This window comes from Barbus barbus (assembly GCF_936440315.1).
Source record: "Barbus barbus genome assembly, chromosome: 6".
Taxonomy (NCBI): domain Eukaryota; kingdom Metazoa; phylum Chordata; class Actinopteri; order Cypriniformes; family Cyprinidae; genus Barbus; species Barbus barbus.
The window spans coordinates 278,037-422,215 of NC_136734.1; the positions used below are offsets into that span (position 1 = coordinate 278,037).

The 144,179-nt window shown below is 40.3% G+C and overlaps 2 protein-coding genes across 4 annotated transcripts in view; one reads left to right on the forward strand and one right to left on the reverse strand.

Annotated features, from left to right (window-relative positions):
* Nucleotides 1–30,131, forward strand: part of LOC306871035 (protein Hook homolog 3-like) — a 36,688-nt gene extending 6,557 nt beyond the window's left edge. Inside the window, exons 2-24 of one of the 3 annotated variants that reach the window (XM_079418696.1) lie at nt 691–776; nt 2,000–2,072; nt 2,162–2,212; nt 2,337–2,469; nt 7,181–7,248; nt 7,773–7,835; nt 7,931–8,014; nt 8,974–9,036; nt 11,706–11,869; nt 15,680–15,820; nt 15,894–16,095; nt 17,092–17,202; nt 18,013–18,097; nt 18,207–18,276; nt 19,338–19,478; nt 20,168–20,255; nt 24,579–24,613; nt 25,101–25,183; nt 25,281–25,381; nt 25,453–25,557; nt 25,859–25,930; nt 28,493–28,629; nt 29,149–30,131. In XM_079418696.1, coding sequence (XP_079274822.1) covers nt 691–776; nt 2,000–2,072; nt 2,162–2,212; nt 2,337–2,469; nt 7,181–7,248; nt 7,773–7,835; nt 7,931–8,014; nt 8,974–9,036; nt 11,706–11,869; nt 15,680–15,820; nt 15,894–16,095; nt 17,092–17,202; nt 18,013–18,097; nt 18,207–18,276; nt 19,338–19,478; nt 20,168–20,255; nt 24,579–24,613; nt 25,101–25,183; nt 25,281–25,381; nt 25,453–25,557; nt 25,859–25,930; nt 28,493–28,629; nt 29,149–29,164 — 2,172 coding nt within the window. In that variant the 3' untranslated portion in view covers nt 29,165–30,131. Of the gene's footprint in view, nt 1–690; nt 777–1,999; nt 2,073–2,161; nt 2,213–2,336; nt 2,470–7,180; nt 7,249–7,772; nt 7,836–7,930; nt 8,015–8,973; nt 9,037–11,705; nt 11,870–15,679; nt 15,821–15,893; nt 16,096–17,091; nt 17,203–18,012; nt 18,098–18,206; nt 18,277–19,337; nt 19,479–20,167; nt 20,256–24,578; nt 24,614–25,100; nt 25,184–25,280; nt 25,382–25,452; nt 25,558–25,858; nt 25,931–28,492; nt 28,780–29,148 lie in introns of those variants that run through there. The other 2 variants (XM_079418697.1, XM_079418698.1) reach the window with 2 other exon arrangements.
* Nucleotides 30,132–48,100: 17,969 nt separating this feature from the next.
* On the reverse strand, nt 48,101–105,510 carry trabd2a (TraB domain containing 2A). Its single transcript, XM_079418999.1, has 7 exons — nt 104,973–105,510; nt 102,509–103,069; nt 87,356–87,502; nt 85,457–85,631; nt 58,471–58,561; nt 53,794–54,000; nt 48,101–49,331 (listed from the first exon to the last, which is right to left on the reverse strand). The coding sequence occupies exons 1-7, from the start codon at nt 105,084–105,086 to the stop codon at nt 49,145–49,147; spliced, it is 1,482 nt and encodes a 493-aa protein (XP_079275125.1). The 5' UTR covers nt 105,087–105,510; the 3' UTR covers nt 48,101–49,144.
* Between the last annotated feature and the right edge of the window lie 38,669 nt (nt 105,511–144,179).

The following is a 144,179-nucleotide window of genomic DNA, read 5'->3' on the forward strand; positions in this document are numbered from 1 at the left end:
GCTGGTATTAATTGGTCAGATGGTGGTGAAAAAGATGTCTTGTTGTGTGAGTGACCAATAACGCGTGAATGCAGCATGATCTGAATGCAGGGAAATACACAAGTGAATCGCCGTCATTTAGAAATGAGATCGCATTTATGTATGAATTGAGATCGTAATTTTTTTTCCGATTAATCGTGCAGCCCTACGTCACGCCCAAACACACGCTGACGTCTCACATTCCTCACAGAGCTGCTATCAGACGCGAGCCCAGCTGTTTCCTGTGGGTGGGACGTCCTGTCCTGATCCTGAGCTCAGTGTGATGCTGTGATGGTAGTGAGGAAACCTCAGCAGCACAATAGCCATTTGTGTTGATGCTGAGCTCCAGCGTGAAGACAGATTGTGTTTTGATTGCCGTCCAGAGCTCCTGAATGCAAAAACCCTTTCCGTTGTGGAAACGTGAGAGAAAGCATCTCCAGGAACTGAGAGCTAGCTGTTAATGCAGATTACGGTGTGATTGCATAAGCAGAAGTGAATGGAGCCTGTGTGTGTGTGTGTGTGTGAGAGAGAGAGGTGCACACGCTAGAGTTTCCCAACTACACGTGTGACATCTAAAATGAGTGTTAGTTCATGTAATAACAGCTGTGGTGTAAAACATAAATGCACAGATGAGGCTCAGCGTCTCATTTAGTGTTTGTGTGTTGTGTTCAGATCCAGACGTTCGGTGTGGAGGCGCCGTGTTCAGCAGTGGACGAGCTGACCAGCGGAATGGCCATGGCACAAGTCCTGCAGAAAATGTATGTGAAACACACACACGCACTCTCACACGCACTCTCACTCACTCACACACTCTCACGCACTCACACACGCACACTCTCACGCACACTCTCACTCTCACTCACACTCTCACTGACACACACACTCTCACTCACACTCTCACTGACACACACACTCTCACTCACACTCTCACTGACACACACACTCTCATTCGCACTCTCACTCACACACACAATCTCACTCACACTCTCACTGACACACACACTCTCACTCACACTCTCACTGACACACACACTCTCATTCGCACTCTCACTCACACACACAATCTCACTCGCACGCGCACTCTCACGCGCTCACTGACACTCTCACTGACACACACTCTCACTCGCACACGCGCGCACTCTCACACACACACACACACACACATACACATGGTTAGTGTGATGCCAAAATTTTAGGTAGTATTGAAATTTCATAAAATGTTAAGAATAACTTGTACAAGTAAGTCACGTTTGTTTCAAAACACAGATTGTTTCAAAGCAGCTTGACAGTAATTAACAGGAAAATAATAAATGTCAATGTTGTGAAATTCATCAAGTGTGAAACAAACTTTCAGCTGTAAAGCAGCTCTACAGAAGACAATAGTGTTATTATTCAGATCAGTTCAGTTCTAATCTGATCTCAGTGCAGTCAGATCGATAGTATTAATGAATAGTACACACACTCTTTTAAAACACTGCTGTTTTCACTGCATGAAATAATCATACATTGATCCTCATCAGGAGCTGTGAATGATTTTCACTCTTGTCATTTGATCATAGTGTGAGTGTGAATCGAAAGTTTATAATCGCTTCAAAGTTTAAACTGGCAGGATTTAAGATGCATGTAAAGGGTAAGATTCACGTGAGCGGAGCCACGATAGAGACAGATTATTTATTTAATTAGTTCACGGGTATATCGCCTACAGATGATGTACACTTGATCTGTGGATGAAAATGAATGAGACATTAACACCTCATTAACCTGACCTCATTAACATGATGAGCAGCTCAATGACGGTCATTCATGATGTGTGACTCTCTCTCTCTCTGTGTGTCTCTGTCTCTCTATGTCTGTCTCTCTCTCTCTCTCTATGTCTCTCTATGTCTCTCTCTCTCTCTCTCTCTCTCTCTCGGTCTCTCTCTCTCTCTGTCTCTCTCTATGTCTCTCTCTCTCTCTCTCTCTCTCTCTCTCTCTCTCTCAGAGATGCCATGTATTTCACTGACGCTTGGATCAGTCGTGTTAAACCTGATGTTGGAGACAACTGGAGGTTAAAGGTATTCATCCGCTCTCAGTTACTCTTGTGTTCGGTTCACACATCTTACAGGGTCTTTCAATTTCAATTTTTTGTCTTTTTTTTTTTCAGATCAGCAATTTAAAGAAAATTTTGAAAGGTATTCTGGATTACAACCATGAGGTGAGACGCATCTGTCTGTGTGATGCTGAAGTCACACTTTTATGCTGTTCTATTATATGCAACAGTCAGATGCTTCCTTCTCTTGAATCGACCTGTGACCTCTCTGTCCGCTGGGGTTCTGCAGGTGTTGGGGCAGCAGATCAATGATTTCACTCTTCCAGACGTCAGTCTCATCGCAGAGCATTCAGATGCAGCAGAGCTCGGCCGAATGTTGCAGCTCATCCTGGGCTGCGCTGTCAACTGTGAACAGAAACAGGGTGTGTGTGTTTGTGTGTGTTCAAGTTCAAGTTTATTTGTATACCGCTTTTTACGATACAAATTGTATATATTTATATATTGCAGAACCTTAATATATTTAACTTATGGCAAAATTTGTTAATTCTGTATGTTGTCTGAGCGTTGGCATCCTCTGAGGTCCTCTGAGGGGTTGGCATCATCTTTTCTCAGGTGTTCGGTCATCTCAGATCATTTAAGGGTTGGATCCAGACTGAAGCTTCTGTCATTCCTAGTTACCACAGGATGTTAATCAACAGAGAAACAAATAGAGACATAATTAGCGTAGCTGCTGTTCCATCTAAGCAAAAATAAATTGTTCAACCCAAGCTAAAGAATAATAATGTACATTTGATCAGATATAACGGCAGTACAAGATTATAAGATGCATTATGTGAATGCTTGGCTAAAGAGATGTGTCTTTAATCTAGATTTAAACAGAGAGAGTGTGTCTGAACCCCGAATGTTATCAGGAAGGCTATTCCAGAGTTTGGGAGCCAAATGTGAAAAAGCTCTACCTACTTTAGTGGACTTTGCTATCCTAGGTACTACCAAAAGTCCAGAGTTTTGCGACCTTAGGGAGCGGGTTGGATTATAGCGTGGTAGAAGACAAGTTAGGTACGCAGCTGCTAAACCATTTAGGGCCTTATAGGCAAGTAATAATATTTTGTAAATGATACGGAACTTAATAGGTAGCCAATGCAGAGACTGTAAAATTGGGGTAATATGATCATATTTTCTTGACCTGGTAAGAACTCTAGCCGCTGCATTTTGGACTATCTGTAGCTTGTTTATTGAAGATGCAGGACAAGCAGCTAGCAGTGCATTACAATAGTCCAGTCTAGAGGTCATGAATGCATGAACTAGCTTTTCTGCATCAGAAACAGGGAGCATGTTTCGAAGCTTGGCAATGTTTCTAAGATGGAAGAATGCTGTTTTTGTAACATGGGAAATATGATTTTCAAAGGACAAGTTGCTGTCTAATATAACACCCAGATTTTTGACTTTAGAGGACGTAACAGTGCATCTGTCTAGTTGCAAATTGTAATCCAAGAGATTCTGTGTACTGTTTTTTGGTCCAATAAGTAATATCTCTCTCTTATCTGAATTTAATAGGAGGAAATTATTGGTCATCCAATCTTTTACACTTTTTACACAATCTATTAGCTTACATAGTTTAGAAGTTTCATCTGGTCTTGTTGAGATATATAGTTGAGTATCATCAGCATAACAATGAAAACTAATCCCGTATTTTCTAATAATATTACCAAGAGGCAACATGTATATTGAAAATAGCAGAGGACCTAGGACAGATCCTTGTGGTACTCCATACTTTACTGGTGATAACTGAGATGACTCTCCATTTAAATGAACAAAGTGGTAGCGATCGGACAGGTAGGATCTAAACCATCTTAAAGCCTGCCCTTGAATACCAGTATAGTTTTGTAATCGATCTATGAGTATATTATGGTCTATAGTGTCGAACGCAGCACTAAGATCAAGTAATACTAGCAATGAGATGCAGCCTTGGTCTGAAGCAAGAAGTAAGTCATTTGTAATTTTAACAAGTGCAGTTTCTGTGCTATGGTGAGGCCTGAAACCTGACTGAAATTCTTCATAGAGATCATTTTTTGCAAGAAGGAGCACAACTGAGCAGACACAAATTTTTCTAAAATTTTTGACATAAACGGAAGATTTGAAATGGGTCTGTAATTTGCCAGTTCATTAGTATCTAGTTGTGGTTTCTTAATAAGAGGCTTAATAACCGCCATCTTGAATGTTTTGGGACGTGACCTAAAGATAATGATGAGTTAATAATATTGAGAAGCGGTTTTTCTGCTACAGGTAACAACTCTTTCAGTAATTTAGTGGGTACAGGATCTAATAAACACGTTGTTGGTTTAGATGCACTGATAAGTTTATTTAGCTCTTCCTGTCCTATAGTTGTAAAGCACTGCAGTTTTTCTTTGGGTGCGATGAATGAAGCTGAAATACTAGACGCAGTAGAATCTACATTCGTTATTGTATTTCTGATGTTATCTATTTTATCAGTAAAGAATTAATAAAGTCATTACTATTAAACTGTGAGGGAATATTTAGATCGGGCGTGTCTGTTTATTTGTTAATCTAGCCACTGTGCTAAATAATAACCAAAACAATCCAAGGTTCTTATCTATGAGTTTGTGGATATGCTCTACCCTGGCAGCTTTTAGAGCCTGTCTATAGCTGGACATACTGTTTTTCACGCAATTCTAAAAACTTCTAATTTAGTTTTTCTCCATTTGCGCTCAAGATTACGAGTTTCTTTCTTGAGAGAATGGGTATAACTGTTGTACCATGGCGCAGTACGGTTTTCTCTAACCTTTTTCAATTTGAGGGGGGCAACAACTTCTAATGTATTAGAGAAGATAGTGCCCATGTTGCTGTTCATTTCGTCTAGTTCATGCGTATTTATGGGTACACAGAGCAGTTGAGATAAATCAGGCAGGTTATTTGTGAATCTGTCTTTGGTGGCTGGAACAATAGTTCTGCCCGGACGATAACGCCGAGCCATATAACTAATATCAGTAATACGCAGCATGCACGATACAAGGAAATGATCAGTAACATCATCACTTTGAGGTACGATATCTATATTGGTAAGATCAATTCCATTCGATATAATTAAATCTAGCGTATTATTAAAACGATGAGTCCGGTGACGTTTTGCTTGACTCCAAAAGAGTTTATTAGGTCAGTAAACGCACTGAGTTTGTGTGAGTGCGTGAGTCTCTCTGTGTGCGTGCGTGTGTGTGTGCGCATGTTTTTGTGGTTTATGAGGACACAAATTTGTATAATGACATGGGTATGACAGAGGTATTACAATATGAAGGTGGTTTATGAGGACACTGCCTATGTCCCCGTAATTCAAAAGGCTTAAAAAACATACTAAATGGTGTTTTTTTGAAAATCTAAAAATGCACAAAGTCTCCTGTGAGGGCTAAGTTTAGGTGTAGGGTTGGTGTAGGGCAATAGCACACACAGTTTGTTCAGTATAAAAACCATTACGCCTATGGAGAGTCCCCATAAACCACAAAAACCAACATGTGGGTGTAAGTAATATTTATGTCACATACATAATCATACAGAGTATAACCAGCAGTGAAATGTAGGTGTTATAGGAAGAGATACAGCTTGACATGAGGAGAGGGGGGAGAAAAAAAAAATAATTCACAGACTATATTCTTATGAGAGTACAGTGTGAGAACAGAAAAAAACACCCCAGCAACAAAAAGCACATAGTCAATCAACAACATAGTCACACAACTGCAACAGGGGAGTAATCCAGTTCCGGCAAGCAGCCATCCTGTCCTGCAGCCATTCTCTGCGCCGGTCAGACCCGCTTGTCAGGCTGGCGGAACAAAGCGACGAAGGCGAGGGATCGGGGGTAGGAGGTGAATGCATATCCGTGTATGTGTGTGTGTATGTGCCTGTGGAGCCGTCATGCTGGCATACAAATCAAGCTGTCTCAGTCCGCAGAATGTGATAGCGACACAGCACGTTGCTATGGAGACAGCCTTGATCAGGACCCAGACAGAGTCAACAATCCGCAGGTGTCTGTGGAAGGGGGGAAGGAATGCAAGAGCGTCACCCTGCAGTGCTCTTCCCGGGTTGTTTCCCAACACGACCTTGTCCGAGGCCGTGCTGTTTTGAGAGAGCCGAAAGAAGATAAGATTGTTTAGTCTTGGTGCAAGTAGCCGTATTCCAATTTTCACGGCACCTCTCTTTGTCCATTCTGGTCTCCAAATCCATAAATTTTTCTTTTCAAATCCGAAAGCTTCTCCGTGATAGTCTCCATATTGCGGCTAATAGTCTCAGAGCTGACCGTTCTGCCCACTGCTTCAATCATAACGGGCAGCCTAGTGAGGCTTTTGACAGCTGTACCCGTTTCCTGAATTTTACGATAACCCAGGGCAAAGCCTAATCCAATCAGCAGAAGACCTGTTATCATGGTTTCGAATAGGTAGATATCTTCAATGTCCTCCACGGAAAGAGCCGCCAGACACACGACCTGCCACCTTTCCCATGCGTCCATCGTATATCCAGCTGCGAACGTACCGCTGGGACAATCAGGTTCCCCCGAACCTAAACTTCTCGTCGAGAAAATTGTGTCAATTTCATTGAGAGACCAGTTGATCAAATCCATGACTTTTCAGTTTGGAGAGCAGTGCAGAGAGAGTCTCTCAAGTATTAGACGATAGACGAGACGAGAGAGCAAAGCAGGGAAGGGAAGGTAAGGGGAGGAGAGGGAGAGAAAAAATGTGACCGCCTTCGCTGAGAGCCAAACGAGAAAGTGTGAGTCTCTGTGCGTGTGCATGTGTGCGTGTGTTTATAGATGAAGTGAGTCTAAAGATGCACAGAATGACAAACGTTGGTCCTGAGAGATTGGGTCAGATTGAATCAATTATCAGATGGTCTCTGGATTAAAATGTTCAATTATATCTGGTCACCTCAAAGTTCCCCAATATATCATATGTTTGATTCAGAGTTGAAACACAGTCATATTCAGCTGTTAATAATGATAATGTAACACATGACAGTCAAGCTAGGAGTGGTCAGTGGGGTTTCTAGGGTCAGTTGTTGACGTTAGTCATTATAGGGTGAGTTCTGATATGTTATGCCAGTTCATTGATGACATTGTGATCTTGTTTGCAGAATATATCCAGACCATCATGATGATGGAGGAGTCTGTGCAGCACGTGGTCATGACGGCCATCCAAGAGGTCAGTCAGCATCTCTCACGTGTCACGGATGTGCTGTGTGTGTTACAGTGCTGTTAACAGTTTTAGGAACTTGTGTAAAAATGCTGTCAAATATAAATGTCATAAATAGATTTTCTTTATCAGTTAACTATTAACTAAATGAAATCAACATTTGTTGTGAGCATCTTTTGTGTTTAAAGCAGCTTTTGTCCTCGGTGCACTTGAGCAGAGTTTCTCAGGAGCTTTGCAGGAGGTTTCTTGAAGCAGAGACACAGTTCTTCTGGATTTAGTCTCAGTTTGTTCTGTTTCTTCATGATCTGGATGATGATCAGATCAGATCTCAAACATCTCACTGGATTATTACAATTAATGACTAAATGAATGTTTGTAAATGTAAACTGATATTTCCTACTGACACACTACAGCAGAAGATAGAAATAACTGACTTTAAACCATGTTTAGCTGCTGAAGATACCAGTGTTGTACTGATTTTGGCCAGCAGTGTGTGTTATAGGCTGGTGTTAATGTGTGTGTTGTTCCCGCAGCTGATGAGTAAAGAGATGCCCGTGTCCACTGGAAGCGACTCGTATGTTGATCTGGACCGACAGGTAGCGTCCGCTTTATGAGTTCTGTTTCACAGGAATCTGGAGCGCAGTTATAATGCAGGGTTGGTTTGTGTGACGTGTGTTTTCCTCTCGCTCAGCTGAAGAAGACGGTGGAGGATCTAAACGATGCTTTGGCCACTAAAGAGGAGATCGCTCAGAGATGTCATGAGCTGGACATGCAGGTACCTTCCCCTGCGTCTCGAGTCACGCGCGTCTGGAGGCGTATTACAGAAAGATCCTAACTTTTAAAATCCTATGTTTGGGAAGCATGGTCATTTCAGTTAGGAACAGATTTAGGACAAAAGCTATTACAAACAGCATTTCCTAAGTGCATTATCTTATCTTCTCTACATAGGAAGGGAGAATACAGAAACCTCCTAACTTGACAAAAAAATCCTACAAACTGTCTTAACTTTAGGGCAACCCCACAGTTGTTTGAAAGCTAATGGAAAACCGCTTACAATAGCGCTGTCCAACAATGTTTTTCTTCACAGACAGCTGTAGGGTTAATGCTCAACTCTTGCCCGCTCCCTGTCTTTGTCTTCATGAGTGAGCGAAGCTGAAAACTTACCAAATAGCATCAGCTTTGCCTTTTCTACCGAACTTATCAAAGTTTCCATTTCCACGGCACTGAAATTAAAAGAAAGCTGGCCTTGTTTATCCTTTGCTTACCTCAGACCTGAGAGTGGATTGTCGAACTTGATAATGCAATTTAAGATTTCCTAACTAGAGATAAGATACAATTTTATAAAATAGGATAAGAATCCCTAATCAAGTTAATATTTGCTTCTGTAATATAAATTTGTGAAAAATCCTAATTTAAGATCATATCTGAAGTTAAGACCTACATTCTGTAATACGCCCCTGATCGGCACCTCCACAGCTGAACCTCATAATCAGGACCGGTTCACATCAGATAGCCTTTATTAGCAGATGTTTGGTCACTAAACGCTGCACGGATTAAATCTGTGCAGAGCAGCTTCAGATAAACACGGTAAAGCACCTCCTCTTCAGCGACGCTCTCCTCTTTAACTGATGTGTGTGTGTGTGTGTGTTGGTTTGGTGAATGCGATGCTTGTGACGTGTTTGAGTGTGCTGCTGTTGATGTGGTAACCTCTCGTCCTCTGCCTTGCTTTTGAAGGCGTACCTCGTCCAAGAGGAGCGAGATAGACTGAGGTTAGAATGTATTGATCTAGAAGAGAGGGTAAATGTCTTTTCTTTTCTTCTGCTCTCACCCTTTGCTGTTTTTGCATCTAGAATTTGCTGTCTGCTTGATTAACATCCCTAATTAGTGTGCAGGGCCTTTAACTGTGTGTGTGTGTGTGTGTGTGTGTGTGTGTGTGTGTGCGCGCGCGCACGCCAGGATTATTATTGTAATAGAAAACACAAAGCAAGTGACAGTTGTAACAGATACAGTAGGAATGCAAACTGCATTGAACTTGCAAAGACTTTACAAATACTAGTTTATTTTCAATCAGTCCTGGCCCACTTAAACAGGAAGAGACTGTTTGATGGTTTTTTTATTGTTACGACCCTGGTCTAGGGTCAGGGAAGACAACATAAAGAAATCGGAAACATGCGGTTACATTGTACTGGTGAATACATTGTAATGGTGTTTTCTTTTCGTTCCCTTTTTTTTTTTTAAGTCTCAGTTGTGGTAACACAGTAAAAAGGCCATCTCTTCGGGACGGGGCAAAGCCAAAACAACAAACAAAAACATAACACTAACTATTACCCAGGGAGTCTAAATAACCTATATAAGAAAAGAAAGAAAGAAATGACAGAATTCTTCCCTGAATCCCTATCTAAAGCAAAACAGGAGAAAACATTATTTACAATAAAGAAAAACGGCACCCAGTCCCTACGGCCTTCATAGTGAGAAAACACACTATTTACCATATTTACAATAACATACAAAAAGAATAGCGGCACATTCGCCAGCCTACTAAACCAAAGAGAGTAAGATGAACTAAAAAGTTGAAACCACAGGACAGTAATATAATAAAGGTCTAAACAGATCAAGGTACACACTACTCACTTAACACAAAAAAAGAAAGATCAATACTATGTATGTCACCACGAAAGTCAATTCACAACACACAACAATGCCAACTCTCTCTCACTCTCCTTCCACTTCCAACGTCCCACTATTTCAAAAGATGCTGGATTTCCCAGCGACGAATCAGCAGGTGCGTCTTTCACGTCCAATTAGGACAGAGTCACCTAAGAGCGAGAGAGATAGAGAAAGAACTACGTCCCAGACGTAACATTGTTATAGTAATAAAAGACCGGCGTGCTTCGTTTAATGTGAGCTTTAATGGTTTCATTTCCATGAGACGCATTAAACCACAATCATGTTGTGACGCAGTTTCCTGAGGAAGTGTTGTGTGCTGTAGTTCTGCAGGATTAGTTGCGTTATGGAGCAAGATAAACTGATAAAAGGCATAAGAATAACAATTAATAAATAACTTCAAAGCAAAGAACATTTAAACTGAAATAAAAATATAGATTGCATATGGAAAACTAATAACCCTGGTGTGTCTTATAGTGTGTGTGTGTGTGTGTGTGTGTGTGAGTGAACATGTGACCGCTGCTTCGCTTGAGTGTAGGGTCAGACCACTGCATGATGCACCTGTGAAATTATGATTGATTTGTTATTGAGGATATATGTATGAGTTTAATACATTCATCTGTACGTCTGCTTTAAGCATTTAGATCCATTTAGAGTGACTTAATTTATTAATTAATTTCACTTACTAGCAAGTGAATATTGAAGTATTTTTTTTTAAAGAATAGTTCAGCCAAAAATGAAAGTCTTCTGGAAATGTGCTCACTCTGTTCATCCGAGATCAGGAAGAGTGTTTCTTCATCAGGTTTGTATAAATGTGTCTCTGCATCAGTGTCTCAGCAATGGATGCTCTGCAGTGAATGGGTGCCGTCAGAATGAGAGTCCAAACAGCTGATAAAAACATCACAATAATCCACACCACTCCAGTCCATCAGTTAACATCTGGAGAAGACAAAAGCTCAGTCCATAATAACTCTTCCTCCAGTGAAAAAGAGCATCTGCTGTTGTCTCTCACATCAAAATCCAGCCACATATTAGTTTAGATCTGTTTTAAACTCTGCTTGATCTGCAGATTTCTCTCCTGATTCACACCAGAACACTTTTTCACTGGAGCAAGAGTTATTATGGACTCTATGTATTTGAGTTAAAAACATCTTAATGCTGGATTTGTTTCAGCTTTTGTCTTCTCCAGATGTTAACTGATGGACTGGAGTAGTGTGGATTATTGTGATGTTTTTATCAGCTGTTTGGACTCTCATTCTGACGGCACCCATTCACTGCAGAGCATCCATTGCTGAGACACTGATGCAGAGACACATTTCTACAAACCTGATGAAGAAACACACTCATCCTGATCTGGGATGAACTGAGGGTAAATCTTTGGGTGAACCTTTCCTTGAAATATATTGAAGTATTGAGTTGAGGCTGGTTTTCAGTAATAAACTTAAAGTAATAATTGAGAAACGTCTGGTTTTTCTATAAGCAGCACATCCACCGTCATCACTACTGACTCACTCACGCCACACACGCGCACTCTCACACACATACTCTCTCACACACACTCACGGACGCACGCCCTCTCACTCACTCACTCACTCACTCACTCACACACACTCACGGACGCACGCACTCTCTCACACACACGCACTCTCTCACACACACTCACTCTCTCACTCACACTCGCTCACTCACTCACACACTCACTCACTCACACACTCACTCACTCACTCACACACTCACGGACGCACGCACTCTCTCACACACACGCACTCTCTCACACACACTCTCTGTGGTCTGTGCTGAAGGTGGCGGCGCTCCAGGAGGAGAAGAGCAGTCTGCTGGCTGAGAACCAGGTGCTGATGGAGCGGCTCAACCAGTCGGACTCCATCGAGGATCTGAACAGTCCGGCGGGACGCAGACACCTGCAGCTTCAGACGCAGCTGGAGCAGCTGCAGGAGGAGACCTTCAGGTGAGGAGTGCAGACCATCCTGGGGGTCAGGGGTCACCATCTGAGGGCTGATCTGAGACCAGGTGCTTTACACTCGCAATCAGCAGCCAGCTCGTGATGCGCTTCATTAGCAGAAGTGTGTGTGTGTGTGTGTGTGTGTGTGTCGATTAGGGTTTGGGAAAAAATTTGAAATGCATATTCAGCAGTAAAATGAACTAATATTACCAACACAAAGATCTATAAAAGGTTCACAAATTTTTCTGTAATTAATCACTTATTTATATATTTACATTGTTATAGTTTCAGATTGAAGCCACAAATTAATGTAGAAACAACTTATAGTATATTTTAAATGCGTGTTTATTGGCATCTTTTTTTATAGAGTAGCCTATTATTAATGAAGAGTTGATACCAATACTGCAAGTATACCTATTAATTATAGCCATTCTGCATTACAGTGTAATTGAAAGCCATTATTTTGAACATTTATTAGGCTCTGAAATATAAAACAGCTTTGAATTTAAGTGATTTTAAAACAGTCTTCACAAACTATAAATTGTATATGCATAAACTATATTGGTTCATCTTATTCAAGCTACAGAAGTTAAGCAGTCATTTCTTTTGTTCTTTGATTTGCATCAATGACAGACTTCAGCAGGTTTCACTTTAAAAGCAGCGCTGTCTCTTTAAAACCTGGTGCACATGACACGCATCTGATTTTCTCCAAACCTTTTACGCTCATTTAAGACTTTGTAACTCAGTTAAGACTACATTTACGAGGTAACTCACCAAAACCACGAATTTGACATAATTGTGTGTTTTTGTCAGTTGAAGCGCTGCTGTCTGAAGCGGCTCAGTGCATGTGTACAGCCTTTCAAACTATACTTCATTTGATGATGATTTTCATCCAGTGTTTGCGCTATATCTTTCCAGAAGTTATGACCGATAACACAGTCTTTAGACTTGGTTAAACTAGAGTTGTGGATATCTCATATCTCCCTCATAAACGCTTGTCAGCGCTGCCGTCTGTTGATGCTGCGGTCTCAGTAGATTGTTGTTGTTGCGTCTTTCTTTTCTTTTTCGGATGACCCGGGCCAGTGTTGACACCTTGTGGACAACACTCAAGGCATGTGTGTGACCTGCGTGTGTGCTTCTCCCTCGGGCCGCCGGTTGACTAGCCCTGATTCAAGAGATTCATTCAAAAACACTGATTCATCCAGTAATGAATCAAGTACATCTCGAGTGAGTCATTGAATCATTCCATCAGATTTTGTTCACTTGTTTTTTTCTTCAGAATTGTGAGAGAACCACAACCTCCATTTAAAAAAAAAAAAAAAAAAAAAGTATTAATTTATCCATAAATGTACAGCTCTATTTTGCACACAAACTGCTCTTAATCAAGTCCAGTTTTTATGTAGCTGGCTGATTTTTGTTTTGCAAAAAGAGACAGAATACATATATATGATATCTAAATGTTTGACTTTCTTTGTTTTTGTTTTTTTAACCACATTGGAATCGTTAAGCAGAATCAGAATTGATCGAATTCGAAGGATAGCTAGCCCTAGTGTGTATGGGTCTGATCTGTGTATCTGGAGTGAACGTGAAGATCACAGAGAGCAGACCGCGGCTTTGATCCAGGGAAGTCTGTCTCTGGTTCAGTGAGTGTTCGGAGGTCAGGTCTGAGTGAACTCTGGGAGATTACTGATCGCTCGCTGGGTTTGCCGCAGTGTTTTTGTTCATGAGCTCTGAAGATGAAAAGCCTGTAAACTCTAATCACACACTGTTTCATTGTTAATAACGCAGTGTGTTATTGATTGAGCGGGTTATGGGTCTGATGTGATCTCAGACTGAGAATCTTAGCGGCTGGGAACCAGGCCTGTTGTGATTATTGAGTAATCAGCTGATCGCAGGTACTTGACCGTGATAATTGTGCAGTTTAAAATTCACTTGCATTTTGCCATACACGTTAGTTAAATTTAAGTGCATTAAAAATGAATTTCGGTGTTTAATGATCCCGGACAGACTCGAGAATCGACCCTCACTCACAATAGAGCATGTGAAGATTAGTTAGGGTTAGGTAGTCAAGGAACCTCAGGTTCTACTGTTATTAGACATTCACATCATGCCAGACATGTTTAGTTCTTCACTTTTAGAGTTTCACACACATAATGAGAATGCAGTCAATATGAAAACAATAACAATAAAAAACCACAGCTGTAAAATACACAAAAACAGTCTAAGGTGTTCCTTAAAATCAAAAAAGCTTGTAGGTTAATCAGACCTCATATCAAATTATAATAGTATATGTTTGCTGGACTCTAGTGTCAATGTAAAGTTGAACAAAAGGAGAAACATTTTACCTTTCAGAGTATTTTTTGTTTTGTTTACTGCATTAAAGAAAACCATACAGGAATGTCATTATACATTTCCAAGGAAACTATAAGAAAATATTGTATTATGTAAGACGAGCAGAAAGAGACGAGCAAATCGTTAATTGCAATTATTTGTAAGACAACTATTCTTCAACACAAGATTGATGATCATGACCGGCCTGCTGGTAGGTTACTGGAACAAATATCATCAAAAGATTAAAGTTAGAAATGACAGATTTATTCCTTCCATGTTTGTAAGACATGCAGATGTTTGTGTGAGCTCCTGTGCTTGTGTGGATGATGCTGTAATGACAGGACGAGCGCTCTGGACGAGTCTCTTGAGCTGGCAGTGTCTGTGTCTGCCGTCTCTATCATCACTGGGTCTCCTCTCAATCACGGGCACTCAAGGGCTTCGGGACGCACCTTACCCGTCGCTGTACTTCACCACCATACCCCTGTCACACTGTGAATGAGTCTAGCGTCATCGTCTCTCACTGAACGTGTCCATCAGTCATTATATCACAGCAGCTTCACGTCTATGGGAGCATATGGGTAGCAAAACTCCATTTCAAATGCAATATGTAAAATGGCAATGTATTTTTGCATTTAAATTTATATAATGGCAAATGTAAATTATACAGTATAATTGAATTTATTTTGCACCAAACATTGCACACGTATGGGACAATATCAATTTAAATACAAACATACATTGCCATTTTAACATATTGCATTAACATTTAGCATATTACATTTCAAAATGAATATTGCTACACATACGCACGTCTGATTGAACACAGGCTTTCATCTCAATCTGAGGAAAAGTTCAGATTTTACATTTAAAAATGCCACTTTCTTAAATGAGATCAAATATCATTCTCATTGTAATGCAAAACAAAACAATGATATATTAATTAAAGTGTGCTGTACAATATTTAAATTATGAAAATACTAATTTAAGAATCATCTGGCTGTGTCCACCTTATTCTTCAACGTAAGCTGTTTTCTGTGAACGTGTGAGACTTCCGGTTCATTAACCGCTGTAGGGAAATAACGAGATGAATCACGAAGTGCAGTAAACGGTAAAACTGCTTGCACATTAAACCAGTGTGTTCATAAGATAATACATTAAAATAATGCAATATCAAGCAGAAAAACGAGGGGTGTTGTACAGCTAAAAATAGCTGGATGTGGATGACCCCGGAAGCCAGACACATTCAATTTACAAATGGCCACGCCCCCTCTAACGGGAAAAATAACGTGGATTGCAGTAATGAGAGGGTTTTTTGTTCTATATGACATTTTGAGACTTTATTTCTTGGTCCTAGTGTCTGCTGTGTTCCTTTAGTTTCAATGAAATATTTCATGCTCGGAACTATTGATGTGAAAATATTTGAGATTTATTATGCTCATATGACATGATCAGGTGTGTGACTGACTGTATGTGTGTGTGTGTCAGATTGGAGGCGGCTAAAGACGATTACCGCATCCGCTGCGAGGAGCTGGAGAAGGAGCTGATGGAGGTCAGAGGTCAGAATGAGGAGCTGACCTCTCTGGCTGAGGAGGCGCAGTCGCTCAAAGACGAGATGGACGTGCTGAGGTAAGACACACACCTGAGACCACAGAGAACTAGCGCTGAGGAGGAGTTACTAACACGTGTGTGTGTGTGTCAGGCACTCGTCTGATAAGGTGTCGAAGCTGGAGGCGCAGGTGGAGGTGTATAAGAAGAAGCTGGAGGATCTGGGTGATCTGAGGCGGCAGGTGAAGCTGCTGGAGGAGAAGAACACCAGCTACATGCAGAACACAGTGACGCTGGAGGAGGATCTGCGCAAGGCCAACGCTGCTCGAGGACAGCTGGAGACCTACAAGAGACAGGTCTGATCACAAATCTACCTTCATCACCTGCTTCTCAGACAGAGACATCATTAGCCACCAACTGTGACTATATCAAAAAAAATATTACATTTTAGTTTAAATAATAAAAACTCTATATCTGGAAGCTCTCTGAATTTTCTTCAACAGAGGAGGAATAACTCTAGACCTACGCAAGTTTTCATGCTTGCGGTTGCCAGATGTCAAGTGTTTAAATCCCCCAATCAGAGCTTCTCTCTTAAAAGCACACATTTTCTGCCGTGTTTAATTTATCTTGCCAACCTGGCAACCGTTCACATTCTCTCTCTATGACACTGTGGAAGGAGCGCTGATGATCTGAAGACATGGACAGACATGTCCGCTTGAGTTTAGTGATCTTATATTCTGTCTCTAGCTGCTAAACCTGCCATCAAACCTTCTCATGACGAACTGTAATAAATGCTCTGTCATTACAATACATCTACATTTATTTGATATCCAGCTTGAGTATGCCAATATGAAGTCTTTACTATTACTTTTGATCAAGTGTATGCATGAATAAACGTATTATTTTCTTTAAAAAAAAAAAATCCCCAAACTTTTATACTTTTGAAGGGTATATTATGGTTTTATATTCTGAAATTACATACATATATATTTGCTACTTGATTTTGAACTAAAATTTGAAGAGTGTTTTATTTGCGGTTTTCTCACTCTTATTTTTTTATTTCAAAACCAGATGATTATTTCTGGTCTGGCTTCAGAACCATAAACATGATCTTGAGTATGATGCACGTACGCTCCTGTGCCACAGTACAAAGCCTGGATTAATATCAGGAGTCTAAGTTTATCTTTTGAGAAGCTTTTCAGTTTGACCAGTTTTCAGTTGATATTTATGATCATATAATAAATCAGGAAACTAGATGAAGTCAAATAAAGCATGTGTACGAGTTAAATTCTCTTCATTTCTGCTTACAATTTTGAGCAAAATAATTGTGATTTTCATTCTTGTGTTTTCAGGTGGTGGAGCTTCAGAACAAGCTCTCGGAGGAGTCCAAGAAAGCCGACAAGATGGAGTTTGAGTATAAACGAGTCAAGGAGAAAGTGGACTCCCTTCAGAAGGAGAAAGATGTAAGAAAGCGGCTGATTTAATCATGAGATGTCGCTGTGAAGCAGTCGCTGTGAAGCAGTCGGATGCTCTTGCTGTTAAGCTGCAGTGAATCAGGAATGATGCTGAGATCTGAATGAGCCCATCTGTTATACAGCAGCAGTTGGGCTTTATTCAGCACTCTTTCTCCTGTCATTATACTCGCTATAACACACACTCCTGCTCTCCTGCTCGCTTCTTCCTCCTCATTTACAGTCTCTCTCTCAATGTGAAGTCACGTTTATTTCTGTAGCGCTTTTACAATAAAAAAAGGTTCAAAGCAGCTTCACAGAGATGAACAGCAAAATAAGTGTTCATGCTATAAAGTTCAGTTATGAGGTCGGAGAATATTAATGCTGAATATTAATTGTCTTTTAACTGAAGCATGTGAGTGTTAAAGACAAGCTGCCAAATTAGATGTTGACTCGACAAACTAAGTCTGATTAAAATGATGAATCTTACACACACTATTAACACTTCAGCCTAATTTGGCATCAACACTGTTTCTGTGTGAAGCTGACAAACACATCTCTCACACACACACACACACACACACACACACACACAACAGTCCTGTTTATCAGTAAATGACTGAACAAAGAGCTTCTAAATAAATCAGATGTAGGGTTTGATTAGTCAAGTTTTGAATGCACTTCATTAGCAGAGTATATAAGCCAAAGCATTTACATCTGAGCTGCATGCAGAGAAAACCGTACAAAGCACACATGCGATGTGAAATAACATGCATCGATGAAACTGATGACGTGTGTGTGTGTGTGTGTGTGTGTGTGTAGCGCTTGAGGACGGAGCGGGACTCTCTGAAGGAGACGATTGAGGAGCTGAAGTGTGTTAAAGCTCAGGAATCTCAGCTGACGTCAGGTGACCGCTTTAAACTCCATACAGTGACTCATTTTTATACAGGATGTGTTTGTTTTTAACTAATTGTATACTGAATGTATATTACGGGTTGATGTGTGCTGATCAACAGGTTTGGTGCCGCTTGGCAGTAACGAGCCGTCTGATTCGCTGGCTGCAGAGATTGTCACACCAGAGATTCGGTAGGAGAAATACAGTGACACACACACACATATGCGCGCACTCTCACTCACTCGCGCACACACACACACACACACACACACACACATTCACTCTCACTCGCGCACACTCACTCTCACTCACTCACACACACGCACACATATGCGCGCACTCTCACTCACTCGCACACACACACACACACATTCACTTGCACACACTCACACACACACACACACACTCAGTCACTCTCTCACACACATTCACACACTCACTCTCACACACACACACACACACACACGTGTGCACTCTCACTCACTCGCGCACACACACACACACACACACTCTCACTCTCTCTCACACACACACCCATATGTGCGCACTCTCACTCACTCACTCGCGCACACACACACACACTCGCACACACTCACACTCTGACACACACACACACACACACACACACACATATGTGCGCACTCTCACTCACTCGCACACACACACACACACACTCACTCACTCACTCGCACACACTCACACACATATGTGCGCACTCTCACTCACTCTCACACACACACACATATGTACACACTCTCACTCGCACGCACACACACACATTCACTCTCACACACTCACTCTCACTCACACACACACACACTCACTCACTCACTCACTCTCTCACACACACACACTCACTCACTCTCACACACACACACATTCACTCTCACACACTCACTCACTCTCACTCACACACACACACTCACACTCACACACACACACACACACACACACACACTCACTCACTCACTCACTCACTCACTCACTCTCTCACACACACACACTCACTCACTCTCACACACACACGCTCGGATCTCTGAGACTCCAGCAGCTCAGACCGGATCTGTATAACTCTGGTTCATGCTGCCTAACAAACAGCAGCATTATAAATCAGTTCAGGGATCCAGAACCCGTTTGAGCTGCTTCTGCTGATGGAACTAATTTTTGTTAGATGTCTGACTGCAGAGGTTATCATAGACTGGTGAGCTCCTGTTCTGGTCCTGAGTGTGGTCTTGTCATGTTGTCTTCTCAGGGAGCGTCTGATTCGTCTGCAGCACGAGAACAAGATGCTGAAGCTGGCTCAGGAGGGATCTGATAACGAACAGATCGCTCTGCTGCAGAGTTTACTGGAGGACGCCAACAGCAGGAAGAACGAGCTGGAGACTGAGAACAGGTCACAAACACACTCTCTCTCTCTCACACACACACACACACACACACTTGCACAAGCACACACTCTAGTCTCGCGTAGCCAGACCTTCAGACTGATATCTGAAGGTCTGGAATAGATATCCACTTTCATTGGCCAAGGCCCGCCCATGAGGCCATTTAACCGACATGTCAAACAACCAATCACAGGTCGTTTCGTTTAGCGTCACGTTTCGGGCCGTGGGAATGTCGGTATGTGAAACTCTCGGATGCATTTTAAAGATTCTATGCCGCAAACTTTAAATATTTCACATACTTTTGAAAATCCAGCGTTTAGTTGACCCTGATAAGCGTTCATTGTAAAATTTGTAAACACGACGGCTTTCTTCTTTCGTGAGAGGGTTTGGCACTACGCCATCTTTGTTTCCCAGCAGACCGAAAGTAAACGCAACACTCGTGTCTCCCGGAAATCCGGTTTAATTCAACCAGTCAGATGACGACTTCGACACTCCTGAAATGTTTCCAGAAAAGTGTGCCATGGGTGTGACGTCTGAGGCTGAGACTACACACACACACACACACACACACACTTACTCTCTAAACTTACAGAAGCTTTTGCAGCACATCATTGTGTGGGTTCAGTGATCTGGTACAGACCTGAGCGTGGAGGTACACATGTGAATGACCTGAACTCTGTGTGTGTGTGTGTGTTAGGCTGGTCAATCAGAGGCTGCTGGAGGGTCAGTCTCAGGTGGAGGAGCTGCAGAAATCTCTTCAGGAACACGGATCCAAAGCAGATGATGTAAGTCCAGCGTTTCATCACACTGCAGTCACGCTGTTGATCTGAATGTGATCGAGATCACAGCTCATCACCACAGACACAGACACACACACACACACACACACACACACACACATATATACACACACACACACAGACGCCATCTGACCAGAGGTAGACTCTTTTCACTCTGCCAGCAAAACAATTCCTAAAGAGACCAAAGCAGCAGATATTCACACACGAGAGGAGCCCTATAAACCTGAGCTGCTCGTATCAGGGGTGGGAGAAAAAAGCTTGTTTAAACACACTTGCATCTCTGAATGATTTTATGATGTGGAATGAATGTAAACACAGTCAATTATGTCTTAAGGACCGGACAAAACTTCACAAACAACGTTTTGATTATTTACTTGTAATTATTTTAAAAAGTACTTACAATTATTTAGGCAATTCAACAAAAAAATACATTAATAAAAAAAAAAGTCTGTAAACTCATGAATAATTACGACTTTGTAGATCAAGAATAGTTTTGGGATTGGGTTTTGACTCCAGAATTGGATCGGATCATAAGATGCCAGAAGATATGCACTCCAGTCCAAATAGAGATGAATGTGACGAGTGATCAAACTCAGTGGCGATATGTGATTCCATAAACATGTAATTAATGTAATCGTTTAGATTGAAAGGTAATGAGCCATCAAATATAGCTGTCCATCCAGTACTGAAACATCCAGCAGCGGCTCAGAGAGAGGAGTTAGTGTCCTCATGAGCAGAAAGATCATCAGCAGAGCCTCCGAACATCTGTTTAGAGAGGAGCCTGTTTGTTTGTCCACGTGATCTTAGCATCTGTTCTTCATCAGCCCAGGGTGTTTGACACACGTTCACATGATCTGTGACACACACAAGCGCTTCTCGCATGCTAGCATTGGACTGTAATGTCCTGTATGATGGGCAGAAGCGCAGTCGCAGGTTCCTTGTCTCGGCATGTCTTCTTCCTCCAGCATGATGGACAGTGTGTATCATGATGTTTGCTCTCCGTTACATAGCACATTTAAAGGGGACATGACATGGACTTTTTAATTATTTTTACATGTTCCTTGAGGTTTACTTAAAACTAAAATAGATATGGAAAAATGATTATTTTTAAGGCTCGTCAGTAATCATCTGCAGCTGCAGTCAGATCTAGTTCTGCTTCATCTTTCAACAAATGTTTCTTTGTGACTCTCCATGACACTGTGCCTCCATTACAAGACAAAATCCTTTTTTATTTATTTTATGAGTAGTACCTCCCAGGATACACTGCCCTATTAGGGTGTAAAAAACAGCCGACGTCATCAATAATTCTATGATTTGTTTGATGCAAACAAATATGTAATAATCAAAATATGCTGCCTGTACAACATCTCTGAAGCCCTGTTCACATTACAAGAGACACGCAGCGACAAAGCAGCACGATCCCATTCATTTCAATGGAGAGCTGGCGATATCCGGCGACACGAGCGACAGCGACCGCATGGGGTGTCCAGCGACGCAACAAGGTTCAGAATCCTTCAACTTTATGCAAATGAAGAGCGACAGCCTATAGGAAAGACGACGGTAGAGCTCATGAGATTGTTCTTCTCTCAGCTGTAGACCCAGCCGCTGGCCACATGCAGACACAAGTCATGCTAGTGTGAACGCGGCTTAACTGTCCTAATTTTGAGACAGACATTTCTTGTATTTTTACATTTCTGAACTGTCTCATCTTCATTCTCAGGGGTCAGCAATTCCTTGAGGTCCACTGTCCTGTACGGTTTAGCTCCATCACTAAACAATCATATAATGTCATTTATGCAACAACATTTTATGTGTTTGATCAGGGTTGGAGCTAAACGCTGCAGAATGGTATAGCCCTCCAGAAGCAGGGTTGAACACCCCTGTTCTACCATAAAATGAGCTGTGAAACTCCTTAAATCTGGTTAAAAATGCAATGATCTAGTCAACTAAATGTAGTATTATCTATTCAATATTAATATTTGCACAATTCTTAAACTCAATAAATAGAAAGGGGACTGTACAGGGGTCCCAGAGGCCAGGAAGGCCTATATGGCTCTTTCCTAAGGGCCCCGGGCCCCGGAATGTGATTTCTACTCCACCCCCCACCACACTTCTCGGAAAGGGGCTCCCCCTTGTATTTGATCAGATTTCTGTGATTACTACACCCTCTCAAAACACCCCACCCCATTTTCTGAGCTCGATTAAATAAATGCTTTGTACCATTAAAACATCCTCATTATAAACAAAGAAGATCGAGGCCAATTGGATTCCTCATGTCATGACCCCTTTAGATCTGACTAACCCTGACGCTGGTCTGTGTGGCGTGATCGTGTCTTTACTAACCTGTTTCTGTGATGTCACTCATGATGTAGCATGATCCAGGCGTGCCATCGGTCGCGTGCAGAGGGTGATGCCTTCATCATCATCATCATCATCAGAAGTGTGTGTCCGTTACTTTAGTCTGACCGGCATCCGTCTGTGTGTCATTGGTAACAGGCTCTGCTCTCTTCTTCTGTCTGTGCATCAAATCTCTCTCGGTCTGCTGTAAGTACAGTCAGGCATCATGCAGCTCTGGGATTGTTTTGGGCTGGATCGCATGCGCAGCTCATGGCACACACACACACACACACACACACACACACGTGTGGCTCCTGCAGCTGATGATCATGGTCCGTCTGCTGATTACTGCACTGTTTCTGCTGGGTTTATTGTTGAATGAGATGGGAGTTTGGTGAATGCTGCTCTGATGGATGAAGACGCATTAATGTTGATCTGATGTGTGTTTGAGTCGTCCTGCACTCTCCATCACACTGGCGTTTGATTGTCAATCACTGAATATCTTTTTTTGAACAGGCATGTTATATATATATATATTTTTTTTTTCACAAATTCACTTTTGCTCATTAGAAGCAGAACATTAGTTAACAACATACATAAAGATAAATGATAGTCAGATTATCTCGTCGTCTGTGTCGCGTCACCTGTAGCGGTTTATGGTGTTCCAGTTTAAACGGTGATTACCGCGTGAGGCTGCTGTTGTAATAATGCTCCTCAGTCTCGACCTAAACATTTGTCTCGTATATGAGTACTACTCTGACATGAAGTCGACTTGAGAACGGTTCGACCTACAAGTAAATCATACCGTTTAATGTGCAGTAATATCAGTATCTCTCAGCTCAAGTGTCAGCCTGTAGCAGCCTGTTTCAAGACGGAGAAACCCCTCGCGTTCAGCCCGTCAGCTGCTTCAAAGACTCGAGTGCTGAAATGATTCAGTGGTTTATTTCCCCTAAGTTCATGTAACATCTTAACTACAATCCTTGTTGATTGTAGGCCGTAGTTGTCGCTCAAATCATATAAAGGTGTTTATCCTTGAATGGTGCACTGCTAAAAATGCTTCAAATCAAGAAGCATTTTCTAGACAAGTAAAAATGGTCTTTTTCTGAAAAAAAATTATTTGATTTAAGAGTTATTAGATATTTGGACTGGAAACAAGACAAAAAATGTAAGAAGCATTTGTTACGGGGTGTAACATCTTCTCCCTGTAAAGCAGTTGGACTTGCCATCGTGTGCTGTGTGAATTAACTTCTTTCACTCCTGACGAGTTTGAACCCCTGGTTAATTAAAACTGAAAACATTTAAAAACATTGTTACTTGAAATATAATAAATGTTAACTGAAATAAAATATGATTCCCACTAGTTTCCAATCAATATTTATTGTTTTAATTTAGTTTAACTTGTACTAAAATAACAAGAAATCAAACTGAAATAAAAATTAACAGACTATATGGACTGCTAAAAATGACAAACACCTCAAAATGACTAAAATTGTAACAAAAACCTAAATGAAACGGGAAATAAAAACGGATTCAAAATATTAATAAAACTATTAGTATCTCAATTATACTAATATGAGCGTGGTCAGTTGTTGATAGAGCGTGCTGACTCGTCTGTAGCGGTGTTTTATCACTGATATCTATATTCCTGTGGTGTTCATGTGAATCATTAGACACTGTTTGTTCATTTGTTTGCTCTGGTGTTGATTTGCTGATGGTGTTTTGTGGTGTTGTGTGATTGTGGACGAGCTCTTCGGCGTCCTCTGCTGGACACTGACACACTAACACATGAGCAGTGCCCCAAAACCCCTCTCCAGCACCCTCAGAAGTGCACACTGTGTAGGGCGGCGTGTGGCTGTTCCGCTGGTGTCCAGCAGGAGGCGCTGCAGTGCTTCACATGAGCATTAATGCATGACGCCTGTGTGTGTGTGTGCTGGATGAACTCTAACATCTCTGCTTCTTCTCCTGCTCCAGACGGTCCTGATGAAGAGGAAGTGCCAGGAACATCTGTGAGTATCAGCAGAAAATCACTGAGAGTCAAGAATGACATGAATGACCCTGGACCACTAAACCGGTCAATTTTCTGAAATTGAGCTTTATACATCATCTGAAAGCTGAATACATAATCTTTCCATTGATGTATGGTTTGTTATGATAGGACAATATTTGGCTGAGATACAACTATTTGAAAATCTGGAATCTGAGGGAGCAAAAAAATCTAAATATTGAGAAAATCTCCTTTAAAGTTGTTCAAATGAAGTTCTTAGCAATGCATATTACTAATCAAGTTAATTAAGTTTTGATATATTTACAGTAGGAAATTTACTAAATATCTTCATAGAACATGATCTTAATATCCTAATGATTTTTGTCATAAAAGAGAAATGTATAATTTTGATCCATACAATGTATTGTTGTCTATTGCTGCAGATATACCTGTGTTACTGATGACTGCTTTTGAGCTCTAGGGTCACATGTGATTGTTCTTGTCTGCAGGGACAAATTAAGGGACGCCACTAACGAGCTTCAGAAGAAGAGCGCAGCGTTTGAAGAGCTGGAGAACAATCACACTTCCAGCGGTGAGACTCACTGAGCATCATACATGGAAACTTGTGTGTGTGTGTGTGTGTGCGCGTGCAGATTGTGGTTAAACGAGAGCTTGTTGATTGGTTTCAGTTCAGAGGATTGAAGAGCTGGAGGACGCACTGAAGAGGAAGGATGAAGATATGAAACAGATGGAGGAGAGATACAAGAAATACCTGGAGAAAGCCAAGAGCGTACGTCTGACACACTCTTCTGTGTGCGTGTGTGATGTTGATGTTGATTGTGTCTGTGTTTCTGTGTGCAGGTCATTCGTACGCTGGACCCCAAACAGAATCAGGGTTCTGCTCCTGAGGTCCAGGCTCTGAAGAACCAGCTGCATGAGCGAGAGAGGATGATTCACTCACTCGAGGTCACACACACACACACACACCTACCTCTGTACAGCTATCTTTGTGAGGACATTCATTGGCACAATACAAACTCTAGCTCTTTGCCCTAAACCTACCCTTTACCTAATTATAACCTGACCCCTAAAACCAAGTCTTGACCCTCAAACAGGCCTCTAAAGGGCTCTCAGAAAGGCTCTTACTTCAGTGGTCTAAAACTCAAACCGGCCCTCACAGAGATAGCTGTACAAGTGCACATATACACACACTCACACACACACACACACACTCGGTCATGTGACTGTACTGTGTTTCTGTGTGCAGAGGGAGCACGACAAGGCGAAGTCTCAGAGAGACCAGGAGGAGAAACTCATTGTATCTGCCTGGTACAACATGGTGCGTATCAGCACTGTCATGAGAACATGAGAACATGACCTTACACTGCACCTGAGCCCTGCCTCTCCTCCAGCTGTCTGGATAAACCCTCTGATGTTAGCTTATGGTTAGGGATAGTACTGTCTCCATATGATCATCTCAGGCTTTACTTTGGTAACAAACTGCAGGAAGATCTTTACGTTTTTGTCACAAACAGGTTTACAGACGCATCTCATGCACGTTAAACTTGCAGCACATGCAGAGGACGGGTTCCCTGAGTCACGTGCTGCTTGTGTAGTAATGAACAAGCACTGCGACAGACTGCATACTTATTTTATTCCAACACACACACTGCAGTGTGTCACAACTGACTGTCAGAGAGAGAGTGTATGGAGACTGCAAACACAAGTTTAAACTGTTTCAAATATTCAGAATCAATATGTATTGAAACAGTCTCAGTTTATAAAGCACAATTTATAAATAAACAACCACAGTTGCCCACTGTGCTGTACAATGGTTTAAAAAGTCATTTAAAAACATGTATATATACAAACCAAGCAAACAAAGGACATCACAAGTCAGGCTATAGTAAAGAAAGAGGTTTTTAACTTTGATTTGAATATGTAATGTTGGTGCAGTTCTAATATGGATTGGTAAAGTGTTCTGATGTGTGGGTGTGACTATGGCAAAAGCTTAATCACCCCTGGATTTTAATTTTGATTTTGGAACAGTTAAACTCTGGTTGGCAGACCTGTGTTCTCACCAGATGATGTTCATGCAGAAAGGTAAGAGGGAGCGAGGCCATTTAAACATTTAAAAACAAGCAGAAGCGCTTTAAAATCAATTCTAAAGCGGACTGGGAGCCAGTGTAAAGACTTTAAAACAGGAGTAATATGTTCGCATTTGCAGACATCGGTTAAGAGTCGTGCAGCCGCATTGTGGACCGTTTGTAATCTGGATAATGAAGAATTGTTTATTACCAGATACAGGGTATTACAATAATCAATCTAGAAGAAATAAAAACATGATTTGCAGTTTTAAAGTACTTAAAAGAAAAGAAAGTCTTCACTTTAGCCAGTGCTCTTAGTTGGTAAAAAATTTATTTGACTACTAAATCAAATTCAAGTTCACTATTAAATGAGACACCCAAGTTTAACACATGATTTAACTTCAGAAGAGCCAAACACAATGATCTCTGTATTACTTTCATTTAGATCAGTCATCCAAATCAGTCTAACTTATGATTTAGAACTTTATCATAAGTTTTTAACTTATGAAAGCAGCTTTACAGTATTAAACGGGGAAATAGTGTGCCGTTCTCCTCTGGTCAGATGAGACCAGCAGTTTAATTCTAGGCTGAAACAGTCAGATTGTGCAGAGGGCTCATCTGGTTCCCGTGGTCTTGTCCTGATGGCCGTCTAGATGACGAGGTCTTTGGAGGGGATCTGTCTCTGGGGCTCATGTAGTTGTCCTGATCTCTGCTGATGTTCAGGGCGGTAGAGGTCATCTCTAGGTGCTGATCCACCATTTGATCTGGATACGGACTGGATCTGGTGGCTACGGTGACCTCGGACTATAATGTGATAAGAGCTCACTCAAATACTGAGGTGCTAAACCATTCAGGGCTTTATAAATAATTAGCAAGATTTTAAAATTATATACGGTATTTGATAGGGAGCCAGTGCAGTGTTGACAGAACCGGGCTAATATGGTCATACTTCCTGGTTCTAGTAAGAACTCTAGCTGCTGCATTTTGAACCAACTGTAGTTTGTTAAACGTGCAGAGCAACCACCCAATAAAGCATTACAATAATCTAGCCTCGAGGTCATGAATGCATGAACTAGTATTTCTGCATTTGACTTTGAGATCATAGGTCGTAATTTAGATATGTTTTTGAGATGGAAAAATGCAGTTTTACAGATGTTAGAAACGTGGCTTTCGAAGGCAAGATTGCTATCAAACAGCACACCTAGGTTCCTAACTGATGAAGAAGAATTGACAGAGCAGCCATCAAGTGTTAGACAGTGTTCTAGGACATGCAGAGGTTTTTGGTTCTATAATTAACAATTAATTTTTTTCAGAATTTAACAGCAAGACATTACTGGTCATCCAGTTTTTTATATCAACTATGCATTCCGTTAGTTTTTCAAATAGGTATGTTTCGTAGGACCACGAAGAAATATAGAGCTGAGTATCATCAGCATAACAGTGAAAGCTATCACCATGTTTCCTTATAATCTCTCCCAAGGGTAAGAATGTAAAGTGAGAAAAGTAACGACCCTAGTACTGAGCCTTGAGGTACTCCATACTGCACTCGTGATTGGTATGATCCTCTTCATTCACTGCTACGAATTGATGGCGATATGATTGGTTTTTGCAATTTATCGTTAAAACAACAATTATGATATTATCGCAGACGACATATATCGCACACCCTTAAAGAAACTCTAGTACAGGTGTAGTGTGCACTAGGTGGTGTAGTTTCAGTAAGCCCAGTAATAGAGAGCGCTGCAGTTTGTCTGTTCTAGTGTGTCTGTAACGGATATGAAGGGTTAAATCATGATCTGTGTGTGTGTTTTCAGGGGATGGCGCTGCAGAAGAAGGCAGCTGAGGACCGGCTGGCCAGCACAGGTTCGGGTCAGTCTTTCTTAGCACGACAGAGACAGGCCACCAGCACCCGCCGGGCGTATCCGGGCCATGTGCAGCCCACCGCAGCCAGGTAGAGCGTCGCCACGGCAACCCTCACCACAGCCAATCTGGACGCCCGACTACACCCCCCCCCCCCCCCCCCCCCCCCCATCCTCGCTGTCTTAATATGCTTCTCTCCACTAATCTGACCACTTGGGGTATCCGGACACGCCCACTTTAACCTATCAGCATTAATGAACGAACACACTCCAGACGTCCATTTCTGTTGGACGCTTTTTAAAGGAGGCTTTGCAGTATTTTAAGTATGGTTACTGACTCAGTGTTTTATTTGCTCTTAGCGTGGTCTAAGCTGCGGTGCCCTCTTCATTCTTGAATCTGTCCTCTTTATTCTCGATTAATATCTATGCATTGAAAGAGAGAATGTTGCACCAAACATGATGTTTATTTAAACGCGCGTCGCTCAGTCGTTTCTTCCAGCGATTGGGTGCTTCTTGTTGCTTGTTTTGTTGATTCCTTCCCAATGCCTTAATACAGACTCGTCTCTGCTGTCAATCACTGACTGACACCTGTCAATCTCTTTCTTTCACAGTGACGTTAAAGCATGAGTGGCAGGGGGCGGGGCTGCGGACGTCAGGGGGCGGGGCTGCATGACTGCGTGTGATTTGAGCTCATGCTGCTGAGTTTAACCCTTCGCTGTACACTAACTAAACCAGATTGCTAACCTCTGTCCTCCCGATCAGAAGTGGGCGGGGCAGGCATCTGTCAATCATGCTGTTGGCGAGAGCTCGGCCCCTGAATGTGCGGCTGTGACTGATACGCTTTAAAGGATGAACTCTGACATGTTTTCATTTTAGTCGCATCATTGTGGAGTGATTCAGTATTTTCTGTGGTCTATGAACAAACGAGCCTCATCATACCTGCTTCATCAGCCGTTGTATCGATTCTTTCTTCAGCGTCTGGATGCTGGACGTGTTTCAGTAGAATCAGTGTGAGAATGACAGTTTTGCTTCTGCTCCTTCTGTTTGCTTTATACTAAATCAGTAAGTGCTTTGATGATGATGATTCTGACACAATGTTACAAACCACAGCAGTACATATTCTGACATTTAAACCTGCTCTGCTGCTTTTCTTCATCAGCTGTTACTAAATATTGATGTAATAACGCACAGCGATTGCCGGACGAGGCGTGTCTGCGTGACGATCGGTATATATTTTATTACTCCAGCAGTGTTCTTGTGTGGTTTTTAACAGACGACTGAATGTGTTTCTCATGAGTTCAGAGGTTAAACAACCGTCCATGAGCAGAAAACACCAGATCAGTACTTCAGTCGTGATCTGTGCGATTGAACATTCGTCTGAAGTAGCAAATATTCGTTCCATTTGCCAAGTTTTATATTGCTTGTATACAATATGTACATACTGTATGTGTGCGGCTGGAGGAACCGGTTAGATGCGTTTCATAATGTGTCTCCATTCACATTCTGTTGATGAATCTGTGCTTCCAACGCTGCAAAACTGTACAGTTGTTATTCAAGTTGTAAATAAAGCTTGTATAAAACATTCATGTGTCAGAATCACGGCTGTTCTTTGTTTGATTTCCCATAGCCGATGATCTATTTCTCTCTCGATGCAGGAATATTCATTACCGTAACAGCAGCTGCGGACGCCTGCGGTCACAAAGGCAAATGAACAAGATGAACGTAGCGAGACAGCGCTGCTCTTTGCTTCTCATTTCCTCTCCGCTAATCAGCGTTAGAAGTGATTTCCTGTTCTCTTATAGTTTAGCTGCAGACCGATGACGCTGCTCCGTAGATGATTTCTACAGCTTTTTTGCTCTTTGTTCGTCATCTCCTCACTGTAACACCACATTAAGCTCAAACAAATCGTGACCTCTGACCCCTGTGAGAGCGGCTTGACCTTTCGGCTGAAGGCTCTGACCGAACGCTGTTGACTTAGAAAGTCAGATTTTCCAACTTTCTGCTCAAACGTGCAGCAGAACAGACTCCAAACTCGGATTTCATCACACGACCGTGGATAAGGATTAATATTAATATCTAACATTTGCAGAGAAAATCTGTGTAAAACATGTAAATGAATCCAATTACACAATCGTTCTTCCTGTTATTATCATCAGGAGACTTATTTTAAAACAACTGAGGCCTGTTTCATAAAGAGCGCTAAGAAAAGCAGGAATTAAATTACAAAACCTGACTTGAAATAACCGAACAAATCAATCGGGGCTAAAGCGGTTCCATAAATGACCATTTAAGTTCACACAATCTAACCGATTTGATCCGGATTCAGTGAGTCAAGATCATTTGATGTGCACACTTATTCTGAAGCAGCCCTTAATGACAATCATGGATCAAATCAGCCCACCATGACAAACAGCGAATATATTTGTGCTGTTTGCACTTGATGTCACAGGTATATTCTTTGTCCGTAAATGTCAGAAAGTCACATACATATCCATTTTGCTGTCAGGAGTGAGTGAACAGACAGAGCTGTTCTATCAAACAGGCCACATGAATCACATTCATTACATTCCAAAAATATTCCAAAAGAGCTAAAGAATAATAATAATGTACATTTGATCAGATGTAACTGCAGTACAAGATTATAAGATGCATTATGTGAATGCTTGGCTAAAGAGATGTGTCTTTAATCTAGATTTAAACAGAGAGAGTGTGTCTGAACCCCGAACGTTATCAGGAAGGCTATTCCAGAGTTTGGGAGCCAAATGTGAAAAAGCTCTACCTCCTTTAGTGGACTTTGCTATCCTAGGTACTACCAAAAGTCCAGAGTTTTGCGACCTTAGGGAGCGGGTTGGATTGTAGCGTGGTAGAAGACAAGTTAGATACGCAGGTGCTAAACCATTTAGGGCCTTATAGGCAAGTAATAATATTTTGTAAATGATACAGAACTGAATAGGTAGCCAGTGCAGAGACTGTAAAATTGGGGTAATATGATCATATTTTCTTGATCTGGTAAGAACTCTAGCCGCTGCATTTTGGACTATCTGTAGCTTGTTTATTGAAGATGCAGGACAAGCAGCTAGCAGTGCATTACAATAGTCCAGTCTAGAGGTCATGAATGCATGAACTAGCTTTTCTGCATCAGAAACAGGGAGCATGCTTCGAAGTTTGGCAATGTTTCTAAGATGGAAGAATGCTGTTTTTGTAACATGGGAAATATGATTTTCAAAGGACAAGTTGCTGTCTAATATAACACCCAGATTTCTGACTTTAGAGGACGTAACAGTGCATCCGTCTAGTTGCAAATTATAATCCAAGAGATTCTGTGAACTGTTTTTTTGGTCCAATAAGTAATATCTCTGTCTTATCTGAATTTAATAGGAGGAAATTATTGGTCATCCAATCTTTTACACTTTTTACACAATCCATTAGATTACATAGTTTAGAAGTTTCATCTGGTCTTGTTGAGATATATAGTTGAGTATCATCAGCATAACAATGAAAACTAATCCCGTGTTTTCTAATAATATTACCAAGAGGCAACATGTATATTTAAAATAGCAGAGGACCTAGGACAGATCCTTGTGGTACTTTACAGGTGATAATTGAGATGACTCCCTGTTTAAATAAACAAAGTTTAACCTCTAACATCTGAAGAACCTTTCTGTTTCTCAAAAGGTTCTTTGTAGCGAAAGAAGGTTCTTTAGATTATAAAAAGGTAAGAAAGAGATGGTTCTTTGTAGAACCAAAAATGGTTCTTCTATCACCATGAAGAACCTTTTAAGCACCTTTATTTGAGTGTGGACTGTTTTCATCATTCATTTATTGTGTCTTTTGTTGTGTTTTGGATCTTGACTTGATGATGGATGCTTTTCCTTTGGTGTTTCACAGAACAAACAACAGCATTCGGGTTTGGAGCGATATGAGTGTGAGTGCATGACTTCAGCTCTGGTTTTATTCCTTGGACAGGACAGGAGCGATGGTGTAGAACCTGTGGGGTTGGATTAAAGACGCTGTGGCGTCTCACGTTACACATTTCTGTTTCTGGAGTCGCATCTCATCAAGGCCCTGGATCACAGAGACTGATGAGCTTGTTCTCATGCGGTCAGAACAGAAACATTAGCCAAAGCGTTTGACAGGCGTCTTTAACGCTCCTCACTCTGATCTAGCCCAGAACTGATGTCATTTCAAAAACACTCCAAACAAATTAGCACCGTCATTCAAAGCACGGCCTGATAATTATTCTGATCGGTCGAGCCTCAGGAAAACTGACCTCACAATGTGTGCATTTATGCAACGCATGGATTTTAATTGTAAATGACCTGTAGCCGCCGACAGCACAAAGCGCTTATTGAGGATCACTAACGCGGGCTCGACTGGCTCTTTAATGAAAAACACAGGTGAGAGACGCCGGACCCATGTCCTGAACACCAGTCCCGCTTCATTTCTCACCAGACTGTATTTGTGCAGCACAGCTTCACTCTTAAGCATGCTTCACGATGCCATAGAACCACCTTTTTTTTTTTTTTTTGTCTAAATGGTTCCATAAAGAACCTTTAACACCTGAAGAACATCTGATTATAAAAAGGTAAGAAATAAATGGTTATTTAAAGAACTGGTTCTTTGTGGAACCAAAAATCGCTGTGAAGAACCTTTTAAGCACCTTTGTGTTTAAGAATGTTCCCTGTATTCAGCCGGATTTGACCAACAGCGTCCGAGCTGCCGCCCGTGTCAGTTCATCAGATCACGAGTGCAGTGGAGACCAGTCTGAAAGGGTTAAATGATGTTTTACTGCACAGATCTGTTGCTTATGATGATGATGATGTTCAGTACGGTGTCACTCTCTCTGAATGTCTTCAGGAGATTTTTGTCTTTGTCTCTCACTGGAGTCTTTAAGACATTTTTGTAAAACTGCTTTCAAAAAACATCTGTACAAATTATCCTGACTTTAAGAGTCCTGTAACATCCATAACAGGCTTTATTCCCTGGAAACAAGCATAAAGATGAAAAAGTATACACCGAACGACAAAGGGATGAATGTCAAATGAAAGGCAGGTGTTTCTCTCCCTGACGCTAATGATGGATGAATACAGCACAACAGAGACGCATGAATGGCCGTTCACAGCACAGCAGTGCAAAACATGCACTGATTACAGTGTTAGGGAAAGTTCAAAGTAATGCATTACAATATTGGGTTACTCCGTAAAAAAGTTACTAATTGCTTTACTTAACTAATTGCAGTGAAAGTAATGCATTACAAAGACCTGAGATGACCGAACACCTGAGAAGAGATGATGCCAACCCCTCAGACAACATGCAAAACTGCCAAATTTTGCTATAAGTTTGATCGCAACATATAATCATTGCATTTAATAGTGTTCACTGACTGTTTGATTACATATCAATAACTAACTGCTTGATTTTTACAGTACATTTCTGCATATGGACATCAACTTGAGATCAATCACCACTATAAGCTACTACCAAATATAATGTAGAAACTTTCATTCTCTGTAAAGCTGCTTTGTAATGATTTGCATTGTGAAAAGCGCTATAGAAATAAACTTGAATTGTTACTTTTGCATTACTTTTTGTCACCTGAGCTGGACTTATTTTCACTAACACAAAAGTTATATGTTTGGTGACTATAAAGGCTCTTTCACAGCAGAAGTGAGATGAATAATCGTGAGTCTGAAGGAAGCGTCTCTTTCTCTGATTTCTCTCCACATGAGGACAGGAGAGCCGTCACTCAACACAAGAACAGAGGAACTGGTGTTACTCATTTGAAAAAGTAACTCTGATATAAATTAAAAGTAATATTACACTGTAAAAACTAATTCTGTAAGAAAACGGTAATGTGCTGACAGCAGAGTCGCCAGCAATCTACTGTAATTCTACAGTATTCATAGTGAATTATTTAACAGCTTTTTTTCTGTAAAAATTAAATGCAGTACATTTCTGTGATTATTTCAATTTACAACATCATTATGGTTACTTTAAATTCACTTTTTATCGTACAAAGGCATAAAATAGATAGAAATAATTGGACTGAATATTCATTACTTAATTTATTTCAAATCTTTTTTAGATTTATTTTAAATCTAAATGTTATTTTATGCCTTTGTAAAGAGTGAATTTAAATTAACCAATGATGTTGAAATTAGATTTACAGTCGAAAATTATTGTTCTGTGGGCTACACACATCTACTTAAAACACATTATATTGAAAGATCTAAACAAGCAAACACTTAAAGGATATAAATCAAAATAAAGTTTTATTTAAAAGAGCGGTCAATATTTAACAAGGATTCAAAATTTACAAAATGGTAAAAAACAAAAAAAACTGAAGACAGATTTTTGGCTAACAAACAAAAACTTAAAAATAAAAACAATGGCAATAAAACATTAATAAATAACAGACAGAAACAAATTAAGTTACAAACATGACAACCTGAGGTCAAACACATTAAACATTTGAACATTTATTGAACATTTCTGCACTACTCAGAACATGCAACACATTTAGTGAAACATTGTAGTGAAGAAACATTTGTTCAGGGGTTTTTGAGTACTTTACATTAAACATTCCAATGAGGAGGCTTGTATACCCTTTAAAAGAGTTCTAGTCCTAGATGCATGACTTTGTCCTTTTACACCCACTTATGATGACCCGGCTGCATGTTGTCTCCTGAGGCATTCCAACTGGTACCTCAGTAAAACATCAGCAAATCAAATATTTTATCAAAATAACTCTAGAATTGTGACTGTAGAGAACAACCCAGATAACAAGGAGATTGATGGTAGTGTTGACTAACAAAACGCTTCCTGCGTGTCTCAAGTCAAATCATTTTTCCATAACACTCATTTTTTTACACGTTTCTACTGTTCAGATTCTCTGAATGGTCCATGTTTATATTACAGCACAAAATTATTCCTAAGATGTTACCTTTGGTAAAGAAACTGAATAACTAACACCCAGACAAATGTTCAGCTACAATGGAATCAACTGTGGTTGGTCTAATTCAGTGGTTCTCAAACCTGGCCTGGAGGACCTGCACATGTTGAATGTCTCCCTGAATCTGACACCCATTTCAGGTCTTGCAGTCTCTACTAATGAGCTCATGAGTTGAATCAGGTGTGATAGATTAGGGAGACCAAATGTGCAGGGCTGGTGGTACTCTAGGACAGGTTTGAGAACCACTGATCTATTTGTTTTGATAGCATTTCATTTGTTAGATTGTCATTCCTTTACACTTCTGACATGTTTTTAAAGGTTATATTGCTTTTGTTATTTTTAGCACACTTTTACTTTTAATGAACTTTGTGGTTTAATTTGGCAATATCAGTCTGTCAAAACAACACCGACAGAAACGAGAGGAGAGCTCACTGACCTATATGAAGTCCCACTGAAAGTCGATTAGGCTCTTCAATAGTGTGGAGACGTGCATTCACTGTGGAGAATGAATGAAGAGACTGAATGAAAAACGTCTCAGGTTACACATGTATTACGCTAGCATTACGCGGCGACAAGAGGCTCCCAGCACCGGGCCCTGAGACAAGAACCACGCTTGGCTCCACATGTCTAAGGCACATAGGCATCGCCGCGTGACCTTGATCATGCAAAGCAGGTTTCCCCTCGGGGAGAACCCCTTGGTCTTGAGCCACCACTGTAGGGGTCTCATGTACAGCAGGCCAAAAGTAATCACGTTGGACGCAGCTGCCATGTGCCCCAGCAGTTTCTGAAACTGCTCGACAATGAGTGACTGGCCCTCTTTCACTCTCTTGACTGAGGTGAGGATCGACTCGATCCGAGCAGGAGACATACGTGCCTGCATCGTGGTCAAATCCCACACCACGCAAAGATAAGTGGTTCTCTATACTGGAGAAAGCACACTTTCTTGGCGTTCAGTCTCAACCCCTTCATGTGCACGAGAACGACATCTCAATGCCGAATCGCCACCTGCTCTGATCGAGCTAGAATCAACCAATCGTTGATGTAAAAGTGCGGGGTAAGAGTGCAAGGCCAACGGGAAGAACCCGATATTGGTAAGCTTTGCCCCCAAAAGCAAACCTCAGGGACTTCCCGTGAGAGGGAAGGATGGAGACGTGAAATATGCGTCCTTAGATCCATCGTGACAAACCAGTCCTCGGACTTGGCCTGAGACACGACTGATGAGTGTAAGCACCCTGAACTTCAGTCACATGACTGAGTGGTTCAACTGACGCAGATCTACCATCCTTCTTTGGAACAATGAAGTACCGGCTGTAGAACCCGGACTCTCTTCCGTGAGGAGGGACCACCTCGATGGCCTCCTTCCTCAAGAGAGTGTCTACTTCCTGTTCCATGATCAGAGTCTGCTGGGGGCCCACGCACGTGGGAATCACCCCGTTGAAAGGCGGTGGCGGAGCGCCGAACTGAATACAAAAGGCCTTTCTCTACAGTACGCAGGACCCAATGAGATCCATTTGGCAGTAGTTTCCACGCTGCCTAATGGTCTAGTAAGGGAACCAGTCTCTCGAGACTGGCCTCTGATGTACCCAGAGCTGCTGTCAGGAGCTCTAGAGACCCTGCCTCAGCCGAAGCCTCCTAATGAACAACGGGATTCGAGATTTGGGAGGCTCTTATTTTGTAATTCCACATCAGACAGTCCTGAAACGATGCATCTGACACTGTGGGAAGGTGTCCTCTCAATCTGAGGTGGAACTGGTCTGTGCAATCTAGAACCTTTCTTTTTATAGCTTTTTGAATGTAGAGATGCAGAAACCGTATATTCTTGCTCTTGTTTTGTAATAGGAGTATTGAGGGCTTTTATTTTGGTATTCAACATCATCAGACAGTTACGGACTGTGTGTTGGGAAAAAATCGCGTTCGCCAGAAGAGCGCTTGCGTTCACATCAGTTCTCTGACGGTTTTACCGTAATAAGCAGTTTATGCGCGACCGCAGAAATAACGCGGCGGCTACATTGACCGAGCTTTTCGACTTGGCGGCTGGCCTGACCGCGGTCATAAACTGCTTGTGCACACACGGTTTCATAGACGCATCCACCTCCTCGGAGGAAGACAGGTCTTAGGGAAGGGGAGAAGATAGGGGCTCGCCCGTCTTCATTCCAAATAATGAAAGCTCAGTTCAGAGAGCAAGCACAAAACAGGCAGTCAGCTCCCTCAGGAGACCACACACAGACTGCGTGTATCCCCAGCAGTGATGTAACGTGTGTAGGGAGGAACACACAGCCCGCGATGCGATCTGCTATCGCCCAAGTGCTTGCACATATTGCTGGAGCCTAATTCAAGTAATTGTGCTAGGACAAACAACACTAAATAAGACTCACAACACAAATCGACAGACAGAGTAGCAGTTGCTGAATGACAAAAAAGCAATCGCCGGCTCCACCGCACGTGCTTTTATGCTTTCCGGTCAGTGACGTCACCCGCCTATGACGTCTCGCCCTTCCATTGGACAGATTCAGAGCGCGGTCACGCTGAGGGCGTTCCCCTAGCGCTATCGACGCAGCTCGAGATCCTGGAAGGGAACTATAAGGAACACCTGCTTGTAAACTTAAAGGGGTACTTTGGGTTTTGCACATTGTTAATAACTAGTACTGACATCATGAGGTATTTTGTCAAATTTTGCTGCCTGTTTTTCTATATCTTCAAAGTAATTTACTTATGTATTGCTATGCACCGCAGACAGTGTTATGCCTCTATTCAAGCTTATATGCAGTATGATTTGAAAATCAGCTCCAGTGCAGTAATAATCTAGCATAAAAAAATAAATATAAATAAAGATGCAGTGAGATCAGACAAAGGCATCAAGCAGCTCAAGTATTTCATTTGCATTGTTCTTTTCATTTTTTTGATGTGTTGTGGCTTGCAAAGTTTTTGTTATCTGATCCCATGTTCTGCTATTAATTTTTGCCCAGCAATTACCAATCTGTCAGGGAGATTTTGATCACAAGCCTGACATTAACTAAGGCAGGCCTGTGAGCAGAAATCTCCTAGGCAGCTGGTTAAATGTTGGACAAAAAATAGTACTGAACATGGGGTCAGGTAACAGAATGTGCAAGCCACAATAAGCAACATAATCCACATTTCATGTTTCAAGTTTGTTTAGTGATGTTTGTGGAATTTGAAGCCATTAACAACGGGCAACAGATTATTAACTGGCCAGTTTTAACAACGACTAACAGTCTTAGTTTATAGATGATCTAAAACAAACTTGATAAAACCCGGTGACTGTAAATGTGTGTAAATATGTTTGAAATATTCACATTTCAGCAATTTTAAAACCATACACTCACTAGCTGACAGCTTGCTGAGCATCAATGGCATAACATTACTTCTGGTAATACTACCTGAATAAAATACTGGTGAGGAATATAAGAAAATGCTTTTAATTACCGTATAGGTGCAGATGCAGGTCAATGCAGTTGAAGGACTTCGAATGACGATGTAAAGCAGATGTCCTTCGAACGTGTTTCCTCTTCGGGAAAAAAGTGCTTTACAAATGATGTTTGTAAAAATTGTCAACACAAGTACCTGACTGAAAATGATTGTGGATGCTTGAAAATTGCAAATGAACCAAACTGACAAAACAGTAACGCACTTTGACCGAACTTGTACTCACACTTAAAAATATATATATAAAAATACTGCATTGCACTGTAATACACAGCCCACAATGCATTGCAAACCGTATTACTTAAATACAGTAGAGTACTGTTAAAATTAGCTGTAAATTAACAGCAATTTCTTAAACGGCAAAATATTGCCCAGAATGCATTGTTTTCTACAGTACATTGCTGTTTTAATGGAAAACAGTATCTGATTGCTTAACCCGCGTGACTGGTAATGCGTTACTCCAACACTGGGCTGAATGCTGAGTGTGTCCAGCACTAGATTCTGGGAAGGGATTTCTTGTGTTCACTGCACATCATCTGCACTCTGAAGCTCCTGTCGTTGTCTGTTGACCTTAAAACAGATTCTGTGTTCACGGGTTCATTCAGGTTGGGTTCTCTGAGGAGCTGGTGGTTGGCTCAGACGGGCCGTTAGTGTGGATGAATGTGGGAATGATCGGCTCCGAGGCCCGGTTCTGTCCGGTAGAGGCGAGGGAGTTTAATGCATGGCTGAGGATGACGGATGCATGGTTTGATGTATTGCTGTAAGAAAGGCCGGCGCTGAGCGTTCAGATGAAGATGTGTCCTCTCTTCACAGGCGTCTGCAGCCAAACTCTGTAATGAAACCAATGGATTGACTAACAGCACAAACATCTGCTTGTCCTCTGAGGATAAAACACATGTATTATTTCGGGAAACTCGCCGGTATATTTGACAGTTAATGCAACAGAGCAGCAGGAGCGAAATACAGGCATAAAAAACATTGCTTTCTGTTATTATTGAGCATTTTGGTTATTTGTAGGCTTTGCAGGACATGCCTTGCATATATTCCCATTCATATTAATCACTGCAGTTTAGAAGCAGGGTTATTATAGTTAAATAAAATTAAAATTAATATGTTTCCGTTACTATAGTGTAAAAACTGGAATTATATATATATATAAAAAACATTTGTAATGTTTATTTAATGTTATGTACTAAAATAAACTAAAGCTGAAAATGAATAAAAACTATATGGATATTTAAAATATATATGAAAACAACAAAATGACTAAATCTCTAAAATAGAAAATGAAAACAAAAAATATAAAAAATGAAATATGAATAAAAACCAGTATCTTACTGATACTAAAATAACACTATTTAATCAGAAGTTTATGATCTGCATCCCATTAGTGAGTTAATGATATGGGTTGGTTAATTCTCTATATTAAAGCTTATTATCAGATTCAGTTCATTAATGTTTAACTGTAGCTGGACCATTTCTGTGGTAAATGAGAGCATCAGCTGAATCCTGAAGTCCTGCTCCTATTATAAAGGTTTATAGTCTGTAAACTGAGTGATTTTTGACAGTAGGTTTGTAAACGAGGTGCGATCGTCATGTATGATCGTTACAGATTTGACGGTTCTATTGGCAAGTCCATGTCTTTTGCCACATTAGTGTGTTTTTTGTACTTTCTTTGGCATTTACACGAGTGTTTTGATCTGTCTGGTTTAGTGGTTGTGATTCACTAAAGCTGGTTTTCATTGAGGGTCATTGGGTTGTTTGTCCAGCCGTGTGATGTGGTCACATGACTGTCGTCCGGCTCGTCTGATTCAGGCCGATTACTGGAAGTCCACGGTTCATGTGGTCGACTCAGAGCTTTCGTTCGGACGGCTCTTCACGCGTAGCGCTTCATTTGTCTCTGTGAGCAATACTTCAGAGCAGTTTTTCTAGGTTTTACAAGCATGAGCTGCTGTTCTGAACTGCAGCAGAAGAGCATGACAAATGTGTTCATCGAGGCCGTTTCTGACCAACACCAAGGCTTTGATGACCGTCACATTCCTCACAGAGTTTCCATCTGAGAGTCAGCAGCCGTCTGCTGGAGTGTGTTCATGTTCATCTGTGAAGAGTCCCTCAGTACTGCGGAGATCATCCCATCATCCGGAGATTCTCTCGGAGTCTCGGAGGAATCAGAAGCTGATGCTTTTCTGTCTTCTTCATCTATATGCTAGTGTACCTGTGAACATTGATCAAGTTCTTTGGTCAAATTTACACATTTAAAATGTTTTCTCTAATAGGAAAATAGAACAAAACCATTGATGACTCATCTTGAATTCATGTGGATTTATTCCAAAACAGTTGCTTTTTTTGGCTCTGTATTTCTGCTAAAAGCAGTTAGAGTCAAAAAATATATATACTTTCAGATATTTGAGTAAAAATATATTTCTAAACATCAAAAAATGCTAAAATATGTTTAAAAAAATATCTACATACAATCTATTTTATTTTAATATCAAATCAATTTTATACCAATATAAGTTTGGGATTTTTTAAACAAAAAACATTTAAAATCTATATTTTGTCCATTGTACAGACAAACCCCTGCTATAGAGTAATGCCGGAGAGGAACAGCGACGCTGATTAATACCAGTCCTGCTTTGGTCTGCACCTGTTTCTGTGTGGTTTCTCCTCTCACACGCGTGCGTTTCAACAGATGAATGAACCCAAGCTTTGTTCTGTTTCCAAAGATCTGTTTGATGTGAATCACAATCATACAACTAACAGAACCAGCATCAAATTAATTTCACAAATGCAAAACATAAAGAAATTATAATTACATTCATTTGAAAGAATGGTTTCATAAATTAATTAAATATAAATCCATTCATGTTTGATTATATGAATATTTTTCCCCGATTCTTTCTGTTCATTTCACAAAATGTGCTTCTCAGGTTTATTTTGCCCCTCGTCTATGGAACCAGTTGCTTCTAGACCTTCCATTACCAGTTTATCATCGCTTTTTTCCTTAGTATTTTAATTTCAATTTATTGATGTTTTACTGGATGTCTTGTTTTCTTCTTTTTTGTTTTCTTTTCTCATTTAAATGTATGTTTCATTGTTAAGCACGTTGGATAGCTTTGCTATGTTTAAATGTGCTATATAAATAAAATGTACTTATTAAACTGAACTGCAAAGATGACCCGCACGCAGGTGGTTTGTGAACTGCAGCGCTGTATTAATGCAGTGAGAACGGTGTGAAATGTGGAGGATTGAGAGCGGATTGGCTTTGATGTGACGCTGGTGTCCGTCTGTCTGTCCAGATCTATGAGTCTCACGAGTGTTTGAAGAGAAACTCAGAAAATAAACCGCACCATTCATCAGCGTTTCAGTCAGTCATTAGCCTGTGTCTTCGTGTAACATCTTTGTACTTTAAGAGCCAAACAAATCTTAGAAATGCACTTAATGAAATAATCATGTGGTAGAACAGCACAATAAATGGTTCATCAGCTGTCCAGGAGAAACACGTTCTATATGTGTGTTATTGATGTTCAGTCTCTCAGCACAGATTCATCCGGACACATGTTCAGATCATCTGCTGGTGTTCATGCATTCAGTGTCAGTCTCTCATGTTCATGCAGTTCATAGTAATATTTACACATGTCACTGTTTTAGTATTTTTGTGTTAAACAGTGTTAGTATAGTGTTTGGTCACAGCGTTTCAGTTTTCTTATGCCCACTCCCACTGAATGTCTGACCGTAACCACCCGCTCCAGCAAGCATTCTAATATTGTTTATAATTTCCGCGCTATCAATACACAGGATGTTGAAATGGCTTTTGAATGAGCGCTCGCTGTTCACCTTCGGTTTAGAAGGAGCACATCTTACAAGATCAGATATTTGTCAGTGAGCTCAGGATCTGTTGAGCAGCAAATCCAGCAGCAATCTCACTCCTGCAGCTCATGCAGACGCTTTCATTCAGAATGTTATGTTTTCAAGCTGAACTAAATTATTTTTATTTCTATAAGAAGCCAAACAACAGTGGGCCTGTGCCGCAGTGGGCAGTAATGTAATCAATAGTGCTTATGGAGCTCCAGCATTCTCGTTATTTTAACTGCCCATGCATCACTTTCAGGTACATTCATAATCAGGGGTGGACTTAGTGATTTGGGGGCCCAAAGCAAATTTCAGATACGGGGCCCCCAACGCAATAACTACATGCTCTTTTACGCCTAACCCTTATTTTGCTCGCTCTCTCTCTCTTAGTTTATAGTTGATTTACCGCTTCACAGATGAAGTAAATCATTAGTCAACCTGATGCTGTTCTAAAGCCATATTAGGCAAGGCAAGTTTATTTATATAGCACAAAAAATAATAATCAAACAATAAAAACAAGGAATTAAAAAAACCTACTGTTAGTGATGTGCTCTTAACAAAAACAAACATTCTCCAACTCTTCTGCACTAAGTGAGAAATCCTTCAAAATACCGAACTATTCCAGTACTTCACCTCCTTCTTACTTTGACCATCATAAACCAAACCAATACAACTCAGAGGCCCTACTTTAACCAACACTCTTCACACGCAACGAGCCATTTTAAAACAAGACAAATAAAATCAAGACACGAAACACGATACTTTCCTCTCTGAGGTTAATATATCCGTTCTGAGACGGTCAGAGTAGAAAAGCCTAGTATAATCACTAAAAGATGTCATTGACTTCAGTTGATTGTGTTAATCAGTGAAGCTGTGCGCTGCACAATGCATCTATCTACATCATATCTACACGCTGTTATAATCAGAGGATTCTTGCAGAAGTCAGCTCTTAGCCATGGTTTTACTATGAACAAAACCACAAATCATGGTTCTTGTAGCCATGGTAACCACAACTTAACTATGGTTTTGTTACTTCAATATTTGTTTTTGGGTTATAAAAACAGACCTAAGCCAGCAACAGCCTTTAAAATGACTTAAAATGCATTATATAAAAAACGAGGCAATAATGGGTTAGGTTTCAATAATTACATGGTTTCATTGAATAACACTGTTAAAATACATAATGTAATACAAAATACAACATTTTTGTACAGTACATGTTCTAACAAATGCCTGCAAATCTCTTCTTCAGTATTTTTGTCTTCAGTATTTTGAGTTCATGATTAACATCGACAAATCATTTCTTCAGTGAGGAATGAAAACTTGTTTCTCTTTTAATTTGTCTGATTTCATCAGCAGATATTTGTTCTCATTATAATCATAAACTCAGTTTCTCATAAATCAAGACTTAATGTGTCTTTTTGCTTCTCCAGTATCTTCATTTAAGAATCTTCAGACATTTGCTCTGGAAAATAAAATACTGAGGAAGAGCATTGGTTTTTTTCAGTCTGATCAGAAGCGGCAGTAAAAGTTATTTCTTTATTCTAGTGGTTGTGATCAGAGCTAATCAAGCCTTCAGCTGTTTTGTAAAATGAATGAAAAAGTGATGGAAATCTGTTGGAAGTTGTATTTTCAACTCATTTTCTGCTTCCTAGATGTTTACATTAAGAGAACATAGTGATGAATTCTGTTACCTTCAATTTATTCCTTAAAATGTCTTTATTTGTTCTTAAAAGGGTCTTAGAAAGAACCATCATAAAACCTGCAGAAGCCCTGATAACACGAGACTGTTGTAATGACTTTAGATATTGAAATGCTCATATGATGTTAGCAGTGACTCATGATATTATATTGTGATATTATGTAATAATTATGTTGTGTCATGACCTGATGAGAAGGAACAAGTTAAATGTAAGTCTGCATCTTGTATTTTAGTGTCCAGTGATGATGAGAATCATCAGTTCTCCTGCAGACGTGTCTCTGATGAAGCGTTTGTCGCTCTGGACCGCCACGATTCTCCAGCTTTGCTCTCAAACAGCTTTCTGTGTGTTTTCTTTCCCGGTAGAGCTGGAAAATGTGTTTCAGACATCCGCTTGGCCTGCAGTCCTCTAAACTCTGGCCAGCTCGTGAAGGTTTATGACGTGAACGGTAATAACGGCACATCAACACCGTCGGGAAACTCAAACTAAACTCACGGTTCTGTGTTTATTTGAGGTGTGATGATGATTTGTGTTTGATGTGACGCCTCTGGACGGCCGGTGCATTCTGGGACGGCGCTGGACAAATAAACACCAGCGCAGGAATTCAGCAGGTCGACGTGTAACATGACGTGACTCCTGTGAGCCGATAACATGCATACAATAAAAGCATCAGCAGACGCCCGTCACGTTAATGATGAGGTTTGCCTGGGCTCTTTCTGTTTCTGTTGGTTCACAGTGTTTTACTCTCAGAAAGCACACAGACTTGAGCTGTGAGCGTGGATTGAGCTCAGATGAAAGGGGCAATCAGTCACATCAGAAAAAATCAGCAAATGCACTGATTACAGTTTTTCTCCAGTGCTAACACACTATACATGATCCATTTGCCACAATTTTCCAAACCATTCATACAGTTCTGGAAACAAAGAAACTTTGAACACATTTCACCTGCTTTCACTCACGTTCCAGTTTGCTCAGTGTTTTCTGCAAAACTCTATACGAGATCGGCAGCATTTTGCACTGGTTTAACCATGTTCACATTACTGAATTTTGGAAATATTAACAACAATACAACATTACTTAGTTCATTTTCCCATTCAGGAAGCAGGATTTGATTAGTTGTAAACTAAAACTCACCCAAGTAAAAAGTATAATTGAATGCACCAAAAAAATTAAAATTAACAACAAGCAAATACATTTGTTGTACATTCTTATATTTTGAGCTAAATAAAACTGTAAAAGTTATACACTATAAATTCAAAATATATGGGCAATACATTATAAATACATTTTGTATGTATTTATTTATTTATTTAGTCATCTATCAGACGCTTTTATCCAAAGCGACTTACAAACGAGGACATAAGAAGCAATCAAAACCAACAAAAGAGCAACAACGTGCAAGTGCTGTTACAAGTCTCAGTTAGCCTAACGCAGTACAGATAATATTATTATTATTATTTATTTATTTTTTTTATAAAAAGACATATAGATAAAATAAAACGAGAATAGATAGTGCTAGAGTTAGAGGGTCAAGTAAAGATGGAACAGATGAGTTTTTATCCGTTTCTTGAAGATGGTAAGGATTCGGCTGCTGGGATTGAGTTGGGCAGGTCATCACCAGATGGGAACAGTTCATGAAAAAGTCTGTGAAAGTGTTTTTGTGTGTCTTTGGGATGAACAATAAAGCGTCGTTCACTTGAAGAACGCAAGCTTCTAGAGGCACATACGTCTGAAGTAATGAAGTTAGGTAAAGAGGTGCAGAGCCAGAGGTGGTTCTGTAGGAAAACATTAATGCCTTGAATTTAATGCCAGCAGCTATTGGTAGCCAGTGCAGATTGATGCATTTTATTGTATTTATTATATATTATTATTTATTGAGTATATTTAGAAGTGCATGAAACTTGGTTTCAGTTGTACTACAAGAGGTAACTAAATTCTGTATTTAAAAGAAGTATTTAGTTACCACTTGTACACTTGAAAGCACCTTTCATACACTTTTAAATAAAAGCAATTAAAGTGCTCTATTTTCACTCATTTGTACTTAATATACTAAAAATGACAAATGCGTGAAAATAGAGCACTTTAAGTACATTATGGAAGTATGCTAATCCAAATGATCCAAATACTAATTGAGATGAATTTCAAGCAGGTTTCTCATCATTGGATTTGAGTTTGTTGAACACATGGATTGGCCGTGTTGAATATTTTAATTTGTTTGTTGTCACATCGCTGGGTTTTTGCTGATGGAGCTTATTTGTCAGTGAAGTTTCTCGAATGTGATTCAGATTCAGAGGAAGATCCAGCTCAGCTCAGTTCCCTTCTCATTTATTCGGCTTTCAGCAATGCTTGTTTTAGGCTTGTTTGGTTTTTTATTGGACACATGCTTGTTTCTTCAGGCTCATCTGGTGACTGTTGGCCACATGCTTGCTGCTTTAGGCTTGTTTGATATATTTGCTTGTTGTGTACTTCAGGTATTGCTATTAGTTGTAAACTTGAGCTAAGCTGGTCTGCCGAAGGCTGAATGTTCTTCAGTAGATAATTAGTGCTCCAGTTTTGGGATTTGATCATTTCTGGCACTTTGATTTACTTGCTCTCAGTTTGTGTTGGGTATTTTGGACATATTGGTTTTTATCATTGCTCTTATGAATCGAAGGTTGCTTGTTGAGTTCTATCCAGAATCAGTGTTGAGGTAACGCATTACAAGTAAAGCGTGTTGCCATGTTGAGAGAAATCAGGAGTAAGTGCAGAGTGTTGTGTGTGAACATGATCTTACTGTAGATCTAGACTAAATATCAACATGTATTTACTCATCTCACCTGCACTAAAACACATTCAGTGTTCCTCAACATCAATAAAAACAGTCAAATGCAAACTCAGAATATTATACAAACCAATGTCTTTGCCACTGACCTTCGATGATTCAGTTTAACCATAATAAGCAAAAATGACACATTTGTGTTTGATTGTAGTTATTGCTGAATAGTGTTGAACTTTCTTCTCCTGCGTCATATTCTTCATGTGATTAGTTTGAGCGGCGCCCTCTACTGTACAGACCTGAATCTACATTTCCTCCAGCCTGAGCCGGATTCACTTCACTTTTGGTGTGAAAGGGCTTTACATTGGTAAAAGAATATATATATAATTTATATTAAAAACAAACAAGCAAGCCCTGCCCAGATTTAAAAAGTAACTCAAAAGTAACATAACGCATCACTGTCTTTCCATAAAAAGTTACAAAGTAATGCAATTACTTACTTTTTTAGGGAGTAACACAATATTGTAATGCATTACTTTTAAAAGTAACTTTCCCCAACACTGCCCAGAATCATACACCAATCTAAACTGTGTGCTAATTATAAATGATCTCTTTGGACTGAACTAAAGGTTTACTATAGCCAAACACACACATTTACAGAAAATGATCATTCAGATCTTCTCATAACTGTATTCGGCTTGTATTTGACATCCATTAGAAATATCTGATCTCAGATCAGCTCTCACAACCCAACTATGGTAATAACCACAATATTTTTGTTAGTGAAGAATGATTTACAAAGAAAAATCCTTTCACACATTCATTGACAACCAGAAATAAACCATTACATTCAAAACCATAAATTGGTATAATGATTTATTTTAAAGAGCATAATAAAAGATCTCTTCCAAAGAGTTGCGGCACCAGTCGTTGGTTCAAGAAGAACCTGATGAGTTCAAACATCTCAGTGCTGGGTCTGGAGACCGGGAGCACAGGCCTGAGGAAACCCTCCTCTGAACACACGCTACTGAAATCTGCTGTCAGGAGGAGGAGGAGGACGATGAGATGCAGGTATCAGTGTTCATTCGCTGTGAGGACAGCCATTTTAAGAAACATCTGTAGCGCAGGAGATCAGCTCCCTCATAAAACACGCTGCTTCTGTCCCAGCGTCAGCCACAGAACAAGAAGTCATGTTCAGAAGCTGCAAACGCCGTGACAGACGCTGTAAATAACATCCAGACGTTCTGCAGGAACAGATGTGCAGCTTCTCAACATCTATATTCATCTTCCGTTTGGAGAACCTTGAACTAGATAAATACTTTATTTCTTGTAACATCATAAACAAACATAATTACTGTAACGTCACAAACACCAGATATGATTTACATTGCATCATTCTGCCATAAACAATCACATGAACACATTCAGATCAACTAAAACTATCTATTCAATAAATTAAATGACTCATTTCTATGTCATAAACACAACATTTTAAACAATCATCAAATGCATGAAGTTGACAGATAGCGGAACTCGCTTCTGCACAAATCGCTTGTAAATCTGCTTTTATGTAAAAAGTGTCACTGAACTGAAGGACGTGATTGATTTCTAAGGTTTTACAGACAGAAATTCACTGCTGCTGTTTCATGATTGAGGCCAGTTAAGCCGGTTAGTAGCTGATTTAGTCACAAAAATATAATGACTCTTATTTATATATTTATATAATAAGTGAACAAACAAATGCTTTATTCAAAACTCTAAATTACATCTATAATACATCTGATATTTACAAGGAAGTGATTCTTCAAGAGCTGAAGTGAAGCGGATGATTAGTCCAGCATGAAGCGGTTCAGAGTCTGTCTGTGAGGTTCAGGGTTAAACTCCAACCTGCAGCTCATCAGACGTTATGAAAGCAGCAGCAGCAGGAGGATCTGAACACACAGAGCCGTCGCCGTGAGGGTGGGGCTCCAGGGGGAGGAGCCTGAGAACGTCCTGTGCTGATTGGCTCTGCCGTGCTCCTGGGGGTGTGTCTGGACTGTGATGTAATCGTTGATGATGTGGACGACAGGAGGTGGAGCCTCGGCAGTCACACTGCAAGAAACAAGAGAGAGATCATGAGAAGCACGCGCCGCCTTCATCATCATCATCATCATCATCATCATCATCATCTAATGGGGTTTCAAATCCAATGTGCAACATCTGACATACAATAAAAAAATTTAATGACAATTATTTTTCTTCTCCAGTTTATTTTTCGAGTAATTATATCGAGTTTATCGTCGTTGAATGTTTTTTCTGTGGTAAATGTGATGTTACAAGACATTATTGATCACAAGCTGTTTTATTGAGGTCTTTCTGCGATCGAAACACTGATTTAGTGATTACATGATTCAAGATTGACTGAACAGAAGTTGTTCTGTTTCTATTGATGTTCATTCATGCTTATTTGGTGCTGTAACTAGTAGTAAAGAGGAAGAGATGATCAGCAAAACCATATTAATTGATTGAATTTAGTGACAAAAGTGACAGAATTTGAAAGCTGAGACTTTGTTTCATATCATAAGTAACAAAGCTTGTGAATGTTTCATAAAGTTTTGTTCACACATCAGCTCAAATCAGCAGAGATTGGTTCTTGGGATATTGGTTCATCAAAATGAGAATCGATTAAAACTGATAAATCAATATTTTTCAACCCAACCCTAATCATGATCATCTAATGAATATCCAAATCCAATTTTAAACATTTGACAGATTTCAATCTGAGCAGTGTAATGTGGAGTCGGACGAATCACTTCACAGACTCTACAGCTGAAACATCAGCCGCTTCAGTGCTTTCAGAAGAACTCGACCTGCAGATCCTCAGGGTTTCTGATGGAGTCACATGTGGTTTCGCTCAGACTGTTTACAGCAGCACCGTCGCAGCTTCTTCAGTCACGTGAGCGTCCGAAATCTGCTCGTTTATGAAATATGAAGAAGTAGGCAGGGAAAATAAATGGAGGTTTGGAGTCTGTCAGAGCTCCTGAGACGGGGAACACAAATAAAGAGTTTGAGGATTTCATTCCCGTCCTCCATCTGTGTCAACACGCATGTGTGAGCGTCTGTGGACGCGTGCGGCGCTCCGTCTCGATGAAATCCAGAGACGTGTGATCCTGTCTGCTCTGGATCTCATACTGCGGCCCGTTTCCCTCCACGGGTTCAAACAAATCAAGTCTATATTCAGGACCCTGTGTTTGTTTTGACCGTCTGGGACCTGCTTGGCTTTCATAAACAGTTTATTAAAGAAATATTTTTTTTACTCAGAATTACGTGGGCGACTGTAGAAGTAAATTCAAGCAAGTTTCCAGAACAAGGTTCAGGCTCGGCAGAGAACATGTCGTGTGGGATTTGACACGGGAACAAGAATCAGTCTCGTGACACTGATCCGTGAAACATTGGTGTAAATTAAACATAGCTCATACAGATGGAGGTTCTGCAGAATTTTCGAACCAGATGCTTCATTTCCAGCACAGAGGACAGTCAGCCTGTGATTCTCAGTCAGGATCTGTGTTTGGAAATACTGTCACTCGTGTTGATTAATGAACTGCACTGAATGATATTCAGCAGGTTGTGACGCGTCTCGAGAATCAGTCGAGTATTGTCAGTGTTTCTCTGCAGCAGGTGAGGACTCGTGTTGGGACAGATGCGGCTGAAGCGCTCCGGGCGTCTCGCAGGAGTCTCACCTCTGACTCGCAGCCGCTCTGGCCGACACTCGAGACGCAGCCGCAGGCCAAATCCAGCGTCCGTAATCCCAGCCGCTAACCAGCTACCGTTCCCACAGAACATGAGAACCGCTGAGGAAGCGCCATCCGCTCCCATACAGACCTGTTTTAACTGGTTACTGTCCGTGACCGTCTCTACCTACAGGTTATTATCATTAACCATAAAACCATTCAAAAATTATTTACTTGAAATAATATAAACATTAACTGAATTTTTTTTTTTAAATAAAACGTAAAAATAGGCATATTTAAAAAAAACAACAAACTAATAAAAATGACAAAAAACAAAAAAACAAAACTTCAACTAAACCTTTCAATGAAAACAGTAAATATAAAAATTTAATTTGAAATATTAACAAAAATATTAAACTATTTTATTGTAGGCTAAATATACTAAAATAAAAACTACAGGCTGTTACATTTTTTTTCAATTGCTAACATCATTTTTTCCAATCTGTAGTCACATTTTCAAAACATCCTTCTCTTGTGACCGTACCATTAACACAATTCATGTTGTATTCACACAATATTCAGTCAATTAACACATTTCCAGAATGCTTAAACACAGCATGACAGAAATGAAGACCTAATGTTCCAAACTTTAAATATAGTGTAAATACTACAGCAGACAGTCAGGACTGCTGAGAGGAATATTGGTGTCCCCCTGCCCAACCTCCAAGATTATTACATCTCCAGAGTGAGGAAAAGGGCTAAGAGAATCACTTTGGACCCCGCACACCCTGCCCACTCTCTCTTTGACCTGTTGCCTTCTGGTCAGCGATACCAGCCACCAGAACAGTTTCTTAACACAGGCTATTGAGCCTGAACAATTCTAAAACATTCATAACAATACATTGTCCATCATAACTGACTTTTATACAGAGAAAACAGAAAATTGTTCATTTGAGAACTGCACACTTGTAAATAATTCATTTAAAGTTTTTTGACATCAATTTCTTTTTGCCAGTAAAGCCTTTACTGCTTCAATTCTGTCACTTTCTTTTATATTCCATAAAGTGCTGATGACCCTTCACTATGCTGTACACAAATTAATCCACTCGCACACACAAAAATGAACTTGCTGGCTGAATTATTATTATTATTGTTGTTGTCATTGTTGTTATATTTGTTAATGGATCTCATATTGTATGTTCTATACAGGTCGGACTGAGACATGACAAATAATGCAGTTTTTGTAATGCCATTAATTGTTAGCATTTTGAGAGTCTATGCAGTATAATTGACTACATGTTCCTGTTGGATAGAAAGCCAGTGCTAATGTTTTGACCGAATGACTCGATGTTGAATCGTGCTTGCTGTGTTTTGATAGAGTTAGTATATGAAGAAAAAGGTATTCAGCATTTTGAAATGTAGAGTTTGTATTTATTTAACAAAATGTGGTTTTGGCTAACTGTGTGATGTAGGTGTGTTGCTGTGTTAAGAGTTTAGAAAAAGTACTTTAAGTGTTGGTAAACGCTTGTTAGCGATTGAAGAAATGTAATACAAATTACAAAATCAAACAACAAAAAACTTCAACTAAAATTGAAAATTGTTGCATTGAAATACTAAGTACTAAAATAAACTAAAAAGTTACAAATTTATAATAAAAACTATATATGTGTATTTAAAAAAAACTTTAATGGCAAACACACAAAACAAAATATAAAATTTTAATGAAAAAATAAAATCTAAAAAAATTTAATTTAATTTAAAGTAACAAAAACTAGGTTCCATTATAGAGATTTTACTAACTATAAGTAACTTGTCAACTCCATGTCAACTAGCAAGTATTAGTGACTGTCTGCTTAATATCTGCTAACATTTGATTTTGATGGACATTCAACTAGTCACTTTGCAAGTACAAGTCCACTTATTCTACTAACCCTAACCTAAACGTCTATGGGCCAGTTTTACTAGCAGCTTGCGCCAGTGCAAATCATTAAAATAAAAATAGTTCAAATAAAGGTTTTATTAAAAGCCGTGCAGTGAGGAATTAGCGCTGAAAAGGCGAGGACACAGTTATTTTTGCGCCTGACCTTATTGCTTATGCATTTCTAGAAGTTTCCCTTTCAGACGCAACATTTATGGGAGGAGAGTATTCAAATGAATCACGCAACGAGATTTACTAATGTTTGCTCTCGTCAAATTACTGCTATTTGCGCCATTATTTAACGCCCAAATAAACCGTCTTAAACTATTTTGTGCTTGAAATGGCTGCAATTATTGTTACTAAGAGGAGGCACCACAGAGAACAGAGAGGATGTATTAATTTAATTCATATATTAATTTATTTGTAATGCCAGAAGAACACATTATCCGAACATATCAATTGCCAAGCCATGTTATTTTTTAATTTGCTTCAGGAAATAAAAGACGATCACGCAATACCAGCTCTATCAAATCTTACAGCAAACCTTCGTTTTTTGGCCTCCGGTTCTTTTCGACATACTGTGGCTTCTTTATTTCTTTATTCTTTATTTGCGACTACGCTAATTTGCGCTGCGCTTGGTATATTGCGTTGGTCGATATGTAAATGAGAAGTTGTGTATGTGTTCTTTAATTTGCACGTTGTTAGTAAATCACCCGCAGAAATTTCCACGCCCATCGGAGCTGTTTTGGAATTGTTTGCCCTGTTTAGTAAAACTGGCCCTAATCCTCTCACGAGAGTTGGTTGACATGTAGTTGCAAAGGTACTCATAGTTAATGTAATGTCTAAAGTAGACTCTCAGAATGCAGTGTAAGCAGAAGCTCTGGTAGTTTGTGAATGGTGGTGAGCAGGTTTGTGCTGGTCTCACCTCTCCTCCATCCGCACCCAGAGGTCGTTGAACTGCCGATGGCGCTGCTTCTTCTGCTTGTTGCGGCGCTTCTTCTTCAGCTTGTGCTCCACCTTCTCCAGGAGCTCCAGGAGATGCGGTTCCTCATCCTCCTGAAGATCTCGGCTCTCGTGGAGGAACGGCTCCAGCGGGGCATCTGTGTCTGTCAGCTCTCCGGACCTTCTGCCGCTGCGAAGACAGAAGAAATGCTTTCATACGGACACAGCCCTGCTCCGAGATGCTAAAGCAGAAGATCACACCCGAGACTAGATTTGTTGATGCTCATATATTAAGAAATGCTTTAGTTCAGAGACAGTGGCGTCTCTTAAGAAGGATGAAGGTCTGAAATGACCGACCATAGGAAATGAATGAGAAATTGACAAAAATACAAAAATTCTGCAAATTATTGTGTGTACAATCTACAAATCTGCCACAATGCAGAAAAAAGTACACAGCAAAGACGGGGTAAAACTCTAAAACATCAGCAAATATATAAAATAATAGCAATAATTCAACTACAATACAGTAAAAAAGTGGACAGCAAGGAAGGGGTTACACTCTGAAACATCAAGAGTGCAAAACAGACACATCCACTCACACACACACACACACTCACACACACACACACACACACACACTCACACACACACACACACACACACACACACACACACACACACACACACACACACACATGTTGGGTTTCCATGTTTTATGGGGACATCCCATAGGCGTAATGGTTTTTATACTGTACAATCTGTATGTGCTATTGCCCTACACCAACCCTACACCTAAACTTAGCCCTCACAGGAAACATGCTGCATTTTTAGATTTTCAAAAAACTTTATGCTGTATGATTTATAAGCTTGTTTCCTCATGGGGACCAAAAAATGTCCCCACAAGATTAAGATTTACTGGTATTACTATCCTTGTGGGGACATTTGGTCCCCAGGACGTGATGAATACCAGGTGCACACACACACACACACACACACACTCACTCACACACTCACTCACACACACACACACACACACACACAGACACAGGCACACACACACACACACACACACACACACACACACACAGACACAGGCACACACACACACACACACACACACACACACACACACATTCAAATGAATTGGTATGGTTATAACCATATAGCCATAACAACTCAGAAAACTTAAATAAGAGGTTGAAATTAGGTCAGACCCAGAAGGATTAAGCTCTGATAAAACATTCCTGTTGATTTTTGTTACTTTTTATAGAATTTTAATATTCTATAAATATTTCTCTGTGTTCAGGTTTGACTGTAGTAATAATAATTAAAAAAACCAATGCTTTAAATCAACATTTCAAACCAAAAAAAATCTAAACCGTTACAAAAAGTTGTCTTTGAAAATGTCTAAATATATATCCAAACCCACGACTTAATAAAAGTAAGTATTTATGTCTAAAAACAACTAGAGAATTTATAGGCCTTTTATATAGAGCTATGTAGGAATCTATGGGCTAAACCTTGGAATTGCAGATGCTTTTCATTGGCTCTATTTTAACATGAAATACTGCCATAATTGAAAACTAATAGAAAATATACGTTTTTATTATTTTCAATGGAAAATTTGATCATAACTATTGCATAAATATTAATTAGTACCATGAATTTCTCTTAAAATACAAAAGAAAAAATATTATTAAACAAAAATATGTTACATTGATTTTACTGGTGGGTGGGGGTGGGAGTTAAATTTGAGGTGTTCGGTCACCAGTGTGACTCCCAAACAAGGAGCACCAGAGGGTTAAAGGTCTAAATGAAGTTGTGATCATTGAGCAAGAGTGCAAGAATTCTGTTCAGAAGTACTTGAGTCAGTCAAATGTATTTGTATAATGCCTTCACAACATAATATAATATCTTCATGCATTATAGTCGGATTTATCATATTAGGATAATATAGTTACATTTTGTGACAATATAAACAATCAAGCTCTTGATTTGCTATACAGTGTATATCGCTTTATGTGAGTGTACTGTATGCTTGTGGAAAAAACTGGAAATACATCCAGCTTTCTATGAAGAGCAGAGTAAACACTGGACAGTCGCTGGACTGGTTTGCAGTGACCGCAGACATCGAGTCGCTGCTTCCTCCATCTGCTCCTGATCAAACCTCTCTGACTGCTAAAACATCGCAGGAATTTATGACAAACGCTCCGATGCAAATAAGCACATATACCTGAACATACTCCGTCCTCATTTGCTTCACTCTGTCTGCATTTATTTCGAAAGGCACACGGTATAGTTGTTTTATAGATACCTGGTGCCTTTTCAGTATGCGTGCAATAGTCGGCAAACTTATGGATCCCACATTGTTAAACATGTCTTCACCTCTCAGAAGGGGTGCCTGTCCCCTGCCATTCCAACACGTCTTCCTCGTCTTCCTCCCACCACTGCTTGACCTCCATTGTGACCTGATCACCTGCTGGCTCCATGTTACGTATCACTATGCTCTTGCTATTGGATCCCAATCAACTCTTTATATACTCATTCCACAATGTGCACTCAATCATCAGTAACGAGTTAGCAGAATTGGACAAGCAATTACAAGGGCCTGCATCTATACAGTGCAGTACTGTCAATACTGTAAATAGTCTGAAAAGGTGGTACAGTATTTGGGACCATAGACACGGTGTCTGATGTGTGTGTCAGTGTGTGTGTGTGTGTGTTAGTGTGTGTGTTAGTGTGTCAGTGTGTGAGAGTGCGTGTGTGTGTGTGTGTGTGTGTGTGTGTGTGAGTTAGTGTGTGTTTGTGTGTGTGTTTGTGTGTGTGTGTGTGTCAGTGTGTGTGTGAGTGTGTGTGTGTGTGTGTGTTAGTGTGTCAGTGTGTGAGAGTGCGTGCGTGTGTGTGTGTGTGTGTGTGAGTTAGTGTGTGTTTGTGTGTGTGTTTGTGTGTGTGTGTGTGTCAGTGTGTGTGTGAGTGTGTGTGTGTGTGTGTGTTAGTGTGTCAGTGTGTGAGAGTGCGTGCGTGTGTGTGTGTGTGTGTGTGTGAGTTAGTGTGTGTTTATGTGTGTGTGCCCGTGTGTGTGTGTGTGTGTGTCAGTGTGTGTGTGAGTGTGTGTGTGTGTGTGTGTGTGTCAGTGTGTGTGAGTGTGTGTGTGTGTGTGTGTGTGTGTGTGTGTGTGTGTGTGCGTGAGCGAGCTTATTCACTTATTCCGACATTCAGCAAAACTGTCAGTAGTTGTTCCTTGTCTTCACACAGAATGCATTTGCACAGAGTGCACTCTCTATTAATTTTCTAAATGCTTGTTTTCTTAAAAAAGGCCTAACACACTAGCTCTCTCTCTCTCTCTCTCTCTCTCTCTCTCTCACTATATATACATACATATAAAAACCTTGCTACTTGTACTGCGTTAGCCTAACTGAGACTTGTTATATTATTGCTCTTTTGTTGGTTTTGATTGCTTCTATTGTCCTCATGTATAACTCGCTTTGGATAAAAGCATCTGTTAAATGACTAAATGTAAATGTTTAAGTGCAACATCTGCCTTCATATGTTATGCATCTTTTCTGCAAAGATATTTAACAAGTGAATCTGTTTTACATTTACAGCAAGATGAACTTCATGAGAGCTGTGCTTAGAGCTTTCTTTATCCAGACGGTTTATAAAGAGAATGTTACTTGAGTCATAGTGTTTGTCAGCTGACTAGTTCTCAATCAAAATGGTTCTCTTGAATCACAATGCAGAGAAAACGCACACAGCGATGCCAGTCTTGTTGTGCTGTCAGTGCAGGCGCTCTTCACATCTCTTTGCTGCAAAAACTGCTTCTGCTGCTTGAAATGCTGCAATTATGTGATTAGCAGATTATAGTCCATCACCGGCAGTGAATGCATGTTTGTCCCCGACTGACTTCTGATAATGAACTGGAGATTGTCTTTGTTTTTGAGGGACAAACATGGATGAGTTACTTTGGTTCTGAACAATGAAATCACACAAACCAGAGACTGGCCTTACTCGGAAAATCATTTCCCGTTAGTATCAGTAGAAACTAATACCAAATAAATAGACCGTAACCTCTTTAGGGAAACCTGTTATTTCAAACAGAAAACAAGATTATTTTGCTTAGCCCATTGGCAGATTATTTAGCTTGTTTCAAGCAAACACTCACTCAATTTTGACTTGTTTTTTTCTGAAAACAAGACAATAATTTTTACTAGTCTATAAAATCCTTCTTGATTGAATAATTTTTAGATATTTTGGCTGGAAACAAAACAGCAATTCTAAGAAAGAAATTAATAAAGTTATAATTAATAAATAATTAAAGATAATTAATAAAGACACGTTTTTGCAGTGTCTTTATTAATTATCAGAGTGATTGTTAGTTCTTCAGGTAGCTGAAGGACATTTTTGTAAATCACACAGAATGAAGTGGTTTGAGAATCTAAAACGCCTGTAGTTTAGTGTGAGGGTTGGGTTTAGGGTTAGAGGAGAGAAAATACAGTTTGTACAGTAAAAACACCCAGTATGCCTATGGAATGGAACTACAAAACATGGAAACCAGTGTGTGTGTGTGTGTGAGTGAATGACTGATGTCTGTGTGTGAGTGTGTGTGTGTGTGTGTGTGTGTGTCTGTATGTGTGTGAGTGAGTGTTAAAGTGTGTGTTACCTGTGTAGCGTCTGTCCGGCAGGCGTGTGCTCCACCTCATAACCTTCCCGCCGCAGGACGTCAATCACAGAGTTGTTTCCCAGAAAGTGACCTGAAACACAAACACTCCACCTTCAGTCTCTGAACTCAATTAGTCAGTCTGACACACACACACACACACACACACACACACACACACACACACACATGCGCAAACACACACACACACACAGCCTGCAGTTTGGAAACGTTCTGTAATGTTAGATTACTGTACTGATATTTCATGTCTGTCTTGTTACAGGAAGAGCAGGTCACATGACAGTCCTGTTTGTCTCTTGAAATCATGAACTTCCTGTCTGAGACTCTCTGATGGATCAGAATCACGAGTGTGTGTGTCTGTGTCTGTGTGTGTGTGTGTGTGTGTGTGTGAGTGTGTGTGTGTGCATGTTTTGGTGAAATATGCCGACACAAATTTGTATAATGACACAGGTATGATAGGTATTATAAGGAGAAGGTGATTTATGAGGACATTACCCCATGTCCCCAAATTTCAAAAGACTTAAAAATCATACAGAAGGAGTTTTTTGAGAAAGTAAAAATCCCCACAATTCACAAAAACAAACGTGTGTGTGTGTTTGTGTTAGTGTGTGTGTTTGTGTTAGTGTGTGTGTGTGTGTTTGTGTTATTTACATAACTGTCAGTGTTTTTATTATTATTTTATTTTATTTGTACTATACACACAAAATCTTTACTTGTCACACAGTTTCTGAAAGCTAACACTCAAACAGCAGAAGCACACACCAAATCTACAAAACCAGACACTAATTCTCAGCCTTTGACATAAAAACTTTTTGAAAAACACAACACACAGTTCTCTACATAACACACAAAATCTAACAGGAATCAATATTATGGCAAAGGTGTTTGCAAATGTTTGCTTTCGAGATGTGTTTGTGATATTTTGAATGCAGCGCTTCAGTTTGCAAGGCATTTTGCATTTTGTGTGTGCAATTCTTGGTTCCCTATCTGTCGGTCACTACGAGTTATGTTGTGACGACAAATGGGGATTCACTTGGGAGCCCCAATCATCTCTGACTTTAAGAGAAAACACCAATGAATATTGGCTAGTGGATTTTGCATACCTGAGCCACTCCCCGTGCATACGGGTATAAATAGGCAACAGGTGCATCCACTCTTCAGATTTTTGCTTCGGTGCCGAGTGGATGAAGAGTGCTGTTCTCCACAAAGCCTTTCATCTGTTGACTGGAAGCTGTTCTTGGTTGGCGTTATGGTGCAAACAGCGGTGTCCCTGTCATCAGCGATTCTCCTGGGCACTTCAATCTAAAAGAGCAGATTTCCTAAACACGGACGGCTCGTGTCTTTTTAAAGATGCCATTCCGTCCATGTCCTCTTGGTTGCGGTTGTTACCTGTCTTCTGAGCATGGACACGATCGTTGTCTTCAGTGTCTGGGCATCCAACATGCTGAAGCTGTGTTTGTGGATGACTCATGTGCCTGTTGTGGGTGTATGAGCATGGCATAGCTGCAATCTTGCCTCACTTTTGTAAAAAGAGTGGTACCCTCTGCCGCCACCCGTCCCGGTCTCTCTGGCTCGAGCAGAGGATTGCCGGCTGGCGCTCTGGGAGATCTGAGGATCACAATACGAGCTTCTCCTCCGGGCACGTCCCCACGGACCTCTTATTCCTCATGCAGATATTGTCCCGTTTGGTTCCCGGATGATTTCACTGGTCAGCCTCACGAGGCTGCCAGGATTTCATTCAGTGCGCCCCCGGAGGTTCAGATGTCAACCGCAGCATCGGGGGATGGACTATCATCCTCCAAGGATGAATATTTGGCGGTGCTGCCCCCCTTGGGTGTTGTCACCACCGCCGAATCGGACCTGGAGTTGATGACCAAGCTTGCCCGGGCAGCCGTGAGCATCGGGCTGGAGGTCAACAGACCACACAGTCCCGATTCCTCTCAGCTGGATGATTGGTTTCTTGGAGCAGGACGCGGCTCACAACCATGATCTGCTCTGGTGCCTTTCTTCCTGGTGGTGCATGAGGAGCTAACGGGGCCGCCAGGGGGTACGCAGATATTATCCAGGTGGAGAGAGCAGTTGCGGTGCACCTGCGCCCGCAAAACGCCGCCACTTGGAGGAATCGTTCCGCGTCTCCCGTCCAAAGCCTGTAAGCTGACGGCCGCTCTCGCGTCCGAGGATTACAGTGCTGCGGGCCAGGCTGCCTCTGCCCTGCATGCCATGGCTATCCTGCAGGTACATCAAGCCAAGGCACTGAAACAAATGCACGAGGGTAATACCGACCCAAGGTTGATGCAAGTTCGCGGCTCAGATTGCTTCATGTGAGACCACTTCAGCACAGGTTACACTCCTGAGTCCCAAGATGGGCGTGGCGCTGCAGTATAGCTCGCGTCACCATCACTCCAACGCATTGCCGCTCATTCAGCCCCTGGACGGACCTTGTCTTTCTACGGGTTGGAGTGCCCTTAGGACAAGTGTTTCGGCATGTCGTTGTCACGATGGAGGCTGGTGCGCTACATGCAACGGGCAGGCAGCCTCGGGTTCTGGACAGGGCCTTGACTGCTTTGGCACATCAAATGAGTTGCTGGGTGGTCTACAATCACGTCGCATGTCACAACTTTCCCGCCATCTCCCCTGGAGTCAGACGCAGTGCAAGTTGCTGCGCTGTCCAGATCTTGGGACCACCATGTGTGGTTCCTGGAAGAGACACGGCAGACTTTGAGTGTTTGTCCACCAACGGTGGAAGACACTTTCACTCAGGCCACAGCCCTCTCTACAAGGCGAGCTCTTGCCTTGTGTTGGAGTCTGTTTATGATCTGGTGTTTTTCTCGCCGAGAGGACCCCCGAAGATGCATAATTGGAGTAGTGCTTTCTTCCCTGCAAGGAAGGTTGAAACGCAGGCTGTCATCCTTCACCTTGAAAGCGTAGGTGGCTGCTACAGCAGCACATCATGATGCAGTGGACGGCCGGTCCCTGGGAAAGCACAATCTCGTCATGAGGTTCCTCCTAGGCCACCCCTGGTGCCCTCCTGGGATCTTTCTATTGTCCTGGCTGGACTGCAGAGGGGTCCCGCATGGCACCTCTCTGGCAGACATCTGTAGAGCTGCGAGCTGGGCGACACTGAACACCTTCGCAAGTTTTTACAGTCTCCACGTTGAGCCAATTTCTTCCCGTGTGTTGGGTAACAGGTAGGAGCTGAGAGGCCGGGAAAAGCTGGCCGGTGTCACGCTTGATGCGCCATTCCCCCTCACCTGGGGATGCGAGCGCCTTTTTCCTTGTCCAGTAAAGTTCCCTGGACGGCTAACCACGGTGCGGAGCAGTTTGACGCCAGGCCCAGTATTGGTGTTAGCTTGCCCGGGTCTCCAGTCAGCCCCTTTACTGGGCTAGGTGTCCATATGGCTTGATTCCCTTCGGGCAATCCCATATGTGTATTCTTCCACGGTAAGGTTTCCCTCTCGGTAAACATTCTGTCAGTCTCTGCTGGCAGTTGTTCCATCCCTACTCTCAGGAAAGACCTGCCTCAGAGACCCATTCCATATGTAGTACTGCCCCAGGCCTGGGTCAGTCCATATCAGTGTCTCCACATGTTACTTCCCTGCAGGTAGGATGTGGCCTTCGTAGCACCCTTCTCCGGAAGGCTCGCTTCCCCATCGTTACTGCTAGGCTGTAAACAACAAATAGGAAAGACTTGAAGCAATCTTTCACTGAAGTTCGAAATCCCTTCTTAAGAAATTTCTGTGGGGAAAGGAACAGTAAAGGAACTTTTAAAAAAGAGGCAAAGTTTTGAAAATGTGTGTAAGCAGTTGAAAAAAAACTAATACGGTTTCTGGAAACAGTCACAACTATCTAGTTAATTTCTGCAACAGTGCATCGTACTGCTGTGTACTCTGTGCTGTGTACTACGTGCTGTGTACTCTGGGATGTGTACTAATTCAGCAGCCCTGAATGGCCGTATTGATGGATGAGTGAGCAGTTGAGAACACGCCAAAGTCAATGAGCAGAGAGCGAAGAGCCGATGGACCGCTGAGATAAGAGCTGCTAACCACCTAAAAGCTTTTATTCAAAACTTCCTGAGCTCAGGCTTTTAGAGCGCTTGTTTTCTTAAGGGCCGGTCGCATACTGAGCGCATTCATGCCGTCGGGTGGAAATGCTTCGCAGACATCCAGAGCCCAGAAAGCAGCCTGTGTCTTTCAGCGCTGCTCCGATTATTAGAGCAAATGGCACATATTTAACAGAGTTTCTTTTCCATACGCCGTAATATTTATATTAGAGATGTCAAGCTGGAGCTGAGAGGCTGAGGCGCGTGCTGGGTAAATAAACGCAGCGGCGGTGCAGATGTTTGCGCAGACATTACCCTGCGCAGGAGATCCTGCCACGCTAAAGACATCATTAACTAGTCCATTAGTGAGCATTAACTACTCTGAAGTCGATAAAAAATGATCCTATATTGTCTCATTAAAGCATCTTTTGTTTATAATCATTACGGACACTCTGATTCATCAGTAATAATCTTTCAGTCTGATCCAACTATTAAACAACACTATAGAAAAGATTTTAATATTTTTGAATAATTTTCCAGGATAATATCTAAACATTCTTAAATCAAGATACATTTATTTGAGATGCAAAATGCTGTCAAATAGTTAGTCTTGTTTTCTGAAAAATTAATTGAGTTTGTGCTTAAAACAAGAACAAATATCTGCTGACATTTTCAGAAAACAAGACTTCATACATACACGGTTACTTAAGAAGTAAAACGACTTGAGATATTAAGTTGTGTTTTTCGCTAATTAATATTTATATGTATCAAGGAATGTTTAGATTTTTAATCCTCCTTTTATTTTTGCATTTTTTTATTTTAAGTTTCCTTTTACATCCCTCATATTTAATGTAGAACTTTATATTTCTTATGAAAACTTTTTAAATATATATATATATATATGGAATATATATGCATATATGGAATATATATGCAGGAAAAAAAATAAAATAAAAAAAAATAAATAAATATATATATTTATTTTTATAATTTTTTTTTCTTCCTGTAAAGCATTTTGAATTACCACTATGTATGAAATGTGCTATATAAATAAACTTGCCTTGCGTTCCTATTTGTGCTGGAAAACATGACAAAATTACTGAAGACAATAATTTTTTGCAGTGAAAGAACATGTGATTGGAAACCCACTGCAGTCTCAGCTAGTATTTCTTTCACCATTATTAATCAGATGCTGCTGTTTGCATTAAAAGAAATAAAGCAGCGCTCCGTTTCATCCACCCACAGAAACCGCAGCGTCGCTAACCAGAGCAGACGTTTCCAGCTAATACATGTATCACGTCTCATTTGTCTTATATTTAGCCTCTGCTTATGGACTTACTAAACCACGGCTATCATTTGTCTTGGTCCACAGATGCAGATCATCTGGAATTAAACTCCGATTAATGCTGATACACGAAGAATGCGACGTTCGGCAGAGGAGCGTATGAATACTTGTGCGGTTTGTGCATCAATAAAACGCTGCTCTACGACTATCATTAGCCTGATGCCACCAGTCGAGAAACCCCTAAACCCAGCAAACCTGGTAATTATGCTGAAAATGTACAGACTCGTCGAGGCTGAGCTTTGATATTTAACAGCCGGACAGAGCGGCTCCTGCGCTGATCTCTGACTGACCCGAGGACAAAACCAGAGCTATTGGAGGTAACTTACCACCAAGTCAAAACCACAGCTCTGCTGTCCAGTGTGATCCTACAGGAGAGGAGAAACACAGTCTAGTGCCGAGATAGGGATATTATCACTGACTGCCACATCACAGCAAATCAAACTAAAGCTGAGCACTTGACACAATGAGCTCTTCATGGAGTTAAAGGAGTAGTTCAGCTAAAAATGAAAATGTGTTCACCCTCAGGCCATACAAGATTCGGATGAGTTGTGTCATGTGTCTCTGCATCAGTGTCTCAGCAATGGATGCTCTGCAGTGAATGGGTGCCGTCAGAATGAGAGTCCAAACAGCTGATAAAAACATCACAATAATCCACAAATTATCTTCACAGCTCTGGTCCAGTGTTGGGACTAACGCATTACAAGTAACATGAGTTACATAATCAGATTTTTTTCAAGTTACTAGTAAAGTAATGGATTACGTTTTAATTAAAGGTTTTTTTCTCCATTCTGTCTCTGATGGAGTTTTGGTTCCTTGCCGCTGTCGCCTCTGGCTTGTTAGTTGGGGACGCTTCATTTCCAGCGATATCGTCGACCTGATTGCAAAGACACTATTTAAACTGAACTGAGCTGGATGATGACATCACTGAATTCAATAATGAAATGCCTTTAACTGAAAATCTTTTTTTTTAATCTTTTAATTTTACATTATTGACACACTATTTTCCTTTTTTGATATTGTGCAGTTGCTTTGACACAATTTACATTGTTAAAAGCACTATATAAATAAAGGTGACTTGACTTAATTGAGTTCAAATGAGTAACACCAGTTCCTCTGTTCTCCATGTGTTGAGTGACGGCTCTCCTGTCCTCATGTGGAGAGAAATCAGAGAAAGAGACACTTCCTTCAGACTCAGGATTATTCATCTCACTTCTGCTGTGAAAGGGCCTTTATAGTCACCAAACATATAACTTTTGGGTATTTTGCTAATAAAAATAAATAAGCAAGCCCAGCTCAAGTAAATTAAGTGTAATGCGCTACTTTTAAAAATAACTTTCCCTAACACTGCTTCAGTCCATCAATTAATGTCTTGTGAAGCCAAAAGCTGTTTGTATGTAAGAATCAAATCCATCATTAAGATGTTTATAACTAAAATACAAGTTCATAATCCATAATAACACTTAATAAAATAATAAAATAAAAAAGTGTTCTGGTGTGAATCAGGAGAGAAATCTGCACAGATCAAGCAGTGTTTACAAACCAAAACAGCTCTAAACTTTAAAGCTTTTGTCTTCTCCAGATGTTAACTGATGGACTGGAGTGGTGTGGATTATTGTGATGTTTTTATCAGCTGTTTGGACTCTCATTCTGACGGCACCCATTCACTGCAGAGCATCCATTGCTGAGACACTGATGCAGAGACACATTTCTACAAACCTGATGAAGAAACACACTCATCCTGATCTCAGATGATCCTGAGAGTGAGCACTTCCATTTACAGCACGTTCATTTTTAGGTCAACTATTCCTAGACTAGACAGAATATTCTTGTTCAGGGGTTTCCTGCATCTATAAACTCAATATATAAGCTCTTCTCATAAACTCATGTGAACACTATGGAAATGTTGCTGGAATTACCAGCATTGGAAAAAGGTTGTATGTCCAACATTATTCCCATTAAAATGCGCCAGAAAATGCATGAATTCAAAAGTCGGAAATGTATTCGATACAAAGCCACACCCTGCTGATTTTAACAAGGTGCAATGAATAGTTAGTTGTTGTTGGAAGCTCGAGTCTTGGCATAAACGCGTTTTTCTTCAGTTTGGATTATTAGACGTGGTGCTGGAGGTAAACGCTACATAAAGTCCAACAAAGAAGCAAAGCCAAATAAAATCTCCCAGTGTTATTTCAGCGCTCTCATTAATACTCTCTGCTCCTCCGTCCAAATCTGAAGTCATGATTCCTTCAGTCAAGGAAATTTCATAAGTCACAGGGAATTCTAAATGTTGTTATTGCTGAAGGCAACTTAAAAGGCACTTCATCTCGTCTCGAGTCTCCTCGGTCGCTCTAAAGTCTCTGATAAGTGGGCGACGAGCTAAAGGCACGAATAAAACAACTTCAGCACATGTTTTTACAATACTGTGGTATTTTTGTTGGAAGTGGTGTCCGTGGAGGAATGTTTAATGGCAGTTAACATGCTTTAATACTGAGAGCTTGAAAGCAGAGAACCAGTCCTGTGTGAGCGGCTCTCGGCGGCACTTCGGTGAAAAATGACATGCTGTCAGTCGCTAACGAAACGCTGAAGGGACGGAGACACAGATTCTAAAAAATCAAGACTGAACACAACAGCACATGTACAAAACTGGCAGCTGTGCTGTTCACAAAAGTTGTGCTTCATTTATTTTTTTCCAAAATTTCTTTTTGAAAAAGGTGATACCTTTTTTCAGGATTCTTTGAGTAGAAAGTTCAAAAGAACAGTATTTAAAAAAAAAAAGAAAAGAAAACTTTTAACATTATAAATCTTTAATGTCACTGTTAATGCATCCTTGATGAATGAAAATAATTTCTTGTTTATCCCCATCTTTTGAATGTATAAACATTTCCATAAAAATATTGTGCAGCACAACTGTGTTCAACATTGATAATAATCAGAAATGTTTGTTGAGCAGTAAATCAGTATATTATTATGATTTCTGAAGATCATGTGACACTGAAGACTGGAGTAATGATGCTGAAAATACAGCTGCAGATCACAGGAATAAATTACAGTTTAACACATATTCACATAGAAAACAGCTGTTTTACATTGTAAAAACATTTAGCAATTTATTTACATTTTATTTTTAATCAAATAAATGCAGCCTTGGTGAGCAGAAGAGACTTTACTTTACTTTAAAGAGACTTTTAACATTAAAAAATGTGTAATTATTCCAAACTTCTCGCTGCTAGTAAAATAGTTTATAAAGGCGGATTTGCAAAATGTGCAAATAAAGTGTTAAAAAGCATGATTAAAAAAAAGTATTATTATTAATACTATTTGAAAAATAAAATAAAAAAATAACTGCTTATGTAATAATAGCACCAAATCACTTGATAAAGATGACCAACTACTGTGCTCAAACAGCGCAAACAAGAACCTTATTAAACTCAAAACATGCTTTGTTGGACCGCATGGATATCATCAAATGGATAATGCATCAGAACAACGCAGTAAAACAACAGTAAAATCACTGCTCCGCAGGTAAATGAAACGAAATGTGAAATCTGCAATACAAGCTATGAGAGACTAAAGACGGGTGATTGTGAAATCCTGCTGAGGTCTCCTGTCTGAACACACCAGATGCTTTTCCTCACACATGTGGGCAGATACACTGATAACATACACTCCTCAAACGCCCCAATTATAATGAAAGAGAGAATTCCAGCGTTCATTCAGCAGAATCTGCTGATGTTGAGGGTGAACGAGTGAAGTCTGTACATACAGGGAATGACCGCAGCTAGTGCACAAAAGCAGGAATGTGATGCCCTGTGATGCCAAAGTGAGATACACTTCTACAGACACGGGTCGCTTTACTAGGAAACATTCAACAAAGAGCTCAGACTTTACACAGGCAACCAGTCAAAGTACAGCGGCATGAGCTGAAAAGACCAGAGACTTGGATTAATACAGCAGAACACAAACCGGAGCCGTTTGGGGCTTCAAACAAGACAAAACAAGACTCACAAATACAGCCTTTTAAGTGCTTAGAAATAAACCAAAACTGCTAAAAATCAAGATGTAAGATGACACCATATTTTGTCACCTCCACATCTGTTGATTTTTTAAAATTTTACTTCAGAACCAGAGTCCTCAAGTTTATGGAAAACGTCTCAAGTTACGCATGTAACCATGGTTCCCTGAAGGGAACGAGATGCTGCGTCGAAGCGCTATGGGAACGTCTTCAGCATAACATGTAATCTGTCCAATGGAAGGGCGAGACGTCACAGGCTGGTGACGTAATCAACCAGGAAGCATAAAAGCACGTGCGGTGGAACCGGCGTCAGCTTCTAGGAATGAAGCAACCGCTCGCAGGGATGCCGGAAGTATGGCCCCGAGATGCAGCGTCTCGTTCCCTTCAGGGAACCATGGTTACATGCGTAACCTGAGACGTTCCCTTCCAGGAACTCGAGCTGCGTCAAAGCACTATGGGAACGAGATGCCCACCCGCCGGACTTCCAAATCCCTGCCCAGTGTGGATGGAGCACAGCTAGGACGAGAGAAAAAGGGCCACGGGTGGCTAAAGTGGGCGGGGCCTGCGTCCCAAAGGCCAACTTCTGAGAAGTGAGTCTTGATCCCCAAGAAGTGGAAGAGCAGAGGATTTCGAGGCTATGGAATAGCATCCTGATCCACCACACAGCATAAGCTCTCTGGCCGGAGGCCTCAGCCTCTGGAGGAAACATGTACTAGGGGGTGTCTATCCACTAAAAGGCCACCGAGAAGGGCACGGTAGGCCGGTATAGCCACCACATAGACCCTCAGGGTGGAGTGGGTTAACCCTGCAGCGGATTAGGCCTGCACGAACCCCAGAACTGTACCAATCGGGCAGTTTGCTGGGTCAAGCTGGTAACCTCCGCTCCATCAAGTGAAACTTCACTTCAGGACATACAAGTTCCTTGTGTAGTGGAGGAAACATGTAACTAGGGGGTGCCTACCCACTGAGAGGCCACTGAGAAGAGCGCGGTAGACCAGATAGCCGCCACATAGACCCACAGGGTGGAGTGGGTTAACCCTGCGGAGGAACAGGCCTGCACGAACTCCAGAACTGTACCAATCGGGCAGTTGGCTGGGTCAAGCTGGCAACCTCCGCACCATGAAGTGAAGAGTCTCCACTTCAGGGCGTACAGTTTCCTCGTAGAGGGAGCTCTGGATTGGAGGATGGTCTCAGCAACCTCGGTTGAGAGACTGGAAGCTATGAGCTGTGCCCCCTCAGAGGCCACACCCACAGCTTCCATAACTCAGAGCGGGGGTGAAAAACCCCTGCCTGTGAGAGGAGATTCCTCCTGGAGAGCCGTCGAGGAGAGAAATCAGGTCCGAGAACCATACTCAGCCCGGCCAGAACAGTGCTACCAGAAGTAGACTGACCTCGTCCCAGCGCACTCTCGCCAGAACTCCCGGGAGCAGAGCGATCGGGGGAAAGGCGTACAGACGAAGCCTCGGCCACAGCTGTACCATAGCATCCAGCCCCAGTGGAGCTGGATGAGTCAGAGAGGACCAGAGGGGACATTGCGATGTCTCCTGAGTCGCAAAGAGGTCCACCTGTGCCTGGCCAAACACTCACCTCGGGGTGAAGCATCCATCCACCGGGCCTCGGCCCCTGCCTCGACAGGATGTCTGCTCCCATATTGAGATACCCAGGAATGTAGATGGCTCTCAGCGAGCGAAGTCTGCCCTGGGACCACACAAAGATCTGGTGTGCCAGCTTGTACAAGGGGCGCGAACGCAGACCTCCCTGATGGTTGATGTAAAAGACCACCGCTGTGATCTCATGGTGATCTCTTAGGTCTGGGAGAAAGTGTTTGAGTGCTCGAAACACGACCAGCATCTCCAGGCAGTTGCACATGAGATGGCGGCCACTCCACAGACCGCGGGCAGGGTGGGCACTCATGACCGCTCCCCAACCGGTGAGGGATGCGTCCGTCGCTAGCGTTACGCGGCGACAAGGATCTCCCAACACCGCGCCCTGAGACAAGAACCAAGGTTATCTCCACATGTCTAAGGCACGTAGGCATCGCCGTGTGACCTTGATCATGCGAAGCGGGTTTCCCCTCGGGGACAACCCCTTGGTCTTGAGCCACCACTGTAGGGGTCTCATGTACAGCAGGCCCATAGGTATCACGTTGGACGCAGCTGCCATCAGACCCAGCAGTTTTTGAAACTGCTTGACAGTGAGTGACCGGCCTTCTTTCACTCTCTTGACTGACGTGAGGATCCCACACCACGCCTAGATAAGTGGTTCTCTTAACTGGAGAAAGCACACTTTTCTTGGAGTTCAGTCTTAACCCCAGCTCTTTCATGTGCGCGAGAATGACACCTTGATGTCGAATCGCCAGTTGCTCTGATTGAGCTAGAATCAACCAACTGTTGATGTAGATGAGTATGCGGATGCCCTGGAGTCGCAGAGGAGCCAGAGCAGCAATCCAACTGAGCAGCAATCCAAATACAATCCAACCCGCTCCCTAAGGTCGCAAAACTCTGGACTTTTGGTAGTACCTAGGATAGCAAAGTCCACTAAAGGAGGTAGAGCTCTTTCACATTTGGCTCCCAAACTCTGGAATAGCCTTCCTGATAACGTTCGGGGTTCAGACACACTCTCTCTGTTTAAATCTAGATTAAAGACACATCTCTTTAGCCAAGCATTCACATAATGCATCTTATAATCTTGTACTGCAGTTATATCTGATCAAATGTACATTATTATTATTCTTTAGCTTGGGTTGAACAAATAATTTTTGCTTAGATGGAACAGCAGCTACGCTAATTATGTCTCTATTTGTTTCTCTGTTGATTAACATCCCGTGGTAACTAGGAATGACAGAAGCTTCAGTCTGGATCCAACCCTTAAATGATCTGAGATGACCGAACACCTGAGAAAAGATGATGCCAACCCCTCAGAGGACCTCAGAGGATGCCAACGCTCAGACAACATACACAATTACCAAATTTTGCCATAAATTAAATATATTAAGGTTCTGCAATATATAAATATACTGTGGAAACTTAATTTCCTGTAGAGCTGCTTTGCAACGATTTGTATCTTAAAAAGCTCTATACAAATAAATTTGAACTTGAATTTATGATATCCTGAAAAGCCTGTGCAGCCTGCGCAGCTAGCTGAGGCGGACTCACGCTAGCATGTGCTATGGGAGCTGGAGGCCACTAAAAAGGAAAAGGATTAGAAGTAACAGGAGGAAAACACTTAGATGTGAGGGCATGTGCTGCAAGCATAAGCAGCTTTGCGCTAGTTTCAGCTGCTCTAGCTCACGGAGGCTTGTGATATTATCACAAGCCGCACATCGGCTGGTAGAGACTTGAAGAGGGGTGCCTAGCAGTTTGCACAACACATGCAAATTGGGTTGCTAGTTGTATTTGTTCAATAATAATATGAATAGTTCTTTATGGTACACTTTAGTTGTTAGTTTGCACCTATAATTGTTAATTTAGGTACACTGATTTTCGAAAAATTAAGTTCAAACTTTTTTTCTTATTTTGAGAGATGTTAAGGCATGTGCAACGCTTAGGACACGCGCTCCGTTGTGGATTTTTTACATCTTATCTGTCTATCTGAGTAATGTGCAATTTAAAATACAGGTAAAATGCTAGTGAAAATGAATACAGAAAATTAGCAATTTCCTTGTGTGATCTTCGCAATTTGCGTCATGGTTACCAAAATGACATCGACATCCATAATGTCATCACATCGTTTAACAACTTTAGCAACAAACGACCTGCCTTTAATGACTACCCAAAAATGTTGCAACGGCCTGCGCCGCTACCGGAGGCAGCCTCACGCTGACTGCTACGAGAGCTGGTGCGTAATCAGATTCCAAAAATTAAGTACTTGTAATTAAAGTAAGATACATTTTAACAACATTACATCAACTATTGATGAAAACATTCATTTTTATTTGAATTATTACTCTGTAGGTTTTTTTTAACCATTATAACTAATTAAAATGCACAGTTTCTTAGTTACATGTAATGCAGGCATTCCAAAACTTTGTCATCTAAACCTTATTCACCAAATATATTTGCTTTAAGTACCCCTGAGATTTAAAAATAAATATTTCAATAATTAAGTATCACATTTGCATGTTCATGGTTTCTTCACTCACGTCACTGCTGGTTATACTCTGTATAATTGTGTATGTGACGAATAAAACTCTTGAATCTTGAATCTTTGATGTTGATTAATGATCACATGGAATGCAGGTAAATAAAAATATTTAATCTTTTTTCAGTAAGTGTTTATGACTATAGAAATACAAAGACGGTTCACTCTTATACTTATGAATGGGAGAAACTGTAACGCGCAATATGGAGGAATAGTCCCACCTTCTAATGAAAGAGCCATATTTCCCATAGAAACCTGACTAGACCAGCCAATGCACATGCGCTGTATAAGCACGTTATGAATCCACATGTGCATTGGCTGGTCTAGCCTGAAAAATAAGCTTTTTAAATGCTATTTGAGCATAAGAAACAACATTCATGGGGCAATTAATTTCAGATTTTTGTTGCTGATTTGACATATGTAATTTAATTGTGAGTTCAATGAGCAGTTTTTGAGATTTCAGGATTCCTCCATTCAATCTTAGGTCTTGTACGAGCTGCCTGGAGGCATTGCAAATATGGCCGCCGAGTGAAAAGACTTTCCTCGAAAGGGAGTTTGTTTTAAAATTATTTATTTTCATTTTTTTATGTTTTAGTTAATTGTCAGCTTTTCATTAAACTCACAACCCCCCTGCAGTTCCTTTTATCAACCCTATTGGGAAACCTTGATGTAATATAATGTTCTTCATGCTATAAATTACAATGAATGGAACAAGTTTTCTTACTCTTTTTAAGATTTTTAACATCATTATGGTACAAGGTAATGCTATTTAAATCAATGTTATAAACGAGTTAAATAAAAATTAGTCTAAAAGTAATCCAAAAATAATCTGATTATATTACTTAAAATGTGTAATGTAACGGATTACAATTAGTAAGTAATCTACCCAGCTCTATGGATAGCTGCGTTTGTGTTTTACTGCTGTATGAACAACTGTGAAACACAACCTCAGAAACGCAGTCTACGAGAACTAAAAAATGATTGAAAAACATAGCATTTAAAAGTAGAGTTTTAAAGTAAGTTTCAAGAACTTTTACTTCACTACATTCCATAAATGATATAACATTACTCGTTTGAGCCGAATAAACTGATATCTGAATACTAGCCATTTCCGAGTGAAAAATGTTTCAGAATAACTCTTGAAATCCATCCGATCTGTCATCCGGTGTAACTGGAGACCGCTTGCAGCTCCAGTGATGCACTGAGATCATGTGCCATTTGACCTCTGACACCACGTGAACCCGAGCTGCGGCTCGTGCAGCTGGAACAGCGTTTTATGTTTTTGCCTGCAGACAAACTGAAGAGGAAAGCGCTGCTTCTCTATTTATTAGCAGACGAATGAGACGGCCTTCTGTAATCCCAGCATTCCCTGCTGCTGCTTGTCCTCCTCACAGTTTCATAGCTGGAGCCGATGATGGCCTACATTTTATTTTCAAAAAATGTTTTGTAAATTTAGGCAGATTTTATTATATATTTTATTATATTATATTTAGAAATGAGCGCAGATGGTTTTATTTAGAGTTATTTTGAAAAATATAAGCAGCTTTATTTAGAAATAAGAATTTAAGAAAATGTTTTTTAAGAAAATTTATTTAGAAATTAGCACAGATGCTTTTCAAAAAATTTTTTTTTAAATATATATTTAAGCAGATTTATAAAAGAGCGCAGATGCTTTTAATTTTATAATTTTTTTCAATATCTTACTTTTAATGCAGTTACACAATGATTTAAATAAGATCTCTTAAGGGCTTGTTTAAAAGTATTTTTTCCAGAAAACATTTTAGAATTTTTATCATATTGTGACGAGTCGGCTGCCTCCCCCCTGTCCATCATCACCACCCCGTCCCATATTCGCCGCCCTTCACCAGGCTCCCGACAGGAGTGGGTGTGTGAGAGAGGAGGGGCGCTGAAACAGCCAGGGCTGGCGGCGTGTGATGAGGCGCACCTGACGTGAATAGAGCCTCATCACCGCCGCCGTTAAATGCCGAACGCGCCTCTCCTCGGGAGACCGGTCTCTTCCCCGTGCATGCACGCTGGTGTCCTCGTGGGTCCAGGAAAGGGAGCGTAGAGGGAACTACCTGCCGCCGCCAGAGACGCGAGCGGCCGGACCCGCAGTCCGGCCGACACTGCACCCGCGATACGGCCGTCGGGCAAGGACGCCGGGCCGTGGAATCCCGTCGAGCACCCGGGGATGAAGGAGTTGGACGAAGCCGCCAGAGAAGCCGCCGTCACCCGCGCCCCGGGACCTCCAGACGGGAGCGCGTGCGGCCGCCGGACTCCGCCCCTTACCTGGACCCTTCCCTCCTGAACACTGCCCTCCTTCACAAGCCCCGCAGCACAACGAGGACACCAGATCCCCGTTTATTTTGGACACTTTTCCCCCTTTGGACACTTTATTTTAAATATTGTTTAATAAAAACCTCTCCGAGGCTTGACGCCACGCCCACTGTGTCTGTCGTTGGCTCCTCCCGCCACAGTGGTGGAGAATGCGGGCAGGCGGAGCCTAGACAGCACAGTTGGGCAACATCTGATGACGTCATCCCCTCTCGCTCGCAAGAAGCCGTAGAGCCCGTACGGGGACGGAGGAAGGACGGGGACAGCCTCCCAGCCACCAATGGGGTAAGTGACATTCTGTCTATTTGTCATCATTACCCCGTGGTTGGTTGAGGCTGTCAACTAAAACCCGCTTTCTCTGTCCCGGTTCCGGCGCGATGCGAGAGGGAGCGTTGCCCGGAGAGGAATCCCTGCCCCGCCCACTCCGACCGCTGGAGCCTGGTTGAGGAAGGTAGCACTCCTGCGTGGGCGGCGACCCTAGGACGGGGATGTCGCTTGGGGGGGGGAATGTGACGAGTCGGCTGCCTCCCCCCTGTCCATCATCACCACCCCGTCCCATATTCGCCGCCCTTCACCAGGCTCCCGACAGGAGTGGGTGTGTGAGAGAGGAGGGGCGCTGAAACAGCCAGGGCTGGCGGCGTGTGATGAGGCGCACCTGACGTGAATAGAGCCTCATCACCGCCGCCGTTAAATGCCGAACGCGCCTCTCCTCGGGAGACCGGTCTCTTCCCCGTGCATGCACGCTGGTGTCCTCGTGGGTCCAGGAAAGGGAGCGTAGAGGGAACTACCTGCCGCCGCCAGAGACGCGAGCGGCCGGACCCGCAGTCCGGCCGACACTGCACCCGCGATACGGCCGTCGGGCAAGGACGCCGGGCCGTGGAATCCCGTCGAGCACCCGGGGATGAAGGAGTTGGACGAAGCCGCCAGAGAAGCCGCCGTCACCCGCGCCCCGGGACCTCCAGACGGGAGCGCGTGCGGCCGCCGGACTCCGCCCCTTACCTGGACCCTTCCCTCCTGAACACTGCCCTCCTTCACAAGCCCCGCAGCACAACGAGGACACCAGATCCCCGTTTATTTTGGACACTTTTCCCCCTTTGGACACTTTATTTTAAATATTGTTTAATAAAAACCTCTCCGAGGCTTGACGCCACGCCCACTGTGTCTGTCGTTGGCTCCTCCCGCCACAGTGGTGGAGAATGCGGGCAGGCGGAGCCTAGACAGTACAGTTGGGCAACATCTGATGACGTCATCCCCTCTCGCTCGCAAGAAGCCGTAGAGCCCGTACGGGGACGGAGGAAGGACGGGGACAGCCTCCCAGCCACCAATGGGGTAAGTGACATTCTGTCTATTTGTCATCATTACCCCGTGGTTGGTTGAGGCTGTCAACTAAAACCCGCTTTCTCTGTCCCGGTTCCGGCGCGATGCGAGAGGGAGCGTTGCCCGGAGAGGAATCCCTGCCCCGCCCACTCCGACCGCTGGAGCCTGGTTGAGGAAGGTAGCACTCCTGCGTGGGCGGCGACCCTAGGACGGGGATGTCGCTTGGGGGGGGGAATGTGACGAGTCGGCTGCCTCCCCCCTGTCCATCATCACCACCCCGTCCCATATTCGCCGCCCTTCACCAGGCTCCCGACAGGAGTGGGTGTGTGAGAGAGGAGGGGCGCTGAAACAGCCAGGGCTGGCGGCGTGTGATGAGGCGCACCTGACGTGAATAGAGCCTCATCACCGCCGCCGTTAAATGCCGAACGCGCCTCTCCTCGGGAGACCGGTCTCTTCCCCGTGCATGCACGCTGGTGTCCTCGTGGGTCCAGGAAAGGGAGCGTAGAGGGAACTACCTGCCGCCGCCAGAGACGCGAGCACCCGCGATACGGCCGTCGGGCAAGGACGCCGGGCCGTGGAATCCCGTCGAGCACCCGGGGATGAAGGAGTTGGACGAAGCCGCCAGAGAAGCCGCCGTCACCCCGCGCCCCGGGACCTCCAGACGGGAGCGCGTGCGGCCGCCGGACTCCGCCCCTTACCTGGACCCTTCCCTCCTGAACACTGCCCTCCTTCACAAGCCCCGCAGCACAACGAGGACACCAGATCCCCGTTTATTTTGGACACTTTTCCCCCTTTGGACACTTTATTTTAAATATTGTTTAATAAAAACCTCTCCGAGGCTTGACGCCACGCCCACTGTGTCTGTCGTTGGCTCCTCCCGCCACAATATGCATATTTTTTTTATATTTTGTTTTTCTGTTTTATTTAGTTTGGTTTTATTTTATTGTATTTATACAGCTCCTGTGTAACTGCTAAAACGTACAAAAGCTCTTGTCATGAAGCTCTCCTCAGCTGCTGACATTTACATTCTCAGTGATGCATTTGACAGACTTATTCATCTAAATCGACTTGCATTGCAATCAAGGTATGTATTTGATCAGATCTTGCTTTCACTGGGAATCGAACCCATGACCTTGGTGTTGCGAGTGCAATGATCTTCTGCTTCACATGGCATAACATGTCTACTAGCGACTTTTAATTTCTTCATTCATGTTTTGTGCTGGTGTAAAGTACTGCGGTGCAGTGAATGCTGTCGATCAGCGCAGCTTGCATGATTAGACTGACGGCGCAGATCTCGCTCCAGGATTAGATGAGATTTAAACAAAGTCTTGACACGCAACGCGCCGTACATGCGAACATCAGCGCAGCTGTTTGTTTTCACACTGAAGCCGTTCCCTCTTTCATCCCTCCGTCGAGCTGAAAGCATCCTGTGAGTGTCAGCCTCTGCGTTCAGCTCTGCTTTGTTTGGCAGCGAGAGACGCAGAGAGATTGTGCCAGAGATACGCAATCCCACGAGAACGAGAAACCAGCCTAAAACACCACACACTCACAGCCTCGGGATTATTTCAGCTCCACACACACACGTTTGTTTCTGTGAATTGTGGTTAATTTCTATAGACTTCTATTACTTTTATACTTAACCCTAACCCTAAACCTACCCCTTACAGAAAACCTGTTTGCACTGTTACACTTTCAGATAAACATCATTTACTATTACTAATCATTTTTCCCTCTCGTGGGGACCGCAGGCCACTCCCCTCAATGTAAAAAATGTCAGATTTTACTATCCTTGTGGGGACATTTGGTCCTTACAATGCAGCACAAACAAGTACACACACACACACACACACACACACACACACACACACACACACACTGCAGTCAGTCTGAGCTGGATGTGAATGAAGGGCTGCTGTGGATCTGAAATGATCCCATCGACAGAAGAGAATTAAGCATGTAAGAGAGAAAGTAGGGCACCTTGTCTCTAAAAATTAATTTATTACCCTCGTAACCCCCCCCCCCCCCCCCCCCCCCCCCCCCCAATTACTGGACACCTGTTTGGACATCTGTTTTGTACACCCCCACCCGTCTAAGTGACCATCTGTTTCATCCACCCCGGTCATCTTAAGGAATTTATGACAATGTGTATGTGTGTGTGGCCAACGTTATGTGTTTTAAACTTTAAATGGTGAAATTGTGTTAAATGGGATAAAGGGAGATTTTTATTAAAGGTTTTTCACATACATATCAAGAAAAAAGATCAAACAAACGTGTAAAACGTACAACACCTGTTTTTCCCTACAAGTCAAGATGTGCTAGTGTTGTTAAAACAGTTTTAGGAAAAATGTAGAAACTAAAACAAAAAACTAGTTTTTCTATCATTAGAATTTAGAACCAGTTAGTTTGACAAAGTTAAAAGAAGAAGAGGTGAGCGCGTTCGTTCATCTATTCATCTGAACATCGTTTTATTGTGCCACATCTCTTCCATCTTGACCCTCCAACACTAGCACTCTCTATTCTAGTTCTATTCTTAAAAAAAAGAAAAAAAGACTTGCACTCTACTCATTTTCTAACTGCTAGCTCTATCTAACACTAGCTCGCTCTATTCGTTTTCCTCTTCGGTTTTCTTTTTATTTATTAGATAATAAAAAAACCTTGTTACGTGTACTGCATTGGGCTAACTGAGACTTGTTATAGCACTTGCATATAATTTCTCTTTTGTTGGTTTTGATTGCTTCCATTGCCCTCATTTGTAAGTCTCTTTGGATAAAAGCATCTGATAGATGACTAAATGTAATGTATAACCTTTACTCTGTTTATTATATGTAAATGTGTACTCGTGAACTGATAATTAGGACCACACTGACCAATAACCGATTAAACCACAGACAGTTTTTTAAATGGATACTGAATGAAAACAAATATAACTGTCACGATACAACACAGGGGAAGCGAGGAGACGAGAGGTAAACTTCAAAATAACAGTCTTTAATTAAATCCAAAAAGGGTAACAAGGCAGGGAACACAAGACAGGCAGAGACTCACAAGAAACAGGACATCAACGTTAATACCGGACACTAGACTGTAGAAACACACACTAAACGAGATAATTAAACAAACACAGGTGGGACATAATCAACTGATAATTAAACAATAAAGACAGGAACAGGAACCAAACCAAATATGGGCATACAAGAGGTGAAACTAGGTTAAGGCGAGCACGAGACAGAAAACCACAAGACAAGACAGGACACAGGTCTGACAATAACAGTGCAAAGTGCTGAACTTTATTATAAAAAAATATAAAATGTATTGAAGCAAAAACATTTTTCTCAATCCAGCAGTGAAATCAATCAAGAGTACTGATTTTGTTATTATATCTGTATTGCCAATATGCAAAAAAGACAATAAAAATACTTTAACAAAGTACAGTACATTCTTATGGTTCAGTACTTTATTTTTTAATTAAAGTAAATAAATGTATGAAATACCTTGATAATTCATGTTGATACTTAGTGCATTAACTAATGTTAACAGACACAACTTTAAAACTTAAAAATGTATTAGTAAATGTTGAAATGAACCTCATCTCACAATGAACAATACTTCTTCAGCTTTTATTAATGTTAATGTTACCAATGGAATCTTATTATAAACGGTTACGATTCATATACATCTGGAGGAAGCATTATTATGAATTATAAAAACAATGTTGGATTTTTTTCAACTTTTGTCTTTTCTTTTTGTCTTCTGATGTTAACTGATGGACTGGAGTGGTGTGGATTATTGTGATGTTTTTATCAGCTGTTTGGACTCTCATTCTGACGGCACCCATTCACTGCAGAGCATCCATTGCTGAGACACTGATGCAGATACACATTTATACAAACCTGATGAAGAAACACACTCATCCTGATCTCGGATGACCCGAGGGTGAGCTATTTTCAGATAACGTTCATTTTTTGGAACTGTTGCTTTAGTGTGAGGTATTTCCACATGCGTCGCTTCATGAAGTTCTGGATGAATAAAAAGACATCTCTAGTCTTCCAAGTTAAACTCCTGATGGTGGATGTGAAGCCACTGACCAATCAGAGTCCAGTATTCTGGAGATCATGATCCTGTTCTGATGTCCTTTGATTGGCTCAGCTGTGAATCTGACATGATTTCAATATTTGTCTGAGAACACAAACATTCCTGCCGTTCCTCGCTGACCTGAGATCAGTGCTAATGAGGCGCGCCGGCACACAATGGAATGCTAATTGTGAGTATTGTCTCGTAGCGCTGCTGTTGTTTTAACCCTGATCAACATGCTCTCTTTATCTTATCAGCTCCAGTCAAACAAACAAACCCTCAGAACCCACAGACTAAACAAGCTGCTGCTCCAAACACGCTACTCACTGCTGACTTACAACACAACAACTAGATTAACTAGCCACTAACTACCTGTTCAACCCCACAAACTTCTTCTTCAGTTCTTCATTGATATGCAGCTGCTAGCATGTGTTTTAGGTGTTTGCTTACTATCTCAAGAACACACTGACATTCAATGGTTTGTTCACATCATTATCATACATACATTACACTCACATAAAACAATATATACTACACATCTCAACTGCTCAATTGTTTAAATCACTGCAAAATGTAACCATATTAGTTAAAAGTGTATCCTAATTTATCTGCATATATAGTCTATAGTCCATTCACATACAGTATTTACTACACTATACTATATTACTATATATTATATAGCAAACATCGACTGCTCGATTGCTTGTATTGTTACAAAATGTAAACAATTTGATCTCATAAATGCAATTATAAAGCATGAAGATAGACACTGATTTCTATTTTAAGTAAATGCTGTTCTTTTTTTTACTTTTTATTCATTAAAGAATCTTGAAAAAAGTATCACAGGTTTCAGAAAAAAATAAGTTTTCAACTTTGATAATAAATCAGCATATTAGAATGATTTCTGAAGATCATGTGACACTGAAGACTGGAGTAATGATGCTGAAAATACAGCTGCAGATCACAGAAATACATTACAGTTTAACACATATTCACATAGAAAACATTTTAAATTATAATAATATTTCACAATATTTCTGTTTTTGGTAACACTTTACAATAAGTTTCAGTAGTTAACATTAGTAAACATTAGTAAACATGAACTAAGAATGAACAATACTTCTACAGCATTTATTAATCTTAATGTTAATTTCAGCATTTACTAATGCATTATTAAAATCACAAGCTGTGTTTGTTTACATTAGTTAATGCACTAACACGAATAAACAATGAACAACTGTATTTTCATTAACTAACATTAAGAAAGATTAATAAATAGTGTAATAAATGCATTGTTCATTGTTTGCCCATGTTAGTTAATGCATTAATGTTAACAAATGACACCTTCTATAGTCTAATCTAAGATGGCGCCGCAGATGGCAGCTATTGTGCATAGCTCTTCAGTGTTTGTACTGTTTTTGTTTGTTTTTCCTGTTTTTTGTTACTCAAATACGATCAGTTTTACCAGGCATGACCTGCTGAACATTCGGCAGAACACACCACAAAATGGTTTACCGGATTTTGACTATTCGGACGTTTTGCTGGACATTGTAGTTGGTGGAGCCGTAGCTCTGGTCAAACGCTTCAGGAGGACGCGCAGACGGGGGAAGCAAGCCGGCGTGCTCGTGAAGCTTCGTCAGTGCGGATTTCGAATGGCGTTGCCTAGCATCCATCTGGCGAATCTCCGCTCTCTACACAACAAAATGGACAAACTCCTTCTGCTCTCCCGGACAAACAAGGACTTTTCTAACTCTGCTGCTCTGTGTTTCACGGAAACCTGGCTGAATGGCGACATACCGGACAGCGTGCTACATCTGCATAATTTCCAGCTGATCAGAGCAGATGGCGACGAGGAATCAACGGGGAAATCACGTGGCAACGGGACGTGCTTCTACATCAATGAGAGGTGGTGTACAGATGTAACTGTGTTAAAGAAGATGTGCTGTTCAGATCTAGAAACGCTCTTCATTAACTGCAAGCCGTTCTATTCGCCGCGGGAGTTCTGCTCGTTTATTCTCCGCAAGCGCACGTGAGCACAGCTTTACAGAAACTCGCTGATCTGATCACAGAGAGTGAGCAACAACGCCCGGACTCTGTTTTAATCATTCTCGGGGGCTTTAATAAAGCAAATCTCTCCCACGAACTGCCAAAATACAGACAGCACATCACATGTCCCACCAGAGACAGTAATATACTGGATCACTGTTACACAGCTATAAAGGACGCATATCACTCTGTTCCACGAGCAGCTTTAGGACTCTCTGATCACTGTTTGGTTCATCTCATACCGTCCTACAGGCAGAAACTTAAATATGCACAACCTGTATTACGAACTGTTAAAAGATGGACTAATGAATGGACTAATGATGGACTGTTTCTCTCTCACTGATTGCACTGTTTTTGAAAATGCTGGCAACGATCTGGACGAGCTCACAGAGACTGTAACTTCATATATCAGTTTCTGTGAGGATATGTGCATTCCTACCAGGACTAACTGTCATCTAACTTACAACAACGACAAACCATGGTTCACTGCAAAACTCAGACAGCTCCGTCAGGCCAAAGAAAGTGGCATAAAGTCTTGTATAAACAGGCCAAACTGGAAAAGGAGATCAGAGTGGCAAAGAGGAATTATTCTGACAAGCTAAGGAACAAATTCTCTTCCAGTGATCCTGCTTCAGTGTGGAAAGGTATGAAAGATATCACCAGTTACAAGTCACCATCCCCCAGCAGAGAATTAACAACTGGCAGACGATTTTAATGACTTTTACTGTAGGTTTGAAAAAACAACCCACAGCCGCCCTGAACACCTCTCCACACAACCATTTACACCTCCAGCAACCTCCCTCTCCCCCACACCTACAATTCAAATCAGTGAAGATGACGTGTGCCAGGTCTTCAGAAAGAACAAAAGAAGGAAAGCACCAGGACCAGACGGTGTGTCACCAACCTGTCTGATATCCTGTGCTGATCAGCTGGCCCCCATCTTCACACAGATCTTCAACAGATCACTGGAGCTGCGCAAAGTCCCCTCATGCTTCAAATGCTCCACCATCATCCCCGTCCCAAAGAAACCCAAAATTACTGGACTTAATGACTACAGACTTGTGGCTCTAACGTCTGTGGCCTAAATACCACGACTGAGGTGCCCTTGAGCAAGGCACCGAACCCCCGACTGCTCCCCGGGCGCTGCAGCATAAAATGGCTGCCCACTGCTCCGGGTGTATGTTCACGGTGTGTGTGTGTTCACTGCTGTGTGTGTGCACGTTGGATGGGTTAAATGCAGAGCACGAATTCAGAGTATGGGTCACCATACTTGGCTGAATGTCACTTCACTTCACTGTGGCCATGAAATCATTTGAAAGACTGGTTTTGGCTTATCTGAAGGACATTACTGGACCCCCTGCAGTTTGCCTACAGAGCAAACAGGTCTGTGGATGATGCAGTCAACATGGGACTGCACTTCATCCTGCAGCATCTGGACAGACCAGGGACTTATGTGAGGATCCTGTTTGTGGACTTCAGCTCCGCTTTTAACACCATCATCACGGACACCCTTCAGAATAAACTGACACAGCTCTCCGTCCCCACCTCCGTCTGTCAGTGGATCAACAGCTTCCTGACAGACAGACAGCAGTTTGTAAAGCTTGGTAAATTCACATCCAGCACCCGCACCATCAGCACTGGATCTCCTCAGGTCTGTGTTCTCTCCCCACTGCTCTTCTCCCTCTACACCAACGACTGCACATCTAAAGACCCCTCTGTCAAGCTCCTGAAGTTCGCAGACGACACCACACTGATCGGCCTCATTCAGGATGGTGAGGAGTCTGCTTACAGACAGGAGGTTAAGCAGTCTCAACAACCTGGAGCTGAACACGCTCAAAACTGTGGAGACGATCGTGGACTTCAGGAGAAACCCCCCTGCTCTCCCCCCTCTCACCATCATGAACAGCACTGTGACTGCAGTGGAGTCATTCAGATTCCTGGGCACCACCATCTCTCAGGACCTGAAGTGAGACAATCACATTGACTCTATTGTGAAAAAGGCCCAGCAGAGGCTGTACTTCCTTCACCAGCTGAGGAAGTTCAACCTGCCACAGGACTTACTGAAACAGTTCTACTCTGCCATCATTGAATCCATCCTCTGCACTTCAATAACTGTCTGGTTCAGCTCAGCTACCAAATCTGACCTCAGAAGACTACGGAGAGTAGTCCGGACTGCTGAGCGAATCATTGGTACAACCCTCCCCACTCTCCAAGAACTGTACTTATCCAGAGTGAGCAAAAGGACTGGTAAAATCACTCTGGACCCCTCACATCCAGCACACTCCCTCTTTGAACTGTTACCGTCTGGTCGACGCTACAGAGCTCTGAGCACCAGAACGACCAGACACAGGAACAGTTTCTTTCCTCAGGCAATCCATCTCATGAACTCTTGACAATAAAACGCGGAACACACAATTATTTATTCACCACACTTGCTTACTTTTTTATGTATCAATTTTTTTCCTTTCAAATTTGCACATATCAGACCTGTACACACATAATTGTCTATACTATATATTGTGTTTTTGTTGTTTTGTACATTGCCTATTTGGATATTTGAATTATTCTTTATTATCTGTGTCCTGTTGCTGTCTTTCTGTTGCACTGTGGAGCTTCTGTCACTACAACAAATTCCTCGTATGTGTAAACATACCTGGCCAATAAACCTCATTCTGATTCTGATTCTTATTGTAAAGTGTTACTCTGTTTTGTTTTCTGTATTTTTGATCAAATAAATGCAGCCTTGATGAGCATAAGATACTTCTTTAAAAAAACATTTAAAATCGTACTGATCCCAAACTTTTTAACAGCAGTGTATTAATATATAAGATATTATAAACTATTATAAATATAGTCGAAAATTATAAACGACAGTAGCAAACAGCACTAATAATAATGCGTTTAGCGCTCTATCCAGCAAAATTTACCACTGGAGTAAGGCAGTAACACCTCAGAAGTCTCAAATTTCACAGTTGAGCACCATCAACAGTAAAAGCACTGCAGCGTTTTACACACACACACACACACACACACACACACACACACACACACACACACACACACTCTATAACACACACACACACACATAATCTCCCTGTTTTCAATCTGGAGTTATATGTGGTGTGTGTTTATGGCCGTTAGTCCAGTTTCTCTGGTCTAAATGAACAAAACTGCGATTACTACACGAATGCTGCAGCCGCTACCAAAATAACTTGTTTGTTCTGAGTAGCGTTAATCAGATTTCCACATCGTTTGATTTAACGCTGATCTAACACATGACCTCACGGTGAACCGCGAGAGAGCCGGTTATCGTGACGCTTCATCAAAGGACTACGGCTAGAAACTTTCTCAGGGCTTTAAAGCCAAGATTTGTTCCTAGAAAGAGCATAATCTGGTTTAATCTCTGCGACATGAGCTCACCATTATTTTTAGCAGCAGTGTTTCAAAAACCATCAAAACCATCGCCAAACGAACGCTGGCGGATATTTGCATAGTGAGGTCAAAAACAAGCCACATCAAAGAGCGCGAGTCACACGCTCAAACCGTAGGAAAACAGGCCTCTGGCCGTTCACACTTAACTAACCCCACAGAAATACAAACCCACACAGAAAATGAAGAAAATACAGATGGAAAGAGACTTCAAAAGAAGCGTCCCGAGGAGACTGACCTGCTCCGAAGGCAAAGAAGAAGGTTTTGTGAGGGTGCTCCTCCAGCAGCGCTCGGACGCGCCGGCCCATGCGCTCGTTACGCTTGTAGATCAGCTCCTGACGGAAGTAGCGCTCGATCTCCTGCGCCGTCACCTGCTCGCTCGGCGGCAGTGTCGCGTTCTTGAAGTTCGGCACCTGGACGAAAATCACACAGATATCGTTGCTACACTCTAAAAAATGCTGGGTTAAATACAACCCAGCACTGGGTAAAATAAGGATTGGGTTGTTTTGACCCAGCGGTTGCGTTACTGCCCAGAAGGTTGGGTTAAACATTTAACCAAACTATTGGTTGAAAACAATCCATCATGTGATCTGTCCAATATTAACCAGCACTGGGTTGTATTAAACCCAGCATTTTTTAGAGTGTAGGGATGGGCGTATCCATCCTGAAGTATCGATCACTCTAAAAAATTCTGGGTTAAATACAACCCAGTGCTGGTTAATATTGGACAGATCACATGATGGATTGTTTTCAACCAATAGTTGAAATAGTTGCCGCCTAGATTTAAACTGCTGATTTTGTCTGGCCAGAGGAGAATGACACTATTTCGACAAACTATTTATTCGACACCCGTCTAAATACTGTAAAGCTGATATAAAGCCACTCAGCTTTATATCAAGTTGATGTAAAGCTGCTTTGACACAATTTGCATTGTTAAAAGCGCTATACAAATAATAGTGACTTGACTTGACTTGAATAGTTGGGTTAAATGTTTAACCCAACCTGCTGGGCAGTAACCCAACCGCTGGGTCAAAACAACCCAATCACTGGGTTTGTCCTTATTTTACCCAGCGCTGGGTTGTATTTAACCCAGCATTTTTATTTAGAGTGTATCGATCCTGATGCAATATCGATATCAATATCGAAAGTATCAATACTCAAATTATATATAATTATAGCTATATATTTTTTAGATTTCCTATGTATTTATTTTTCTATTTTTCACTTGTTTCTCTCCATGAATATATAGCTATAGTAGCTGGCATGGCACTAAATTATAAACTATCACTCAAATCTGATTCCACACTCCTAAAAATATTTGTATGCAATATTTTAGTCTAATTTTTCAGTATAAATATCTAAACATTCTCAAAGCATGAGTTGTCTTGTTTTCAAAGAAATCTACACAGAATATAACTTTATAGAAGTTTGGTTCACCTTCCAACAGGACAGTGACCCTAAGCACACAGCAAGAGTGGCTTATAGACAACTCTGTGAATGTCCTTGAGTGGCCCAGCCATAGCCTGGCATTAAACCCAGTTAAATGTTTCTGGAGAAACCTTAAAATGTGCGTCTGCCCCCATCCAACCTGACAGAGCTTGAGAAGTGAAGAGGTGAGGTGAAGAATGGCAGATAATTGCCAAATGCTGATGAGAAAAGCTTGTCGTATCATACCTAAAAATACTTGTGGCTGTAAAGGTGCTTCAGTTAAGTACTGAGTTAAGGGTATGAATACTTATGAAATGTACTTATTCCAGTTTTTTTATTTTTAATAAATTTACAAAGTTGTGAAAATTCTGTTTATGTTTTGTCAGTATAGTGTATGGAGTGTAGATTGATGTGGAAAAAAAGTAATTTAAAGCAGTTTAACATAAGGCAGCAACATAACAAAATGTGAAAAAAATGAAGGGGTGTGAATAATTTTGCAAGGCACTGTATATATATATATGAATGATAAAACACAAAAAAACAAACACTTTATGTAAGGTAAGTTTCCTTGAAATAATAATAATAAAAACAATTGAAACTGCTCATAAGAGTCAAATCTGGAAATCTTTTCATAGGAATGAACTGAAAAGTAAAGTGTCCTGGAGGACTTCATGCACCAGCGGTCAGCGGCGTGACAGGAGCTCAGTACCTGTGAGGTGTCGTGGTTGAAGATGATGGAGTTGAGGTCTCCACAGTTGTAGTGCTTGATCAGGTGCTCTGTGGTGTATGGCACCTGCAGACCCCCGGCGCGGAGACTCTCCTGCTGCAGGAGCGTCTGATTCAGAGCGAAGATCACCTGAAACACAAACCAGAGCTTTAGTGTTCATCCTGCACCTCTGCCATCATGCTATCCAAACCTGCAGGACTGACTGTTTTCTGTGAAGCACAAAACAAGATATTCTGAAGAATGTTCCCTAGTGAAAAATAAATATACTTATTTCATGCTAAGTATACTACAAATACATTTTCATATTTATGTACTTAATAAAATGTCATGCAATTCTACTTTTAGTATACTAAACTGGTATATTTAAAACCTGCTAAACTGGAACGACTAATTTTGTACTTAATGCACTTTAATTGTGCAGACGTAGTGCTGAAGTCCAACTAAATATATACTTAGTATATCTGATTGTGCTAAAGTGGAACTATTGCAAGTATACTTCAGGTACACTTTAAATATTTTGCATTTTGAGTCTGATATTATTCAAAGATCATACAATCCTCATCAAAAGTGACATTAAAACACATTTTAGACTAAATTTTAGAATTAAAAAGTAGTATGCCAAGTAAAGTTTAATTATAATTTTTATATCAGTAAGTCTTGAGTGTTAGTAAATATGTTAATAGATTTCAGCTATACTTAGTATGAAACAAATGTGTTTTAAATATATTAAATTTTTTTACTAGGGTTGGTAACGCAACTGTTTTGGTTCCCACTGACTTTTTTAATTGTACTTTTTGTCCATACAGTGGAAGTCAATGGGAACAGAAACTGGTACCAACATTCTTGAATTTTATCAAAATATATTAATTTGTGCTCCACAGAAGAAAGTTAGTCATACTGAGGGTGGGTAAATGATAACAGAATGATGATTATTTTTGGTGAACTATCCCTTTAAGAGCTAGTCTGACCAAAGACCGGTCTTCCTGTTCAGATTCAGATTAAAACAGTAATATTAAAGAGGTTTATGTGACTGGCCCCTGTAAGCCCCAGTGCATTGTGGGCCAAGGTCCATCTTAACCCAGCATGAATGCAGCTGATGACGTTTGTCTCAAAGCATTCATTATAAACTGAACTCTCCTTTAACATCCAAACACCTTCTCTTAAAACTGCTTAAATACACTGACAAATATGTTGTAGGATTTACTATTTTCACTCAGAAATTACTAGTACATTTCACAAACAGTGACAAAGAAATAAAAAGAGATTGAATTAAACATTAAATTTGAGTAGAAAGTCTTAACAGCATATTCTCATAATCTTTTATTTAAATTGAATTTGAGTATATTTTATTGGTATCACTATGTGTGCATACAATATTACCAAAGAGTTAAAAACAAACCTGTAATGTAATGACAAGAAAAAGAAATATGCATAATTACAATAACAAAAAATACAACACCTGAAAATGGCAAAAACAACACAAAATATGCTGAGAAAATTCAAAATAACTGATTTCCTGTTTTTCTCATTTCCGGTTTTGGATTTGCTCCAAGAGACTTATTTGTAGGTATCGGTGCGTTGCATGTGTGTACCGATTTGTGTACATGTACGTGAAACATAGCTTGAAGGGCACTTCGTTGAACGTGTATAGGTGGCGCTATTGAGCCATTTTGCCACATTCACTTCAGACCCATATTAGACATAAATGTTCACCACTTCTGGCGTGTGTGCAAAGTTATATGAGTTTTCCAACGAGTTCAGGCCCTCAAAAATGCAATTAATTTTGGAGAAGAAGAAGAAAAACCATCTGTGCTAATAACAATAAAAAGTAATAAAATAAGGTGCTAAGTAATTAATAAACCACGTGTGTGTAATGTCTGTAATATATAGACATTTTAAGACATTATGGAGGAAAAATCTGCTGTGATATGTACAGGAATGGTTTTTGGTTTCTAAGGGAGTGCAGCTGAAAAATTAACGTTGAAAAATCCCTTTATAATGTAGATTTTTCCTTTATCAGAAATTGTAAATGGTGTAGCAGGTGTTTGATTTGAAGTGAGTCTGATCACGTAGTAAAGTAGAAGCACAACAACATACACCAACACTGCACTTACACACTCAACTCAACACTCAGAGGCTCGATCAGTATACGAGGACTAGTGACTAGAAGCAGAAGTGTTTGTGTCTGAAGCTCCTGAAGGAGGTTCTGCTGAAGCGTGAGTGAATCTCTCACAGATCAAAGGCTCCGCGGAGGAGAGTTTCTCTCAGTTACTTCTAGCTGACGCTTTTGTTGCTTCTGCTGCTGCTGCAGCTCCCCATTGTGTCACCATGACATTCCCCAGTGTTTACACACACACACACACACACACACACACACGCGCACACACACACGCGCACACACACACACACACACACACACACGCACATTTGTTTTTGTGAATTGTAGGGACTCTCCATAGGTGTAATGGTTTTTATACTGTACAAACTGTATTTTCTATCGCCCTACACCAACCCTACACCTAAACCTACCCCTTACAGGAAACTTTCTGCATTTTTACTTTCTCAAAAAAAAAACTAATTCTGTATGACTTATAAGCTTTTGTACCCATGGGGTCCTCAATTTAGGTCCCCACTGTGACACGAGTCCCCCTGAGTCTGTATGTATTTAGGTTTAAGTCCCCATCAGGATATATAAACCTGTACACAGACACACACACACACACACACGTTTGTTTCTGTGAATTGTGCAGACTTTCTATAGACTTCTATTACTTTTATTCTGACCAAACAATATTTTTTAATATGCTTGCATTCTTACACATTCAGATAAGCATCATTTACTATTTTTAATCATTTTAATTAAAACCGCAGGCCACTCCCCACAATGTCAAAAATTTCAGGTTTTACTGTCCTTGTGGGGACATCACACACACACACACACACACTCACACACACACACACACACACACACACACTCGAGCTCTTTTCATCAGCGCCGGTGACACTCTCTGGCCCCGTCCATCATAGTTGGAGGGGCTCGTCCCAGAGAGGAGGGCAAAGCCCAGCAGATGCCTTCTTGTTTGGGACAAAGGGCCCCCGTCGTCCGCTGGGCTCCCTGCGCTTTCATCCCGCGCTCATCAAAGCCTCCTGCTCTGCATTTGAAAGCGCACCGGCTTTGTGCTGCTCAAATTAGCCTATCGCCACCCCGCTAGCGTCCCAAACTCCCTCCATCTGCCGCGGTCAAAGCATCTTCAGCGGCGCAAAAGAGCCTTTCAGCCCCTTAAATTACGGCATGGAGGAGAAGCAGGCGCTGAATGAAAGAGCCGGGCCGGAACGAATGCGTTGTGTCCGTTCTGTGGGTCACTGGCCACATTCACACGCGCGGGAACCAGAGAGCGTCCATATCAAAGCACTGCGGCCCTATGAAAGTCAATAATTCAGCTTTCTGATGGAAATCGCCCGTTGCGTTATGATGCATTTGCTGAAAAATCTCCTCAGAGCTGAAGAGTGTGTGATTTCTGCACCCAACACAATCACAGAAATAATCCCAATGACTGAGTTCAAACAGGTTTCCCAAACACTCAAATCAGCTGAAAATCTGTGACAGGGCTGAAATAATATTAGTCTTAAGGCCCGTTCACACCAAAAACAATAATGATAACCATATTAGCGTCCACACCAATGCATGATATGGATCTCTTTTTACGATCGCTAGGACACATTTCTCACTTTTTCAGAACTCTTCAGACAGCGAGCACAACATCAGTCTCTGTGGGCTAAACTGCTTTGCTTTGGTACCAAATGCATTCATCGACGACATCGGTCAGATTACATGAATTCTTTTATCACTTCAGCACAGACACTTTATGTACTACACAAGCCAATTTGCACATTTACATACTCTTTTCAAAACAGAAATTTGCAACATTTCTTCAGTAATATCATATAGAAAAAAATTCTGAATGTAAAAAAATCAAATACTATCATGTAGCTGGACATCTTCACAAGTGTTAGTCTTTCACTTTCATTACCATTTATACAAAAAAACTTATGAATAATGTTGTACTGTAATGTAAACACGGAGCATGTAACATTTACTGCAGTGAATTATAAACAGCAGAGAGTGTCATTCTTGTATTATAAAGACATTTTACAAAAGCAAACATTGTATAATGCTACTTGTGTGTTTTAGGTCGTTGTGTTATGAGTGATAAAGTGTGTTTGTTTGCTAGTGATAAGGAAGAATAAGTTGATTAGAGACACATGAGATGTTTTGTGCATTTTGAAAGTGAGATGAACTGCTGTGTCGAGTTGTAGGAGAAGAGTTTTGAAAAGTGACTTTAGTATTGAGAAATGTGTCCTAGCGTTTGTAAAAAACAAACAAAAACTCTATGGTTATATAGACTCTGAACATGAATATGAACATCTGAATGCCACACATCAGATACAGGGATGAACTCTAAAAGTGCTGAACTTCTTAGCTGGTGAAACATCTATGCGTTGAAACGGCTAATAATCAAATGTGACATTCTGTAGTTTTGTCTCATATTCATCTTTTAATCATATTTGTAAATGTCTTAACTCCACAGCCAACAGAGCAAGTTTGTCTTTACTGTTCCAATACTCTTGGAGGGCACTGTAAATGTGTGTTCGCAGTGTTTGTACACATCCACCCTATAATGATAAAAATCCACCCAGAGTTTTTTTTTTAATCCCTATAAATAATATAATCTTTCTCAAACCAAGCTTTGATTCGTCTCAGTGTCAGACAGTCATAACACACACAAAAGCTCTCTCTCAAAACTCACCATCAGGGTTTCATCCAAACTTCTGTAATGTCTACATGCTAACGTGTTGATGGACTTCTGAGGAAGGATTAACCATGTAAACTAGTTTAGAGATTTATCATTTGCCTTTAGAGGAACTCCTGACTGGAATAGACTTCCACCAGAATAATATCCCACAGAAAAATCATTGCTGTTTCTTTAAAATGAAAGGTTAAAATATGACAATGCTGCACTACAAAACAGAAACGTTTTTCCGGTAACACTTTATATTAACGTGTCATTGTTAAACATGTTGCATGTTTTTTACTATTATAATAACATTTAATTATGCGTAAATTACATGCAAGTAACTATGAACCAAACCCTAATCCATGTACATGAATTTATTTAATATTACTCGGTACTTAAATGTATAATTACACTGTAACAAGGACACCTTAAAATAAAGTGTAACCGGTTTTCCTTTATATTTTCGAAAACAAAAAAATAGCATACAGGCAACAACACCATCCCTGTTCACACAGATCCGTGAAATGACTATAACGCTGTATTATGCATGCCAGGCCAGTACTGGTGATGTGACTTTGTAAAGAAACTCGTGCATGCCTATAGACTGAACATTTATGTTTTTATAGCTTGAGATGATAAAGGTATAATTTACTAAAACTTGTGCATTGTTTTCAAAAAAAATTGTTTTCAGGTCCTTAAAAATGAATGGCCAAAGTGCGTACCTTTTTTTTTTTTTAGTTGAAAGTGCTGTTCATTTTGTTTTAAGAAAAGCATTAAGTAAAACCTTAGAGTCTTTTGTCTGTGAAATGATTCACTTCTGGAGAAACTGAAATTACACACAAGCTGACACAACATCTCCAGACACTGTTTTCTGTGTTTCATCTCCTGCAGATTTCACTAAGTTTCTGCTTTCTTTTCATTCCCTGTGGAGGGTCTTTATCTCACCGTGACGTCTCCAGACCGGCTCAACAGCATCACTAAAAGCAGCTCGTACCGCCGTAAACATTCCCGCACCGCATTAGTGAGTTAAACATCAACAAGGTCCTCATGACAGCTCCGGCTCCAGCGCTTCAGACGGCTGCCCCTCTCATCTCAAGAGTTACAGGACGGTTTTATCATTCCTTCTTCTGAAAAGGTCATACACAGAGAGAGATGAGCCAGCTTCAATATGTGTGGACTGTATATGCAAACACTAATTGAATTAATATTAGAAATATAATTAAAGCATCAGGCACAGGTGCTGAATGATTCAGGTGACTCACTCATAAATAGCCATTTAATTTCCGAATGAATCAACTGAATAAATAATTTAATAATAATTTAAATTAAATATTTAAAATATGATTTAAGCATGAAGCACAGCGAATCACTGAATCGTTTGAAAGAGTCACTTTTAAGAATAGAATAAAAGATTAAATGACTCATTCTTAAAAACAGAGCCACTATTGCACTGGTATATGTATATGTATTTATGGAAATGTCTGTGTCTATGGAAATGCAGAAGCTGTAGGCCTTCAGTCTTGAGCTCTAATGTGATTTTATGTCTAATGTTATTCTAAGTAGGTGGTTCTTGTCTGGAACTAATTGCGGTGCGGTTATGCGATGAACAGACGAATGCAGGTCGGTGTAGATCCGCTTTGATCAGATTCTAGAGAAACGCAGGTCATTTAGTCTGTGTTCTGTATTTACTCCACAAGCCGTATTTACCTTACAGCTCAATCGCAGCCAAATATTTACGCTGTCTAACAGAATCAGTGTCAAACGCTTAAGTAAAGTGACTGCGCTTTGATTGACAGCTTCATCCGGCCCACACACGCAGCTGCAGCCAATCAGCTCGCAAGAACAGGGCACCTCATACTCCAGACGTCTTGATGACAGATTTTAAACATAAACGTGTCCAAAGGTCTCTCAGTGAATCTGAGCACATGTGATGATAACTGTACAAGAGTTAGAAAATGATTCAAATGATTAAATTCACTCTCAAAAATTGTAATTGTAAAACCCTTAAAGAACAACTTTGTGCCTTATTTACCCCTAAAAGGTTCATAGAAGTACCTTAATGGTACATTCTAATACTCTGCAGTACTGATATGCACCTTTTAGAGGTAAAACATTACAAGATTCCACAAATTCCAAAAGTGAACTCACATGCACAATCAAACCACAGAAATATGTGAAGTTGCACGTGTCTGCTTGGCTTCAGCTCAAACGTCTCACACTAAAAACATCTTCACGTCTCACCATGTAAAATCATCCCTGTGGTGGAAAATATGTGCGGACAACCTCTCAACCCCAAAGAAATGGATCTGCATGTGGCTGCGAGCCATCGGCTGTTTGTGGCTGTTCAACCAGCTTCAAAATTGATGTAGACACTGAAACAGAGTCCATCCGTCAGACCGCAAACACACACACACACACACACACACACACGTGATGGGAGCAGATTCTAAACATATTTGAAACAGAGTTGCTTCTGAATGCATCTGCATCCGTGTAATTGTGAGGGAGGGAAACCATCCTGTGCATGAGGATTTTCACAGAGGAATTCTGACAAACGCTGGGAAAAGAGAAGAGTTAGAAGAACTTTAGAAACAGAACATGCACAGCGGTAAAGAGCTGGACGGCTGGTTTGGTTTTTTAATGCCACACCAGCTTCGTTGGCTATTTTCAAGGCGAGAAACGAGTTGAAATACTAAAAAAGTGCTACTATAAAAGGTTTTAGATTAAAAACTCTAAAATGAATTAAGGTTTGACTGCTAAAAAAGTGTTTACAAAAGTAAAGAGAAAGAAACAAAAGACGAAGGTTGCATGAGTGAAGTCAGTTGTGGAAGAGCAGATAATAAAAGCCCCGACTGAAGAACAAACATGAAGCAATTGCAAATGAAATCAGGAGTTTGAGTCAAGAGTTCGAAACAGCTTGACAAAGTGAAATGTCCTGCAAAGTGCTCTCTCCGGCTGGTAAACACCTAGATGGATTCTATCAGAGGTTTGTGGCGATTACATAACAGGTGGGCGTGGCTCTGAGGCTCCGCCTTCTGTGATGCAGAAATCTTCTGCAGTTCATTTCTTCTGCTCAGTCAGTCGCTGAGGACAGACGCCAGTAAAACATCAACGCACTGGAGAGCTGCTTTACAGTAGAAATTAAACTTGTACTTCTAATTCTATAGTGACACTGACACAAGTTACTTGACAAAGTAATCTGATTACGTAACTCGCATTACTTGTAATGCAGAACACTGATGAAAGATTTTTCTTAAAAACACAGCTTTAGTCTTCTCCAGATGTTAACTGATGGACTGGAGTGGTGTGGATTATTGTGATGTTTTTATCAGCTGTTTGGACTCTCATTCTGACGGCACCCATTCACTGCAGAGCATCCATTGCTGAGACACTGATGCAGAGACACATTTCTACAAACCTGATGAAGAAACACACTCATCCTGATCTTAGACTGTGAGCATATCGGGGCTCTAAACAATGGATAGTGCGACAGCATGTTCACTGTGAGAGAGTGTGTGTAGTTTTTATGAGGTCAGTGAGCACACACACTCTCACACACACACAAAAAGCTCCATCCCCAAAGACAAACACTCTTTTGGGTGTAAATGACCCTGAAAACGCATGGAATTCTCTCTCAGCCGGGACAAAAAGTAAACAATGCAGGGGTGCAGGCCGCGAGCAAACGCTTTCACACACGAGACCCTCCAAGAACAACAGCTCAACAATACAGCGCTCGCGAGAATCGCTCTGTGGACCGGTCAGAGAGCCGCGAGAGATTTCAAAGAGCAAGTGACCGCCGGCGTGAAAGAGAGTTTGACAGCAGCGTCTTTCATCTGCTGCAGGAGGGGATTACATCAGCCGTCCTAATGTTGAGCACTCTACATATAATCACAGGACACACACGAGTGTATGGAGCTCTGGTGCTGACGGAGACGTCTGTGTGTCGCTGGTGTTAAAGTGAAAATCCACCAGCATCTGCTCTGAGATTAAACCACGAGCTCCACACAAACCTTCAGCCACTGAGAAACAGAACAAAACACTGAGACGCTCAGTGCGAGAAATAACAGATGAGGCTGATATTACAGGGTTTTTTCTGCTGCTTACACACGTTTTCAAAACTTTGCCTCTTTTTTTCAAAACTAAACCAAGAAATTTTACAAACTTTACACACAAATCCAAGAATTGCACACAAAATGCAAAACGCCTCACATCTCTTGCAAAATGAAGCACTGCATTCAAAATATCACAAACACATCTCAAAAGCAAACATTTGCAAACACCTTTGTCATAATATTAATTCCTGCTAGATTTTTGAGTATTTGAGTGCAAAAAGTGTTTAATGAAACTGAAAACTGAGTCAAAGGCTGATAATTAGTGTCTGGTTTTGTAGATTTGGTGAGTGCTTCTGCTGTTTGAGTCTCAGCTTTCAGAAACTGTGTGACAAGGAAAGATTCTGTGTGGAAGCAGCTGAAAAACACTGTAATCTGGGTAAAATTGGAAAAAAAAATAACATAAGTAGATCTTCGCATTAGTATGGAAGTCTGTTTCTGACACAGAATAAAAAAATAAAAATTGCAACATTTTATCTTGCAAATTCAAGTTTATATATTATAATTCTGACTTGTCTTCTCATTCTGTCAATTCTTCTTCATCAGTTAGGAACCTAGGTGTGCTGTTTGATAGCAATCTTTCATTTGAAAGCCATGTTTCTAGCATCTGTATAACTGCATTTTTCCATCTCAAAAACATATCTAAATTGCGACCTATGCTCTCAACGTCAAATACAGAAATACTAATTCATGCGTTCATGACCTCAAGGTTAGACTATTGTAATGCTTTATTGGGTGGTTGTTCTGCACGCTTGATCAACAAACTCCAGCTGGTCCAAAATGCAGCAGCTAGAGTTCTTACTAGAACCAGGAAGTACGACCACATTAGTCCAGTTCTGTCAACACTGCACTGGCTCCCTATCAAGCAGCGTATAGATTTTAAAATCTTGTTAGTTACTTATAAAGCCCTGAATGGTTTAGCTCCTCAGTACCTGACTGAGCTCTTATCACACTATAGTCCTCCACGTCCGCTGCGCTCTCAAAACTCTGGCCGTTTGATAATACCTAGAATATCATAATCGACTGCAGGCAGCAGATCCTTTTCCTATTTAGCTCCCAAACTCTGGAACAATCTACCTAACACTGTTCAGGAGGCAGACACACTCTGTCAGATTAAATCTAGATTATAGACACATTTCTTTAACCTGGTTTACACATAATACACTAATACACTTCTATTATTCAAATCCGTTAAAGGATTGTTAGGCTGCATTAATTAGATCAACCGGAACGGGAACACTCCCCATAACACATGATGTACTCGTTACATCGTAAGAAGAATGGCATCTACGCTAATATTAGTCTGTTTCTCTCTTATTCTGTTTCTCAGTCCGTGTCTGGATCAGATGGTGGATCGGCGCCGGGAGATGATGTATGTGGGCCTGATCGTCGGCGGAGGCCGGACACCTGGATGAGCCCCGGGGACATATCCCCAGTGAAGACCTTGACTAAACATACAATAAAACTAAAAATAACACAAAATAACTAAAAATATAATAAAATACCTAACTACATAATAATATTATTGTTAGAAATTGCAACAATATAAACTAGAAATATAATACATTTATACATTTAAAATGTTAATTAAATCAATAATTAAACAATAAATAAACAATAATCTCCTGGCCAGAGGAGAACTGGCCCCCCGGCTGAGCCTGGTTTCTCCCAAGGTTTGTTTCTCCATTCTGTGACAGAGGGAGTTTTGGTATGTATGTATATATGTGCCTATATAAGAAAACTAATAAAAAATAAAGAATAATTTAAAAACATGCAAAACATACTCCAATAATCTTGGTTTAGAAATTGTTCAAAATATAATTTTTACATTGTTCTGTTTACTATGAACTTCAAAACGTCAGCCTGTACAGCATCATAACCAATCTCTCTCGTTTCTCAGAGCCTGTGACACACTAACACCAGATTAACACGCTGTTTGATTCAGTTAACACCTCTCTGATAATCACGTATTAGCACGTTAAGAGGAACAATAGCGGCTGTAATTACTCACACACACATGCTAATGGAGGGCGACGCACAAACGAATCCTTGAGTGACTGTCAATGACCGCAGGACAGAACAATAGCAGGGAATGATGGCCATTAAAGAGCTTAAACTGGAGCAAAGATATGCTTTCACACACACACACACACACATCAATCACAAACTCACAAACATGATTGCATGAAGAAAACCCTTCTGGAAACTTTATATTTAATGCTGATCAAACATAACCAGCCATGCACACACACTGCAGAACTTTCCCTTCACGTTTCTCTCGGTCTCTTTGAGGCTCATCCAAGATTTCGCCCGAGGGTCGTATCTGTTCCCGAGTTAAAACCAGAAACAGGTATCTGAGGAGAGACGCCTCGGGCTGATCGACAACATGAGATCTACTCTGATCTAACGCAGACAGACAGACAGACGCTGGAGCTGCCAGCTCATGAGAAGATCAGCAGAACTAATGAGCTTTGTGAGGTCTGTTACTGATCCGGATACAGACTCCAGCGAGGAATGAGCCGTGTGTTTGGTCAACAGCGGCGAGGAAACCCAGCACTCCAGTGGATCTTTGTGAGAATAAAACGCAGCAGAAACAATCCTCTGACTGAAGATATTCAGTCCGATCCACCACCTACACAGTAATATCACACACAAAACACCCCGATAACTTCACACTTTCGTAGAGTTTCCAGCTGAACGAAGGGAAAACGATCCGCAGACGGCGTCTAACTCCAGTAAACTCTCAAACATGAGCGTGTGAGTGGAAACAAATGAGAAACACCTGCTGCTGAAGAACTACAGTGAAATACAGCTGCTGACAGGAACTGTAAAGCCCTCCGACTCTCATTAGGAAAATCCTGCTACGTCACACCGGAGTAAATCAGAGAGACTCGTGCAATGACTCTTATTACAAGAATAAAAACACCTTCATCTGAAAATAAACCTGACCCACGAATGAGAAACACAGAGATGTTTCTACTGCGGAAACTTCAGGACTAAAACATACTGAGCCACGCAGCAAAATACGAGAGTGTGAACGCGTTTCTGAAACATACAGAGACACAAATTACAGTTTGATTACGTACCATTCACGTGACAATTAATATGCAGTAATTTTACAACAATAATGGAATAGTTATTATCTCAGCAATGGATGCTCTGCAGTGAATGGGTGCCGTCAGAATGAGAGTCCAAACAGCTGATAATAACATCACAATAATCCACACCACTCCAGTCCATCAGTTAACATCTGGAGAAGACTAAAGCTGTAAAGTTTAGATCTGTTTTGTCTTGTAAACTCTGCTTGATCTGCAGATTTCTCTCCTGATTCAGACCAGAACACTTTTTCACTGGAGGAAGCGTTATTATGGATTATGGACTATGGAGTTAAAAACGTCTTGATGATGGATTTGTTTCAGCTTTTGTCTTGTTGATGAACTGAGGGTGAGCACATTTACAGCAGATTTTCATTTTTGGCTGAAATGTTCCATTAACACTGTTATTTTCCTGCTGAGTACAGCACTGTTTGCTGTACAATTACTCAAATAAACTGCACCAGCAGCGTGCAAATGAATTTTAATCACAGTAACCAACATATCTATATACATGTGATTGTGTTGTGCGTTTGCATCCTAACTGCATAGAGCTGAATTTATTTCAGTAAGAGTTTGCTGAATGTATTCTGAAGAAAGCACACTGTGACCGCGTGTCACACAAAACCTGATTTAAAAAAAAGTGTATATGAATAGCAGAAACAGCCAGCTATTTCATTCTGGCTTCTCTCTAAACAGTGAGCAGAAGCAGATTTGAGCACTAAAAGCCTCATCTCTGTGAGCTCCAGCGCTGGTTCTGCGTGAGACTCGTGTTTGGGCCGCTCCGAAAGCTTTAAAGTTATGTTTAACGCCACAAAGTGGTAAGCATTAAAAACACCAGTGGAATTCGAGGTCGAGGCGCATTAAATACTACTATACTGTGTAAAGCGCTACAGAAATGAAGCAAACTAATGGTCAGATTCCTGCAGATTCCCGTCAGAGACTGTGGCGTTCACACGTTTAACACTGAGCTGCTATCAGAGACTCGTGCGTAAGACAATCAAAGCCGCGGCTCACCGTGAGGTCTGCTCATGAAAGCCCAGCCTCGTCACAGCGCTGATGGGATTTCTGCAGAACCTCTGAAGATGCAGGGATTGAAGAGCTTAGCAAAGACAGAGAAACAGGATGATCTTCAAGCTCCATTCATGTGGATTCATTCAGTTTAAAGAGCGATTCTTTTGCTAGACGCTTCATACGGAAGACCGAAGCCACAGCGTTACTCACGTGATATAACCATCATAACACACAGCAGTGGCCAGAAGTGATGCCTGGCCTAGCAAAATGGACATCTTTATGCAACAGTTTTACTGAAAGCATGGAGTGTAAAACTTATGTATGTTTCCTTTGTAATAACGCAATGAAACATGACAAACTGTGTCATACAAAGAAATTATGTGCAAAGCTCTGCAGAATGACTGCTGTAATCAGAAACAAGAGAGAATCAATCCAATATTAATAACTGATTACATTTAATGCATTTTTTTGCATAGTAAAACAAAATGCATATTCTATTCTAAGCTGTCGTTTGCTTTTTTTTGCCAAGTAATTTTTTCGGTTAAATACTTTAACCAAGTCAGTGTTTTCTTCTTCTTCTCACATTCCAATCTTGTAGGGTCATTAAAAGCAATTATAGAGAAATCTCCTCTCCGGATGTCACTTTTGGCCACTACTGCCTGACAAAAACACAAAAATCAGAATCAATATTACACTGAACTGACTGGAGCTGAATAATCACACTGCTGTCTTTACAGCAGAATTTGATGAACAATTGTTGATTCTGTTATTTTACTGTTTATTAATTTAAGCTGCTTTGAAACAATCGGTTTTCTATAAAGCGCTAGAGAAATAAATGACTTCTTGACAAACCTACATAACATGTTAATTTTGCATGACGTTGTGTATTATTTTATGCCATGACGGTTATGTTACTGCCATAATGACACTGTAGAGCTTCTCTGTAGAGCTTCAATTAAGGACCTTTACAACACTGAGACTGTTATTGAACTGAACTGAATCAACACTGAACTGAATAATGACTCTATTGTCTTCTGTAGAGATGCTGTACTACTGATATTGAAAATATTGATAAATTTTGCAACATTATTTTCTCATTTACTACAGTGAAGCTGCTTTGACTCTGTCTGTATTGTATAAAGTGCTATAGCAGTAAATGTGACGTGACAGTAACTCTGCTTTGAATAATCCAGCTCTTCCAGACGATCAGAGCGCTGCTGTATGGCTCCGAGTGTAATCCTGTTAGTTCCATACGGCATTAGCTCAAACTCCAGCCGCTGCGACACGACTCCCTCGACCGCCGCTCTGAAGGACTCTGGTGATTGCACGGCTCTAATAGAGCGACACCCGTCTGACTTCAACAAGGGGGTTTTGAGTCAGATTCAGACGAGAGCCATTACGCTCAAATCACTTTTAATAACACAAGATACTCTGAGAGCAGAACGTTTGTACAGCTGACACAGAATCAGGCCTAAATGTTACAGATTTTTCTCCACACTCATTCTCTGACGACAGAAAAGCAACTAATGCACTAATGCAAGAGCGCCGAGACAGCAGAGGAGACGTTAACAAATCTAACAAACCCTTGAAAGCTATTGTACTTTATTGATCTCATTTGCTGTCATTAATATTTCAGCATGACGTCATCCTCTAGATTTCAGCAACAGCATTGCAGTTTTGTTCAACTGCTTCCACACAAAATCTTTCCTTGTCACACAGTTTCTGAAAGCTGTCACTCAAACTGAAAAACCAGACACTAATTCTCAGTTTTCAATTTCATTTGGCAAAACACAACACACAGTTCTCTCTGTAACACACACAGATCTAGCAGGAATTAATATTATGGCAAAGGTGTTTGCAAATGTTTGCTTTTGAGATGTGTTTGTGATACTTTGCTTCATTTTGCAAGAGATGTGAGGCGTTTTGCATTTTGTGTGCAATTCTTGGATTTGTATGTAAAGTTTTGAAAAAAAGAGGCAAAGTTTTGAAAACGTGTGTAAGCAGTTCAATCCAACCTTGCTGAGCAGAAGAGACTTCATTAAATAACATCAACAAATCTGAACTGATCCAAAGGTTTTAGACAGCAAGCGGGCTGTGACGGACAGTGATGGATCCCTCGCTCACCTGAGAGAAGTTGAGTCCGTTCAGAGGATGGCACTGCTCCTCCACCTTCTCCATGGCTCCCGTTCTCTTCCTCATCCTCTGGGCCTCCTGGGCCAGATACAGGTCCAGCACGGGAACGCCGCGCGTCTTGATGTCGGCCTCGGTCAGAGAGTTCACCATCAGCATCACCCAGACGGGCCGCTTGCGCTCCCAGTTCCCGGCGATGGCGTTGAACAGGTAATCTGCGTACAGGCCCTTGCCCCGCTGGTCCGGCGTCATCCAGGAGGGCAGCATGAGCTTGACGTAGTCCAGGTGAGTCTTGAGCCGGCGGTACATGTCTTTGGGCAGCAGGTCCTGCAGGTTCTCTCCCTGCGGCAGGAGCTGGCAGCTGGTCAGCGCAGAGATGGTGTACGGGTCGGTCAGGTCCAGCTCGAAGTACACGATGCTGCTCTCCTGGAAGGCCTGCTTGGAGTTCTCGGGGATGAAGTCCCAGACGCGGGTGTACGGGACGTGAATGGTGCCGTAGAAGTACGAGGGAGGGTCTCGCTTTATCGTCCACAGGAAGGAGTTGAGCTCGCTTTGCTGGAGACAGAAAGAAAGAGGAAGTTTCATCAGACAGCTGATGCTGAAACATTCATGACAGCAATAAAACACACTAGCATTCAATGTTTTTGAATAAAGTCTCTTTGATCAAAAATACAGTAAAAATTACGAAATATTACTAGAATGTAAAACAGCTGTTTTCTATGTGAATATGTGTTAAACTGTAATGTATTTCTGTGATCTGCAGCTGTATTTTCAGCATCATTACTCCAGTCTTCAGTGTCACATGATCTTCAGAAATCATTATAATATACTGATTTACTGATCAACAAACATTTCTGATTATTATCAATGTTGAACACAGTTGTGCTGCACAATATTTTTGTGGAAACTGTGATACATTTTATTTTTCAGGATTCACAGATGAATAGAAAGTTCAGCATTTATTTGAAATAGACATCTTTTGGAACACTTTAAATGTCTTTACTGACACTTTTGATCAATTTAATGTGTCCTCAATGAATAAAAGTATGAATTTCTTTAAAAAAATCTTACTGACCCCAAACTTTATATTTACAGTTTTATTTTTCAGCTGCTTACACAAATTTTCAAAACTTTGCCTCTCTTTTTCAAAACTTTACACACAAATCCAAGAATTGCACACAAAATGCAAAACGCCTCACATCTCTTGCAAAATGAAGCACTGCATTCAAAATATCACAAACACAAACATTTGCAAACACCTTTGCCATAATATTAATATGTTTGTGTTTCATAGAGAACTGTGTGTTGTGTTTTGCAAAAAGTGTTTTATGAAACTGAAAACTGAGTCAAAGTCTGATAATTAGTGTCTGGTTTTGTAGATTTGGTGAGTGCTTCTGCTGTTTGAGTCTCAGCTTTCAGAAACTGTGTGACAAGGAAAGATTTAGTGTGGAAGCAGATTTAAAAAACATATATAGTAAGGTAATATTCTCTACGGATAGAAAGTCTCTTCTGCTCATCAAGGCTGCGTTTATTTGACCAAAAATACAGCAAAAGAAATAATGAAATAATATTACCGTTTAAAACAGCTGTTTTCTAGTAAAAATGTAATTGATTTCTGTGACCAAAGCTTTATTTTCAGCATCATTACTTCAGTCTTCAGTGTCTGAAAAGGATTTGAGAAGGAAATAGCTTCAAACACTTGTCATTGACCGATAACCTCAAAATGTCCAAATATTGGCCAGTAAATATCACTCTGTGACAGCATAAGTGTTTTTTCACTCTCTCAGATTAATGAGATGAAGATGTGCCGCTGTGAAACACTTGTAAACATTTAACAGACTCTTGAAGCTCATGAAGTTTCAGGCGGTTTGTTTCTGAACGCTGGATTCATGCAGTCACTACTGAACAGCTGATGTTTATTCACAAGCTGGTAATGTCTTCAATAGACAGTTAATATCTCATTAGCGCCTGGCCTGAGCCTCGAGGGCAATACACATCCAGACCGACGGCCATTCAGGACCAACTTTGACAATCTGACTCTCCAGAAACAAGTTTCAACAAATGCATCTTGAAGAAAGTGACAGAAACATCGTTTATAGCTATTAAATATAACACTGTCAGCTAATGCAGAAGCATTGTGTTTTATGATCAACAAAGTGAGCCTTTAAAACTCTATCAATGTGCAAATATCTTCCATTCAAACCCAGTGTTTATATTCCATTATCACACATGCATGTTCCATATCAAAGAGCTTAATAACTTTCCACCACTGACATTAGGAGTCATTATTGGTCCTACATTATTTAATATTAAGCCAGTTCATGTCATGAAACTTTAAGTTTTATGTACATAAATATTTGTAATTGCACCATAAATATTGATGAGCTGCTGATTTGATTGGCAATAATATCTACTATAAGAAGTGATTTGTGAGTTTTTAACAAGGAAAAGCCCTTACTTTGGCTTGGAGGTCGCAGCTGGTCTCTCTGGGGTTGTGCTGGTTTGATCTCACCATCATTATCAAGCAGGTTTGGAGAAAAGCGCCCCAACTAACCACCACCACCACCATCATCTCAGACTTCTGCAGGATCTCCACCAAACTCGACTCTTCTTCACTGATGATCAGAACATTCCACAAGAGTGAAGAAAATCCGAGAGAAGTCCTCAGTGCTCGTGAAGTCACTCATCCTGGAGAAGAGCTGGACTGAGCCAGAGACGCTCGAGGAGGAACTTCTGCAACATGATGGTTGTAAGAGAAACTCCAGCTCCATACGAGCAGATGCAGTCTGTCATGAGGCTCATGCTGCAGTGTTCACTTCACACTTCACACACATCCTGATCACACGAACACACACTCAAACCCGCTGAGGAACTCTTCAGTTTGTAGTTTAGCGGATCTGCTTTTTGACTTTCTCCTCAAACTCTGCAAATGCGTCGCTTCTGTTCCTCCACGGCTTCTGACTCTCACTGCAGCGCAACAAGTTCTGAGTGTGTGTGTGTGTGTGTGTGTGTCGGAGGGGGCTTCACCTTCCCCCAGCAGCCCCGCTCTCTCTCTCTCTCTCTCTCTCTCTCTCTCTCTCTCTCTCTCTCTCTCTCTCTCTCTCTCTCTCTCTGGGTAAATACTGAGCATCTCGGAGCCCCGCGGAACTCCTGCAGGAGCAGCGACACAGCGACTCTCTCACACACACACACGCTCTCTCTCTCTCACACACACACACACACATATTGTTTTTTGTGGTTTATGGGTTCATCCCATAGGCGTAATGGTTTTTATACTGAACAAACTGTGTGTGCTATTGCCCTACACCAACCCTACACCTAAACTTAGTCCTCACAGGAGACTTTGTGCATTTTTAGATTTTCAAAAAAACACCATTTAGTATGTTTTTTAAGCCTTTTGAATTACGGGGACATAGGCAGTGTCCTCATAAACCACCTTCATATTGTAATACCTCTGTCATACCCATGTCATTATACACATTTGTGTCCTCATAAACCACATAAACATGCACGCACGCACACACACACACACACACACACACACACACACACATATATATATATATATATATATATATATATAGATACATATGTGTCCCTGCAGCACAAAAGCAGTCATGAGTAGCACAGGTATATTTGTAGCAATAGCCAACAATACATTGTATGCATCAAAATTATACATTTCTCTTTTATACCAAAAATCATTAGGATATTAAGATCATAAGATATTTAGTAAATTTCCTACCGTAAATATATCAAAACTTCATTTGATTAGTAATATGCATTGCTAAGAACTTCATTTGAACAACTTTAAAGGAGATTTTCTCAATATTTAGATTTTTTTGCTCCCTCAGATTCCAGATTTTCTAATAGTTGTATCTCAGACAAATATTGTCCTATCATAACAAACCATACATCAATGGAGAGCTTATTATTATTATTTATTATGTATACAGCTGATGTATAAATCTCCCATTATGAGTGGTTTTGTGGCCCAGAATTGCACTGTCACCATGTCTCTCTATGTGTTTTACTTGAACGAACTCTCGTTAATTGATCCTAATGACATTCTGTGCTCTTCTGTTGTTGGATTCTAGGCATGATAAGTTTTTATGGTTCTTAATGTGGCATGTGAATCCTTATAAGAGACAAACATTCAACTCAAAGTTTATTTTAATAGTTAAATAAAACCATAATAATAATAATACATACTTGAAATAAAATAAACATTAACTTAAATGAAATAAAATAAAATTTTAAGAACTTTATTTCAGCTACAATTCACATTTATGTATACGCTTTATTTTATTTTTTTAAGATTAACAGTTTTTTTCACAAAGCATTGTTACATATCAGTGTTTCCTGTCATAGCAGTGCAAAGATTTGATTCAGAAACAGTATCATAGCTATTAAACTATATTTTGTTATGATTTTAAATCTGTATTCAACCGCAGAATGATCTCAAAGTGGAAAGAACTGCTAAAGTCTGCTTTTGTGGTGGCTGTACTTAATAATTACATTATTATAATCTTAATTCAAGTGATGCATGATTCTGAAAGTCTGACAGAAAATGATCAACAGTTGAAAACATTCATTAGAAATTTAGAAAAGTAATCAAAAAGTAATCGTGTAATCAGTTACATTACTTTAATAAAGTAATTGAAATAGTTACACTACTTATTACATTTTAAATAGGGTCATTTGTAATCTGTAATCTATTACATTTCCAAAGTAACCTTCCCAACTAATTTTATGGATTCAGGATGAAGTCCAGGTTTGTGTGAAATCAACAAGTTCTTGCTATTCTTGTAAATGTATGAGTGTCATCATCATCTGCATTAAATCAGGGAGAGCAGAGCTCCTCAAACTGCCACCAGCTCTAAAGACTTGACTCAATTATGTTTCTAAACGTCAAGTTGTCATATTTTATATTAACATTTAACTTTTAAGTTTCTGTTTTACATGCTGGTATAAACTAGCGATAAATGATTGTAGCAACTCAGTGTAATTATTGAAATGATTCTGATTGGCTGTGATGTTGCAATGCATCATGGGTAGATGCGGTTTAGTTCTCACACTCTTGCAGAAGAGCAGAGCCCTTCATGGACTGGTTTTGTGAAGGACATGTGCAACAAAACTCCTCATCCTCATCCTCATCCTCACAGAGAGTGTTTCTTCCTCATGCACTGAGAGGGCAGGTCACAGCGCCTCCATGTGGAGCTGCTCTAATCTAACACTCAACATGTTTGGAGCATCTCTGTCTGCTTCTTATTCATTCATTTATTTATTTACAGCGCGGAACATATAAATACATGCATGGTCAGAGAAGCAAACATGGTTGTATCTCTAATAAAAAACATTTACAGCAACAAAAACGAAAAGGCATAAACATGGATGGAAAAGCACAATATTATGGTTAAATTATATCTTTCAATAAATTCTCACAGCATCAAAACATTAAAGTGTTTTAGAATGAGGGATGAAATTAGAGCATTATATTCAGCAAGAAAAAGTGGAAGACACAAAGGAACTTTTTTTTTTGTAAATTAAAAAAAATTACATGCAAGATTAAAAAATCTAATATTTAAGAGATACATGTTTTGGGTTTTCTTAATAAAAAATAACAGCTTTGAGAATGAAACTGTGAATCACATTTGCAGAGCTAAAAATATAACAATCAAACAATAAATGGGCCACTGTTTCTTCCATAAGACCACAAAATGAGCAAGTCTCATCAATATCAGAATATGTGGAGATGAAAGAGTTAAGAGGATGATGTTATAATGAGCTTTCTCATGTTATGAACACAGAAAACATGCACAGCAAAAGCTGGACCTTTTTCTGATCTACATCTGTTTTGAATTGAACCAGAATTAAATCTTTCTTTTCATTTGAAAAACTTTGCAAATGTGTCTGTACATCTTAGTCAGCTTGATTCATGGGTCTGAGGATAACGAGGACATCTGAAACTAATGAATGATCATCAAGAGGTTTATATTCTCAGCAGGTCATTGGATTTGCAATGTATTTGATTCCCAGGCGATGCATGAACTGATAACGTGTGTCAAATCATTCATGTGAGCACAATGACATGAATAATGATAAATACATGACAGAAATGTGAATAAAGAAGACTTGATCATCATGAACAACACAAAAGAAAAGTCCCTTATATTTAAGCTTCTTAGTAAAGAAATTCTTCCTTAGGCTCAATTTGTATTCGTTTAACTAATTGTTTAACATTTTGTTATTTGTTAAACTAATTTGAATCATTTAGTCAGAGGCTTCAATGAACTCAAACTACCTCCAGAACAGACCCTGTCTCATAATCACCTGACTGCCATTTATCTGTGAGCCGTTCAGATCTTACACGGGATCTCAGATAAATTAAAATCACTAAACACACAAATTAGCTAAATGCTAAGGAAAATAGATATGTTTTGAGCTTTCACTTAAAATCATGTACCGTAGTAGCAGTTCTAATGTAAACAGGTCAACTGTTCCAGAGTTTCGGTGCAGCAATGGAAAAAGCACGATCACCTCTCAGTTTCAACCTAGCCCGTGGAACATGTAGTTGTCTCTGGTTGGATGACCTCAGAGACCTTACTGGATTGTGAATGGAGAGTAGATCAGACAAATATTCAGGTGCTAGACCATTCAAACGTTTAAAAACCAGTAGCAACACTTTATCAATTAAAACTTAGAAATTAAAACTGGAGTAAAGTGTTCTCGTTTTCGAGCACCTGTAAGAAGCCTGGCAGAGACATTCTGTACCATCTGAAGACGTGCCAAAGATGGCGGACTGATGCCCATATAGAGAGAGTTACAGTAGTCTAATCTTGTTGAAACAAAAGCATGAATCACCTTTTCAAAGTCCTTAAAAGAAAGGAATGGTTTTGTTTTCATTGAGATGAAGAAAATTTACGGACATCCATGCCTTCACGTCAGCACGTGAGCCAACAGAGTATCCATACCTCTCTTATCAGATTACAGGGGCAGATAAATCTGGCTATTGTCCGCATAACAATGAAATTAAATATTGTGTTTCTTAAAAATTGACCCCAGAGGAAGCATATACAATGAGAATAAAATGGGAATGCCTGCACAATACTCCAATCGTGAAATGAGAACTGCATGGTCAACTGTGTCAAACGCTGCACTCAGATCTAACAGCACTAGCAATGCAGATTTACCAGAAGCAGCAGTTAATAAAATATCATTTAAAACATTTACCAGTGCTGTTTCTGTGGAGTGGTATTTTCTAAAACCTGACTGAAGTGAAGTGACATTCATTCAGCCAAGTATGGTGACCCATACTCGGAATTCGTGCTCTGCATTTAACCCATCCAACGTGCACACACACAGCAGTGAACACACACACACACACACACAGCAGTGAACACACACACACACACACACACAGCAGTGAACACACACACACACACACAGCAGTGAACACACACACACACACACACACACACACACACACAGCAGTGAACACACACACACACACACACACACACACAGCAGTGAACACACACACACACACACACACAGCAGTGAACACACACACACACACACACACACAGCAGTGAACACACACACACACACACACACATACACAGCAGTGAACACACACACACCGTGAACACACACCCAGAGCAGTGGGCAGCATTTATGCTGCAGCACCCGGGGAGCAGTTGGGGGTTCGGTGTCTTGCTCAAGGGCACCTCAGTCGTGGTATTGAGGGTGGAGAGAGCGCTGGACATTCACTCCCCCCACCTACAATCCCTGCCGGCCCGAGACTCGAACCCACAACCTTCGGATTACAAGTCCGACTCTCTAACCATTAGACAATTCCATATGGAATTGATTGATCTTAGGAAATATTCTAATATTTTGAGATACTGAATTTTTGACTTTCATGAGCTGTAAGCTCTAATCATCAAAATTAAAACAAAAACACTTTTGAAATGTTTTTTGAAATACATACAATATATATTCTTGATGAAAGTGTTGCTCAAAACACACACAGTAACTGTATTTACTGGATATTTTGGTCATTTTATTATGTTTTCCTCAATAGAATAGTCACTCAGGAAAGTTTTAGATAAGATATGGTTAATTATGGTTAAATCTGTCGATACAGAGTGAGGTTACTCTGCATAGAAGTCAGATCTAAGCATTCTTATTTGACTCATTAAAGAACAGAATCAATGATGCAGACTTCATCAAATATGAGACAGATTCAGTTTCAGCTCTAAAGACAATAGAAGCATTATTCAGACGTGTTGTTCTCATCCAATGGTGTCGGTGATATTAGTGAAAGCGAATTGTCTTTTAGATCCTGGAATGTAAGATGAAGCTTGAGTGTTTGCTCCTGTCTGCTGCTGTGATGTGTATCAGTATTTGTTGTTGTTGTGAAGCTGCAGGTGTCCTCGTGCTTCTGTTGTTCTGGCCAGTGACTCCACAGAGTTTTAATGAGCCTGATGAACATCACAGTTCACGCGTGTCAGTTTAACGAGCTGATGAATCAGTTTCTAATGAATGTCACAGACAGCAGGAGCTGATGTTAATCATGTCAATGACTGAACTTTCACTTCAAAGACAGCATGTTTACTGATGATTTTGAACTAGCAGCACGTTTATTTTCAGTGTTTATTAGATAAGTTGATAAAGGTCTAACGAGGTGATGATCCGCATATCCTCCTGCTCTATGTACATTCATCTATCTGGATATGAAGGTGTTTCAGGAGCTCTTGAACTCAAAGTAAGTTTCTTTCTCTGAATATGACTGAATCCACCTGTAGGTATCACACAGTCTCATATTGTCTCACATAGTCCAATACGACTTCGGTTTCTTTCGATCTCACACAGTCTCATACAATCTCACACACTCTTATATACTCTCAAACACTCTCATACACTCTCATACAGTCTCACACACTCTCATACAGTCTCACACACTCTCACACAGTCTCACACACTCTCATACAGTCTCACACACTCTCACACAGTCTCACACACTCTCATACACTCTCACACACACTCTCACACTCTCATACACTCTCACACACACTCTCATACACTCTCACACAGTCTCACACAGTCTCACACACTCTCATACAGTCTCACACACTCTCACACAGTCTCACACACTCTCACACACTCTCACACAGTCTCACACACTCTCATACACTCTCACACACTCTCATACACTCTCACACACACTCTCACAAACTCTCACACAGTCTCACACACTCTCATACAGTCTCACACACTCTCACACAGTCTCACACACTCTCATACAGTCTCACACACTCTCACACAGTCTCACACACTCTCATACACTCTCACACACTCTCATACACTCTCACACACACTCTCATACACTCTCACACAGTCTCACACAGTCTCACACACTCTCATACAGTCTCACACACTCTCACACAGTCTCACACACTCTCACACACTCTCACACAGTCTCACACACTCTCATACAGTCTCACACACTCTCACACAGTCTCACACACTCTCACACAGTCTCACACACTCTCATAGTCTCACACACTCTCACACAGTCTCACACACTCTCATACAGTCTCACACACTCTCACACAGTCTCACACACACTCATACAGTCTCACACACTCTCACACAGTCTCACACACTCTCACACAGTCTCACACACTCTCATACAGTCTCAAACACTCTCACACAGTCTCACACACTCTCACACAGTCTCACACACTCTCCAACAGTCTCACACACTCTCACACAGTCTCACACACTCTCCAACAGTCTCACACACTCTCACACAGTCTCACACACTCTCACACAGTCTCACACACTCTCACACAGTCTCACACACTCTCACACAGTCTCACACACTCTCCAACAGTCTCACACACTCTCACACACTCTCACACAGTCTCACACACTCTCACATACTCTCATACACTCATACAGTCTAATACAGTCTCACATACTCTCACACAGTCTCACACACTCTCACACAGTCTCACACAGTCTCACACATTCTCCAACAGTCTCACACACTCTCACACAGTCTCACACAGTCTCACACACTCTCACACAGTCTCACACACTCTCCAACAGTCTCACACACTCTCACACAGTCTCACACACTCTCACACACTCTCACACAGTCTCACACACTCTCACATACTCTCATACACTCATACAGTCTCATATACTCTCACACAGTCTCACACACTCTCACACAGTCTCACACACTCTCACACAGTCTCACACACTCTCCAACAGTCTCACACACTCTCACACAGTCTCACACAGTCTCACACACTCTCACACAGTCTCACACACTCTCCAACAGTCTCACACACTCTCACGCAGTCTCACACAGTCTCACACACTCTCACACAGTCTGACACACTCTCCAACAGTCTCACACACTCTCACACAGTCTCACACACTCTCACACACTATCACACAGTCTCACACACTCTCACATACTCTCATACACTCATACAGTCTAATACAGTCTCACATACTCTCACACAGTCTCACACACTCTCACACAGTCTCACACACTCTCCAACAGTCTCAGACACTCTCACACAGTCTCACACAGTCTCACACACTCTCACACAGTCTCACACACTCTCCAACAGTCTCACACACTCTCACATACTCTCATACACTCATACAGTCTAATACAGTCTCACATACTCTCACACAGTCTCACACACTCTCACACAGTCTCACACACTCTCACACAGTCTCACACACTCTCACACAGTCTCACACAGTCTCACACACTCTCACACAGTCTCACACACTCTCCAACAGTCTCACACACTCTCACACAGTCTCACACACTCTCACACAGTCTCACACACTCTCACACAGTCTCACACACTCTCACACAGTCTCACACACTTTCACACTCAGTCCCACACACTCTAACACAGTCTAACACACTCTCATACACTTTCACACACTCTCACACACTCTCATACACTCTCAAACACTCTCATACAATCTCATACAATCTCATACACTATCTTACTCTCTCACACACTCTCATACACTCTCACACAGTCTCACACACTCTCATACAGTCTCACACACTCTCATACAGTCTCACACACACTCATACAGTCTCACACACTCTCACACAGTCTCACACACTCTCACACAGTCTCACACACTCTCATACAGTCTCACACACTCTCACACAGTCTCATACACTCTCACAGTTTCATACAGTGTCAAATGTTCTCATACAGTCTCATACACTTCCACACACTCTCATTCACTTCCATACAGTCTTATAGACTCTCATACCATTTTTACACTCTCATACAGTCCCATACAGTCTTTTACAGTCTCATTCAGTCTCTTCCACCAGTCAGAAGCTCAAAGCACAAACACTTTCTTTGTGCTGAGGAGAGCGAATCTTTCTGATTATGAAAGCTTGCTGTGCAGCTCTGGGGCTTTTATTGATTTCTCTGTCAACATGCTTTTCAGAGCGTTCATGACCTACATCTGTCTCTCGCCACCAGCCTTCCTGCTATTAATCACACTTCAGTCCGTCAGACTGTAACCATGGAGATTCTGCTCCGCTTTCTGTCCCTCGACAGGTGAAGTATTTGGGCAAACATGTTTAACAGCTCCATCCAGACAGAGCGTGTGTAAGGACCTGTCTCTCTGACACAAACACCTCTGATGGATCCAAAGTGTTTACTGAACAATAAACCAATCACTGAATGTGCAGCTCCTCAGACACACCTGCTCATTATCCCATCTATAAAATAACCCCACAAAATAAAATGTTGAAGTCATACATTTGTTATTTCACTTTCATTTTGTAGTGAAGTTAGTTTTGGTATCATCTTGTGTGTGGTTTGGTTAAAGCAGGAGAGTCAGTGCTGAGTGTAATTGCATTTCTGGACTCAACAGGGGGCACTGTTGATTTACCACACACACACACACACACACACACACACACACACACACACCATCTGACAGATCACAGTGAACTAAAGGACATCAACTTTATCAGCAACATACCAGCAATATATATATATATATATAGTTAATATAATTTGCATATCAAATTAATTTTGATTGCAGAACAGTCCAAATGAATCATCATGCCCAAAACTGTTCAGAATCAAGAATCAGAATTCAAACATTTCACTACATGTTTGTGTTTTGTTTGAAATGGCATTTAATATATGTATATATATTAATTTAAATACAAATGAGAAATAAAAATGAAAACCATTAAACCAAGTGGAAAAAAATGCTTTAAATACTGCTACCAAAGCAGGTTTGAGTGGCGTATTAGAGCGGTGCAGTGCTGGAACGGGCCATGAATGATTGAAATGCTTTTGCCCTATTAATGCTGCAGCAGGAGTTAACTGGACCGTGATAACACACTACACGTCTGTTGTGATGCTGTCTAGGTAGGCAGCTCACTAGTGTTTGGAGCAGAGCTCTTTATAGTGTGTTTGTTGATGTGTGTTTGCAGCTAAAGATCATCTCATCTTGCACCTCCTGCTAATTATTATGTGAGTGAGTGTATGTGTGTGTGTGTGTGTGTGTGTGTGTGTGTGTGTATGTGGTCACGCTGGACTGAACACTTAATATTCACTCCAGCGTATTCATGATGTCAACATTAATCGTCCATCCATAATGGAGTGTGCTGCAAACGGGGCTCAGTGACACGAGAGGATTAAGACGGGCCCCAATTAAACCCTGGACAGCAAAATGTGCGTGACGTCTTAGAAGGAAACGCCATCTCATCCGCTACATATAAAACATTAATTACCTCAAAGGACATCGACTAGACATGAATTTCAAACAGTTTCAGAGTCATATGAGTTTATATGATACCTCACAGCTACATAGCAATGCCCTAGCAACCACCCACCCAGAAAACCCTAGCAACCACTTAGTGTAGAGTTTTGCCATGGTGAGCCCCTTTCGTATTTTCTTCAAATATGAGTTGTAGTGGTGTCTAGGTTTGTGTGATATTGACAAAAATGATATCTCGACATTTTGGGGATTAGGTAATGATAATTAAAAAATCTGTTTGGTGTGTTCTTGTGCTGGTCTAAGCAAAAACTCTTTGCACAGAGTCTGAAATTCTCGTCCGAAATTTGTTTGTGTTAAAAAATGAATACAACCTCACAATGTGTCAATCACGCTTACACACTGCCTCTGAAACTTTCCTCCGTCATAACAAAATTGGATCAGGTTCGATTTTCTGCGTTTTCACATCTGCAGAAAGCATTTTGATAGGAAAGGATGATGTTTCGGACTGAATGTGCAAGGACCAGTCTTTTCATGGATAATCAAATATAACAGTAGAGTAGTCCTTATTGTAATGAGTGATGCATGGAATCATTCATTTGTTCAAAACGTTTGATTCATTTAGAAACGGAGATTGAGGTCTCTGCAGAGCAAAAGTGGGCGTTTCTGAATTTCTGGGCGTTGTCAAACTGCTGGGTGTTTCTAAATCATGCAATCAAAATGATCCCCTAACCCCACCCCTAAATCTACCGTTACTATGATGTCAGCCAATCAGGTAACATGGTCGAAAAACGCCCCGATCTGGTAACGACCATTACTTTGCTGCAGAGACCTATACTTGTAGAAACTAAGTAAACAAGACAGCTCCTTATGGATTATTGAATCATTAACCCAAATGATTCGTTCAAAAACAGATTAGTTCAGGAAGGACATGGAAATGCACAAATGTTCTGTTTTGACTTTGTTTGGAACTATGTTAACAATATGTGTCTAAAATGTAATTAACTCAATATTAACATCTTGTTGTCTTCTTATTAACTGTTGTATAATATCATATTTGTGATTGATCTCAAGCACTAATATTCAGGAAAACAGCACTGTTACTTGTGTGATATAGCTTAATTACGTCATAAATTTAACAAAATCCAAACAGGGATATTATTGCTTTCATAACTTGAACTTTAGATTCATTATAACTGCATTCTAATAGGTTTTATCACACAATCAATGCTTTTGGACTCTCAAGTCCAATGTTTTTCTTTGTTTTTTGCATACGTGCATACATAGACTACCAGCTCACAATAAATTATTAAAGCATTAAAGCAACAATTACGATAATTTCACAGAAATAAATATCGCACACACTCCTCCTGCTGTGACGTGAACTAAGGTTACCAGGTGCTGTGCAGTGAAGATCAGCACTGGATCAGCGCATTGACCAACCAATCGAAGCACAACTTGCTTTAAAGCTCTTTGTCTGCTGGGGGGTTTTATACTATTGTCTATTTCAAAGTTTTCCCGTTAGTTTTTTCCTCTGGTTATATCAAAAAAGCTGAAATGGGTCCAGCTGTCTGTGTGTGTTCAGACTGTGATTGCCAGTTGATTAGAGCAGGAAATTAATCAGAGCCCCTGATACAGAAGTATCTGCGCCATGGCAGCACTCCAGAGATGATGGATCAGCGAGAGGATGAGGACGGCACACACTGCACCTGTCTGGAGGAAACTGGGAGCCAAACGCTCTGAGACTAACGAGCTTCAGAGATTAGACACAGTGTGAGCGCCGTGTGTCTGTCTGCATAAACTACTGTACGAGTGCCTCATGTTGACTGACTTTTGACCGCATCTAATTGGCACCTTATTTTGCTAAAGAATACATAAACAGTTCCAACATGAAATGTCTATTTGTACGCTTTATTCCGGTCCATGTGATGTTAATTGGTCAGTTTTATTGACATTTATGAAACACTCTGAAGCCTCTCAGCTGCAGTAGAGGATTTTGATTCACTCCAGTGACTCGAGTATCATATGTTCATCAACAAGATTCATTCACTGACCATTTCATCATATGATTGCAGCTTGAGACATTGAATTGATTCGTTAAATGCACCAATGTTTTATTAAAACGTGCATCTACAGATAACATTCTCCTTATAAATGACAATAAAGCAGATCCATTTCCTCCATTGTGTGAATTACTGACTTTTGACTTTTATCAAGCTGTGCAAACAAGATAATGATAGTCTGTAATGATAATGACGAGCTTTAGTAACATGCTTTTGTAAATGCAGTGTATCTGCCTTTCTTTTTCTTTCATATGCAGTATGCTCAGGTTGAGTTTCATGTCAAATGTTATTTATAGAGCACAAATTCACACAAGTGTAGTTGATCCAAAGCGTTTTACAGTGAGAGATATAAAATAATGAATGGATCAATAAAATATAATACACCAGTGGCGATGCTATATAAAGGCCTGGCCTACTCATTGGCCTTTTTTGTGGGAAAGAAAAATCCTGCATACATGACAATAATCGCTCAAATACATGCGCATACAAGCTACTTGCATGAGTGAACAAACGATTAGTGCTGTCAAACGATTAATCACATCCAAAATAAAAGTTTTTGTTTGCATAATATATGAGTGTGTACTGTATATATTTATTATGTACATTTAAATACAAACACATGCATGTATACATTTAAGAAAATATGTAGTTTATATATTAAATATATTTATATATAATACAAAATATAATCGCGATTAATCGTTTGACAGCACAAAAAAAACCAAATAAGATCCTGATGGATGAGTGCTGATCTTCCAGATGTTGTGTATAGCGAAGGCAAAAGTTGCCCATTTAATCTAAGCGCGCTCCCGCTGTTAAACAGTCCCCGATCTTCACGTGGTTTTTATACTGTTAAACCTATGTGTTAAACTAGGTTCACAATAGAACATAGATAACATAACAAATGTTTAAACTGAGAAATTTCACAATTTTATGCACAAAATGAGCTCATTTCAAATTTGATGCCTGCTATAGATCTTAAAATAGTTTGGGACGGGGGCATGTTTACCATGGTGTAGCATCGTGGTGTAGAGTTCATGGTCGTCTTTGATGTATTTTTCCCTTAATGATGCAACAAATGTTCTCTATAGGTGAAAGATCTGGACTGCAGGCAGGCCAATTCAGCACCTGGACTCTTCTACTACGAAGCCATGCTGTTGTAATAGCTGCAGTGTGTGGTTGTGCATTGTCCTGCTGAAATACACAAGGCCTTCCCTGAAATAGACATCGTCTGAAGGGGAGCATATATTGCTCTAAAACCTTTATATACCTTTCAGCATTCATAGTGCCTTCCAAAACATACAAGCTGCCCATAGCACTTATGCACCCCCACACCATCAAAGATGCTGGCTTTTGAACTGAACGCTGATAACACACTGGAAGGTCTCCCTCCTCTTTAGCCCAGAGGACACGGCGTCCGTGATTTCTAACAAGAATGTCAAATTTGGACTCGTCTGACCATAGAACACTTTTCCGCTTTGAAACAGTCCATTTTAAATGAGCGTTGGCCCACAGGACACGACGGCGCTTCTGGACCATGTTCACACATGGCTTCCTTTTTGCATGATAGAGCTTTAGTTGGCATCTGCAGATGGCACGGGTCCGAAGACCACGGCCATCCAACAAAGATCTTCGGCATTGTGCAGAGATTTCTCCAGTTTCTCTGAATCTTTTGATGATGTTATGCACTGTAGATGATGAGATTTGCAAAGCCTTTGCAATCTGATGTTGAGGAACATTGTTTTTAAAGTATTCCACAATCTTTTTATGCACTCTTTAACAGATTGGAGAGCCTCTGCCCAGAGACTCTGCCTCTCTAAAGCATCCATTTTTATAGCTAAGTATGTTACAGACCTGATTTTCAATTAACATAATTAGTTGCTAGATGTTCTCCCAGCTGAATCTTTTCAAAATGACTTGGTTTTTCCAGCCCTTTGTTGTCCCCGTGCCAACTTTTTTGAGACCTGTAGCAGACATCAAATTTGAAATGAGCTCATTTAGTGGTTAAAAGTGTAAAATTTCTCAGTTTAAACATTTGTTATGTTCATTATGTTCTATTGTGAATAAAATATTGTCTAATGTGATCTGAAAGTCTTTTAGTTTTCATTTTATTCAAATAAAAAAAAAAAAAACGTCCCAACATTTCCAGAATTTGGGTTGTATTCGTTACTCCATGACAAGTGTTGCTATGGAGGTCTTTGAGAGTGTCACAAGTGTCAATAGTTTTGAAAAACTCACTGCCCACCGTACAACGTTTTCAAATGATCACATCATCATCATCATCATCATTTTAGCCAAGCATTAATATAATGTATCTAGTAACTCTGTACTTCAACTATATCTGATCAAATGCACATTTTCATTCTTTTGCTTGAGTTTTGATGAGTTGACCACGTCATCTTTGCTTGGTTAGAACAGCAGCTACACTAATTTCGTCTCTATTTGCTTCTCTGTTTCTGCCATGGGATCTGCATCCCGAGGCAACTAGGAATTACACAAGCTTTACAAACGGCCGCGGTGGATAGCTTTAGCAAAGCAGCACTCACAGCGAGGCAGTTTCCACGAGTTACTGTTCTATTGATCTGGTATATGGCCATATGATTTATGACTATTCATCATGTGTAGATACATACACAGGGCCGACCCAAGCTGGTGCGGGGCTCAATGTGTTTTTAAAAGTTGAACTTTTGACTCAACACGACGCTCTAAACATGCAGAGCTCATACACGAGACATGGACGCAATGTCGTTATAAAAACGCGGCAAGATGCAACCCGACCTCCATCTAGCATGTGTTTAAACAGAAAACAAGCTTTTCATCTGTTCCATCACTACTAAAGTAAAACATATTTTAAGTGAAAGATGAGTAAATCCTGGAAAAGATGGCTTTGGATGATGAGGGTTCTTAAGCCCCGCCCCCTCTTGCACAAATCATCCTAAACCTTTCTTCACTAAATACTGAAAATGAACCTTTTTTTAACACATTTTGTTATATTTTCATTTGAAATACAATAATAGTTATTATTACTTTTTCTATCTGAAAAATTACAATTATAAAAGAAAGTAATGAATCTGGATCTGATTGACAGATGCAAACGCGCTCTTGTTCCAGTGACTGTTTTTAATATTACAGTTAATTCAGTAAATAAGTTGCTTCGTACATTCAGATTAACAATACTGAATTAAACAGGACAAGCTTCATCATTTAGCTGGACTGTGCACACGATGTTCCAGAAAGTGCGGTTTAATGTTCATATTATGGTCCATTTCACGAGCTGCCAAAAATACAGTTTAACATTAGTCAGATCTACAGAACTGTCAATTAAAAATGATTTCATGTAGTCGATCTGTCCCAGAGCAGGCGAAACTCTGAATGTGTTTATTGTGAACATGAAAACATGGAGTTTGATGAACTATTGATGCTTTTAAAAGCACTTCTTTGACATTTGAGTCATTACAAAACACGAATATAGGCCAGATATGAGGACATAAATCATGTTATTGAACTGAACTGAATTGATCTGAATAATGTCACTGTTGTATTCTGTAGAGCTGCTTTACTGCAGAATTTATATTTGTGTCATGAACATTAATATCGTTATTTTCCTGTTTATTACCGTGAAGCTGCTTTGAAACAGTTTGTGTAAAATGTTATAGAAATAAATAAAAGTGGTCTGATGATCAACATGAGTAACATGTCAGATTTGTCTCTTGAGTAAAGGTAGTCTTAATTAGCCTCCTAAATGCAGACAGGTTTGTGTGGATGTTTAGGGGTGGAAAATATCATTGGTTCAGAATAGAAACAGAAGAACTCTTACCATGATAGAAGAACAAACGTGTGTGTGTGTTTTATTTTCTCCAGGACTCTTCAGCAGATGTGACCGCAGGAATGAGACACACTGACCGACAGACCACAGGAGATGTGTGTGAGACCCATCCGAATCTGAACACACACACACACAGTATTGTGTGACGATTTGTGAAATGAGGAGGTAAAGTCACTCTTTGGGTTTTTAGTCCACATATAAATCATTTTTTCAAGCATAATTAAAAAAAGTCTTAAGAAGTTTTAACTTGCTTTTCCACAATTTAAGGCCTTTAAAAGGTGTTGAATTCATAAAATCATGGTAATAAATGTTGGATGCATTGCTGAAAATGACAAACAGACGGTTAGACAGACATATGTTTAGACAGACAGACAGACAGATAGAGAGTTAGACAGACAGATGGTTAGACAGACAGACAGACAGACAGACAGATGGCTAGACAGACGGATAGACAGACAGACAGATGGTTAGACAGACAGATAGACAGTTAGCCAGACAGATGGTTAGACAGACAGGCAGACAGACAAACGGTTAGACAGACAGACAGACAGACAGACAGACAGACGGTTAGACAGACAGACGGTTAGACAGACAGACAGACAGATGGTTAGACAGGCAGACGGATAGACAGACAGACAGACAGACAGACGGTTAGACAGACAGACAGACGGTTAGACAGACAGACAGACAGATGTTTAGACAGACAGACAGACGGATAGACAGACAGACAGACAGACAGACGGTTAGACAGGCAGACGGATAGACAGACAGACAGACAGACGGTTAGACAGACAGACAGACGGTTAGACAGACAGATGTTCAGACAGACAGACAGACGGATAGACAGACAGACAGACAGACAGACAGTTAGACAGACAGACAGACAGACAGACGGTTAGACAGACAGAGAGACAGACAGACAGATGTTTAGACAGACAGACAGACAGACGGTTAGACAAACAGACAGAGAGACATACAGACAGACGGTTAGACAGACAGACAGACAGATGGTTAGACAGACAGACAGATGGATAGACAGACAGACAGACGGATAGACAGACAGACAGACAGACGGTTAGACAGACAGACAGACAGACGGTTAGACAGACAGACGGTTAGACAGACAGACAGATAGACAGACAGATGGTTAGACAGACAGACAGACAGACGGTTAGACAAACAGACAGAGAGACATACAGACAGACGGTTAGACAGACAGACAGACAGACAGATGGTTAGACAGACAGACAGACGGTTAGACAGACATACAGACAGACAGACGGTTAGACAGACAGACAGACAGACAGACAGTTAGACAGACAGACAGACAGACAGACAGATGGTTAGACAGACAGATAGACAGACAGACAGACAGACAGATGGTTAGACAGACAGACAGACAGACAGACGGTTAGACAGACAGACAGACAGACGGTCAGAAAGCTCTCCTTTGGCTCCTGAGTCTCCTTCGCCTCCGCTGGTCCAGTCCATCCCTCCTTCATCTCCTGAGCCTCTTGAGTTAATGAGCTCCATTCCTCCAGAGCGCCCTCCAGAACCCCTCCAGGCATGGAAAGACCTAGTTTTCCCAAAGAAAACTTTGAGGGGCCTTATTTCTGTTGACCATAGTGGCCGAGCCGGGGAATCTTGACAAGGCCACAGAGGCCCATCCGCCATGGCCCATTGAACTCCCTGATCCGCCGTGGCTCCTTCAGCCCCCTGGTCTGCCGTGGCTCAATGAAACCACTGATCTGCCATGGCCCCCTGAACTCGCTGATCCGCCCAGGAGGCCTTCCTTGTCTCCTCCCTGTTCCTGCCCTGCACCAGCCTCCAGGGTGCCCGCCCCCCCCTTATGGGAGGGGGCGATATGTCACGTTTACGTTTCTGTTCGGTTCCTGCTTTTCCTTATTTGGTCATGTTCTTGTGTTGCTTGAGTTCATTCTGTGCACCTGTGTCTTGTTAATTAGTACTCATTAGTCCCTTGTTTTGTTTAGTATTTATAGCTCTGCCTTTCCCCGGTCTCTTTGTCCTGTCTCCGTTGTATTTAGAGGTTGTTTTCTCCTGTTCACCTTTTTGGGTTTATTAAAAACTCTGTTTGTTTGGACATTCTGCCTCCTTTGTGCTCCTTCGTACTTCTCACCCAAACAACCTGTGACACATATCTCATTCACACTGATTTATACAACATTTTACTCCTAAAAACATGGTGAAAATGTGTTTCTTTTCTGTTGACAGTATTTTCTGTTTTATGGAGTGATAAAAAAGAAATCCATAATCATCTCTGGAAAAACCTTTAACTCTAATATGACAACAAATTCAAACACAAAATTGTATCCTGGCTTTATCCAACATTCAGATTTCTGTTTTTGAAATGTACTGTTTGCAGATTCATTCACATTTAAATTAATATTGCATGATTTAAACAAAACAGTTCAGAAAACAGTTCAGAAAACAAAACATTTTGCAGTAATTAATATTAGTATGCTGATGTCTGTTGTGTAACACACAGAAAAATGTATTAAACATATAAGTGTGTTCATGTGTTCATTTGGATCCATGTTTTCTGGATGGACACATGCGTGTTCAACTGCTGATGAATCAGGTGTGTTTGATGAGGGACACTGGGGAACCGCTGCTGCTGCTGATGATGATGATGATGATGAGGGTAGTGAGAGAATGAGTGCTTCAGTGATGAGATGAGGGTCGAGTCCTGCTGTGTTTGTTAATGCGGATCCTCCAGGGGCACATCATCCAGAGCTCATAAACATGCACAGGTTGCCCTTTACACACACACACACACACACACACACACATGTTGGTTTTTGTGGTTTATGGGGACTCTCCATAGGCGTAATGGTTTTTATACTGAACAAACTGTGTGTGCTATTGCCCTATACCAACCCTACACCTAAACTTAGCCCTCACAGGAGACTTTGTGCATTTTTAGATTTTCAAAAAAACACCATTTAGTATGTTTTTAAGCCTTTTGAATTACGGGGACATAGGCAGTGTCCTCATAAACCACCTTCATATTGTAATACCTCTGTCATACCCATGTCATTATACACATTTGTGTCCTCATAAACCACATAAACATGCACACACACACACACACACACACTCACGCACACCCACACACACACACACACACACACACACACACACTCACGCACACCCACACACACACACACACACACACACACACACACACACACACACACACACTCACTCACACACACACACACACACACACACACACACACACACACACACACACACACACACACACACACACACTCACACACACACACACACACACTCACACACACACACACACACACACACACACACACACACACTCACACACACACACACACACACACACACACACACACACACACACTCACGCACACCCACACACACACACTCACACACACACACACACACTCACACACACACACACACACACACACACACACACACACACACACACACTCACTCACTCACACACACACACACACACTCACACACACACACACACTCACACACACACACACACACACACACACACTCACACACACACACACACACACACACACACACACACACACACACACACAAGCACCGCCCACCTGATGATGTCATCCTGGCTGTTGTTTGTGATGGTAATGAGTGTTTTTATGCTGCAGTATGTATCGTATGTGTTTTCTGTCATAATTATGAATATATGACACTGGTGACATATTTACTGTAAAGAATTCCCACCTATTTCGACTTAAACACTTCAGTTCAGTTGGTGTCTTAAATATAGTTGTACAAGTCACATTAAACCGACTTAAAAAATTCAGTTAAAATTCATATAACTTAAAAAAGTTGAAATTGTTCAACTTATTTTGATGAGTTAAAGTAAAACAAAACGAAACAAAACAAAAAAACATAAGCCATGAGTTACTGATCATATCATTTTTTTAATTAACTTTTTTACAGTAATTTGTTAACAATAGAAATAACAGCGCATTAGTTAATTAGTTAACACAAACAAACAGTGAACAAATTCATTTTATTATCAGGGTTTCTGCTGGACTTAAAAAGCACTTAACTAACATTTTCACAAATGAAGGCCTTACATGGGAGCAGAAAGTCTTCAGTTCCTAAAGTCATGGCATTAAATGTTACATGCACTGCAAAAAATAATAAAAATAAATGAATATCCTCCTCAGTATTTTTGTCTTGTTTTCCAGTACAAATATCTAAACATCCTGAAATCAAGATACAAACTGAAAACATTAAGTCTTGATTTCTGAGAAGGTGAACAAAATTAAGAGAGTTTATCATTAAAACAACAGCAAATGTAGATATGAAAGTGCCTATATATTGTATATATACACAAAACCGTAAGTGTTGAGGGTACAAAAAAAATCTAAATATTGAGAAAATCTCCTTTAAAGTTGTTCAAATGAAGTTCTTAGCAATGCATATTACTAATCAAAAATTAAGTTTTTATATATTTACGGTAATTTACTAAATATCTTGATGGAACATGATCTTAATATCCTAATGATTTTTGTCATAAAAGAGAAATGTATAATTTTGACCCATACAATGTATTGTTGGCTATTGCTACAAATATACCTGTGTTACTCATGACTGCTTCTGTGCTGCAGGGACACAGATATGTATTACTAGCATAAAAGCTGCAGAAACCCAGATTAATTAACAGTCATAAATACACATATACAGTAGCACATACACACGTTTAATTTCTCATGCAGAGCTGCAGATGAAGTAAGACAAATGGAGCTGATCTGCAGTGACCTGATGGTAATTACTCTGCTAAATGAAATACGATTGCATCTGGCTTCCTCAGCTTCCCGCTTCTGATTTCCTGCTATTTATATGTATCTGTGATCTGCCACCATGAGGAGAGGCAGAGAGCATTATGGGAGCTGCTGTGTTTGTGTGGCCGTGCGTTTCCTGTGTGCTTTATTAGATTTTAAATGTTTTCTCCACACAGTGCCAGCGTGTGTGTGTGTGTGTGTGTGTGGCAGTATGTTGATTTCACTGTCCGTCTTTGGCCCTAGTGAGGGTCTCACTGTCTGCTGTCTTCATAGGTGTCTACTAACGCAGCAGAATGATGGGGATGTCAGGACTGATCAGTACTTCAGGTTTATACTTCACCTGCTGACAGCCCCAACAAAACATATCACACATTTAGTATTTTTGACAACTATAAAATACTGCAAGCTGTAAAATGGATCGTGATGGTCTTTGATGCAAAACACTACTAACTGGTTTATAATTTTGAAGAAGAATTTCATCATAGAAATCCAAAAGTTGAGTAAAAAAAAAAAAAATAAACACTTTTTACAAATATTTTATTTCAGTTAATTTTATTTCAGTATATTAAGTTAGTATCATTGATATACTGCTAGAGTTTTGAAATGTTTAATATTCATTAATAATAGTTTTTATATTTTGAATTAGTTTTTATTTTCAAATTTTCTGTTTTCACTTAAAGTTAGTTCAAGTTTTAGTAATTTGGTTGTTTTCCTGGTTTTTATTAATTTTTATTTATTAGTTTTAGTTATTTTAGTACTTCAGGTTAAACTAAATGTAAATGAGAAATGTTGCCTTGGCAACTAACTGACGTTTTTCAGATTTAATTTTATTTCAATGTATTTTAAGTTTATATAATGGATATACTATTGTAGTTTTTTAATGTTTTGAATTAATTTTATTAAATATTATTTCATTTTATTTTCATATTTTAGTGTTTTGTCATTTTTATTATGTTGAAATGTCTATAAATTTGATTAACTTTTACTTTGTTTCAGTTTTTGTCACTTTAGTACCTGAGGTTAGTAAACTGTTGAGGTTCTCAAGACAAGTTTCAGTGAAGATGAGCGAGTGATGCCTCCATCAGTCCTTACTGTTGATCTCTGAGAGTAATTGAGATTCTCTAATACTTGACTATTGATTTCAATAACACACACACACACACACCTGATCAGCAGTCTGGTGTGTTTCCTCACTGAGGCTGGTCCTCTGGGAATAATGCTAAAGTGTTTGGGTGTATATGCGTGCAGTCAATGCTCTGTTGTGTGTTACAGCACATTAACAATAGCTGTATTTGTGTGGTGCATGAGAGCAGGTATAGCACGCTCGTTCCTGTCCTCACAAACGAATGAGTGAATGAATAAATAACAGGCTGGCGGTGGAATCGTCCCTCATTTCCGTAGAGATGCCGACACTAAACATGTGATTCTGCTTTAGCCTAGCAACAGGCCGTTCCGCACGGATTCATTCAGATTCCCTCTCTGACTGCTGACATCAGCCGCAACTTATGCAGACCTTTATTTTTAGGTTGGACTCCATGTTCATCTGATAAGGAAAATGTTCTGTAGAAAATCTAAAGAAATGTGTTTCTTAATCTCAGCTCTGGTTTCCAGTCTCTTTCCTCCAAAAGGCTGCTTTTTAATATTCCCTGGCTTTGACATATTTGGAGAAAACTGAATTTTTTGGAATTAAATAATCTGTTGATAAAATTAAGAAATTATTAAAGGAGTAGTTCACCCAAAAATATGTGCTCACTCTCTTCTTCATCAGGTTTGTAGAAATGTGTCTCTGCATCAGTGTCTCAGCAATGGATGCTCTGCAGTGAATGGGTGCCGTCAGAATGAGAGTCCAAACAGCTGATAAAAACATCACAATAATCCACACCACTCCAGTCCATCAGTTAACATCTGGAGAAGACTAAAGCTGAAACACATCCAGCATTAAGATGTTTTTAACTCAAATATGAGTCCATAATAACTCTTCCTCCAGTGAAAAAGTGCATCTGCTGTTGTCTCTCACATCAAAATCCTGCCACATATTTGTTTAGAGCTGTTTTAAAAGCTGCTTGATCTGCAGATTTCTCTCCTGATTCACACCAGAACACTTTATCTCTGGAGGAAGAGTTATTATGGACTCTATGATCAATAGCAATATGATGGGAAAAGATGGATGGATGTCAGTCTTCACATCAACACACTGAACGCTCTCAATGAGATTCAAAAGAAATCGGGGAGAGTCTTAACAGTCTGTAAGCTTTGGTTACTAAAAGGAGCAGGATTGTGTTGTTTTACTCTCTTCAGTTGTTCATTTTCTCCAGATTTCTCTGGGATCCATACTGTGTTCTGGTATCTCATCTCTGATGTCTCATTAGAGCTCAGACTGTGACGTGTCTGGAGCTCCTGTCATGATTGTTGATGTTGTGATCTGAATAGAGAACATCAGCTCATGTAGGAGAAGATCAGCGTCAGATCTGATGCTGCCTGGAGACATATGGATGATGCTGCAGGGAACGCAGCACAGAAACACTGATTATAAACAAGTTTGTGCTCATTTGGGGCCTGACATCATATTTTTCATGGACTGTTTGTTTAGTTTACTTTTGGATTAATGGCAGCATGATGTTTTCAGCGGCGATGAATTATTGGGAGACGCCGCACCGCCTTTGACTCCAGCAGCCATCGAACGCTTTGATTTCAGAGACGTGACGGCCTGCAGGAACCGACCGGTGATGAAATGATGGGTGTTTTCACTCCTACCTGAGTCTGGAGACTGGTTTGATGAGGATTACTAATGCAAAACTGATGCTAGGGGCCTAAAAACACTCCATGTTCACACATGCACAAACACATCCTCATTTGTAGTTGCATGCACATGGAAAAGAAGGCATGAGATCAGATTTATTGTCTTGTACAGGTGGTTGTAAATCAGATTTGACCTGGTATCTGATTCCACTTTGACTGTCACTATTGTGCGACGGCTGAACAGTCATAATTTTGTGTGTGCTGTAAGCGAGGGCAGGCAGGAATCAATAAGAGTTGCGTTTCGTGTGAATTTAATCAAGCTGGTCAGCATTGTATATTCTATTCTCTGATCTTCTGCTCTGTAGATGTGACTCGAGTCCTTCAGTGTGCGTCTGTGGGGTTTTCCAGCTGTTTTCTGGTCCATCAGGCAAAATTGGTGCACTTGGCAATTCCTGTAGTTCAAACTGTAGATCATGGCGTTTGCAACCCAAATGTGGTGGGTTCGATTCCCAGGGAATGCATGCATTGGAAAACATGTATAGCATTGAATGCAACGTAAGTTGCTTTGAGTAAAATCATCTGCCAAATGCATGAATGTGAATGTATTAAAGCAGCAGCACACTGTCTTTAACAACATGCATGATTAGAGGAGCAAAAACGCCACTTACAAACTCAACTTTATTACTCAGTAGTTTCTACACTCAAAACTGTATTTAAATGATAAAACACAGAAATAGCAGTATGAAATTTACTTTCATTTGGATCACATTTAATAAACTTAATGTATCAAATGTTCATCTGTCATACATAAATGAAATGGGAATGATATTTATGAAACAATACTAATAAATGAACGTTTTATATACACAAATAACAATTTTTATACATTTATCATCCAATCTATCCATTAAAACAGTCTAATACATATTTAAACCATGTTCATACCAGTATTATTATAGTAATTAAAACTACAAAAAACGTTACTTTAAATAAAGTAAACATTAACTTAAAAAAAAAAAAAAAAACTTTTTTTGTTTTATTTTATTGCCAAGGCAACATTTTTTAGTTTAACTTGATGTAGTAAAATAACTAAAACTGAAATAATAATTATTAAATTATTTAACTAAATTTCTAAAACTTTAACTAAAATTAAAATAAAACTGAAAATATTAATAGAACTAAAATAACACTGGTTATACTTTTATATATTTTTCACATTTCACAAAATTAGGCTCGTTTGATTGAATTAAAATATACATTTTGAAAATATAATAAAATCATGCAAATAAAGTGAAAAAAGTTCTTACTTTGTATTTTTGTCTTGTTTTCCAGCACAAATATCTAAACATCCTTATATCAAGATGCATTTACTTTTTGCCTTTGAATTAAGATAATTTAATTTTACTGAAAAAAATAGTCAGAAGATCATTTTTGCAGTGTATTTAACAACAGCACAGTGGATTTGTTTGCGTGGATGAGCACTAGTGCTAGTGATGATGGACTTCAACAGCTTGGAGACGTGCCATCAGGATTCAGAGCGAGTGAGCAGTGCATCACCATAATTCACACGAGACACGTTCACATGCATATTAATTCACATCCAGCATCGTGATGAAGATGATTGTAATGAAAGCAGCTTCCCATCACTCCCTTCAGAGACGGCTGCGTCCGTCACACCAGAGCTCATGAAGTGAGTGAGATCTGAGTCCCAGTGCGCTAGAAAACAAGCTACTGGTTGTTGATCTGACGTGTGTTGGTTTTGTAAGACATCTACGTCATCACAAGAACAACTTAACGGAGAAATCTGAAGCTCTCCGTGACTCAAAGGAGTCGAGCCGTTCGTCCCTGATCTCAGACGCTCCTGCTGTCAGAGACCTTCAGCGGCACAAAGCTACAAATCATTCAACAGCCTCCAGCAGACGAGTTTAATGTCCTGATCCATTATGTAGCGGATGCATTGTAATAATTCACAGACGTGAAATCAGGACGGACCCTTCGGACGCAGAATCATTCAGCTCAACTCTCTGAAACTGGATCACTGCACAGATTCACATGCTTTCATCCCTTTGGATTCTCCAGCAGAACTTTACACACGCAGAATAACACTGAAGCAGATGCAGTGAACACTGCAGACCGTCATAAAGCTGCATTTATTTGATCAAACATATAGTAAAACTTATGAAATATTATTACAGTTTAAAACAGCTGTTTTCTATGTGAATATGTGTTAAACTGTAATGTATTTCTGTGATCTGCAGCTGTATTTCCAGCATCATTACTGCAGTCTTCAGTGTCACATGATCTTCAGAAATCATAATAATATACTGATTTACTGCTCAACAAACATTTCTGATTATTATCAATGTTGAACACAGATGAGCTGCAGAATATTTTTGTGGAAACTGTTACATTTTATTTTTCAGGATTCACAGATGAATAGAAAGTTGAAAAGAACAGCATTTATTTGAAACAGAATCATTGTTAATGTCTTTACTGTCACTTTTCATCGGTGTAACACATCCTTGAATAACAGTATTAATTTCTGAATAAACTGAGTTTGAGATGCATTGTTGTGCTGCAGCTCTCGTCTCCAGCAGGTCACTGAGGTGATGTGAGTCTTCCTGGATCAGTAATGTTCAGATGTCTTCTGTTGTCAGATGGCATCATCATCTCTTCGGTCTCCTGACGTCTACAGCACACGTGAGTCACGTCAGTTATTCATGTGCGAGTATTTTCCCTGCGTGACATTCGTTCTAGTTCCACCATCAGCAGCTGCAGATGTCGTACATGATCGAGTGATCGTTTCAACTCATAATTACATGAAGTGCTCTGTATTTACAGACTGTAAGATCAGCTGAAAAGCTCAACTCATTACTTTCTCTCTTTATATTCCTCTGTCTGTGCATCGTCTAAAAGATTCATCAGATTAGACCCAATTTTTTTTATACTTTATGTAACTCGTTGAACTTAATGCTTTATTTTTGGCTCGTTTGTGGCAGTAAACGGGTCAGAAGAGCTTCTGCAGTCAAGATGAATTTCTGAACATCCCGGATAGATTTGATGGCAACTGACAGCTGTAGGAAACGCTCGCTGAATCACGCTGTTCATGTCACATTTACAGACGTTTGCTGTAAGCCTTTTAGACCATATCAATCTAAAGGCCCATACTTTCGATCAGGAACCTGTTTAGTGGTTTATTTGACGTCATGGATGGAGTTTGACACGCGTATCTGGAGCTGACTTCAGCGATCAAAAGCTCTTAGTCTGGATCTGAGGCGTTCAGGTTTACACACATGCTCATCTCCTCAGGTTTCTCCATTACTGTGGTCTCGTCTCAGATGTATCTGCTCAGAATGGCACAGAAAGGATTTCTGCTGCTCTTAATTCACTCTTCCACAAATTAAGGCCTAAAAACGTCTTAAATCAGAGCAGAAAATCTTAAATTCATAAAGTCGTGGCATTAAATGTTGCATGCACTGCAAAAAAATTAATCTCTTCCTCAGTATTTTAGATTTGTTTTCCAGTAAAAGTATCTAAACATCCTTAAATCAAGATACATTTACTGGATATAAAATCTTGTTTTATGAGAAACTAAACAAAATTTAGGGACCTTATGATTAAACAAGAACACGTGACCCTGGAGCACAAAACCAGTCATAACTGTTCGAAACTGAAATTTGTACATCATCTGAATACATAATCTCGCCATTGATGTATGGTTTGTTATGATAGGACAATATTTGTCTGAGATACAACTATTAGAAAATCTGCAAAAAAATCTAAATATTGAGAAAATCTCCTTTAAAGTTGTTCAAATGAAGTTCTTAGCAATGCATATTACTAATCAAAAATGAAGTGTTGATATATTTACAGTAGGAAATGTACTAAATATCTTGATGGAACATGATCTTAATATCCTAATGATTTTTGTCATAAAAGAGAAATGTATAATTTTGATCCATACAATGTATTGTTGTCTATTGCTACAGATATACCTGTGTTACTCATGACTGCTTTTGTGCTGCAGGGTCACATATCTGTCAATGTTGAATTTTTGTTTAATCATTAAATCACTTAATTTCAGAAAACAAGACATATCATTTTGCATCCTTGATTTAAGGATGTTTAGATACTGGAAAACAAGACAAAGATACCGAGGAAGAGTCGCAGAAGGTGCAGTAAAAGTTCACAAAAACACTTTGTAGTGTTGCTAATACAAGACATTTACATTTAGAGACCATATTGACGTATTGCGTTCCATTCAGTTTACTCCTTAAATGTTCTGTACTTGGTCTTGAAAAGGTCTGTCTCATGAGGCCTGCGGAAACACTGAACAGAAGGGACTGTGTTTGTGGTTCAGGTGTGTTCTGGTCCTGAATGGGCTGTAATGTAGGACAGACTTCCTGCTGAGAGCGTGACGGATTGAAGCGTGTTTTCTCTCGCAGGTCTGATGTTGCTCTGATGAAACCGCAGCGCTGCACAGGGGAACCCATGCTAACTGGAAATTACATTACAGTCGCCCCAGTTTTCAATAAGGTCTCAAAGAGGCTCTGGATCGGCGTCTCGTAACAGTCCGGCGTAAACAAACGCTGGAGACCCGCGGCACAGTGCATCGATCAAGTGTTTACCTTGGCGTGTTGATCAATAGCGCTGTCCGTCGTGTGTATGTGTGTGTGTGTGTGTGTGTGTGTGTGTGTGTGATGGTGGAAAAGAGCCCACGTTCACTGCTTTCAGCTTTTAGCACAATCATTCTTAGAGTCCTTCAATACTGCAATCTCTGCTCCCTTGTGTGTGTGTGTGTGTGTGTGTGAGAGAGAGAGAGGGGGGGGGGTGTATGTGTGTGTGTGTGTGTGTGTGTGTGAGAGAGAGAGGGGGGGGGGTGTATGTGTGTGTGTGTTTGTGTGTGTGTGTGAGAGAGAGAGAGGGGGGGGGGGGTGTATGTGTGTGTGTGTGTGTGTGTGTATGTGCACTTGTACAGCTATCTCTGTGAGGGCTCGTTTGAGTTTTAAACCACTGAAGTGAGGTCAAATTTGTAAAGTGGGGACATTTTCTGAGAGCCCTTTAAAGGCCTGTTTGAGGGTCAAGACTTGGTTTTAGGGATCAGGTTATAATTGGGTAAAGGTTAGGTTTAGGGTAAGGGTTTGGGTGAGGCACTTAGTTGTGATGGGTAAGTTTAGGGTAAGGAGCTAGAGATTGTATTGTGCCAATGAATGTCCTCACAAAGATAGCTGTACAGAGGTGTGTGTGTTCTTCTGGAGTTCATATGAGTGTGTCTGTGTGTGTGTGTGTTTGCCAATGTCACCCCTTGTGCAAAGAAAATATATTTCCTATTATATGAATGATCAATATTTTAAAGGACATAACGGCATATTTGACCCTGGAGCACAAACCCAGTCATAAGGGTCAATTTTTTTAAATTGATATTTCTACATAGGCTGAAGCTGAATAAATAATCTTTCCATTGATGTATGGTTTGTTATGATAGGACAATATTTGTCTGAGATACAACTATTTGAAAATCTGGAATCTGAGGGAGCAAAAAAATCTAAATATTGAGAAAATCTCCTTTAAAGTTGTTCAAATGAAGTTCTTAGCAATGCATATTACTAATCAAAAATGAAGTTTTGATATATTTACAGTAGGACATTTACTAAATTTTTACCAATCAAGGCCTTAAAAGGTCTTAATTTAAAGGTCTAAATGAATAAAGTCATGTCATTGAACGTGAAAAATTCATCTCTTCCTCAGTATTTTTGTCTTGTTTTCCAGTACAAATATATAAACATCGTTGAATAAAGATACATTTACTGGAGATGCAAAATGAACATATAATGATTATGAATAAAACAAAAACAATTATCTGTCAATGGGTATGAAAAATTGTTCCCAGTTGGAATTAAGTAGTTTTTTCGGAGCTCACTTGTTTGGTTTTAATCATAAACTCACTTTGATCAGTTTCGCAGAAAACAATATTTTATGTCATTTTGCTTCTCCAGTAAATGTATTTTGATTTAATAATATTTAGACATTTGCACATGAAAAAGATAAAACAATAAATACAGAGAAAGAACAGCAGAAGTGCAGCAAAAGTTATTTCTGTATATTTGTTTTTTTTGTCAAATAAAGTATAAAGTAGTGTCGATCTGTTAGAAGCTGTCACACTTTGTAGTGTTGCTAATACAAGACATTTACATTTAGAGACCATATTGACGTATTGTGTTCCTTTCTTCAGTTTACTCCTACAGCTTCTTTACTTGTGCTTAAGAAGGCTTTAAAAAGTGTTTACCTTCAGAAACCCTGGAGATAAACACAGAAGATGGAAAGCCACAAGATCGAGGTGCTTTAGTCATTGTTTCGTGCTTTTGTCATTTCGTTAGAGGTTCATCCACTTCTTCTGAGCTGAAAGTCACTGGACGCTTCTGTCAAATACGAAGGAGGATTAGGGCCAAGCAAAAATAAAAAAATAAAACCATCTCGAGACTAAAGTCATTACATTTTGAGAAAGAATTCGTTCAATTTTGGGAAAAAAGTTGAGATAAAATGTTGAGAATAAACTCATTTAATTATGAGAAAAAAGTCGTTAAATTGAGAAAAATGACGTTAAATTTTGAGATAAAAGTCGTTACATTTTGAGAAAAAAGTCGTTAAATTACGAGAATAGACTCATTAACATTTTTATCTCAAATTGTTTCTCAAAATTTCATGAGTTTAATCTCAACGTTTTAACTCGACTTTTTTTCTTGAAATTTAACGACATTAATCTCGAGATGGTTTAATTTTTTTTATTGCTTGGCCCTAATCCTCCTTCATAATGAATGATATGGAATAATAAAAAAAAGTGTTTAGATTTTCTGTGTTTTTAATGTGATGCTCACATTACGCACAGCTGAAAATACACCTTTATGAGTCATAATGGGAATATAATAATAATGGTTTGTATAAGTCCTAATAGTACAAGTTTAAAAATGATATCCAGAGTTTTAAATAAAGATTATTGGAGTAGGTTGTTGAAGAAAATACAATTTCAGTCTTTTCACTTCAAAATGTCACGTCTAGTTGATTATGTAAATGTTATAGTGAAATTCGCTATCAATTTCTGACTGAAAGTGGTTTCAAAGTAAAACCTAGACCAGATTTGTTTTTTTCAGTGTAGGTGGAAACATCAAGATGTACAGCTGCCACTGAAGCATAAACCAGACAGGAAGTAACACCTTAGCAACTGCATAGCAACCACCTGCAGCATTGTAACATTGTGTCAAATGTGAGGGAAAGTTTCTTCATAAAGTTTCTTCATGATTGCACTTTTCAAATGTATTTTCAGTGAGTATTGAGAGTAAAAGTTAACCATGTTTGTTCTTAATTATCAGATGATCTCAACAAAATCAAGTCTGCTTGCACACATAATGAAGCTTTCTTAGAAACATAAACACAACAGCGTGACTCATAATATAAGAATATAGTATAATAGAAAGCAAAATAAGTAAATGAAACATATAATAAGATATTAAAATGCATAGGCTGCGACAGAATAAACACATTTAGAGAACATATTTACAATATTGTGAATAATTGAATAAGTAAAGAGTGGAATGTCGCTGTAGATTGACTCCTAACAGAGCTGACTAATAATGTCTTTTGTTCATAGCTCATATCCTGATGATTATTGCCGTCTGGTTTGGTTCAGGTTTGCTCTTCCTCCTCCATCAGGTCTTCACCTCATCCGGGTGAAGGTGTGGAGCAGGAATGATGATATTCATGGACAGGACAGAGAGACATCGCACCCGCGGGATCTGCTGCTAACGCTCTGGTTTGATTGGCTGTACGGTGGCTCCAGCGCTCATTTTCAGCTCTGTGTGAATAAATGACTTCCAGTGATGGAGAGCCGGCTAATGGCTAGTTCTCCTGCGGCGAGTGCCGTCTGACCCCTCGGGTCAAAGCAATAATGAAAGTGTCCCGGCCTTTATCGTGGCTCGCTGGCCTCCTCCATCCGTCTGCCTCTCTCATACAGCACACAGTCGGTCTGTAGAGGAATGGCTTCAGAGTATTTAATCGCTCAAACACGGCCCCTCGGCTCCTTACAGCTGAGACTGACCGCCGACTGACCGCCCATTCCTCCACCGAAGCCCCCTCAGAATACATATATAAGACCACATTCTAATCAGGAACTGGCACTGTTTTAGACTGCAATTCTGACTGAAATCAGAGACGTTATTTATTGAAATTGAAGCCATACTCTACATTTCTCCACATTGTCACTTAAATAAATACATTTGGAAAATGTTAAACTCACATCACATTTTTTCACTTGAAACAATGATCTGTTTCTGCAGATCTTAAAAAGGCTGTTTTCACAAATTAAGACATTCAAATGTCTTAAATAGATGCAGAACGTCTTAAATTCATTAAATCATAGCAATAAATGTTGCAAATCAAGATACATTTACTGGAGATGAGAAATGAAGACATGTTTTCTGAGAAATTGAACTAAATTAAGTGAGTTTGTTTAAAACAGGAGCATCTGTCAATGGGGAATTAAAAAAAAGACGTTTCCTCCTTGAATTAAGTAGATTTTTCTGAGCTCATTGACAGTTTTAATCATAAACTCACTCAATTTTGATCAGTTTGTCTTAAGATTTCTTATTTTGTCATTTTGCTTCTCACATAAATGTCTTGATTTAAAAATCTTTTAGAGATTTTTACTGGAAAAAGACAATAATAGTGAGAAAGATTTGTGTGTCCTTCAGTTTATTCCTCACATTTTCTTAGAAAGCTCTAGAAAAGTCTTAAATTTACCTGCAGAAATGAACTGAAAGTTATTGACATTGAAGCCATGCGCTATATTTCTCCACATTGTCTATTTCTTAAATTACCGCTTATTAAATTCGGAAATTGACATAAGATTATATGACAAGTGTCTATTTTTGACTCAAGACAATGATTTTATCTTCACTGTTGGTCTTTGAAAATCGTTTAGTCTCCCTTATAGAGCAAACCCAACAATTATATAAATCTCAAATGACTTTTGAACAAACCATCATATTTTCATTAACAGTTTTGAGAATCACTAACAAAACAACAACAACAAAAACAGACCGACATTTAAATCTGTTAACAGAGCAAAGCTGAGCTGCAGCACAGGCATCATGGATATTAAAAAGCTGCTTTGGAGTGATGTGTATTGTGAAAAGTGCTTTATAAATAGATTTGAGTTGGCTGTTTTTACTGCACATATTATTATTATTATCATCTCATTAATGACTTGTAAATTTTCAGCACAGAACAGTCATTATGAGTTATTATAATAACCTGCCGTGATCTGATCTGATTTACACGAATGACTCCTGTGATTCAGACTGGTTTTGTAATTGGTTCGACTGAATGGTCAAGAACACAGGTGCAGGTTGTAAAACTGTAGGAATGACTTTGAAACAGCTTTCACTCAGAAATTCACAGTCAAGCTCACAAGTAATTACGGCAATGGCACATAGCACATTGAATTAAACAAAGACATTTTGAATTAGAAAGAATTAAATAGTATCTTCTTCTAAAATATACTCCAGTAATCTTTATTTTACTTATAACTTCAAAAAAAAAAAAAAAAATACAGTGTATACATGCTGTTTATTTGCATCTGTGTGTTGTATTGAATATTTACTGTCAGTACTGGTTTGTGGAGCCTACTCTTCAACAACACTTCAGTTTAAATCTTTATATACAACTCAGTGTTTAACTGACTGTTGAGAATTAAATACATTAGAATTATTTATAATTATATAAACAAACTTTATTGTGTCGGTGGTTGTAATGTGTGTGTGTATGTATGTGTATGTTTTAATGCACCTGTTTGAGTGTGTGTGTGTGTGTGTGTGTGTGTGTGTGTGTGTGTGTGTGTGTGTGTGTGTGTGTGTGTGTGTGTGTGTGTGCACCTGGTATTCATCACGTCCTGGGGACCAAATGTCCCCACAAGGATAGTAATACCAGTAAATCTTAATCTTGTGGGGACATTTTTTGGTCCCCATGAGGAAACAAGCTTATAAATCATACAGCATAAAGTTTTTTGAAAATCTAAAAATGCAGCATGTTTCCTGTGAGGGCTAAGTTTAGGTGTAGGGTTGGTGTAGGGCAATAGCACATACAGATTGTACAGTATAAAAACCATTACGCCTATGGGATGTCCCCGTAAAACATGGAAACCCAACATGTGTGTGTGTGTGTGTGTGTGTGTGTGTGTGTGTGTGTGTGTGTGTGTGTGTGTGTGTGTGTGTGTGTGTGTGTGTGTGTGTGTGTGTGTGTGTGTGTAATCAGTTCCACACTGGTTGGATTGTAACACAGACAGCGAGTGGTTCTGCTCTTTGATCTGCAGCTCCGTCTCTTTCATCTTCAGCTCAGACTCTCTTCACCAATTTGTGGCGTTTGTTCCAGCATCATGTCTAATAAACACACACACATTAGCACTGAATGGAGAGTCTGTGTGCTGATCGCAGCACCATCGAGAGCAGCTCTTAACCTGATCTGATGTGACAGGTGACTCCGTCCGTCTGTGATCAAGCAGAACCAGTTTCTGAAGAGACTCTGAGCTGGAGTTACACAGTCAGTGTCTATAGACAGACTATAAGACATCTCCCATATGTCACAATCTTCAGATTTATGTATTTATATAATACATAACGCATCAAAACATGAATAGAGGAAAAACAGCGTCAGCATCACAAACAGCTCTGCAGATGATAATATAGTGTCAGTAGTTCAGATATTCACTGACCTCATTCAAGAGCACGTTTAATGAACTTTTTATAAATAATGTCTTTAAGCCCTCATTATGTCATGAATGTTTCAGTAACACATAGCTTCATAAATCTTGCTTTTATTAGCTGAAATCACACTGAATAATGTTTTTTTTAGATTGTTGATTTACTAGAGTAAATTGACTCTTTATACTGACCTACAACAGCCACATTCAACATTATATTCATCTCTGTCATTCATACCGTCTCAGTGTGGACTTGAGAAGGTTTCTGTACAAACAGCCCATGATCAGCGTCACTGAAGCTGTTTTTCCTGTCTGTATTATCTACATGATAAACGCTACTCAGTGTAGAATTCAGTCTAAAAGAGTCCACAGTAATTCAACAGCTGGATCTGATTTACTCCAGATATTTAGTCATTATCATTTGGAAAAATCTATTTACTGGCAAGCTGTAAATAGTGCAGAAAATTGTTACTTGTCACAAATTCCATTGTTTATTTCCAGGTTCAGGGGAACTTAATGTCATTAGTGTTTCAGTCATTTGTTTTTTATATCAGAGTGAAGATTGGTTATGATTGTTCCTACGCACCAGTCTTCTCTTTGTTTTTCTTTTCATGTCTGTTCTTATTTTGTAGCAATGAATTTAATTTTCAAAAATATTGCATGTATTTTAAAGTCACATATGCTGCGTCCAAAAATGCATAATTTCTAGTTGGTACTACATTTGGTTTGAAACTTATTTTTAATACATTAATTATGCTTTGCGATGCAGCTTATAATGCATCATAAGAATAATTCTAACCACTTATCTATTCATTGTTCCCCCTTAGTAAGTATAATGCATTAAAACACATGACAAACAAACCTTCAAATATTATAAAGCACTTTAACTTTGGTTACAAGTATTTTTGAAGACATAATGCATTACAACATACATTATGAATACAATGCATGATACAAAAAGGCTTGAAGTGTTACCAAAGTATGTACTATATGGTTTGTATATGTGTAGAATGAATGAAATTCAGGCACACTACATCTGCCAAATTGTTGCTGTCCATCAAATGCGCACCAGAATTTTTGCGGAAATAATAGGTCATCTGGGTATTTTTCACATGCTTCTTTTTTGTCTAGTATGGAAGTATGCATCTTCAGACGCAGTGATAGAGTCTGTCTGTCTGTTTTACTGTCACAGGTTCATCACAAGCTGTGAATAAACCAGACGGCTGCAGGTTCTCCAGCGAGGTCAGCACACTTCCAGAGGTTTGCCTGTCAAATAACCTTCACTTTAAAGCCTAAATGCTAATGAATAAATGACAGAAAGCGACGTATGAATCTGAAAGTTGCTGTGTAAAACAATTATTTCATCACGGCCCAGCGTGACGAGCCCAAGAGAACAAAGACAGTGTGCTGAGTTTTGCTCATTTTCAATTTGCGGCTCAAATAAAATCTGGCGTCTGGCTAGCTTTTAATAAAACGTATTATGCTCATTTTCCTGTAACAGTGGCGAGCGCCGGCTGCTCTCTCCTTCCCTTCAAAGCTCCATGGATGCTTTTATCTTGAGAGAATGGGCAAATGGTGGTTGTAACATGCAGCGTGACATAAAAAGAAGCCAAATTATATATAATAATGTTTAACACGACTTTCCAATGAGCCATTTCTTCCTTTTGAAATAGCAGAATGGTCTTTTTTTTCTCTCCAGGCCTTGAGGTATTACCGCGGTAGCCTTTCATACCAGTTCTCCGGATGACAGAGATGAAATGGGCTGCTGGGAAAGGGAGTTACCGCTACACGTCATTTCATCTGAATGGCCGAGAATTGTCTGAAAACACAATTATCCTCCCTCGCTCGGCTTCTTCTGCTGCGTTTGCTCTCGACCTTTCTCCAGCGGCTAATGAGCGTGTGGGCTGCTCGAGTCGCTGGAACGGGGGAGTGTGTTTCTGAGAGAGGTTTTGTCTCGTTACAGTGCTGCTTGTTTGCAACACTTAAAGAGCCTTTTAGCGCGAGACAAGCAGGTGCACAAACACACACTGTGCTCTTCATCATTATCGCAAAATAGTGCAGCGACGCACTGACTTCCGTATGAACCAGAGGACTGCTGTTGTGTTCAAAACTAAGCAGGTCAAATGAATTGTTTTCATTCAATTTGCCAATAATCAGCCCTGTAAAAACAGAAGACCTCTACTTTAATAATTCCCTTCTATTTTTAGTGTTATTTCTATTAGGCCTGTCACGATAACAACATTTTGTTGTGCGATATATTGCCCCAGAAATAATTACGATAAGCGATTTTATTGTCATCTTAAGACCATTTTATGCCACTTAATATATAATCATAATATAACATCATAACAATGCACTGTAAAAAAAAATCTGTAAAATTTACGGTAAAAAAAACGGCAGCTGTGGTTGCTGGAATTCTACTGTAAAAATACGGTAACATCATTTTAGGTTTTACGGTTTTAACTTAAATTTACAGTTAAATACCGTAATTTAATTAACTGATATAAGGTTAATATACCAACCTATTGAAGTACTGAAATCTGTCTTGTATCTTTGTAATTGTCATGAATCTGGTCCATGCATTTCCGGTTAATCACCACCAGAGGTCACCCACTCACTGCATGGACTCTTGCACTTCACTACAATCCCCATCATTCATTGCACTGACGACACACACAGCTGTTTTCACTGATCACACTAATCACTCAGGCTTTATAAACCATGGACTTCCTCTTGCTAGATGGCGAGTATTGTTTGTGTATATCCTAGCGATAGCTACTCTACGGAGCCCTCTCAGTGATTATAGCCTTGCCTTTTCTAGTGTTTTGATATCTGCCTGTGTTTCCTGGATTCACCCTTTGCCTTACCGTTCGGACTTTGTTTGCACCTCGTTTGGATTATTGCTTGTGTACCTGGATTATCTCTCTGCCTTGCCCTATTGGATATTGTTCGCCGATCGTCGACCCACGCTTGCCTTAGTATCTCTCTTGCGTCTTGCCCGTGCCATATCTGTTTGCCTGTGTCTTGACTATGTTTATAAATAAAAGTTTGCACATGGATCCGCACGTCTCACGTCTTGTTCCCCCCGTTACAGTAATACACTGATAACCACCAAATGCAGGGAAAATGTCAGCCCAATCAGCAGCAACGTGTATATAAACCACAGGATATTAAAGAGACAGCTCGCACAATGGGTCCAAGTGAAGTAATTTAACGTGTCCGCTGCAGCTCGGTATGCGCAACAATTGAAGATATTAGAAGACATGTGTCGTAAGAGTTTTATAGTAACATAGCATATCACCATGATGGTGAATTTGTAAGTAAATGTAATTAACATCTAAATAAATTCACAAGAGCAAGTATATTGTTTGCACGTTTAAAACGTTAGATGAACATCCAACTGAAACATATTAGAAATCAAGCGATGCATGAATAATGTTTTTGTGCTATCATTTTGAGAACATTATTAAAGACCAGATAATTCTGAATGAATGTTCTATTAATGTTACTTGAAGAATGTTTTAATAACTTTAACAGAGCCTTGCCAGAACGTTAGCCAAAGTTCTGAGAACTTTCCTTGTTAGCTGTGAATTTTAATGTTGTGTTTTGTAATGACTGCTTTAATGACTATTTGCATAATGAGGTACAAATAAATACAAATAACTATGAATAGTATCTACACTCTTAAAACTAAAGCTGCTTCACAGCGATGCCATAGAAGAACCTTTTTGTCTAAATAGTTCCATAAAGAACTTTTAACATCTGAAGAACCTTTCTGTTTCACAAAAGGTACCTTTTGGTGAAAGAAGGTTCTTCAGATTATAAAAAGGTAAGAAAGAGATGGTTCTTTGTGGAACCAAAAATGGTTCTTCTATGGCATCGCTGTGAAGAACCTTTAAAGCACCTTTATTTTTAAGTTTAAGTATATTTATTGCTATTTGTGCTTCCTCTGAGTTTTTCTCAAACCCCTGCGAGGAATGGTTTCTCAAGCTTCTTCTCAAAGCTGAAACAGTAATTAAGATCCAAAAAACTAACAAACAAAAACAACCTTTGACAGATTTTTTCAACTGTGAAACTCAAACAGATGAAGAAACTGTGAATTATTTTGGATGATTCAGAAGACGAGTCAATTTCAAGTAAACTTTAAGTTTGAAATTTCATAAGTTGTCCTGTATTTCATATGTTAGTGTTTGACAAGCTGTAATAAAGGTGTTGGGTTTTACTTGACTCTGTAGTGTTGTTAAAAATGTTGAGTTTGGCAAACTGCATGGAAATCATTTGGTGTCCATTACAGAAGTTGTAACAAAATTAATACAGCCTTACCAAAACCCATCTGTGTATCGAACGTTTGCGTGCGCATTCATGACCCTAAATTAGAAATATTCACCAAATCTCAAGAAGAAATGAATGGCTTAACCCGTATTTTGAGCGGTTTGGAGATCAAGTTTAAAGCAACAGGAGGGCTAAACGAACCTGAGCTCATGGAAATAAATCTCGTGGTCAGAAACGCCTGTTTATTTGGACGATGACTGTTTGTAGGTTGTTTTGTAGCTCATTTAAGAGATAAAATCAAGGGCACTAAAAATGGGATCCGCAAACCTTATCTGAACTCGTTTTCAAGGAAAGGAAATAAGTGCATGCGAGGAAG

What these genes read in the sequence shown, in the direction of transcription:
- trabd2a (XM_079418999.1), bottom strand. Translation starts at nt 105,086, where the DNA reads ATGATGGTGGTGGTGGTGGTTAGTTGGGGCGCTTTTCTCCAAACCTGC. An exon ending in CTTCTTTGCCTTCGGAGCAG is followed by an intron (nt 58,562 to 85,456) that starts GTCAGTCTCCTC and finishes TTTGTGTTTCAG; the next exon opens with GTCACTTTCTGGGAAACAAC. An exon ending in GCCGGACAGACGCTACACAG is followed by an intron (nt 54,001 to 58,470) that starts GTAACACACACT and finishes CTGTCTTCGCAG; the next exon opens with CGGCAGAAGGTCCGGAGAGC.